Source organism: Brassica napus, chromosome A10 (assembly GCF_020379485.1).
Source record: "Brassica napus cultivar Da-Ae chromosome A10, Da-Ae, whole genome shotgun sequence".
Classification (NCBI taxonomy): Eukaryota; Viridiplantae; Streptophyta; class Magnoliopsida; order Brassicales; family Brassicaceae; genus Brassica; species Brassica napus.
In genome coordinates, this window is record NC_063443.1 from 14324322 (window position 1) to 14458673 (window position 134352).

Sequence of the window (134352 nt, forward strand, 5' to 3'; positions counted from 1 at the left end):
ACTTACTGGAAACCCCTGATCGCTGTTCACAGATCGGCTCCTTACTCTACATCTTGACCTGAAAAAAGCGACACTTTCGAGACCAAACTCCATTTGTTCAATTAGAATTTTCGTGAGCTTCTTGTCATGGGCGCTACTCAGGGTGGACGGTCTAGGTATGGAACAGGCTTTTTAATGGTGGAGTTGAGAGTGTTTAGGGGTTACCGATTTCTTAGAGGATGCAGGATATCGCACAAAATGGCAAGAGAGAACGGATCCATTGATGTCCACAACCTCTACTCGTTTTTGCTCTCTTTCGAACGGTTGCTCTCTGTTCTGGAACAGTCATCAGACTGCTCTGCTCGCTCCCTTCTATGTTCTCTGCAAAATTAGCCTAAACTCTTTCTTGGCCTTCCCAGTGGCTCATGTTCCCTTGAACTCATCTCCTTCTCCATCGTCAAATGCTAAAAATGAAAGGTAATAGAATATATTTTTTTTTTTTTTTTTTTTTTTTTTTTTTTTTTTTTTTTTTTTTTTTTTTTTACTAAATGGTATGAAAATAGAGATGACGAAGAAGGAGGTAGCATGTGATTTTGAGAAGGCCACTGGTGGATCTGATTCGCATCATTCTGCTATACTTGCACGATCCATTGGTCATGGAGCAGTTGGTCCCTTGATCTGCTTGTTCTCATTTCTGATTGAATTTCTGCAGCAGTAACGAGTAAGAGGCTGCGTTGATCCTTTCCTCTCCAACCTTTTTGCACATATCTGCACATATAACACTGAAAAACAAATGCCTGAAGTTGGAATGAAGGCTAAGGTACAAGGTGGGAACTAGCTAAAGATGAGCTAGCTACTCAGGAACAGCAAGATGGATATAAAGGATAAGAAGTCCTGAGTATAGGTCTCGTTTCCCTGATCTAGTACCCATAACATGAAGAATTAAAGTCCAGATTAGGTTCAGATATAGTGGAGTTGAGTCTACCCAGTGTAACCTGATCGGTGGAGAACTTCTGGAGTGTCAAAAGAGATAAGTCAGGGTGTTCCAGGTCCATGTGTGGGTCTTTCATCACTGCTAAGGTCACTGAATAAGAAGGTTAAAGCACGAGGTGGTTAAGAAATCATCACAAAATAAGGTCCTGATTACCACAATAAGTTTGACTGGACTGACTCGATCCTAGGGACTGACTCAATAAAAACATGGAAATCGTACAGAGTTTCTCCCCCAGACTTACTTCACACCATCCCTGGTTGTGAAAATAAATCGGAGGAGGCTAAAACACACCAAACCAAAAACAAATAGCAGGGAAATAAATAGTTCAGATGGATAAAACAAGGGAATAGGAATAGTCCGTTCGGACTCAGTCTGAATCGCCGCTGCTGGAGTGGCCGGCTGTTCTCCGGTTCCTCGGAAGTCTCTCTTCTCTAGCTGAAGTGCCCGCTGGTTCTTTGCCTGGGCGCCTTGTTCCTTGCGTTGTCCGCTCAACCTGGCTTCTGATGCAGCCTCCAGTGAGTGCTACCTTGATTGGATTGTTGTTCTTGGGAACAATCAGTGGAACAAGCGCCGGAGTGTTCTGCTGAGAAGTGCTCGATTTTCTTCCTGCAAGTTAGTTTTTTTTTTTTTTAGAAATAAAAGAAATATTTACACTCACCAGTGGGTTGCCTCCCACCAAGCGCTTCTTTTCAGTCACTAGCTTGACTTTTGTGAGCCGATTAGGCTTGAAGGGGATCACTTAAGGGTATTTCTACACCTTCAGCGATTGTTGTATCAGAAAGGTAAGGCTTGAGACGCTGCCCATTAACAACAAATTCTCCTCCTCTTGTGTCCAGCAACACGATAGCTCCATAGGGGCGAACTTCCTTGATGGTGAAAGGTCCTGACCATCTGGATTTTAGCTTTCCAGGGAACAGCTTAATCCTTGAGTTGAATAGTAAGACCTGATCATTCGGAGCAAAGCTTCTGCTGATGATCCGTTTGTCATGGAATGCCTTGGTTTTTTCTTTGTAGATTTTGGAGCTCTCATAGGCCAGATGCCTAATCTCTTCCAACTCATGGATCTGAATTGTTCGCCTCTCCTTAGCGGGTTTGATATCGAAGTTAAGCAGCTTAACAGCCCAAGCTGCCTTATACTCTAGCTCCACAGGTAGGTGACATGCCTTGCCATAAACCAGATGATAGGGAGTGGTCCCTAATGGGGTCTTATAGGCTGTTCTGTAGGCCCAGAGAGCGTCGTCAAGCTTGATGGACCAGTCCTTACGCGTGGTATTGACTGTTTTCTGCAGAATGTTCTTGATCTCTCTGTTGGAAATTTCCACTTGGCCACTCGTTTGAGGATGATAGGCGGTTGCAACCTTGTGTTTCACGCCGTTCTTGTTCAGTAATCCTTGGAACACTCTGTTGATGAAGTGAGTTCCACCATCGCTGATAACCACTCTTGGTACTCCAAATCTTGGAAAGATGATGGAGGTGAACATCTTGGTTACAACTCGTGCGTCGTTGGTCGGACTAGCAATTGCTTCTACCCACTTGGAGACATAGTCGACTGCAACCAGGATGTACTCGTTTTTGTGAGAAGGTGGGAAAGGTCCCATAAAATCTATCCCCCAGCAGTCGAACACCTCAACTTCCAATATGTAGTTCTGAGGCATCTCATTCCTTTTGCTGATACTGCCCATTCGCTGGCATGCATTGCATCTGGATATGAAAGCGTGAGCATCTCTGAACATTGTTGGCCACCAGAATCCCGCTTGGAGAATTTTGGAGACTGTTTTGAATGTGGCGAAGTGTCCAGCGTAGGAAGATCCGTGGCAGTGGTGCAGGATCCCTGGAATTTCAGCCTCCGGAACACATCGTCTGAAGATCCCATCCTTGCATTGTCGGTATAGATAAGGCTCATCCCAGAAGTAGTGCCTTGCCTCTCTTAGGAATTTCCTCTTCTCGTTCCCCGTGAACTTCTGAGGCTCCTTTTCAGCAGCTAAGAAATTTGCAATCTCAGCAAACCACGGTAGATCAGGATATTGCTTCTGGATTGTTGCCACGAACGGCTCTAGTTGCGAAGAACAAGCTGTTTCTATGCGCATTGGTTGTTCCGTGTAGCAAAGACCAATCGCACTGACGTGTTCCACTGGTTGTTCTTCGTCAATCACTGTATCATCGTTTATTTTCATTCTGGAAAGGTGGTCCGCTACTCCATTTTCTACCCCTTTCTTGTCTCTTATTTCCAGGTCAAATTCCTGAAGGAGGAGAATCCATCTCAGGAGCCGCGGTTTGGCATCTTTTTTCGTGAGCAGGTACTTGAGAGCTGCATGATCCGTGTGGACTATCACCTTAGACCCAACCAGATATGATCGGAACTTCTCAAAAGCATAGACGATGGCCAGGAGTTCCTTCTCTGTGGTGGCATACCTACATTGAGCTTCATCCAGTGTCTTGCTCGCGTAGTAGATCACATGGAGCTTCTTATCCTTCCGCTGTCCAAGCACTGCTCCCACTGCAAAGTCACTCGCGTCCGTCATGATCTCGAAAGGGAGGTCCCAGTCTGGGGGTTGGACAACCGGTGCACTGACAAGAGCTCCCTTGATCGTGTGAAATGAAGTTAAGCACTCGTTGTCGAAATCGAACTTTGTTTCCTTGCAGAGCAGTCTAGTGAGTGGTCTTGCGATTCTCGAGAAGTCCTGGATGAATCTTCTGTAAAAACCAGCATGTCCCAAAAAGCTTTTTATTCCCCTCACTGAAGTTGGGGGTTGCAGACTCATCATGATTTCGATCTTTGCCTTGTCCACTTCGATGCCTTTTTCTGAAATCTTATGTCCTAGAACAATCCCATCTCTGACCATGAAATGGCATTTTTCCCAATTCAGCACGAGATGCTTCTCCTCGCATCGCTTCAGAACCCTGCACAAGTTTGACAAACAGACACTAAAGGAGCTCCCATAGACGCTGAAATCGTCCATGAAAACTTCCATTATGTCTTCAATTAGATCAGTGAAAATTGACATCATGCAGCGTTGAAAGGTCGCTGGAGCATTGCACAGCCCGAAAGGCATTCTCCTGTAGGCGTATGTTCCATAAGGACATGTGAACGTCGTCTTTTCTTGATCGTCTGGGTGGATGGGAATCTGAAAGAAACCTGAATAACCATCTAAAAAGCAATAGTAAGGGTGGTTAGCCAATCTTTCAAGCATTTGATCAATGAAGGGAAGTGGAAAGTGATCCTTGCGAGTCGCAGCATTCAATTTACGGAAATCAATGCACATGCGATGACCAGTTACTGTTCTAGTAGGGATTAATTCATTCTTTTCATTTGTTATAACAGTGATCCCTCCTTTCTTAGGCACTACATGAACAGGACTAACCCACTTACTATCAGAAATCGCATAAATTACACCAGCTTCTAGAAGTTTCATTATCTCCTTCTTTACAACATCTTTCAGATTTGGGTTTAACCTCCTCTGATGTTCTACAGAAGTCATTGATTCATCTTCTAGGTGTATTCTATGCATGCACAGATCAGGTGAAATGCCAGGTATATCAGCTAGAGAATATCCTAATGCCTTTCGATATTTCCTAAGTTCGCATAAGAGAAGAGCAGTTTCAGCATTGTTCAGATCAGCATTGATGATTACTGGGTATGTAGAATTTTGTCCAAGAAATGCGTACCTGAGCCCCTTAGGGAGTGTTTTGAGCTCGACTTTTGGAGCTTTGGATTCACTCCACGGGTCATTGTTCCTACTTGGTGGAACAGGCGAGCTCGATGAGTCTGAGGCAAGTTTCTCCCCCAGACTAAGATATGCCACTAATCTTTCCATGGTTCTGGCGGAATCCAACATCTTGGCGTACCCATCAGCGTCGATGTTCTGGACATTCTGTTCTGCTTCAGCTCTAGTCAGAGCTAGTTCCAGCGGATCATCTATTAGGATCTCCTCAATCATCTGATCACTCGGTTCCAGCGGATCACCCTCCTCTTGGACAGTGAAGGTTTGTCCATCTAGCATAGGTTTCTTGAGCATCTGATTCATCTCGAACCTCATCACAATGTCTCCTAGGTGGAGATCGATTTTTCCTTGTCGCACATCTATGATCGCTCCGACAGTGCATAGGAATGGTCTGCCTAGGATCAGAGGATCCTTTGATTCTTCCTCAAGTTCCAGAACAACGAAATCGGCAGGGACAAGTGTGTTCCCAACCAGAACCTGGATATCCTCGATAATTCCGACTGGAGATTTCACTGATCGATCAGCAAACACTAGGGACATCCTGGTAGGTTTGAAATCTGTGAATCCTAGGCGCTTAGCCACAGAGTACGGCATGAGGTTGATGCTTGATCCCAGATCGACTAGCGAACACGAGAAGACTGTTCTCCCTATTTGGATGGATAGGACAAATTTTCCAGGATCACCTAGCTTCTTGATCCTTTTGTTCTGGAGAACAGCGCTGCACTCTTTAGAGACTACCATGAACTCACTGTCATCGGTTATCTTTCCAGAAATTAGTCCTTTCACAAAGCTACTCATGGATGGCATCATCTGGATTGCACTCATGAGAGGGAGTCTGACTGTTAAGTCTTCCAGCATCTTCCTACATTTCATCTCCTCCTTGTCTTTGCGTGTGGCCTTAGCAGGAACAGGGTACGGAACCTTTGGCACATAGTCACGGGTGGGAACAGGTTCTGCCGCTGGGCGAACAACCACAGTTGGCTGCTCTGTAGTGGTCGGAGCATGTTTAACAGGAAGCTCTGCTTCTTCCTCGTCTGCTGGTGCGGTTACAGGTGGCTGTTCTGATTCTTTCTGCTTCCCCTTTTCAGCTGTTGTGAATCTCTTGGGTGCCAGATCAGTTAACTTCTTCCCACTCCTAAGCGCGACTGCATTACACTCCTTGGGATTTTTATCTGTTTTTCCAGGAAGAGTGCCTTGCTGTCTCTTCACACTCTCAGCAGTCTGAGCAATCTGAATATCCATCTGCCTCATATGGCTCGAGACATTATCATATTTGGCACTCAGGTCATTGAACATGTGATTCATTCGGGTATTGATGTCGTTTGTGACCTGATTCAGTGCTTTTCCCTGAATCTGTTGTCCTTGGAGCAGCTGGCTCATCATATTGGCAAGACTCTTCATCTCGTCTTGTGGAGCAGTTTGAGCAGGCTGTGCAGGCTGCTGGTTAGTCGGTTGTTTCTGGTTGTGGAACTGAGTATTCTGAGCTGGGCTGAGGACAAAGGTTCTTCCTTGATTTCCATACCCCCGTTGGTAGCCACTGTTCTGAACCTGATTGCCTTGAGCATTTTCTGCATTACCATCGGGTTTAGGGTTGTTGAACAGGTGGGGGTTGTTCCTCACGTTAGGGTTCGGGTGATAGTTCTTAAACTGCCATCCTTGCCCATTCACATAGCTAACCTCATGGTGGTCCTCAGTCGCCTGGTCCGCTTCTGATGTAGTGTCTGTGGTTCCTTTATCCTGAGGAGACTCTTCCATGATGAAGACATGGTTCTGATTACTCTTGATCAGCTGATCGACCTTGGCAAAGAGCTCATCTATTTTGTTATTGTCGATGCTGTTCACCTTTTGGGTGCGATCAGTCTCTCGGTTGCTGTCAGCTGAGCTTGAGGCCATGTTCTCAATTAGCGCGAAAGCGCCTTGAGTGGATTGGGTCATGAAATCTCCGTTACTGGCTGAGTTTAAAGCATTCCTGTACTCCCAACCTACTCCATCGTAGAAAACTCCGAGTAGATAATCTTCTTCAAAACCGTGATGTGGGCACTCTCTGCGGTAGACGTTGAATCGCTCCCATGCGTCGCAGAACGGCTCATCTACCAGCTGTTTAAAGGTGGCGATCTTCTGTCTCAGAGCTGCCGTCTTTGATTTCGTGTAGAAGTGGCTCAAGAAAGCGGATCTGACTTGTTCCCATGTGGTGAGCGATCCAGTTGGTAGGGAATCTAGCCAGCGAGCAGCCTTCCCATCGAGAGAGAAAGGGAACAAAGTACACTTGATGTAATCTGGTGGTACCCCATTCGCTTTAGTGAACCCACACATCTTCTCAAAGTTTTCAATGTGGTCCATCGGTATTTCTGCAGGAAGTCCGTTGAAGATCTTCCTCTGCACCAGACCTATCAAGGCGGGCTTGATCTCAAAGTCTTGTCTAGTGCAAGGTGGAGGGTTGATGGCGGATCGCGTAGCAGGTAGATTACGCAAGAGATTCCTCTGGCCAATCTGATCAACTTCCCCCGGTGCATTCCGTTGGTTTGCAGCGTTCGCTTGGATAGTTTGCTGCATCTGCTGCATCTGTTGTTGCATGAGTGCAAACGCAGCAGTAAGATCATCCTGATGATCGCCCATGTTAGTGCTTGTAGGTCTAGGCAGTTGACGGTTCTGACGTTCTAATCTCGCTAGTTCTTCGTTAGTGAGCTGATGTAATGGTCCTTGTGCGTTGCTCCGAGTATGTCTACTGGTCATGCACCTGGATCATTAGCTGTGACAAAGAAACAGAGGCGAGTTAGATATCTTAGACTTAAAATGAAACCGAAAAGTAGAGGTAAAAAAAATCTGGTCCCCGGCAACGGCGCCAAAACTTGATACACTAAATATGAATCTTTGCTACTGCCAAGTTAACAGTTGTGATTATAGTACTTTAGATTCAATCCAGAGGACCAGTCTACACTTTACTCTTATAAATTTCAATATCAAGCTAAGAAGAAAATGGTTTTTAATTCAATTGGTGACGCGGAAAACAAGTAAACTAGAGATTGATTCAATTTAACAAGCGGCTAGCCTAGGGTATTTCATTGGGTGCTGAGCGAGAGCCAAACAATTATTCAAGCGCGGTGCAGTACTTTCTAGAACTCGGATCACTCAGCTGGAACACCCCACTGTCGTGGTGGTGATCTCTTTGCTGGTCGATCCCATCATCTAACTGTCGTTGAGATGAGAAACGACTGCAAGCCTTAGAGGTCAGGTCCGATCAGTTCACTTACTACCCTAATATCTACTTTCGCTGATTAGGGATACTAAGCTCATTCAATACGTGTCAAGCTATCTCCTAAGCGGTTAGCTAGGTGATAAACTTAGGATCTAACATCAAGTGATCAGATTAATGGAAGCCTTAAGAATAGTATGGATGAAGAATAATCAAGAATAGCTTATCTATGTTTAGCTCATATTTCAACACCCTAAAAACCCTAGGCGAGCTGGATCACTACTCAATCATGATGCAAGCAATCAAACACATAGATACTGAATGAAATTGCATAATCAATAGAGTAGTAAACAAGGGTTCAGAAGGTCTTCTCTATGAGAGAATGGATTCTTCTCCCTTACAAGTCGCAGATCGCAAAAGCTAATAGTTCTCTTGTAAAAACTCGCGTAAGAAAATAAAATAGGATAGGTGGCGTCTTTATATGGAGGCGCCAATAGGTAGAGAAGAAATTAGGGCAACAAGGCCTTAATTCCCGAAAATAGAAGCTTCCTTATTTGTCGGGAACAACCTCGGGATCACTCCGTCTGCTTGTTCTGCTTGAGAACAGTCTCGGGACTGTTCGTCTTGAGTGTTCTCCGCAAAATGCTCCAAAAAGGACAGCTTCTCTTCAAGCACGCTCTCTTCATTCTTCTACCAACTCCAGACCTGTAAAAGATCAAAAAGGACTAGACTGACTCGGATTATGGACTCGAATCAATACAAAAACACCTATACAATGATGTGAAAAACACCATATATCACATGCATCGTTTTTATAGTGATGATTAAGAAATAAAAAAAAAAAATTTTGTTTATTACTAAAATATATATAACATGAAATTCGAAAGATGTTGCATCCAAAAAATTCAAATACAACAAAACTACAGATCTGATTGGTTATTCTGAATACAACTAAATCAACTCATATGTTACTATGCTTTTTCATACGATCTAACTAATTAAGAGTTGGACTACCATCCGGTACATTACGGTTCGGACAAACATTCTCAAAAAAACCGTTTTGTCGTTATCTGGTCTTAGGCAGAGCGTAAACTTGTCACCACCGTGTCGACATTTCCCCCGAGAAAAAAAAAACTTTTTTTTTCCTTCTTGTAGTTCCGTCTTTCACATCTCTTTCCTTCCACCGACTCTCTCTCTCTCTCTCTCGTACATCTAGATCCGATCCACTACGATGTCGATGTCTCGCCGTGGAATGTTATCGTTCTTAGCCATCTTATCCGTCCTGCTTCAATGCACCAATTCCTTAACTAGCTCTCCTACCGCCATTATTAATCCTTCCAAAGTCAAGCAGGTTTCCTCCAAACCCAGGTTTGCTCTCTCTCTCTCTCTCTCTATCGCAAAAAATCCTCAAGTGATTTTGAGAAAGCTGAAACCTTTTAGATGTTTTAAAAGTCTATGGCTTTGTCTTGTTTATTTATTTTCTTGTTTCAGGGCGTTTGTATACGAAGGGTTCCTCACGGAATTGGAATGTGATCATATGGTCTCCCTTGTGAGTTTCCTTCGTTTCATTCATTGCTTAATTTTGGAAACTTCTCTTTTCTTTTCTAGTTAAAGATTCTAAAGACTTTCGATTTGTGGGGAGAAAAAAAAAGGCAAAGGCGAGCCTGAAGAGATCTGCTGTGGCTGATAATGATAGTGGGGAGAGCAAATTCAGCGAGGTTCGGACCAGCTCTGGCACCTTTATCCCCAAAGCAAAGGTTCAACTTTGCTCTCTGTGTTTGCATTGATCCTCCAAATGACAGATCTTTTCTCTAATGTCCGGTTGATTAGAACCTAACATAATGTTGTTATAACCTTTAATGTGATTCTTTATTTGATTTTCGGTTACTTTGTTCATATCATTTGAATGATGGATTTTGGTAGTTGGAAGATTGATCTTTTAGTATTGTTGTGATCACAGGATCCAATTGTTTCCGGTATAGAAGACAAGATCTCCACTTGGACATTTCTTCCTAAAGGTTCAAGAATTGCTAACTAAGATTATTTCAAAATCTTGACATCATATTTTCATTTTAAGTCGTTTGGTTTCTGTGGTTACTAGAAAACGGGGAAGACATGCAGGTATTGAGATACGAGCACGGTCAAAAATACGATGCTCACTTTGACTACTTTCATGACAAAGTCAACATTGTCCGGGGTGGACACCGCATTGCAACAGTTCTCATGTATCTATCCAATGTCACAAGAGGTGGAGAAACCGTCTTCCCCAATGCAGAGGTTTGTGCATCACCTATCAGTTGATTACTGTAAATGATCTCCCTTCTCTCACTACAAAGATCTGATGTCTTTTTGTGTAGATACCTTCTCGCCGAGTACTAACTGAAAACAAAGACGACCTTTCTGATTGTGCCAAGAAAGGAATCGCTGGTGAGTAACTAAACCATAGTTTTCCTAGAATAGTAAAAGATGTAACAATCTTACTACTTTTGTGTGTGTTTGTCAGTGAAACCAAGGAAAGGGGATGCGTTGTTGTTCTTCAACCTCCACCCTGACGCAATCCCTGATCCGTTGAGCCTCCACGGTGGATGTCCAGTAATTGAAGGAGAGAAATGGTCTGCCACCAAGTGGATCCACGTGGACTCATTCGACAAGATCGTGACACCGGGTGGTAACTGCACGGATATGAACGAGAGCTGTGAGAGATGGGCAGTGCTTGGGGAATGCACAAAGAACCCAGAGTACATGGTTGGTACTGCTGAGCTTCCTGGCTATTGCAGGCGCAGCTGTAAGGCTTGTTAGACTTACCCTCCTCTTTCTTCTTCTTGTTATGTGCCATCAAAACTCTTTGTTGTTGTCTCTTGTAGAGTTGTTATTTAACTGGAGTTTTGTAAAACTAAAACTGTTGATGAAAGAGTCTTGTAGAGTTGTTATAATGAACATCTTTTGTTCTTAAATTCATTAGTTATAGACACATTTTATAATTGTAATCCATAAAAGAGCTTTGTATACTAACAATGGAGTTTATTTGAAATCAAGCGTTGAAGTTTCTAAACAGCTTCTGGAATAAAAATTCAATCAAATCTCTGACCGGTTAACCGGGTATGTATCTTTTGTGTTGTTCTTCTCAACTTGGTGGTGTGTTCCATTTCTTCCTTTGTTCTTCAAAGCTTCCTATAACCGCAGACTGGTTCTTATCAGCGAGTCTAGAAGCAAAACTCTCGTAGCAGCCTCTCACATCTACTCTTTCAAGTATCTTTACTTGTCTTCCACGCAGATTATCGATCAATACCTGACCATCTTTCGACTCATCGCCTTCAGCGATCACTTTAATTTGCTCATCTCTCAGTCTCGGCTTCAGTGAAGCGTGATCCTCTCCCAAGTAAACCGCTCCAAGAACTTCCCCTAAGAACATGTCCTGCAATACACACATTTTGATGAGCTCAGCTAGCCAAAATCTTTTGTATCTTAAAGATGAAACAGAATGACAAGAGAGGAGGCTTTACCACATGCGAGTATCTTCTGTGTTTGTGATGAAGCGCTTGTAATCTAGCAAGCAGACGTTTCACAAACAGACTTTCCGGTGTTTTCGCCGAGGAGTAGAGTCTATCAAGCATTGTTTGGAAAGAGCTCAGCTTGCGTTGGGTTGCTAGAGGGATGAGTGTGATGTTTAGACCGGATTCAAGAACCGTCTTAGCTGCTAAAGGATCAAGAAACATATTGAACTCAGCGTATGCGTTCTTAGGAACCGTGAATATGTTCCCTTTGTCTGGTTTCTCACGGTTAACGTGTCCTCCCATGATATAAACCTCCTACAATTTTCATAAGAAGCCAATTCCGTTAAGCTCGGAACTTGATGAAATTAGTTAGAAAAGGTAACAGAATGTTCTTGCCTTGATTAGTGAGGATGAGTTTTTATCAGATGAGATTATCTTAGCCAAGCTAGTCAATGGTCCATTGGTTAGTACAGTGATCTTAGACGCTCCATTTATAGTTTTGGCCACGTTCTGCCAAACTTCAAGTGCAAGAGGTTGTCTAAGTTCAGGCCGATCAGTGTCCCTAGGAGCTCCATCGACCATGGAGTTCTCCGCAGTGTATCTGCATGCATGAATATGTTACATATTTATCAAAGAGTTATATTAATATATATTAATACATTGTTAGGTGTTGGTTTCTACCTGCGAGGGCTTCTCGGGAGGTCACGAGCAAAACCATAAAGAGTGTCGGAATCAAGAAACCCACCACAGCCTTGAGGAATAGCCTTGACATACTTGCAATCTCCAACCGGTGGGAAGATGGGGTCAGATTGGTTTAATGCTAGCAAGTCTCCCATACCAACTGGAATGTCGTCACGACCCATCATGTGAAGGAGATCGTAGACCACATCGATTGTTGCTGCATTAGCCCAACCGGTTGGGCTCACAATAATGGCCTGGCCAGTCAAGAGAAATTAGGTGTTAACTGTTAAGATACTGAAGACAACAACATGGGTAATTACTAAACATGAGTAACATGGTGTTCTTATGTAAACTTTATCTAGTTACTTGTGTGACAAGAAAGAGTCCTATCTTGGACTGTAGATACCTTCAAATCGATTTTCTCCACCGGAACTTTGAGGAGATAGAAGAGAGAGAGGAAATCTCCGGCGCTCATGTCCATATCGAAAACGACAGGCTTACCAAGCTGTGTTTTGCTAAGATCTGGTTTAAGCAATTCTTCTTTGTAGTATGGAAACTGAGATGAAAAGTTAAACCTCCCTGTCTCTCCAGGTTTATTCAAAACCTGTTTATTATGTAAGCAACTCTGTGATCCATTCTGCATACCTAATATGTAACCTTTGGATTAAGAATATGAAAACTTACTTCCAGGAAATCAACATAGAACTCTCTGTCAAGTTTGCTTTCAGTGTTTATGTTCGGTTTAGCTCGTTTTGCGACCAGAACACGAACTGAATCAGGTCCAGAAGTCTCTTGTGTATAACCATCCTAATAATATTAACCATAAAAAGGATTAAAATGTATTTTTTTCCTCAAATGAAACCAAAACAGAGTCAAGAAGGTGAGTGAAGGAACACACAAACCTTACACCTTCCTTTTCCACTTTTAGGTATGCAGATTGGATCACGCAAACCATTTTGAACATGACCACTGTGAACTCCTCCAACGGTTAGGTTAAACTTTGGAGTTTTTCTTTTATCAAAGAAAGGATTTGAGCCATCGGATTTTCCATAAGGTTTGTTTGAAGTAACAACGGTTATGTTCATATACTCCATCTCCGCAAAATCATTCTCACCATTGGTGTTGTTATTTTTAACGGAGTTTCTCATGATTGAGACTGCAACACCAGCCGTAAAAGAATCCCACATGAAGTAGCTCTGGAGAATTTCACAATGGTGATAGTCTCATATGTTAGATGTCAATGATTATATATTGAGATGATGGAATAATGAAATAATAAAATTTAGAAAACATTTGAGATGAACAAATTTATGTTGGATAATTGCAAACCTTAGAAACTTATTTTGGTAGATTACTGACTAAATTTGTTTTAGTTATATTACTAACAACTGTACCATATATACTGAAACCAGTAGTGAAAAATCCTAAAAATAGTTTAAATAACAATATTTAATGTTACAGAAAACCCTTCTCTACAGCATTTTCGTTTGAGAAATGGACTCCATACATACCTGGTAAAACTCAGCGTCGAACCAAGTGTCTCTAGCAATTTTCAAAGATAAGAAAACATATTGAGCTTCATATGTCCTCTGGTTGTTTTCAAATGTCTCAAAAAATTGCTTGTTGATAGGTATTGTGTTAGTTGCATCTAGAGGAACAAGAGTCACTGGAACACCTGAGTGAAACACCTGTAATATTTGTTTTCTTGATTACTAACAACTAAGGGTTATTGCTTTGCGCTTCATATATATTGAAGAATGAAAAAGGACAAGAATGAACCTGATAAGCAGCGAAAGGATCAAGGAACATGTTGAACTCTGCGTAAGGATTACTTGTATAGTCAGTGAACAAGTTCCCACGGTTTCCACATTGTCGAGGTTGACATTCTTCAGCCGTGGAATTCGCCGGACAGCATCCGGTGGGATTTCGAGACCGTACACCACCGCCCATGACGTAAATGTGTTGGATGTTGTGTTTAAGGTGAGGGTTTGACATCAAGAAGAGAGCGAAATTCGTGTGAGAACCGATGAGGATCACTGTGATTGGACCTTCGGAAACTTTGTCGATGATTACTTTCTGTGCCGTTGGTTGCCGGATAGGAGTGTATCTTCTGTTCCCCTGTTTCCCAACAAAGACATAACCAAGTGAACCCACAAGAATATTTTTTTTTAAACATGAAACGTCCTCCTGTTTCTTAAGATCAGAGCCGGTCCTAGATATGTGGAGGCTAGAAGCCAAAAATAATTATGTGGCCGACTGGGTTCGAACTCATGACCTCATCGCGGTTGTAACAGTGAGTTTACCAAGTATGCTAAAGAGACTTTTGACAAAAATGCGGCTGAATTAATACTTAATAGAATGCGGCCGGAAGCACTTGCTTCACCTGCTTCTGTTCAAGGCCGGCTCTGCTTAAGATTATGTGTTTTTATTTTGTTGTTGTAAAAGATTTAAAATTATTTGTTAGATTTTTATTTGTTTTGTTGTATTTTAATAAGACTATGTACAGAGGTTTTCAATGGAATTTTTTTAAATATAAATCATATAATAAGAATATACAAAGATCGCTAACTATTTACTCTTGTATAAGACATATATGAAACTATTTTCTTATGAAAAAGATAACAAAACAACATAATCGGATTAGATAAATGAAAAATGTGCCAATTCAATTCACATTATTAAAGTATTAAAACTGTATTTATTAAAATTTTGGCGATTTATATCTAAAGTCAGAAACATGGCTCCTTCTATGGATCGGATCTGCCGACCCTGTAACCCTATAACTATATACTATGATATATTTACTGCCAGGCTTGAATCAATTAGGAGCCGACAGATGTAAAAGTCAGATTACTTCTATACGAACCACACGATATTACTATGATTCTACCGACGTGTGGCGTCCGAGAGATACCAACACAAGTGTCACAACAACAACACCCTCCACAAAGTTTGACAATTTATAAGATTTCTAAATGGTGGTTACGACTAAAGTAACTTAGTTGGTGCGATGCGATAGGATGTGGAGTATATAACTCACGCTATTATAGTTTTCTAGATAAACCAAACCAACACTATTATTTAGTATATGGTATTATGATCAGTATATTTAAATCATCTCCAACTCACCTTTTTTAATAAAGATCTCCAACTCAACTTTATATATATTTCTATATTTTATTTTAAAATAAAATAAAAATCTGTTATAGAAATTAATTTGCTCTAATATATGTATTTTTAATACAATTTTCTATTTTAAAATAATATATAGAAATAGATATAGAAGTGATGGTCTTGTAGATGATGCGGTCAAAATATTATTATTTCAGAGTTATTTTTTTATTGTTGATTATTTATATTCTGCCCAAAAAGAGAGATTTAAGTTATTTAGAGATTGTCATATACTTCTTTATCTCTAAAATTAAAGCACCAAAGATATTATTTATTTTTCATAAAAGAATTATCTCTTAGAAAATGAAATAGGAAAGTTTTAATAAGTTCGAATATTTTTGGACGTTTGTCCCAAAAAGAGAGTTATATTTGATATATAGCTAGGGTTTGTTTTTTGAACCGTGAAGAAAGTGTCTATTTCTACAAATGTTAATTACCTGAGGAAGAAACTGTTTACGAAAACCATAATTGGAATCAATGTCGAGTAGGCCTCCGGAGCCTTTAGGAACTGCTTGTCTGTATCTACATTTTCCTGTTGTTGTCATCCCCTAACACACACGTTTTACATTTTTAAACCAAATTAATACAAAGAAAAATCAACAAAATATATTAACAAGAAGACGAGGAAGAAGAGAACCTGTTCGATAATCGGAAAATAACCACCGACGTCGGAGAGAATAGTACCATCGTCAAGAATCGCACCCTCACCGCCGACACCTACGGCGACATCGTCACGACCCATCATGTGCAATAAGTCGTACACTTGATTCACTCCGTGACCTGCGTTCGTCCACGCATTTGCACTTACTGTAATCCCCTGTTACAAAAAACAGAGCAATTATTAATAAAAAGAAAAGAAAGTTGAGAGAACATAGAGATGACTGATAAAAAAAAAGTCTTACGACGAGATCGAATTCTGATTTGTTTAGTTTCAAGAGGTAGAGTAGACCAAATAGATCGTCTGTGTCGACATCTGTGTCCACTAGAATACGGTGTGGGCTAGACAGAACACAGTGAAGATTTTGTCCTAAGAATCCGACGATGATGAGGAAGAACCATAAACTCTTGCAAGTTGGTGGACTCATCAACATCTTTTAGAAGAAGAAGAAGCACAAAGATGAATGAAACAGAGGATGAAGATGAATGAAAGTTGAGAAATCTCTTTCTTGTTTAAATCTAAAACAAACCCAACACCTGTTTCTCCAAATGGGCGAGACCTAAAAAGATATCAGATCAAGAAAAGGTAATAAGAATGAGAAAGTTGGTTCCGTTGTATGTGGATAGTACTATGAGGAATCAGCTCAAAGGAGACTGTTACATCAAGCCTTTGTTCTGTTTAAACAAAATGGAGAAGGTAAAGAAAACCCAAAAATGCAAAAGATAAGATTTCTAAGGTGTCTTCAGAGTTTTCTTTTTAACGTCTTCTTCTTCTTCAGAACTTTGTTTCTTATGAGCAGAGTAAGAGCTCAAAAATACTTGGCTTATATTAACATTGTATGATAAGTCTGGCTAAAAAAAACAAAAAGGAAAGAAAAAGAAAAAAGATATACAGCCGTGCAGATGCAGAGAGAGAGAGGCCACAAGAAAAAGGAGAGAGAGAGAGAGAGAGAGAGAGAGAGAGAGAGAGAGAGAGTTGGCAAGGAGGGACGAGAATCGATATTCAAAAGGTTATTAGCATCTAAATCAGGAATTGTAACTTTTAAAATACGGAAAACTAATTAGTCAACTTCCTTTACAATGCGTCTTCAACGTTCCCTTAAGATTAGGCATGGACATTTCGGTATCGGTTCGGTTTTTATTCAAGTATTTCATGTTTGGTAAAAGACTAGAGAATCCATTGACTACATGGCTTATTTCCAGTTAGGATTTGGTTTGGATAGTTTCAGGTTCGATTAAATAGTAAAACAAAAAACCGAAAATATCAAAAAATGGTTCTAATTTAATTTCGTTCCGGTTGATTATTTCAGATAATTCAGATTAAATATCAGTTTTTGGATTAGAATATCAATTAATTAGGATGACTCGGATGAAAATCTTTGATATTTTGGATTACTTAGGATATTTTGAATGAATACATATTTAGATACTTTCGGATAGTTCGGATAATTTATAATAATTTAGTTTTTTCATACATTTTTGGATATTTTTAATATTTTTAAATTATAAATATATATTTAGTTATATTATATATATTTTTATATAACTAATATTTTTTATATATTCAGGTATTCATTTTATTTCCGGTTCAGTTATTTCCGATATAGAAATACAAAAACCATTTGGGTATTTAAGAGTTTCCATCTGGTTTCAGTTTTGATTTTCGGTTTGGTTCTGGTTCGTTTTTTTGGTTCATTATTTTCAGGCCTGCTTAAGATATTGAAATGTATTTTAATTGACATAACCGGTTTTAGAAAAGGTTTATACTAGCGACAACTAGATGGACACATGTAAACATACATATGTGCGCGTATATCCTAAATATGTGTGTATATATCCCTTCATAGATTATAAAGTCTTTTTATAGAGACGTGGGAAACATGTTTACATTATATAATTCTTAGCTGGCCGTGATTAATTAACGAATTAAGCGAGACAAAAAATTAAAATGAACATCCGTAGACATTTTCGATGTGTAAATAAATATGTACTTATAAAGGATGTAAACATGTGTGTATATATTTATAGCTTATAAAAATTTGAGTTATAGATACGTGGGAAACATGTTTGTATTATATATTTCTTAGCTGGCCGTGGTTAATTTACAAATCGAGACAAAACTCTTTAAAATAAACATCTGCAAACATTTTCGATGTATAAATATATATAGTACTATTGTGGCATGAATTCAAATTTAATTTCCACTTGAAGAAATTATTTCATAGCATGAATTCATCATAACGTTCAACATTTTCTCAAACAATTAAATTTTATATACGTTTTTGGCATCAAATATGAATCTCAGACATGCCTATTGCAGCCGACAGATAGAAGGGTTAAAGATACTTAATATCGTTGGACAGATGACAGCTTTGTTTTTGTTTTTAAGTTCAATAACAGTGGGAACAAAAAAGTTTGATAATGTATTTCGATTTGTGGTGCACAATTTCTTCCCCTCCCCACCAACCAAAATAAAAACATTTACTTTCTAGAGATGTGAATTGATTTTGTTACAAAGAGATAGGGAATCACTTTACAAATTTTTGATTAAGCAACTGGGGTGATCGCATTCCTTTTCTAGATATTCTCTCTTAAGTCGAAGGAAACGGTGTGGATCCGTCATTAAAGATGTTGACAGCAAACAAGAATAAAAAAGTTACAACTTGTGATTAAGAGATTAGTGAAACTTTTAATTACAGTGTATTGCATATATGTGTTTGTGTGTGTGTTTTAGTAGTTTAAGAGATTGCCCCGACCTGGTTTTGGTTTGACTAGATTTTTTCTAACATACTGTAGTAGTTTTTTTTTTTTGATCAACACATACTGTAGTAGTTTGTAGAAAGAAAACAACTATGACCCGATAAAAGTGTTGACTTCAATATATTTCACGTGGAAAACACAAACGTATAGATCACGTGACGTGATCAATTCTTCTTATTGGTTGTTATTTATTTCGAGAATCCCTTGATGGCTGTCTGTCCAAACCAAATTGTAGTTAAAGATTGAACTTATATTGTATTTTTCCATCTTTTTATTTATTTTGTTCTCACTTGACCTTCTTATTCTATGTACTATAAACTAGCAAACCCCGTTTTATATGGATCATGCTATGTGCTATGTGATTTAGTCAAGTTTTTTAAACTGTGAACAGTGTGAAGGACCATTCACATTAATGAACTTTTTTTTTCACAGTAATGAACTTTGACTACAATGACTATTAAAAACCCATGCGTGCCGAGCACTAGGTTATCGAATATGGACCATTTCAAACATGGTCTACATTCGAGCTTTGATTATTAAATTTAAATTATATTTATCGCCAATAAAATTGTTACTCTTTTCTTTTACAATAAAATTGTTACGCATGTTTGCTTATATCTAGGGTTGTACGTTTTTGTATAAAATATAGCGAAATTGTATAAGTTTTCTGTATTCATGGCGTATAAACCAACATATAAGAAGAAGATTCGACTTTTATAAATAAATAAGAAGTCAGAGAGTGACAAAAAGGAAGATAACTCGTAGCAAAAAAAAAACTAAATTAAAGAGAAAGAGAGAGGTCGAAATTGGAAGATTCATCTTAAATAGGAATTTCCACTATTTATCTATCAATGAAGGGGTTTTTCCGAGGACGATTTTTTAGTATAACAATATTCGAGACTTTAACATCCCATTTTAGAACAAAACCATTTAATTCGCTGAGGAAAAATATACATAATCTATTTAAATATAAATTGAATTGTATGAATTACTCTTTCTAGGTCGAAAGGAAGGTCCCCACATTATCTCTTTCAGTCGTTATTCAATAATGGATAGTTGATTTAAAAGGTATATAAATTGCCCAGTTGGGCATATCTATGCATGCTTCGCATCACTACAAACTAGAAAGTGGTGCTGACATAAAAATGGTCAAATTAATTTAGCCCAATTCCTAGTTTGATAAATTAAGAGTATATGAAATATCGAAGTTCCAGGCAGAGATCACGGTGGGATCCGCACTGGTAGCAGAAGGCATGGCGATGAGACAAGCGCTGCGAGATTGTAAAGCGTTGGGGCTAAGACCATTATTAACTCTAGTCTCTTAATTGAGGTTCTTTAACTTCGGCTAAAAGACGATTTTTAGTTTTTTTAGATTTTAACTAAGAAAAGTTAAAAACGTCCCTTAAATAAGAAATATAAGAATTGTTTTTAGACAAAAAATGTAAAAAACAAAAAAAACAAAAAAGTGTTAAATCATGAGTTAAGAATTTATGCTAAGAAACTGAGGTTAATGATAAGAGAGTTGTTTGGGTTCTGACTCTTCTCAGCTTATCGGAACCCTCAACGGTGGAGAAGTGCCGATGGAACTATACGACATTGTGTCCGATATCTTCCAACTTTCATGTCATGTTGAAGTTATTTTCTTCCATTGGATCTCTAAAGATAAGAACATTGTGGTTGATTCTATAGCAAAACAGGGACTTGTAAAGGGTGAAGCCTTAATGGCAGGCACCTAACTCTTTCTAGTTGTGTTTAAAAAAAAAAAGCTCTGGTTTAAGAATCCTTTCAAATGTAGTATATAGATATTCAAAAATATTGGGCTTGCATAGTTAAATGATGTGATCTAGAGGTCAGCTACATACTGTCGAATCAAATATTTTTATGAAATTAATAAAATGTTTACTATCAAAAATATTTGTATTAAAACAAACTGCAAAACTAACACATATATACTATGCAAGTACAAATTATTGGCCATTAATTAACCGGTATATAACCACATATATGCAGAATGAATATTTTTTTTTGCTAAAAACAGGATGAATATTATTACAAAGAATTTAGGAAGATTTCTTAATTTTATTAGGTAAACTACTAGAATCAGGGTTATGATAAAAAATTAACATGAGTGTAAAATCTTGGCAAAACAAATTCATTATAGTTTTTTTTCCCTAAAATATCACAAAATATACAGGGAAATATCTTATCTTATGTAGACTTCTAGAATCATATTTATGAGGAAAACTTTATAAAGAAAACAAGTGTCGTAAAGCTCTGGGACACAAATTCATTAATGAGTTTTTATAATATAAAATAAAAATGGAAGAAAAAGTGAGAAAATATTTGAAAAAAAAAAAAGAAAAAGTGAGAAAATATAAACAAAATTATTCGTGTGCACCAAAAGGTAACGTGCTTTGTTTTATTGGAGTTTGATGATTCAGTTTGGTCAAAACCCACTTGAGATTTTGGCCCATATTGATAGAAAGTGTATAGCATATATCAGAAAAGATTCGTCTTGACCTTAGTTGATTAATGGAAAGAATTAGAAATAATAATTACTTGATTAGTCAAGTGCTTAAGCTTATAGCACTAAACAAATTCAATCCGTCTCCACCAGGACGAAAATGATTAATAAACATCTATCATTTTGTGCTTATATTATTTGTATTCCTCCTCTAATCTTTAAGATAAGGATTCACTCAGATATTCATAGCCTAATGTTTGAGATCTTGGACTACCCCGTAAATGGGTATGGTATGTATGAGTATGGGTCTTTGGAGTCTAAATAAATTTTATGAGTTCCAAGACAGACATCTTTCTCGATTTACTCCTAAAGTTAATTTCAATAAGGAACGTGTTATATGATTCCTAATGGTTTTGGGACTCGTTTCTTTTCTTTTTGTGTTGTTACAGCTCGTTTGATCAAACAAAAATAACCTGATCACATCAAACAAACAATTTATTCTAAAGTGACTATCACAAATTTTGTTTTGATTGATCTAACAATGTTATTCTTACAAATTCCAAATAATCACATATATATCTCACATAGTAAGCATCAAATTATGCTTGCACATCAAGTAGACTCATACAATAAATTGTGACAGTTTTCATTTTTCAAGTAAAAACTTGTACAAACAGAAAATCTCAAGCTCTCTTTATCATTTCATAACAAATAATGTCACCCTAATAAGAACATCTATAGAACTGTAATATCATAGATATACGAATCTTCAAAGTGTGCTTACTGATCCAACATACGCAGTTACGACAAATATATTTCGAATTTAGTTCAAAGAAAAGCAAAAGAGGAATTTCTCACTAAGCTCCGGCGAAAAGAAGCTTGTAGAGTGTACATTCTCTGCCGTATTGGTTATTGTGGCGGATATCGTGGATGGTAGCGGAGATCTTCCAGTATAGAGGGCGGCATACATAGAAGAGAACCACCATTAAAGTGATCAGGATCACTATACGGAACCAGATACTCGTTGATGTTGGAGACGCCATTGATGAAGATATGTTTGTTTTAAAACATATATTTACAACCTCTACGACACTGCATTATGAAGAGCTCTATACGATTCTGAAGATGTACACAAACAACAAACCTTGAAAAATGACAAGGTGATGGTGGATGACAAGGATATAAACGTATCAAACTCTACTCGAATTAAATTAGTAACATTAATGGCTTAATGTGAACATTTGACCATGATGGCCTGAATAAACACGGGTTGTGGCAAATACGTAAGTAAGATATAAATAGAGTTGTCAGACGAGTTGACCCGCGTCCACCTGGACAGACCCGCAGCGGTTCCGTTTTCTCATCAGACCGCGCGGGTTGACCCGCGGCGGGTTGCGGTCAGAGAACTCTTGTCCAAGCCCGCCCCGCCTAATTCACATTTTTTGCGGGTTGACCCGCGGGTCACCGACGAGTAAGGGCATTGTGTAGAAAAGCTAACCTTCGTGCCATTAGAATTTTGATTGCTTTACTTAATCTGTTTATGTAATGCTTGAATTATTTATGTAGACAACATAAGTAAAACAGAAACATAACCAAAAGCAACAATATCAACAGATACAGTGAAGCCTGTAGAGTACAGTAACAGTTCAAAGTTTGATATTTTCAGTATGAAGAGCAACACAAAGAAAAACAACTCAAGTTTAGAATAAGATCATACACATTATGAATTAGAGTGGATATATATGTCACAAAGGCTATAAACAAAGACAGAGAAAAAACACATATTCAGTTACAAAAAAAAAAAAAAAAAAAAAAACACATATTAAATAGTGAAAGACCATATGATTACCTAAGTTTGGCGCTAAGTTTGTTGAAATCAGCAAGTCCAACACTGGGAATATATACCTTGACACGAGACTGTAAACAGCAATAGAGACAAATTTTGTAGGCATTAACAAAATACAAACAAAAAGACAAAATTCACACGAGTTCAAGTAACAATGTTGCAACTCACGAATCGTTGTTATAAGCAACAGTTAACTGTTTCCAGAAAATAAAAGAAAAACGTTAGACCTCAAACTAGAAACTCAGATCACTGATCACAAGAAACTCAACTCAATTGCAAGAATAAATCTCCATTGAAGAAGCTTGAATGAGCGACATCTCCGTGACTCTTTGCCTATATCTCTGGTCTGAAGATTTGAAATATCTAAGACCATGATTCATCCCTTATATGTACTCAAGCTACCACATGCATGAGCTCAAAATCTAGAAATCACAAATGGCAATTCCAGATCGGATTGAATCGAGGCACCGGGTAAAAAAGATGAAGAATTGACTTTCTTATGCGGTCAACCCGCTAACCCGCTAACCCGTGATGGGTTATGATCCAGCAATCCGCAATCCGCTTGGGTTGGACCCGCGAGACCCGCAATTTTATGGACAAAAAATTGCTTGTCCAGACCCGCCCCGTGATGGGCCTAAATGGGTCGGACCCGCGGGCCACGGGTTGGGCTGACATCTCTAGATATAAACTACCAAATTCTACTCAAACATAAGTACATAACTTTTTTTTTTTGAAAGAAAAAATGAATGTAAATAAATAAAATTTGACAGCTGTGGGATTTGAACCCACGCCCTTTCGGACCAGAGCCTAAATCTGGCGCCTTAGACCACTCGGCCAAACTGTCTTTATGATAAGTACATAACATTATTGGCTTCATGTGAAGTCCGACTAATAAAGTATGATGTATCAGGAAAAGATTAACATTTCATTACATAATATGTCCTGTATTTAAAATTTTATACTTCTACAAAATTTTAACCTTCTTCCACTTTTATTACTGCCAGTCTGCTACATCTCACCGCTTCATATAGGAGTCACTTTAACAGTTTAACTCTATTTTATGAATTTAAATTGATCTCTCTTTTTTTCCAACAGTTTAAATTGATCTCTAAATTAACAATTGGTTGCTAAATTATACTAAGAAGTCGGTATTTACATATTTTTCTTCTAGGATTCAGTGTATTTTGTTTAAAATGCTATTGAGTTTCGAAACAAGTCCTTTTTTATGCCATTCCATTTTATTAAATTTTTCTTATAATTTTCCACGATTCCCCAATCCCACCATGCATACATCAAAACCTAACTGATAGAAACCTTGACGTAACAAAATAAATCTACTATCATAACATTCAAACAAAACCCTCATGCTATTTTACTCTACTCCACCCTTGAGCTCAACACCACCCGAAGAAGCTCGAGCCTTTTGATAAATTCCCCCAAATTTTTTGATTGAATCTTTTCGGCTTATGTCTCTCTTCGGATAGAAGCTTGGATCTCTTCGAGTGTCTTCCCTTTCGTCTCAGGCACCATCTTCGCCACAAAGATAATCGTCATCGCAGCAAAAGCAGAGTACATGTAGAATGTTCCTACACAAACAAAAAACATAGCTTTGTCTCAGTTTAGCTTCCTTTAGAATGCGGTTGCTTGCGGTTCAAACACCTTTGAGAGTGTGTGTACCTGGAGAGCTCCAGCTCATGAGGAAGTTGAAAGTGTAAGAAACAGCCCAAGCACCAGACCAGTTCACCAGTACCACTAAGCTTCCTGCGATTCCTTTCACGTTTATTGGAAATATCTGTGTTTGTTTCAATCCCCAAACAGAGCAAGACTTTAGTTTATACTCTTATAAAAGCAATAACTATGTTTATTACTTGCTTCACAAGTCATGAGTCATGACTCGGTTTTTCAACAAGGAACGATACATACCTCAGACATTATCACCCAAGGAACAGGACCCATTCCGATGGAAAAAGCAGCTATATAGATCTGATTGGTGGAAAATGAGACATGAATTATATATCACATATATTTATTTCAAGAACTCTGGTCTTGAGTTCTGTTTTTGGTATTAGGTTAAGTTTCACTTACAAGTACACCTCCCACGGCTAAGAAAGGCACCCATTCAAGTAACAAGCTTTGTCCCTGAATCCATAACATAACAGTTTTGATTTAGCGCTATGGTTAAAAATAATAATAGATTTTAATGTAAATACATGGTTAATGATATGCACCTTGAGGAAGAAAGATGTTCCTGTGAGTATACATCCTAAGAAGATACCACCAGATGAAATCTGCAGCAACATTTGTATATATATCTATATAAGTTGAACATTCGAATCGTAAAAAGATTTCTGTGGATTGAAATATTTTACCATTATAAGTGGCCTTCTTCCACATTTATCTATCAAGACTGTTCCAAGAACAGTTATTGGCACCTATTTAAAAATCATCCCATATCAATATTTGAAATATGAATCATTATAGAGAAAAATATAGCAAAGAGTATTATTGACCTGAACACAAGCGATAGCAATTGTTCCGAGTTTACCAGACGAAAGTCCTGCAAGTTATTTAAAAGACACGTTAGAATCACACACGAGTTTGGTTCTGACTTGTGAGACAAGGCAAGATATTTAGGTTTATCGTATATATACCTGCTTTTACAAACGTTTCGCTTGCGTAGAATCCAATCCCGTTGATTCCCACAAACTGTTGGAATACCATCAGGGAAACACCAATCTGAAGAATATTTGATCACAAGTTAATAATACATTTAAAATTTTGAAAGATATGAGTTAAAGACTGATAAGTTTGTGCTCCTGGTTCTGAGCTAAACACTTACGATGACAGACCGACTGTATTTCTTGGAGACAAGATCTTGGATTCTTGCTTTTGGAAGAATCTCAAGAGCTTGAATGGAGGCTTGAATCTCTTCAGCTTCATTTGTGATATCTGTATCTCTTCCTCTCAGCTTTTGTAGCGCTACGCGAAACTCTTTCTCACGTCCTGCTTTTGCCTGAAAGCATGAGCATGAGAGATTTTAGATCATGTCAAGAAGCTTATATCGATAGGATCATGAATCTTAGTATAGAGAGTTACCAGCCAACGGGGAGACTCGGGTATGAAGCACAAGCCAAATAGCAAAACAATGCAGGGAGCAAGCCCTTTATAAGACCAAAAAAATACGAATATTAATAATCATTTTTCCAAAGGAGATTTTTTTAAAGGATTTATCAAGAAACTCTGATGGATTTACCAGTAAGGGCAAGGATTTTCCAGGAAATGAGGGAGCCGATCAAGAAAGAAACCGATGAGCCGATCACAATCATGAGTTGGTTCAGCGTTGTGAGTGCACCTCGTAGATTCTTGGGAGATATCTCAGCAATGTATACAGGCACCTGAGAGTTTTCATAAACATTGGTTCATAAATATAACATAACTTTAAGCAAAAAAAAAAAAAAACATAATTTTTCAAAAAAGATAGCAAAATTTTAAATTAGACCAATTAGTCTTTGACTAGTAGATAAAAAGAAGTGATTTGAAGGGTTAATTACCACATAAGAAAAAACTCCAATGCCATATCCTGTGAAGAACCTTCCTACATCGAGTAACAAAGCACTCTGCACCACGTTGAACATCATATTAGAATCTAATGTTGATTTTATTCAAATCCAATCACTGGATCTATTAGACAGAGCTCCAGACTAATCTCATAACGTAGCTTTGAAGTTGCAAACATTCGTATGTATGTGTAAGTTTAAGTACCTTTGAGAAGAAGACAGCGAGCCAACCAGTGATGCAGAAGCAAGCTGAAGTTCTCATCGCCTGAAATGCGTTTCCAAATACAGTATAAACATATATAAATATAAGCACTGAAATTTTAATTTTTAGGCACTTAAGTTTGGGACTGAGAAAGATATATATACCCCTTTACGGCCAGTCAAATCTGAAATATGCCCACTCATAACAGCACCAAGCATTGCACCGATTGTTAATATTGATCCAAACATAGAGAACTGCATATTTCCATACACAAAAAAATAATTTCATTTTGTAACAAAGAACACTTTAGCTTAATTAAACTAATATACTATTTGACAAAAAGAAGAAGAAGAAGAAGAAATGCTCTGGCTCAGAGTATAGACACAAACCTCAGCAAGGGAGAGATTGAGGTCTTGTCTTATAGATGATTGAGTAGGAGCTGAGTATCCAACCTTCATCAATAAATAATTTTTTTACAGAAATTAGTTTTGTATTAGGACAGAGGTTTTGCCTTATTAAGGAAACCTCGGATTGGTATAGAGTATCTCTTTTTGGCTAAAACTTACACAAGAGCCGAACTCAAAAGAGCCACAGACAGCAACAAAAGTGCTGAAGAGAACCATGAAGTAAGATTCATTAATCTCACTCTCTTCAACATCATCTTGATCAGCCACCTTCTTCAACAATGGATTCCCTAGACCCTCCACTCGACTTACTATTTCACCCCTCTCCACATCTTTAATTTCCGGAACTGCCATTCTCTCTATATCTCTGTATAATTCTTTGAGAGAGTGGCAAGTTCAAAGAAACAGAGAGGGGTGTGAAGAGTATGGTTCGTGAGATAGGTATTTATAGGAAATAGATGCAAGTAAAGTCTAGACGTTGGAACGAAGATATTTAAGATATTTGTCCTTGGCGGCAAAATAAAATAAAGAAATATTAGATTTGATGATTGAGGTTAATACTGACAAACATAGTTCTCATGTGGGATGAAGCTGTCACTGACCTATACATATCCAATCATCTCCACTCCTTTTTATTTTTTACTATTTAGGGTTTTTATTTTTCTTTCAAATTGCTAATTTACTAATTATGTTTAATCGTTTAAGTAATGCAATCTCATAGTACTACGATTTTACTTTCTTGTGAGATTCATCTGAAACTGTATACACTGAATAAACACACATAAAGATGGTTATCTCAAGTTGTAACTTGCAAGTCATTCATTATCATATAACAAACGTAAGATTAATCTAAGACTATGAACTTATACAAAGCAAAACCAAATCTTAAACATTATTTTCGTGAGCAAAAATAATATTTTATGAATTATGGAAAGAGTAATTTTGTTTATACATTCATAATACAACTTTTAATGTTCAGTTATTATAATTTCGGATTTTATATTCATAGCTTTTACCATGTGGGTGGGTGTGAGGGTCTCACTAGTCTAAACTACCCATTGTGATAACGACAACGTGCATCTATATGATGTATTTCTTATCTTAGGTTTGCTGGTGTTTATTGGTTACTTTTTCAAGCTTTATGTAATTTTTTTTGTATATTTTAGTAGACTAATATATAGCTAACTCTTGTCACCTTCCAAGCTTCTCAATTGTTCGGAATAAGAAAAAATCTCATAGTGATTCGGCTTCAGCAGATATTTATCCTAAACCAACAACAAATATCTGTGGAATTTTATGAACTTACGAAAACTAATCACAAAAACTGGAATGAACTTATAAAATATCTCCAGCGAGACCGACGTACGTGAATTTGTTGACGTTATGTTGAATAAACGCATTCACTGCTTCGCGTATAACTAAAACAAAAGTTCCAACCTACCTAATGAACTTATACATCTACAAATATCTTTGTTTGAGATTGTATCTAGTATACGTCCAACGATCCAACATGTGAACTTATTCATATTCAAAGGCTAAGCAAACTCCTCGAGGCAAAAGATTAGTAGCATGTTAAATCAAGCGTTTGTTAGAAACGTATGGAGAAACCTGTATCAAACTCTTAGCCAGTTTATTTAATTAAATTAAATGTTTAAGATGTTGTCGTTTACTACAAAGAATGACTCAGAACTGACGCGTTTGTGTCTCTTCATTGTTTCCAAATCTCATCTCTTTCGTCTCTTTCTACCCATTTGCGTTCTATGATGCAATCAATCTCGAGTCCACATCACATTTTAAATACGTAATATAACTTGGCAGACTACGTCTTTCCAGAAATCAATTTGCTAAACTCATTAACAGTTTATTATTACGATCTTATTATACCATTACCATTCGTATATATAAAATTTTCCTAGTCTTTTTAGAAATTAAATTTATGAAAAGAATAGACAACACCATCGCTACTTATATTGACAGATAGTTACTTGTCAGTCTATTGGATTGCATGACAATAATCGAAAGGTCAAAGTTGAAACTTGATCCTAGTGTTGAGCAAATAGGGTTTAGAGACATCTCAAGAGCCAAGACCATAACTTGAAGCAGAAAAATGTATAATACTAAGTTACGATTAGGATTTGTCCAAGAATCGTTTTCAAGACCAAGAAAAAAAACATGTTACAGTGCCCAAAAGCGAACCCTAATCTACATATATAACACTAGTCGATGAGGGATGATCATGTTAGTGACCAGATCATTTCCTGTTATTACAGTTGCAGTATCACCACCAAGTCTATAAGAAATTAGGACGAAGAACACAGAGAAAGAGCAAGTAAACGCATCTGATCATTAATCATTTTGTCTCTTTCCCAAGGTAATCTATCCGAGAAGCTGTACCTGAGCTCTGTTGAAAGCTGAGACTAGCTTTTTTGTACAGCTCCCTTCAAGCTTCTTTTAATGAACACACCTTCACCGGTTAAGATGTGAGTCTCTGCCATTGGACTTTTTATTCATAGTTTGTGTGCCAATCTCGTCCGGATAGACACTGCAAGCTGCGTGACCTTGTTTGGATGGTAGAGAACCGCACAGACCGCAAAACAGACAGCAATTGTAGCGATAAATAGAACAGTCTGACGAGACCTGAATGTTTGGGCAGACTGTATTGGTATACAAGACTTCCTTGGCCAGTCTCCTATGTCATTTACATTCATGACAACCTCTTTGTTTAAAAGAGGATCAGTCTCTTTTCTGCCAGTATCTGGTGAAGCCGTATGTATCCTCTTCGTACAGTCTAATCCTGCTTCTGATTCCTGTAAATAGAATAAATGGAAAAGTTAACAAAGAAAAAGTACGCAAAAGATAAAATAAAGAGATGCAAGATTGTGCAAAGAATCCACTAATATTGATAAAACATGAAACAAAGAAATCAAATTTGTAAGACACGTTAAGTTTGTGTTCTGAGCGCAGTTTAGATCAAATAAAAGGAATCAGCTAGTAGTGAAAAAACCTGATTGACGTTTAATACTCTCGATGGCATGTCCTGGAAACTGCTATCACAACAGCACGCTGATGTTATTGGATTCACCTTTGAATCTTCATGTCTTTGCTGCTTTCTGGCTGTATTCATATTTTCATGTAGAAGCCTCACGTCGCAGTCACATGTACAGTGAACGAAACTGTCTGGCTCCATTTTCTTCACCAAAGTTTCCAGATTTTGCAGTACGTTTCCTAAGATTGAGGGCGAGTTACTCTGTATCAGATAATTCAACACTCTGTTGTATCTTTTTATCTGACATCGGTTCACGGTCTGCTCAGTGCATTCTGAAGAGGGGACCTTCACTGACCATGCAATATCTAACAAGAGCCCGGTAAAGGTGCTCTGCCTCTCTTTGAAATCTTGGCAACAGCAAGTCAAACAACAGCAGGCGGTAATGTCTTGTTCCTCTGGAAAGAGTCTAGCATTGAACTTCTGCTCTATTAGTTTCATTTCAGAACAAATGGCTTTATCTCCAACTATTAGAGGTATGAAATTTGATAGGCCAGATTCATTTTCAACCTACAAAATGATTAGAGGAAGATCACATTATTTGTATAGACGGAGCTACTTGTCAAAAACGTATATTTTCAACAAATGGGTACCTCGACAAATGCAGGACCAAATAGATTAGGATCAGAATTCACAATGTTTATCCTGTATAACTTGTTATTACAAGAACGCTTCCCATCCTGGCCCGGTCCAGGTACAACGGAATAGTTATGTGGTAAGTACTTCCCAGAAAAAGACACAAGAAACCTGCACGAAACCAGTATCATGTTATTCTTTCCTATTCGAACATCTTAGGGGTCCCAACTCCCAAGTGTACGAATCCCAATTGAAGGTTCTTGAAATATAGTTTCGTCCGAGGAGCAAAATGACAGAACTAAAATATGCGAGAGACGCCCTAAGCATAGATCAAGAAGATAGGGGTTGATACCCATACCGGCATTTGGGTTGCACAAGGTTAAGTCCACAAACGACGAGTTCAATTGGTTTGCCAGCTTCAAAACATGTTGGATACACAAACTGAAGTTTCGGTGACTCTAGTTTTACATCTACTCTTCTTAAAGTTGTTCCACCTGTAAACCAAAAGAAATAAGAATAAACTCACACTTACCAATCTTTTAATACACAAAATTATGCTTAGTGTGATAGGGAAATATACAAAAATGAGAAAAAAAAGTAAAGCAGATCATCTTGCCTTTGATAAGACGAAAAATCATGTTGTTCAAATAGACAGTCATCGAGCCTCTTCCGAATAGCATCTTCCCAGGTTTAAGAATAAATTCATCCAGATATGCCACAGGATCTTTAGACAACTGCTTAAACGAACAAACAGGAAACCTTTATTAAAGCGCAAAGTCAAAAAGAGGGCTGGCAGGAAAGAGATTAAAGTTCAATTTCTTTTCTATCTCTCTCCAGGACACAAGTTTCGAAAAGCATTGCACAAATTTGCAGAAACAAAATAACTCCAGGACAAACAAATTCGTAAGAGCTTTAATGTATATAGGTTAAGAGGAAATGTGCATAGAGACATATAACAACCTTTCGAAAATAGACACCCTACTGAAAAACAACAATATTTTTTTTTTTTTTTGTCTTGTGGCATCAAGAACATGAAAATGATGAGTAAAAAGATCACAGAATGTACCTTCGCCCACATAATCTCTGGCATTGCTATAAAGACGGTCAAAATTGTACATCCGGGACGGATATAACCCTCCAACTCAACAGGCATGGTGGCCAACCATTGGAATATCTGCAAATTTCAATTGATACTCGCAAAAATTAGTTAAAGTCTCTGAACCCTAAACTGTTATATAAAATTCTTATACTTGATGACGTAGTCTCCGGGGGAACTCCGCTGGATTCCAATCGTAGAGTTTGAAAGAGATCCGACCTGTGGGACACTACAATGTAATGAAAAATTAGTTAATAAAGCACAAATAATTTTTGACGCAAGAGTGACTGAAGAGAAAACCCACCATAGTTGAGTAAGCACTTTTATTGTCACCACCGGAAGGTGAACGTTCAGACTTGGTGTCATTAATTCCTTCATCTGGTTGAGCTTCACCCGAACCTGTACCAGAGACAAAGTTATCTGCGTTGATGCTATGGGTAAATGGTACAGAACCCTGAGTGGGGATATGCCGATCTTCAAAATTCAATGAAGCCTCTTGTTCCACTCTCTGGTCACTAGAGCATGTATTATCTGCTTCAAGTTAACAACATGAACAAGTGGAATCAGCTTGAGTTTCCAAGAGAATTCAAACATTGGCAACTAGAAGAACATGCAAACAACTAAGCAAAGAAAGCCAAACTAAGCAACTATGACAAAGAAATAACATGGTAATATGATTTGTGTTGTTCAGTGTTCACTTTATACCTTTACCATCATCAACATCAATGACGCTGTTATCATTCTGTGATAACACTTGCTGTTGTTTTGAAGCAACTCCTCCTTTATCTACAGGTTTCCTTTTCCTTCTGTTGTTGTGACGCTCTAGCTTTCTCCGACAGCTGCGTTTTCCCTCGTCAAAGTCCGGGAGCACGTGGAACCTGACATATGGTGACTCACTCTAAGAATAGAAACAACCCCGATAGGACCAAAAAGACTCCCGTTTATAATTCTAACTACTTGATAGTTGATAAAGGTGGACCGGTTCAGCTCAGCTTATGCTGAAGAAAGAGAGCTTAGCTAATGATTAATGTATAATCTGTGGAATCATTAAAGCAGATCAACAGTCTCTCCCCCAAGTTATCTAATTTCCTAGTGATATAGATTCAACAGTTTCTAATCCTACCATAAAGACAACATAAATCAATCCAGATCTTGAAGAATTCGTGTTAAAAAATCAACTTTCATGAAGATAGTTACACATTTCTAACGAATCTGTGGATAATCAAAGTCAACCACGAGCTATCAAAACCAGTTATATTACTCGTGATCAAGTCTCAAAGCTAGGATTGCAAAAACTGAAACAAAAAAAATAGTGATAAAGAACAATACTTTCCACACTGTTGACAGTATCTCTTATCCTCTCCCTCAATCACAACAAAGCTAGCGTTCGCACACCGAAGGCAAACCCTATGCCTCCTATGATACCCTTTAAGCTCGCTTATATCAACCTCACAACCCGGAACCTGACATCGAGCCACGCCCGACCCGCCTCGAACCCGCTTCTTCTTCGGCAGCTCAGCCTCCTCAAGCTTCTGATCGAGCTCCGGACACGAGCACGGAAGCAAACCTTCCACGAAATTGGAACACAGCAGCCTCGGGTCACGCTTCCTAACCCGATCGGAGCCGGAGCCGCCAGATTCATCCGGCGAAGGATACGTATCAGATTGCGTCGCAATCAACGGAGGAGGAGGAACGAAGGGGGTTTGATCGGAGTCTAAAGAGACGAGGAGTGGCTCGTCCGCGGCGAAGTCAAGGAGATCGCCCCAATCCCACAGGGCGGAGGAGGAATAAGCGGAAGGATCGTCGTCCAGCAATGCCGGCGGTTGAATTTCCATCTCCGGCGGCGATGGCGATTGAGATTGCGACAGAGAAGACATCTGCTGCTGAGTCTTCTTCAAATTCTTCAATCATAAAATTAAATTCAGAGGAATTGGTAAAGGACCCATCGGTGGTTGTTAAGGAAGTTGAAGGTTTTAGGTAATAATAATTGCTACCAAGTCATCACAAATCTGGGAATAATTTGAACCCAAAAAAAACTTTAATTTTAAGACATATAAAATGCCGACAAGAAAAAAGACACATAAATATTAAATTATCTAAAATAGTCTAACATTTTTTTTAGAGAAAATGACACAAAGAACACTAAATGAAGTTTTCCTCCCCAAACTAGCACTCAGGATCAGAATTCACAAAAATAGGTTTCATTAAAGGGACAATTTACCCTTATGCCCCATTCTTTAACTAATTTAAAAAACAAATTTGAAATCAATTTGTCGCCGTCCTCGTTTCATCGCTTCTTCTTCTCGTCTCTCCGTCGTCGTCGTCGTCGTCTCTCTGTCGTCGTTTCCCCGTCCTTGTCGTCGTCGTCTCTCCGTCGTCGTCGTCGTCGTCGTCGTCTCTCCGTCGTCGTCTTCGCCTCTCCGTTGATCCGTCGTCGTCGTCTCTCCGTTTATTTATCGTCGTCGTCGTTTCTCAATTGATCTGTCGTTTCTACGTCTATTCATCTCATTCTCTCTCTCGTGTGTCTGATTTGATTAAGGTTTGAATCATTTCATTTTGTTATACATTATCTAGGTTTTGTTATATATTATTTATTTGTTGATGATTTGAAGTTGATTTTGTAGAACAATGGAAGTTTTGTGCATCTGTGGACAATGGATCTCAAAAGAATCTCTCCAGTGGGAGTTTCTTGTTGATTTGAAGAGGAATGCATCAATCATTTCCATAGAAGAAGATCTACTGTATGAAGATTTGATGAAGATTGTCTCTCTGAAGATTTTAGTGTTAAAGAGGAAGAAATCAGTTTGAGTTATGGTTTTTCATTGGATATGAAATGTATTATTGAAAGTTTCCCCCCACTCTCGATAGGTAATACTCGTCAGCTCAGAACTTTCATTTCCAAGACTAGAGCATTTGATGGAACCTGTCGTTTGTGTGTTAAGGTTTGTATGATTTTTTCTTAGACTTTTCAGGATATGCTTCATAACCAAGTATTATGCCTTACAGAACTACTTGACTTATGCAGGTTAGTACTGATCCAGTTAGCTGTAACACTCAAGCTTCTGATACATTTGCTTCTACTGTTCCATTGAATGCCAATCCAGCGATTCTTTCTACTGTGCAGAGTGAAAAACAGGTACATTGTCCTTAATTCCCTTTTTCTGTTTGTGTTTGCATGATATGCTTCATAATCAAGTACTATGCCTTACAAAACTACTTGACTTTTGCAGAGTCTTCTATATGAAGGTGTTTCTACAGTTCCTCTGAATGCTCTTCCGGATTTTAGTACTGATTCAGCTAGCTGTAACATTCAAGCTTCTGATACATTTGCTTCTACTGTTCCATTGAATGCCAATCCAGTGATTCTTCCTACTGTGCAGAGTGAAAAACAGGTACATTGTCCCTAATTCCCTTTTTCTGTTTGTGTTTGCATGATATGCTTCATAATCAAGTATTATGCCTTACAGAACTACTTGACTTTTGCAGAGTTTTCTATATGAAGGTGTTTCTACAGTTCCTCTGAATGCTCTTCCGGATTTTAGCCCTGTCCATATTGGACTTTCACCAAACACGAGAGTAGCTGGCGATATTAAGGTGAATAGCTATTTTAAGACAAAGAGAGAGTTGATGTTGAGGATGAAGAAATGGGCTTTAGAGTGGAAGTTTGAGTACAAGACTGTCTCTTCTAACAAGTCAAGAGTGCTTTTGAGTTGTGTTGATGAAAATTGCACGTGGAGGATGCGTGCTATCAAGCTACCTGTTTCAGATTTTTTCGTTGTTAAAAAGTATGTTCATGAGCATACATGCGATACAACACACAGGAAAGCCAACCACAGACAAGCATCTGCAAAGTTGTTGGGTTCTTTGATTTCCAGCAATTATGGAGAAAAAAGGAAGGTCTCAAACCGAAACAGATCATTGAACAGGTCAGGATGCTGCATGGTGTTCACATCAATTACAAACAAGCTTGGAGAGTGAGAGAAGAAGCTCAGATTTTGGTTAGAGGGACTCCTGAAGACAGCTATTACAATTTGTCTAGGTGGTTGTATAAAATCACAGAAACAAACCCTGGTTCCTTGACTTATCAACATGTTGATGCTGCAGGAAAGTTCAAGTATGCATTTGTGGCTTTTGGTCCATCGATAAGGGGATTTTCATTGATGAGGAGAGTTATTGCAGTAGATGGTACATTTCTGAAGGGAAAATTCAATGGGACTTTATTGGCAGCTTGTGCTCAAGATGGGAATTATCATCTATATCCTCTCGCCTTTGCAGTGGTTGACGCAGAAAACGGCGCCTCTTGGAAATGGTTCTTTAGAGGTTTGAGCCAGAAGATCCCGGACGCTTCGGATCTTGTTTTTGTATCAGACAGGGCTAACTCCATTTCTTCAGCGTTGGAGGATGTATATCCCTTATCTCACCATGGAATTTGCAGGATCCATCTGCTCCGCAACATCACTCCTACATATGCGAAGACTGGGTTGCTACCTCTGGTGGAAAGCGCTGCTGATGCCTATACGTGTCACGAGTTCTGGTTAATCTTCAAGGACATAAAGGATAAATGTCCTGAATTGGCTAAGTATCTGGAAGAGTCTGATTTTAGGAAGTGGGCACGAAGCTATGCGCCTGCGAACAGGTATAATATCATGACTACCAACATTGCAGAGTCTCTCAATTCTATGTTGAAGATGCCTCGTGAGTTGCCCATTATCTCTCTCCTTGAAACTATCAGATTGACGATGACCACTTGGTTTTTTGAGCGACGCGAAGCGGCTGCGAAACATAAGCACCTGGTTACTCCAAAAGTTGTTCAGAAATTGGTATCTAGGTTAGGGGCCGCAATGTTGTTGAATGTGTATCAAGTTGATCGAAGCGAGTTTGAGGTGAAGAATGAAACAATGAAGTTTGTTGTTGACTTGGAGAAGCGGCATTGCACATGTAATGTTTTCGACATTGACAAGATCCCCTGCATCCATGCCATCGCTGCTGCTAAGCATATCAAGAGAGATGAAAACCGTTTTGTTGATGCTTCTCACTTGACAGAAACGTGGGCTAAAGCTTATGCTGAAAGCATACATCCTGGTGGAGAGTTGTCAACGTCCACCTATCCAGAGAATATTGATGAACTGTCTTGCCCACCTCCAGCTACCAAAAAGAAAAGTGGACGCCCTCCTACAAAGAGAAAGAGATCCGTTGGCGAGTTTGGGGTTCCTGGATCTAAATCTCAGTCCCACAAGTGCAGCAGATGTGGCACAGGAGGGCACAACAAGATCACATGCCAGAGGCCTATAGGATGAAGTTCTACATTTTTACATTTTTATCGATTATTATTTGGATGTTTGGCTATTTGATGGTTACATGATATGCACAAGACCATATACATTTTTTCTTTTGGAACCCTATCCTGAATAAGTATGATTTCTTACAACTTTTGTAATATACAACATTATCTTTTGATCTCATTTCAATTTTTAGTTTAAACTTCTTTGCTAGAAAAAAACACAGTAATATTCAACTATTCTGGAATCCCATCCAACTTTTGTAACATCCAACTTTTGTAATATACAATGTATTATACTATAAATTGTATGGGTAAATTCAATTATGTGGAAGCAACTAACAGATGATTCTCCTCAGCCTAGCGGCTAAACCACGAAACCTATGATACCGAAACATTTGATCGACCCGGGTTCGACTCTCCTACGAGTAATGGGTGATTTTTTTTTTTGTTCAAACATATATCTCAGGAATCACATTTGTCGCAATCGGAAGCCCATCCTGAACTATCAAAGATCTTTCCAATGTATTATACTATAAATTGTATGGGTAAATTCAATTATGTGGAAGCAACTAACAGATGATTCTCCTCAGCCTAGCGGCTAAACCACGAAACCTATGATACCGAAACATTTGATCGACCCGGGTTCGACTCTCCTACGAGTAATGGGTGATTTTTTTTTTTTGTTCAAACATATATCTCAGGAATCACATTTGTCGCAATCGGAAGCCCATCCTGAACTATCAAAGATCTTTCCAATGTATTATACTATAAATTGTATGGGTAAATTCAATTATGTGGAAGCAACTAACAGATGATTCTCCTCAGCCTAGCGGCTAAACCACGAAACCTATGATACCGAAACATTTGATCGACCCGGGTTCGACTCTCCTACGAGTAATGGGTGATTTTTTTTTTTTGTTCAAACATATATCTCAGGAATCGAAGAGTCTCTTCCAAACGACATCATGTAACTCAGTAACCGAAGAGTTTCTTTTCGTCAAGATTGGGTGTTATATGATTGGTTATTTCAGTAACTGACTTCAATAATCGAAGAGTTCCACAATAATCAAGAGTTTATTTTAACTGACTTCAATAATCGAAGAGTTCCTTTTTGTTCTATAAATATAAGGGACGATATCAGACCTTTTATTCACTCACTTCATTTCGCTTGATATATCCTTTTGCAATACAAGTTAGTTTTCGATTTTTCTCATTTTCCATTCAATTCATGAACTTTTTTCTATTTCTATTTTATCGTAACATCTTAGTTTCGATTTTGTTGCAGGACAAAGTTTCAATGGAAGGAAGTTCAAAGAAGATGATGAAGCGTCCCATAGAGGAGGTTTACGGATGTGATGCCGCCGAAGGTTTCAAGAAGGGGAAGAAGGAAACTGTGGAACATTACAGGGCTCTTCTTCGTTTGTCCAACGAATACAGGCTATCTGAGAATGATTGGAATCTTGCATCCAGCAAAGCAAATTCAATTGCTGTCCAAATCGAGTTGCTTGAAGATATTATCAAAGCTGATGGAAAATTTGATTTAACTGCTGAGTTGGAGAAACTCAAAGAAGAGCACTCGGAAGCGGAAGGAATGCTTGCTGATGTGAAGGTCAAAGTCCCTGATTGGGATAAACTTGGCGAAAGTTGGCTCCATCATGAGTAATTTCATGTTATCGTCTTCTCTTTTTATGTTTTTAAGGACCACATTATGTTTGATTTTCAGTTTTTATTTTAAATGAATAAGCACTTTTGTTTCTCTTGTGTTGTTTCTTCAATTAACAACCTAAATAAAAAACTTGTTCAATGTTTTTCACTATTTTGTAATGGTTTGGCCTAGTGTTCTTATAACTTGGTTATCTGATTTGCTTATTTGTTTTTGGAAAGCCATCCTGAATACATAAAATGATATCCAGATTATATAAATCTATCGTCTGTGAATAAATGAGTTCACATTTACTCTGTTATCGAATAACCAACGTAGCCTAGTGGCAAGCCCTTCTACTCTTAGTGTACCCTTATCACACAATAAGCCGTGTTCGATTCCCGTTGTGTATATTTTCACTTTTTTCTGTTTTTAATTAAATATTCAAAAGTTACAAGTTATTATCGTTTTATTATATCTTTTGGCAAGTATAACACCCTTGGCACAGCGGCTGCACACTTTGATTCATCTTTCGAGAGTTCACGAGTTCAATCAACATCGGATCACTTTCTTTTTCATTTTTTTTGTAAACTTTAAAGGAATATGCTAGGCTTTGGTGCATTTTGCTTTCTCACTCTTTTTCTGGAAACCCATCCTAAAAGTACCATAAGCATTTGACAATTCATCAATACATCCTAAAAAATTTTCAATAACAATCTAAATGAAAAAAACGTTAGGGATAATTCATTACAAACTTAAACTTAAACGTTAGGGATAATTAATATCAAAGTAGAAAAACAGTGTAGAAAACAGAACAAATATGACATTTTCACTTCCTTTGACCTTCCTGGAAATCTTTATCCATAAACTGGTCGAAGATCTCACAACATAGCTTGCTTCGTAAGTCCATCGCAGTTTCATCATTTATATTAGCCATGCTCTTCAATCCCAGTGACCTGCATTCCAGCATCTTCACAACAAAAATACCACAGTTGTATGGAAATTTTGTCTTTGGAAGCCCTTCTGCAAACTTAACTTCAAATGGACTGATATCTTCGAAATTAACCTCTTCACCAAGAAGTTCCATCTTTATGGCACTAATCAACACTGTCATAAATACCCAAAATTATACAATAAATCAATCACCAACAGACAACAAAATGAATATGTAAAAATGCATCACAATCACAAGCAGCAAGTGACAAACTTTTATTTTCTAAATTAGCTAATATTTTTACCTGCCAGTTCTTGGATTTGATTAAGAGCACGTTTGATATTTGCTTTTGGAAGACCACAATGGAAGAGTGTGATTGTGTTGTCCATCAATTGTATCTCCACCCCAATATAGTGACAGCTCAACTTATCTTCAATGACACCATATATAACATCAACATCTTCCAGCCATACCTTCTTTGGATGTATTAAACCTTTCACAAGTTCGCCTACACAGCCCTCCAATAACTTTTTTTTTCTTATGTGGCTTCCTGACAGATTCATAAGCGTACCCAACCACTTCTAAGAATTTGACTGGTACAAAGCATGCTGCTGGAAGATTGTTGTTGCGGAACCAAGCACCTTGCTCAACCCTCTTACAATTTAGCATTTCAAATGCAACATTTATGTGCTGCCAATGTAACAATATAGTTAGAAACTTCATATAGAACTGCTATAACATGGACATCTAGCATAGCTCAACTCAACCTCTTCCTAAACATATGACACAATCAAATAGAAGACAGAACAGAGTGTTGATTACCTCTTTGTTGAGATTGTTTTCTGCATCGTCCATTTTTTGAAAGAACTCTTTTTCAATTTCTTTTCCATTGATATAAAACGGTCTGTAGTTGATAAAATTAACTAGTATCAATCGAAACTTTTACAAAATAAATTAGGAATATTTATGCGAGGACAAAAAGTTGCTTACACACGATATATGCCCCGTAGATCCATCCAGTGTGCAAGCCTTGAAAACCGAGGAAATTCAGGTGTCACAAATGGATCAATTGGAAGGATTACCTCAGGTGTTACAGGTATAGGAGGGTTTCTAGGTCGTATTGGCCTCTTCTCTTCTCGCTGTAGAAAAGGAAGCAAATCTACTGGCTGAGCATTTGCTTTCTTCTTCTTACCAACATGTGGCTTCCCCTTTAATTAAAATAAAGACAAAAATTCAGGATCGTTTTTATCTTTATACTTGAATGCCTTCCTAATATGAAGTAAAAATATTTTTTATACCTTTTTTGCATGATCGTCTTGACTTGGTTTCACACTCTTACCCTGCTTTACTTCTATCTGTGAAACAAAACCGATATATCAAACTATTGACCTGAACTTCAATTCAAGTGGATCTTATTCATTTTTATTACCTCTTTTGCCATTTTCCCAACACCATCTTCTGATGGACCAGCTGCTTCATTTTTCTTACAAGCGACAGCCTTCGCCTTCCCCTTTTTGAATGACAAAAATTCAGATACATTTATATCTTAATTCCTAGTATGATGTATAAATATTTCATACCTTTTTATCACCATCTCCTTCACTTGGATTCACACTCTGCGTCTGCTCTTCTTCCATCTGAAAATCAATACCGAGATATTAAACAAATGACATTATTTTTCAATTCAAGTGATCCAAGGCATTTGTTTTACCTTTTTTGTCATCTCCCAAACACCATCTACCCATTTTCTTGGTTTTCGCATCTCAGAATGGTGGAAGTAAATTTGTTCTTTAGAATTGTTCAAAGAGACAAAACACGAGCCATCAAACAAAATGACTTTAACTTTTCCAGCGCACCAGGCACCATTGTCGAACGCCTCCACGTCCTGCATTAGCTCATAACTTTTCTTCGCTCCAGATCTCTCAGGTGGTGGTTGAGGACGTATTCTGTCAATTGATACACGTGTCTCAACACTCCTTTTCCTCTTCTTTTCGTCCAGAGACGGGACGAAGTACTCAACTTTCACCATCTCAACCCCATCAACCAAATATGTTGCCAACACATTTCCTGGATACCATTTATGACAAGTATTGTCATCTTGTGATGAAATCTCCACATTTGCTCCGATCTCAAAGGGATTTTGAACTCTGCTTTCTACATCCTGTGATGGTTTAGATTCAAGGATATCCAGTCATTTTGATAGTTGCTGAGTATTTATTAAAGGTTTTAATGAAAGTAATACCTTATTTTGCTCTGTTAAAAGATTTCTGCGAGCTCGGGTATTTGGCTGTGTGTCGGAAATGTTTGGTGAAATGATCTCATTCATAAGCTCGTGAGTCTCCTGAATTCAGGAATGGTTGAATGAACACGTACAAGGGCTTCCAAAAATTACTTGAAAAGTCCAATTTTTTAAAGAAGGTACCTGCTGCGTCTGAATTGGAGTAAGGACTGGAGTCTCAATATTCTGTTGAGCTATTGGAGAACCAGGTGTCTCTTTCGTGATCTCATTCATAGGCTCTCGTGTATCCTGATGTCAGGAATGGGATTATGAACACGTACCAAATTCATAATTTTATAAATACCAACAGTTTTCAAAATTATACTTGCCTCATTGTTAAGTTGTTCATCTGCTTGATCTGCATTGGCTTCACCTTGTCTGGAAGCCGTCTCATGAAATGGAGTTGTGTCAGTCTGTGCAAGTACAACAAAAATTAGGAAGGCAAGCCTAAATATGTATAACATCTTCCAAAATTACTTGACAACTCAAAACTGAATCAAGAACTAGATAAACATTAATTTTAATTTCCGAAAAAAAAGTTACCTCATTGTTTGGAGTTTCATATGAAGTAACTCTTTGTAGTTTCTCTAGGTTTGTCACACGTTCTTTAATCTGTTTCCTGTCTTTTTCAATCAAACACAAACGATCGTTCATGATCCTTAAATTATCTCCCACCATCTCGCTGATTCTGTTGATCTTTGATTCCAAAGACTCCTCCTGATACGAAGTAGAAGCTTGACTCATCCCTCCATTCCCAAACAGTAAAGATGCTCTTCTTATTTCTTCATTAGCACCGTATAGGTCTACTGACATGTTTCGCCAATCTCTAATTTTAAACTTATAACCTCTCTTGGATAAATCGGCCATGTCATCCAGATCTTTATTAGCTTCGTCTCCCATGCAAACATCATCTTCTGGATCATTAGAAATAGGAGGTAGGATGCATGTGACCTTAAGCTGAAACCATAAAAATAATTAGCTTTTAAATGGAGAATCATAAGGCAAAACAGAAACAAGAAAAAAATAATGTAAAAACTTACATGATCTTTGATTTCAATTAGGAGAACATCTATCAGCTGTGGAGAAGCTATTTGAAGGTACTTCTCACACAAAAATATTGGGGTAGACGGTTGAACGCTCAGAATAGGAACAACTTGACTGAATGCATACTGTAGCAAAGGTACTGACTCAAGTATCCATATAAGAAATGCCATAGGGAACCCTTGCAAATCATAATTGTTTTTGTCGAGGCTTTTGTCGACAGCTCTCTGAAGTGATTTTAACAGCAAATTATAAGCTGTTCTCCCCCATGGGTATGTCATCAAGACATCCATATCCTGCGCTATTTTCACATAATCCAAAGTAAAAGTTGTGCCACCGTCGAGAAGGCTCTTCTGTAGTAGTATGCTCTCAATCAGGAGGAGCATTGCAAGGCAGAATCTCTCATCAGAAGCATCTTCTCTTGTGTTTCTGAGCTGCTTCTCCACGTCCTTTACTGTATGAGTACGCCCTTTTAGGAAGTCCCACTTAAATTTCTCGGTTCCCTCTCGTGGTTCTCTTGCTTCACCACTACATTTCAAACCAGTCACCATGTGGAATTCTCTTATAGAGAACCTCATTGGCTGAGCACCAAAATGGAACCATGCTTCGTGTCTCTTCACTGTCTTGATGCTTTTGGTGAGAACTGCGTGCACTATCTTAGCTGATAATTTCAAAGACCTCTCTCCAAGCTTGATCACCGGTCCCAAAAACGTCCCTCTTATTCTGTTGAACTCATCATTTCCTAGAATTTCCTTAACAGTTTTGATATAAGCAACTATCGAGTGTTGGTTTATCGATATCGTCTTCTCTGGCTCTGATCCAATCGGATACCTCAGCTCAGGCAGTGCTAGTCTTAATGGTAATGGATCTCCCATCTTGTTTCTATCCTGCGTAAACAAGAAAAATTTTATTTGTCTAAATTAATTAAAATCCAATTTTCAGGAAGGGTTTCCTGAAAAAAATACAAATCCTTCCCGAAGTCTATACACATGCTTTCACATGAACTAGAATTCTACGAATCATATTAGGTTAAAACGAGCAAGTCTATACACAAGCAAAAACCAGGAGACCAATCTCTCAGAAAGAAAACACACATAAGGTTGAATCTGCAACATACCTTCAAGAGATAGAGCTCTAGAAATGGTTTTTCTCGGAGAATAGAGAGAGCTCGCGTAAAAGATCGAGAGAGAGAGAGTTCTGGAGATGGGTTTTCGTCGGAGATCGAGAGATATGGAGATGAGAGAGAGATTCGAGAGGCGGAGACGAGTGAGATTCGAGAAGTTTGAAACGGCGAGAGTGTTGAGACGGCAAGAGTTTTGTTTTTTTTCAATCGAAATGTATTGTTTTGGAAACCTATCCTATATTAATTGGGTTAAGTATGCTTATGTAATATTCTTTAACAGATGATTCTCCTCAGACCAGCGGTTAAACCAAGGCTTTTTATAACTCAAAAGTCTCTCTATCCCCGGGTTCGATATGTGGTGGATTCAAAATCTATTTTAATTCTTTTTTGTGTTACAGTTTGGAGTTAAATAAAATTAAATGTAATCCATAACAGATGATTCTTCTTGGCCTAGTGGCTAAACTCCCACACTATCCAAATACGCAGACTCTCTCCCTCTGGGTTCGATCCTTTGTGGTTCTAAATTTTTGTTGTCTGTAAACATCACAATTTTAAGCTTACCATATACATGTCCAATCCTTAGTATATAATCTCATTTCATTCTTTTTTACATTTGAAACACTTAACTTTTTTTCTGGAAACCCATCCAGAAACAATATTTTAACCTTCCAAGATATATGATACCCAAATAAAATACTTGATATCCTTCCAATCTTTCTTATGTAACCAGACGCCAACAACATAACAAAATAAACAGTCATAACTAAAACCGAGTCTTAACTAAAACAAAAAATGTTTTCATGCATCATTCTCATTTCCCAAAGCTCTCATCCACAAATTGGTTGAAGATCTCACAAGACAAGGTTCTCCTTAGCTCCAATGCATTGTCATCATTAATCTTTGTCATGTCTCCTATCTTCAATGACTGGCACTCCAGAATCTTGACAAGAAATATCCCACAGTTGAAAGGATGTTTTGTCTTGGGTAAACCTTGTGCCTGCTCAATCTCAAATGGAATCATCTTCACCTTATCTACCTCATCACCAGAAGATTCCACCAGCAGATTAGAAATCAACACTGTCATATTTAAAAATCAATATCAAGATAGAATCAGTTGAATATTTCAAACCAAGAAACAGATGAATACATCAAATACAGATTGTTTATACATACCTGCCAACTTTTTCACTTGAGGAATATCAATGCTGTTGCTTTCCTTTTGAAAACAATCATATACTGTGATTCTTTTCTTCTTCAAATGAATTTCCATCCCAATCCAGACATTGCTTTTTTTTCCAAGAGTAATCCCATACACAACATCAACATCTTCTCCCCATGTCTTCTCTGGATATACCTTCCCTCTCACAGTATCTTTAAATAAATCGTTGAAAATCTTTTTACCTTTGACCTTTTCTTTCTTGTAAGCCAAATCATCAGAGAGCAAGCAATGCAAGAACTCCATAGGTAGGAAGCACGCCTTTGGAATCTTGTAGTTGTGGAACCAAGCAGCATTCTCATTTCTTCTGCAATTTAGCATTGCAAAGGCTCCATCAATGTGCTGCAAAAAAAAAGGCAAACATTATCTAATTTGTTACTATATAATTTCCTGAAACTAAACAAATCCTTCCTGAATTTTTTTTAAAAAAAAAGCTCAAGGCAAGAACATATGTAAACAAATTACCTCTTTCTTAAGGTCCTTTTTTGCATTTTCCATGCTTTGAAAGAAAGATTTCCTTATCTTATTATCATTGATTGATAGGGACCTGCAGTCGATTAAAGATTCAAAGGAATTACCAAACCTCTTATACATAAATATAAGAATATATAGACAAGGACAGAAACATGCTTACGTTTCATGCATGCCGGGCTTTAATGTCATCCAATTTTGAAGCCTTGAAAGCTTATGTTCCGCAGGAGTTGAAAACGGATCAACTGCAGGTATAATCTCAGGTATTACAGTTAAAGCCGGATTTCTGTCAGACTTGAATGGAGTTTTTGTGTCTCTAGATCGTTTAGGCACCCTCTCGCTCCTTCTTAGGAAAACATTATCCATTCCTGAATTTTGTGATGAGGCAGCAGCTTTCCTTTTCTTATCAGGCTTCACCTTTAATCAAACAATAGACACCAAGCAAAATATTATCAAATTTGTTGCAATCGGAATTTCTGGAAACCATTCCTGAAACTAAAATGTATGTATATCAAACAATTCACGTGAAGTATAATTCTAGTTATGATTTACCTTATCTGCCATCTTCCAGACTCCATCTTTCCATTCTCTATGAATTCGCAAATCTGAATGTTTGAATAGAATAGTTTCCATAGAAGTATAGAGACACACCGAGTATGTGTTATCACCAAGTACCATGCTAATTTGTCCGCTGCTCCAGCCATTGTTGTAGAAGGCTTCTACCTTATCCATCATCTCAAAGGATTTTTGGTCACTAGTTGGTGTTGCAGGACGTATTTTGTCAGCCGTGATAGTATCCTGAAGTTTCTGAAGTCTATGTTGGTCTGTGAAGAGTGTCGTGTACTCAACTGTCAGCTCCTCTAGTCCTTCACACAGTTTAAGATCAACAACCTTTCCTGGATACCATATTTCGTCATCAGTAGACAAAATTTCAACCTCTGCGCCTATTTGAAAGTGAGCTAGAAGCCTGCTTACTTCAACCTATTAAAAATGAAGATTCAGTAACATCAGCGGTTTTAAATTGTTAGAATAATAATTAAAGATCAAATATACTCGATGCATACCTCGTTTTTTTCTGAAAAATCTATAGCACTTGTCTGAAGATGCTCTGTTTGCTGAGTAATAGGCGGCATCTTCGAAACATATGTGGAAACTAGCTCAGTAGTAGGTTCTGTAGTATCCTTGAGATTTTCTTCTGCTTGATTCTGCTCTGATGGTGTCTCATCGGATTGATCTCCCTCACTTGTCTGAAGGTGCTGTGTTTGCGGAGTAAGAGGCTGTGTCTTCGAAACATCTGTGGAAACTAGCTCAGTAGTAGGTTCTGTAGTATCCTTGAGATATTCTTCCGCTTGATTCTTTCTGCTTGATTGTGAATGCTCTCCTTCACTTGTAGAAAAATATTGGGTCGCAGTTTCTGTCTCACTCTATAAGACAAAAGTAAATGGTAAGAGTTAGTTGAATAGAAAAATATTACCTAAACATTTTAAATATTTCTTCTTACCAAAGCATTCTTATTTTCTTCAATAACTAGTGCAATTAGTGAAGACAATGGAGAGGAAGGTCTGTAATGCACAGCATGTGTATCCTCCTGTAATAACAGTAAAATAAAAGAGGTAGTTATGAAGAAGTTTCTACAATTTAAAATTCAAGTTGTACTTATGAAAGACATTTCTATGCTTACCTTTTTATTGTTTGCTGAAATGATCTCAGTCAATGGCTGTGTAGCCTCATACGTTTCCTCTGTTACCGTCTGCAAAAAAAAACAAAAAAAAGTCAGGTAGGGGATCAAAAACACGTACAAAAGCTTTCAAACATTACTTGAAATCTCCAAGATTTTTTGAACATTTACCTGCTGTTTCTGAATTGGAGTAAAAACTTGAGCCTCAATACTCTTTGGAGATATTGGAGAAGAAGGTGTCTCATTCATTTCCAGTGTTTCTTTTTGCAAAACTTGAGTCTGAGCAGCAGGTGACTCAATCACAATCTGCAAAAAATATCAGGAAAGGCCATCATGAATACATTCAATTATAATTTCTAGAGTAAATATTACCTCATCATCTGGTTTTCCTTCTCCTTGATTAGTTTTGGGTGGCGTTTCATCAGTAGAGGTTTGTGTTTCCCTCTGCCAAAAATTAGAAAGGTCTATATATGTAAATCACCCAAAACTAATTGTAAACTCCAACTGTCATTGAGCATATACCTCTTTTGTCAGATTAGGAGTAAAAACTTGAGTATCAAGGGCAGGCGTGTCATCCGATGGCTCTCTCTCAATCTGTAAAAATTATCACGAAGTCAATCCAGAGTACGTTCTAAAGCTTCCAAACATTAACTTAAAAATCCAAGATTTTTTTTGACCATGTACCTGCTGAGTCTGACTTGGAGTATAAACGGGAGTTTCAATACTCTTTGGAGCTATTGGAGAAGAAGGTGTCTCATTCATTTCTACTGTTTCTTTCTGCAAAACTTGACTCTGACTAGCAGGTGACTCACTTGTTAATTTCTCTCTCACAATCTGCAAAAAAATATCAGGAATGGCCATCATGAATACATTCAACTATAATTTCTAGAATAAATATTACCTCATCATCTGGTTTTCCATCTTGATTAGGATTGGATGGCCTCTCACCGGTAGACGTTTCTGTTTCTTTCTGTCAAAAATCAGAAAAGCCTTTATATGTAAAAAAAAATCACCCAAAACTAATTTGTAAACTCCAACTGTGAAAACAATATCATTGAGCATATACCTCTTTTGTCAGATTAGGAGAGAATACTTGAGTATCAAGGGCAGGAGTTTCATCATCTGATTCATTCATTGTGTCCTGCAAAAATCAAGAATGCATTCTAGAATATGTACAAAAGCTTCCAAATATTACTTCAAAACTCAACAATATTTTATTGGTTACATACCTCATTTGTCAAATTAGGCTGTTGAGACATTGGAGATAAAGGCGTCTCACTCGATGATTGCGTGTAATCCTGCAAAAATCAGGAAGGCATTCAGGATTTTGTACAAGAATTTCCAAATATTTTCTTAAAAATTTTTGAGCATATACCTCATTTTGTTGAGACTTTGGAGATGCAGCTGATTCAATCATTGTCTCCTGCAAAAATCAGGAATGCATTCAAGAAGTACAAAAGCTTTCCAAATATTACTTCAAAACTCAACAATATTTATTGGTTACATACCTCATGTGTCAAATTAGGCTGTTGAGACATTGGAGATAAAGGTGTCTCACTCGATGGTTGCGTGTGAGACATTGGAGATAAAGGTGTCCCACTGGATGGTTGCGTGTGAGACATTGGAGATAAAGGTGTCCCACTGGATCGCTGTTTGTCAAATATTAGGAAGGCATTCAAGAATATGTACAAGATCTTCCAAAAAATACTTGAAAATGCAAATGTAAAAGAAGATGTTTTGAGAATTTACCTTTTGTGTCACGTTAGTGGGAAAAACATTGCTGTTTCCTTCCAACTCTGACACACGAGCTCTAAGATGTATGTTTTCTTCTTCCAGTAATGACATTCGATCCTTCATGCTCTTCAGATTCTCCTCCATTACCGTGATGATCCTGTTCACTTTTTCATTTACTGAATCCTCATCAATCGGAGTAGAAGCTTGGCCAGTCTCCTTATTTGCCATCATTTGAATAAGAGCATCCAATGTGTCAAATGTGTCTACACACCTATTTTCCCAGTCATCGGCTGTAATCTTGTACCCTTTCTTTGTTACATCTTTCACTGTTTCCAACTCGTCACTATATTTGTCTTCAATGGAGATATCATCTTCTGGATCATGAGGAATAGAAGGTAGTATGCAATGGACCTTCAGCTGAGAATATTTCAAAAAAAGACCAATGAGAAACATATTAAAAAGAAGAAGCCAAATAAACTGAGAAACATATACTTGGAAAAGCTTACCTTTGTATCAGCTTCAACCTGTAAAACCCTATCAAGTGATGGATTCTCTATCTCAGTGTATTTTTCACACAAGTAAGTCGGCCCAGGAACCTCAACTGTTGGTACACACTTACTGAACTTATTCCTTAGCAAAGGAATCGACTCTAGTATCCAAAGAAGGAATACTAGAGGATAACCTTGCAACTCAAATTTGGATTTATTCTCCAAATGATTCGCGACAGCGTTTTGAATTGACTTCAGGAGCACAATGTAAGCCTCTTTTCCCCATGGATATGTCATATCCTGTGCATTTTTCGCATATTCCAAAGGAAAACTCCCTCCTTTGCTCTTCCGCAATAATATGCTCTCTACCAGGATGAGCATTGCGAGGCATATTCTCTCCTCAGAAGCATCTTCTCTTGTGTTTCTGAGCTGGTCCACCACGTCACTTAACTTATGACTACGCCCCTTTAGCAATTCCCAATTAAATCTCTCGGTTTCCCTTCGTGGTCCTTCTAATGCACCACTACATTTCAAGCCTGTCATCATATGAAATTCTCTTATAGAGAACCTCATTGGCTGCGCACCGAAATGGAACCAGGCTTCATTCTCCTTGACAGAAACGATGCTTCTAGTGAGAATGGCGTAGACTATCTTTGCTGATAACTTCAATCCTCTCTCACTGAGCTTCATTACAGGTCCCAGAAATGATCCTCGGACTCTTATCATCTCATCTGGTTTTAGGATGCTTTTGACAATAGAGATATAATCTGAACCAGAGTATTGGTTGATTGCTGACTTTTCTTTTGGCTGTGAACCAATAGGATACTTCAGCTCTGGCAGTGCTAGTTTTAGAGGTACTGAATCTCCCATCTTGTTTCTATCCTGCGTAAACAAGGAAAAAAAAAATTTCAAACTTTTCTGGAAGGCTTTCCTGAAATAACACAAATACAAAACAACACAAAAGTCTTCATTTGCTTCGCTTGTTAATAAGAACGAGTAACACACAAATCAAAATCAAAACGCAAGCTTCCCAAATTTTAATTCAAAAACCCTAATTTTAAAAAGTTACCGATTTTGAGAGTAGAGAGTGTGACGCTGATGATTAGATAGCCGGAGAAGATGATTATCGAGCCGGAGAAGATGATTAGCGAGCCGGAGAAGACGATTAGCGAGCCGGAGAAGATGATTCCCGAGCCGGAGACTTCGATTCCCGAGTCGGAGAAGATGATTCCCGAGCCGGAGACGACGATTCCCGAGCCGGAGACGACGATTCCCGAGTCGGAGACGACAGTGCCGGTGAGGGTTTGAAGATTCCCGAGAGGAGACGACACGATTCGCGATCGAATGAAATGAAATGTTTTTTTTTTCTATTCTTATAACAAAGGGTATAAAGGTAAATTACCCCTTTAATGAAACCTATTTTTGTGACTTCTGATCCTGAGTGCTAGTTTGGGAAGGAAAACTTCAAAAGGTGCTATTATTGACAATTGCCCTTTTTTTATGATATGAACTCATTGAACTAAATAACAAGCACAATCATGATTATACTTACTTAATCGTGCTATAAATAGTTGATTCACATATTCTTTTATCTCCTTTTTGTTACTCCCTCTGTTTTTTAAAAATGAATGTTCTAGGATTTTCACACTTATTAAGAAACCATATTAAAACTTAGTTATTAATGCATAGTTTTTTGTAACTTTATATTTCCTATATTTTTAAACCAATAGGATTAAAAGAAATGTAATTAATATTTTTGAAACACACAATTTTTCATTATTAATTGACAAAATATGCTTTGAAAACATGAAAAATACATCTTTGGGAAACAAAATATTTTCCTAGAACATCCATCTTTAAAAAACAGAGGGAGTATTATTCACGTATTAGTATTTTTCAATTAGATGACATATTTAATGACATAGTTTTTTTTAATCAAAATTTAATTACATAGTTTTAAAACATTCCTTTCCCAAAAACTCAATTAGGAAAGTCCAATGAATGTGATATCTGATAGGATAAACTAATTTTATTATTTAATAGGCTTTTTATTGGTATCCCAATTATAAACTTGTTGATCAATCATCAGCACAAATACGTGGGATAATGGTTACATATGGTAGAATTATTTCGGTCAACTATTTAACTTACATCATTCACAGACGTAAGTGATAGAATATATAAGTTCTGTAATACAAAATATTTTTCTATCTGGAAATAAAAAGAGTGATAGAATATTATGAGTATATGACAAAGTTATTATATACTGTATTATGTAAAAAAGAAAGTATTCTGTAAGAAAAATACAATGTTATGAATACTAAAAATGCAACAACAGAGAAACTCAAGGGACAAATATATTCGGTGCGCCGGTTAAAACTTTGATTGAGGTGAAAGTGAAGGAGTGTGCGAGCCAGCCGTGTGTCTGGGCGTGACAAGCACGCTCTTCATAAGCAAGCAAAGCATCGCGTGCAAGCTACGCGTGTTTGATGGAAACCACCAAAGGTTGATCAATCTTTATCGGAGATCGACGTCAGATCAGTGTTACTCGGGACGCGAGCTACCAAAAGTGTCCTCTCTCTCTCTTCTTTTTTTGTTCTTCTCCAATAATAACGGTAGAGCTTAGTCTACTGCTTCCAAGTCGATCACCATCAGAATATAGACACGCGTCTCGTTCTGTATGTAGCAATAATAGACTCACTTCTCGGATGGTTAAAGTAAGGGATTATAGGATACTTAGTTCTCAAATGGGCCTGCCTGGGCCCATGAACAAATGACGACATTATGAACAACTGAATACATAAAGTTGAAACTGTATGCGGATTAGATTCAACCTCAACCATATCCCATCCTATTTCCTATGCGATTTTTTTTCTTTCTTTTTCTAGTATGAAAACGAAGTAATGAGCTTAATGCACAGTTTGATAGATTAGGAATGTCGATGGTATGCTCATTACGTTAGGAATGTGTATATTCTCTCACTAATGAAGATTGAGCTCATGTACTCTTTGATCGCAATGCAATACACAGAGAACGGGCATCATGTGTTCTGACCATTCAACACAAATGAGAAATGGTGCAGTTGCTTACTTGCTTAATACGATTTTTCCTAATGACACTATTACATATCCAGCAGATGTCAAAAAACAATAACGAGGATTGTTACGTCTTTGAATAATATACAAGTGATCCATGATAATCTATCTATTTGTTGTTGTAAAGGTTATTTTCTATGATGTATTCTAATTCTACACATGTACCATGTACTTAACTCTTTATGATGGGTTTATTTGAGTCGCTGCATTCACATACTCTTTCTTAAATTAGTAAGGTTAATTTGGGCTTATGATCGTACATCTTTAATCCCACAGAGGATATCGGCCCATACAAAGCCTAATCGGCTTCCGGCAAGTGTTCTTTTGAAAACTCTCGTATATGGAATGGTCGTCTATTTTTTCATCTCTCCCTCCAAAATATTACTCGAACTGCTGCTGTTTAGAGTTAGGGTCTCCCTCTCTCTCTCATGTGTGGATTTTTTTCAATGATCTCAGAACTGTTTTACAATTACGGTTCTTTTTGGCATAACATATTGGCTGTCGCTGGTTTTGTTTTGAGCGGTTTGGTTCACTCAAGAACATGTACCTGCCTTGGAATTATTATTATACTAGGTATGCGTGAAACTTTGTATCTTGTACTCAGATTAGCTCCGAGTGACGGATACTGAGAATTGAATTGCTCAGGTTCATAGCTTTGTCTTATGTAGAACACAGCCAGACAGAGATAGTTTTTTTTTTATTGGGAACTTCTGGTGTTGCGCAAGTCAATGTGATTTGAGCAGAAAACCCACCTTTTAACTGCGGTTTTGATGATGATTTTGTGGTCTAGAGAGCCGAGAGGGTTAATTGTTAAGTACCGTTATGGTGGAGATGCAGCCAAGGCAAGGGTTCATTTTGGAGTGTCAAGGAGAGCAGCTTGTTGGGTTCCTGGGTGTGGAGGAAACTGTTGAAGCTAAGGCCTTTGGCTTATCAGTTAGCTCGAATGGAGATTAACAGTGGATCAAACTCTTATTTCTGGTGGGACAATTGGTCCCCTTTGGGAAGGTTGATAGAGCTAACAGGTGATGGTGGTTGTATTGCACTGGGTATTCCTATAAACTCTACGGTGGAGAGAGCTATTCAGCTATACAAGATGAGACTTCATCGGCTCCCGGTATTTCGTCAGATAGAACAGGAAGTATTGAAGCTGAGAAACCAAGGTCTGAATACACTAGAGGATGTCTGTTTGTGGAAGCAGGAGAATGGAAATTTTAAAATGGGGTTCAGTACTTCACATACCTGGAACATCACTCGATCCTCTTCACCGAAGGTTGGTTGGAGCAGAGGTATTTGGATTGCAGAGATTACCCCAAAATTTGCTTTCATAACGTGGCTTGCGATGCACAATAGACTAGCAACAGGGGACAGGGTATTAAGATGGAATCCTCAAGCCATCACTACATGTTGGCTTTGTAAGGTGGAGACTGAAACCAGAGACCATATGTTGTTTGAATGCTCATACTCTAAAGAAGTGTGGAAGGGGATTATCGGTAATTTGGCTGGTAATGGAAACGGCTACAGTTGGGTTCAAGTGACTCAAGTCGTGGTTAATGGACTGCAGGAGAGAATTCCTACTTTTCTCTTGAGATACAGTTTTCAAGCAGTAGTTTACGCTCTATGGCATGAGAGGAATGTTAGAAGGGTTGGGGAATCATCACAGCCAGCTTCATGTCTGATCGCAAGGATAGATAAGTTGGTGCGAAATAGAATCACCTCTCTTAGAAAGAGAAATGGAGGGAGATACGAGAAAGCGATGGAGATTTGGTTTGGAAGATTATAAGGTATAGGATTTTCATAGAAGTTTGAGATTCTTATCATAGGTTACAAAAAGTATAGCAGTTCCCTCTCTGTAAAGAAGTTTTTTTTTATATGAATAAATTTAAAATTCTTTCAAAAAAAAAAAAAAAAAAAAAAAAAAGAGATGCAGCCAAGGCAATGAAGCTTAAGAAGCGTCACTAGCAAGTTTATTTCCTTTTTGACTCGGGCAAAGGTCTCGAAGTCTGCCAAGGTCACGTTCTCGGTCAATCAGCATTGTTATTGCCTCTGGTTCAAGATTTATATATCTAGTAAAGTGTGGTTTGGTGTTTCCTTGCAGTAGCTGATCTTCCGATTCAAGTGGAGTGGGAGAAAAGATTCTCAAGTTTTGCTATGGATGTGTATCTCTGTGCTTATTTTGTCTTAATTATATAAGAGTATAAGACTAAGAGAAGTGCTTCCACAAACAGATCCCAATCAAATTGTTCGATTACACTGAATGATGAAACTTATAAAGACTAGTGTCAACTGCCCGAGTATGGTAACAGATTAAGCTCATAAAACAGATTGTTCATCCAAAATATCCATCCTGTGCTCATTAAAGAACCATCAAACAATGAAAACTGAAGTCATTTGGTTGTCTTTAATAACAAAAGTGTTTTAAGAGTAAAATTGCTGATGAAAACAACAAAGAGAAGAGAGTAAAGCTTATTGCTTTATTAAGAGATCACAGATTTAATCATTCATTTCAGGGGGCACACTTTCTCGAAGGCTTCTTGCTCTTTCCTGCACAGATCAAACTCGTTGGTGTAGTAATACATACACCCAACATAGTCATCCATCTCCTTTTGGCACTTCTGGTGAAGATCCTTCAGCCTGCAGCAACAAAAAAAAACTAACTCTTTACCCAGGAAAATGCCACATAACGTCGCAATGTGGAATCAACATCAGTCATGTTCGTTTGGTTGCCGCAGTTTTCGGCGTCAGAGTCAATAAAAATAGTTGTTGTTCGTTTCGTAGACGCCGATGCAGTTTTAATCGCAGATTTTTTCGGCGATCGACGCGAGAACGCAGCGTTTAGACGCAGTACCGGCATCAATGAAAAGAACAAGAGTTTATTAAAAAAATTGACGCCGACGCAGCCGCAGATAGCTGCGTCAACCAAACGAACAGCACTATCATTAATCTACGGTCTAGCTGACGCAGATTGATGTAACGAAACACAGCATGATTGATATAATAATAGGCATTGTATCATTGTTATAAGAGTAGACAAACTTCTAAGCATCAAAACTAACTCTTTAATCATATCATGTCATCGCTCAACTATAAACGCAATCAACCGAAGAGGTTTTGAAGAAACGTACAAGCCAAGGACGCAGCGAGTGACGTCACGACCCTTGTCGAGACATTTCTCGGGGTTTGGATCGTTCTTCTTGCACTTGAGGAAGGCAACGTTCTCAGGCATACATCTTAAGCCTATATGCTTCGCCGACGCAGTCAACACCGCGGATGTAGGGATCGGGTTCCCCGTCGCGTCCACCGCACTCGACATAGCTCAGATATTTCCAAATCCCTAAAATGGAGATTAACAAAATCAATCCCAATCTAATCGCAATCCCCGAAAGAGAGAGCAGTAAGCAAAATCAAAAATTAAACGAAACGAATGAGCAGACGGAGATCATCTTCATACCTTCTCAAACGGATCGGTTTGGATCTTTCTGAGTTACAAACGAGAGAGAGAGAGAGAGAGAGAGAGAGAGAACAGAACCAGGTGAGAGAGTAGCTGAGAAAACAATGGGCCCTATTGGGCCTTTAGATCGATTTAACATTTTTAAATGGGCCGGATTAAAAAAAATAGCCGAGTGTGTGTCGTCTCTCTCTCTCTCTCTCTTTATAAAGCTTTTATTCTCAGCTCTCCTGATTCGTCTCAGCCGTCGTATCACCGCCGTCTCGTCGCCGTCTGCCATTTGTAAGTTTCTGCTGTAATTGCTTAATGTTTCATTTTGCGATTAGCACATCTCATCGATGCATTGAATGAGCTAGAGTTTATCAGAATGTATTATATAAATTAGGAAAGGTTGTTCGTGATTACGCTTTGATCTTTAGGTTTTTAGGTGGCGTGATGATGCAAATACTGAATTGAGATTTGTGATTTTTCTCTTTGGTTTGGTGTATATTTGATTGAAGTGAGAGAAGAAAATGGGGGACAAGAGGAAGAAGACGTTCATGTTCATCCGTCTAGTCTCAGCTGCTGGAACAGGGTTCTTCTATGTGAAGAGGAAGAGCAGCAAGGGCCTTCTTGAGAAGCTTGAGTTCCGCAAGTACGACCCTCGCGTCAACCGCCATGTCCTCTTCACCGAGCAGAAGATGAAGTGACCCCATTTCTTTTATTTCTTTTCTAGTGGTGGTTCAAGTTGGGGTTTAGAGTTTAGACTTTTGTTTGTAAGTTTCAGTTTGAGGATCAGAGAAAGTGGATCTCAGGTCTAAGAGCATCTCCAATGTATTACTCCAAATTTTACTCTAAAATGGTGTAATTGGATTTTACTCCAATGTATTACTCTATTTTTTACTCCAAACAAAAAGATTATGTTTTCATTTAGTTAATAATTATTATTAGTACCTTCAATTTATAAAAAATTAACAATTAACCCAACTATTTTATGTTTACAAAATTTCCATAATAATATATTTTATTTAAATTAAATATTTATCATTAAAAATACAACGAGAAATTATCTTCCAATTTCAATTCATGCAGATTTTATCATATGAAATTTTTCTAATTCAAAAATATTTTTATGCATTAAAAGAACATAAAGAAAAAACCAATCATTTTTAATCATTACTTTGGGTGTATAAGAAGCTCAAGACTTTGGTCTCTTCATACATCAACATCTTGATGTTAAAGAATCGTTTCAATGTCTTCTCCGGCAAAGCCAATTCAAACGTAGAAAAATCTTCTTCAGTGTTGTTAAATTCTCCAGAAAGTGTATAACCAGTTAAGTTGCTTAATCAACAGATTTAAAACAGAGTATCTTCCTCTTTTAGTTCTTTCTGTTTCCCTTAAAAGCTTGTACATGAAAGGGTAAAACTTGTATATGTATATGGACTCTTTGTACGTTTTGTATGAAGAGACCAAAGTTTTTGTGGAATTACAATTTAAATGTATTAAGATGATACGTCAAGTGAATGATATCATACTGTTTTCAATGGAGTCTCTAGGCTTACAACTTTTTTTGCAATTTAATGTTCTGAACTTCTGATCAAAATGTCAAGGTTGTATCAAAATGTGTAAAAAAGGGGCGTTCCGAGAATCGAACTCGGGACCTCTCGCACCCAAAGCGAGAATCATACCACTAGACCAAACGCCCTTGTTGTGTGATGGTAGCATTGTCACTTAGTTGTATTTACAAACCAACTAACCTTAACAGATTGAGAAACAAATTAAGACAACGTCAAGGTAATGATATGTTATGAAAATAAAGACAGCAAGAAGAACAAATAAGCTAAAAGGATATTTCACCAGATCGACTAAAGCTAGAGTCAAAAGACAGATCCGTCTGAATCTAAAACATTAAAAGCTAAGACACTCTTGCACAAAACGCAAAGTCCATTACCACTACTACTACCACCAAACGACTAACATACTCTAAGATCTGAGCAAGTTACGAGACAACGCAGTACAATCCAGCTCCACATAGCCTCTTACCGCTCCACCTCTTTCACCAGTCAGCCTGAACGCAGGTACATAGTGCGAAAACCTCAACAGCTCACACCTCGGGATCGTCTTCCTCACATCCACGCCTCCTTCCACTTTCTCCTTGAACACCGAAGTAAACCCCTCCACCCGCTCCAACATCATAACCTCGATGTGGCTCTCATCGTCGTCAAGAACTTCAACAACCTCGTAACCACACTTCTTCAAGCTCGTCACTTTGATTGCATCGCTCCAGTTCTTGTACATTGCCCAAATATCACCAGTCTTGGGGAGGATCGTGTACTTGGTTTTGTTACTACTCTCTTGTTGTGCCTTTATCTGATGCGAAAAGCCATTCACCTTAGTGAGTGTCTCTCTCTGCTGACCTTCTTTCAAGGTGAATCTCCCACAAGTAACTGGCATTCTCTTGTCCCTCCACTGTGTGACATTCTCAGGGAGTGACTCCAGCTCTAGCTTGTTGATCTGAAGCTTAAACACTGGCCTCCACTCCACCTTCTGAATCTTGGCGTAGTACTTAGGCAAGCCTTCCTCTTTACAGTTCAACGACCATATCTGACCTGCTGTGAACTTCCCCTCTGATCTTTCCGCGGTGAAGTCATGGAACTCGAAGTTAGGAATGACGACACAGTCTGGCTCTGATGAAGCCGGAGGAGAGCGATGAAGGCGAGCTTGGTTTGATCTCACCACAGGAACAGCTTCTTCTCCACCTTCCTCTATCATTTGTGGTAACGCAGCTGTATCGAGTTCATAAGAGCCAACGGGAACGCCGCTCCTTTCTCTCCCCGTCAGTTTAGTAGAAGGGATGCTGTGAGAGAATCTAAGCAACTCATGAGGAGGTATCTGAAACGCAGCCGCAGAAACTCGATGAAAGACGCTTGCAAAGCCTTTTACTTTACGCAGAAACGCAACCGTTATAGGCAACCCTTCAGCGTATGCCGACAAGACCTCAACGAACTCGTACTTATACTCATGACCCCGGCCACTAGCAGAGGGCCAGTTGATGTCCCAGTTCTTGAACAGAGCCCACGTTTCTCCCATCATTGGATACACACAGACAACGTCTTTGCTGCCTCTTACTGTGGGACTGATCAGGTGAGAGAAGGATGGAGTTTCGCTTGCGTTGTCATCTCCGACGAGCTGGTACTTACCAACGGATACAGGTAACTTTCTGCGAGCCCACCCTTTTGCTCTCTCATCATCCGGTTTGTGCTCTAGCCACGTTATCTTGAGCGTGAAGTTAGGTTTCCTTATGACTTTCCTGATGTTGGCATAGTAACGAGGCATTTTATCCTTGTCATCATACATCGCCCATATCTGGCCAGCTTTGAAAGAGCTCTCTTCTCTTAACTTGTCAAAGTTTGTGAAGTCAGGATCAGCACACTGGAGAATCTCTAAGTCTGATGCACGAGATCCCCTTGAGCTTCCCACTTGGTCATCTTTAGCCTTCTCCTTCCTGTTTCTACCATTGGGCAAGGTCTCTTCATATGAAACCTTCTGCTTGCTACGGACCGACTTTCTAGAACGCTGTCCACCAGTCGCTGCAACTTCTTCACACTCAAAGCTACCCTCGCTGTCATCAGATTCAACTATCTTCTTCCTCTTTCCATTCCCATTGATGTGCTCAGCAGAACTTCCAGAGCTTCTTGCTTTAGTAGCCTCTTTCCTTGGGGAGACTCTGACAGAGCTCTCAGGATGCTGCTTATGCGCTGCTGCCTCTTGAGCTGGAGCTTTGCTCTGTTGGTAGAAGGAGAACGTCGGCTGAGCCGGTGGAGCCTGGAAAGCGGTTTGAAAAGCAACGGACAGCTTACCACAGCTCGGACAAATCACTTGCTTGTGTAGAAACTCCTTCACACACTCATGCTTTATGTGACAAAAGGCGCAACAGGCCCAAAAGGTCCTGCTTTCACTGAAACCAGTCGGTTGAGGAGCCTGAGCTTGAGGTTGAGCTTGAGCCTGGTTGGTCCTCGCCGCATTAAAGACAGGCGCAGTGTAAAAAGGCCTAGGCGGGGGAGCGTGTTGTTGTGGCTGCGGTTGATAAGAAGGTACTCCTGGTGCATGCCTCTTGAAAGATTTGCGTTTCATGTCATGAAGCCTCCTCTTGTCTTTATCCAAAAGAACCCTCTGAGCTTCCCCAATCATCTTGAAAGCAGCTTCAGCTCCGGGGAGCTTGTTCTTGTCAGGATGGAGATGAAGCGCGAACTTCCTGTACTGTTTCTTGATGGCGTTGTCGTCTGCATTATACTCAACCTGAAGAATCTTGTACCAGTCAGTCTCGTCACCGGACTTCTCCTGCGCCGCGCAGTGAACATCGCAGACCATTATCATGTGAGCGATGTTCTCAAGCGTCTCGTCCATCTTCTGGGCCTTGACAGCGACTCTACGAGCAGTGGGGAAGTCTGATTTACTCATCCAGTCTTCTGCTAGCGCTTTGGCTCTAAAAGCCTCGTCTTTGTTGCTCATAGTGACACTACAACAGACACAATTCGAGTTCAGAGAGTAGATCAAAAGCTGGAAACAACAAAGATAACAGCTTTCGACAAAATCTAACTCAGACATTCAGACATGCGAACCAAACAACGCAAAAAAAAAAAAACACAAATCGACGGAAGAAACGATTTCGGGACAAGACACGAGCTACAGAGTGAGAATTAGAGTGTCGGAAAACTCACCGGAGGAAGGAGAGACGAACGGGAGAGAGAGAGAGAAAGGGAAAGGGAGCAGTCAAATGGTTACGTCAATGGGAAACAGACTCGTTTGACTGAAACCTGTCGTCCTCTTCGATTGTGGGGGAAACACCTCTCCCACGGTTTATATGCCTTCTCTGGTTTTCTCTGTAATTTTCTACAACTTTGAGGTCAATTGAATTTCGAACTCTTGTTTATTTGCATATAGGTCCTTTAAGTTTAGCTAATTTGCCACTAGTTTGTGCAGAATTGGGTAATTTTGTCCTATTTTCTTCTTTATGGGGAGACTCTTTTGTATTCATACAAACCCTTTTTTTGGATATAAAAGTTGGATATAAAAGTCTTTGTCTCAACATGAATATTAGGTTTAGAGTTTTGAACAATATAGACTAATTTTCATAAATAAAAAAAAATAAATAAAACAAGAAAATTAATAGTCCAATCCAAAATATACTTTTGGAATATTTTTTGATAAACTGAAATCACATCAAAATAAGAAAATTTTAACTTTCAAGTGAATAATTTATTAAATTAAAACATATTATATAAAAATCAATTAAATATTTTTTATTGGTATACTAATTTAAATTTTCAAAGCGTAAAATATAATTTAAATTAGAATTAAAAATATGGTCAAGTTAAAAGTGTAATTAACATAGTTTAATGAAAATGAACTTTAGATCAATAAGTCAACATTGACCATTCTATGTGGTTTCAATTTAGTTATGTTCTCCTTCCCAAAAACACAAACACTTATATTGAAATAAACCAGAAATGAATCACCACATAAACTGGACCAAACAATTGGAAACTCGATTAATGAGACTTAAGTGTTGAATTTGACATAAAATTAGATCTAAAAACTAAGGTAAGTAGGTCTTGTTAGATTATGTTTTTTTTTAAACTGCAGCTTTAGAGCATCCACATGCAAATAAAAAATAAAGTCTCATGACGATATCATATGGATCATATACATTCATCGCCATGCTTTGATCAGCTAACAATGCACCAATTGATAGAGATTGGATATGGATTCTCAAACTCTCTAGCTCAAATCTATCTCAATGAACAATATCTTTTATTTGATATGAAAGTGGCAGTTACACTTGTATAACAGATAACAGATATACGTTGGCTTAACCCAACCGTAATCTTCTCAAGTCTAATGACTCATCCAAAACACAAGCTAACCGTAAATGATTACAACTTTCATTATTTATACTAAACAAGTTGACTCAGCTAATCCTCCAGCTAGTGGCGGACCCAACATGCATTTTAACATGTGTCATAATATTATTAGAATTAAAAATCACTTAAAAAATATGTTTTGTATGGGTTTGAACTCAAGTTAAGAGGTGTCAGCCAACAATACTTTAACCAAAGTATCTATTTTCTTAAAGTTAAAATCTAACTTCTATAATTTAACCTGGTGCAAGTGACACCACTACTGTACACATAGGTCCGCCTCTGCCTCCAGCTCAACTGTTTCTTTCAGCTCGAGTCATAATATCGAGGTTAGGATTTGGATTATTGTAGTTATGACATTGTACAATTTCTATATGATACTTTGGAGGATTGGACTGTAAAGCACATTTAGTGCAAGAGAAGTTTAGTCATACCCTGTTATTTGTTGTTTCAGAATTATTAATTGTCAATATATTTTAATCATATTAGATAATTTTGTAATTTTTATTTATGGAAAAATAAAAAAAATTATATACATTAATAATTAATTATATTATTTGTTTGATGGAAAGCGTAGTATATGTTCAGATTGACCAACTTACTTTTCTAATAATTTTAGGAATCATTCTAATGAAAACATGTGACATAGTTAAAAGGTTATAATGTTTCTCAAATAACTAAATGATTCATATATTAGATTGAAAATTTGTATATTTTCTTTGAATTTTTAAAACTATATGAATTTCTAAATCATTTAAAATATATAGGCCTATAACTCCTCCTAAAGTAATTTAAAATTTTTTCATTTGAAAAAATAGAATTTTGAACCTTAGACCAATACATTAGCATTGACTATTCTATGTGGTTGTTCTCTTTCAGAAAAAAAAAACCAGTAAAACATGTTGACATGAACTAGAGATGGATCACCAAAAAAACTGACCCAAACAGTTGGAAACTCGATTAATGAGACTATAGTGTTGAATTTGACATCAATTTGTTAGATTATATTTTTCAAACTGCAGCTTTAGAGCATCTGCATGCAAATAGAAAACCAAGTCTCATGTGGGTCATATACATATACTGGAGTCATAACATTAGGGTGTCAATTCATGCTGGCCCGGCCTAGTCCGGTTAAAACCCGCTAAATCCGTAAGTATTTGATCCTGGTTTGTTCTGGCCCGGAAATATTTTGAGTCCGGCGTTATAGGGCTTTCGGGCTTTTAGTTTTTTTTTTTACTTCTATCGTTTATTACATATGAATTTTCATAAAAAATCAGTTTCAACCTTTGGTTTTAAAATATAAAGTGAGTTTAAACTTTTCTTTTTTGTCAAAAATGTTTTACTTTTTTGGTATGCTTTAAAAACATATTATAAACAAAACCAAATCTACTAATAATAGCAATCCCAATTAATTCCAAAGGTTGTGAGTCCACTTATGTTGAAAGGTTGTGTCTTTTGAAAAATAAGTGTAAAGGGTTGTGTCATTTCTAAAAGTTCTATGTTAAAAGGTTGTGTCTTTTCCAATTAATTCTAAAGGTTGTGAGTCCACTTATGTTGAAAGGTTGTGTCTTTTGAAAAAGAAGTGTAAAGGGTTGTGTCTTTTCTAAAAGTTCTATGTTGGAAGGTTGTGTCTTTTCCAATTAATTTTTTAAGGTTGTGAATCCACTTATGTTGAAAGGTTGTGTCTTTTGAAAAAGTAGTGTAAAGGGTTGTGTCTTTTCTAAAAGTTCTATGTTGTAAGGTTGTGTCTTTTCTAATTAATTCCTAAGGTTGTGAATTTCAATTATGTTGAAAGGTTGTGTCTTTTGAAAAATATGTGTAGAGGGTTGTGTCTTTTCTAAAAATTATATGTTGTAAGGTTGTGTCCTTCTAAAAATAGTCTAAAAGTTGTGACTATTCACTAGTATCTTTTAAAAAGTGAGAAGTTGTGAGTATTAGAAGAATGTGACTACTCATATTGAAGGGTTGTGACTATTCAAATAAGCTTTAAAAAATCTATAAATAGTCTCTCCCATGCATTTTTCAAATCAAATTTTCACTAATCTACTAATAATAAAATGGTGAAAAAAATAATGTCAAAGTTGCAACTTTTCATCTAAACAAGGTGTCTTTTCATCTCAAAGTGGGATTACTTTAAAAAATATTGGTTTTATTTAAGTAATGTGTTAGTTTATATAATAAGTATTGGTATTTTATAATAACTCTCCCAAAAATTAAAAAAAATATTATAAATGACACGGGTCATATTAACGTAAATCAACATATATTTATTACAATATTAAATTTTCTGAATATTCATTTTCAATAAATAAAGCAGGTAGATAAATATACAAAATAACAATTACCAACATATAAATTATAATTGTTTAAAATTATAAACTAATAATTTTAATATTATGTTTTAAATAGGAAAAGAAATTATATATCATGCAAAAAAAAATTGCATTTTGTTCAAAAAGTGGTTGAAGATAACTATCATGTGAAAAAATATATGAAAAAACTTAAAAAGGATGAAGACACAATTGTATACAAGCAATCCCAATTAATTCCAAAGGTTGTGAGTCCACTTATGTTAAAAGGTTGTGTCTTTTGAAAAAGAAGTGTAAAGGGTTGTGTCTTTTCTAAAAGTTCTATGTTGGAAGGTTGTGTCTTTTCCAATTAATTCTAAAGGTTGTGAGTCCACTTATGTTGAAAGGTTGTGTCTTTTGAAAAAGAAGTGTAAAGGGTTGTGTCTTTTCTAAAAGTTCTATGTTGGAAGGTTGTGTCTTTTCCAATTAATTTTTAAGGTTGTGAATCCACTTATGTTGAAAGGTTGTGTATTTTGAAAAAGTAGTGTAAAGGGTTGTGTCTTTTCTAAAAGTTCTATGTTGTAAGGTTGTGTCTTTTCTAATTAATTCCTAAGGTTGTGAATTTCAATTATGTTGAAAGGTTGTGTCTTTTAAAAAATATGTGTAGAGGGTTGTGTCTTTTCTAAAAGTTATATGTTGTAAGGTTGTGTCCTTCTAAAAATAGTCTAAAAGTTGTGACTATTCACTAGTATCTTTTAAAAAGTGAGAAGTTGTGAGTATTAGAAGAATGTGACTACTCATATTGAAGGGTTGTGACTATTCAAATAAGCTTTAAAAAATCTATAAATAGTCTCTCCCATGCATTTTTCAAATCAAATTTTCACTAATCTACTAATAATAAAATGGTGAAAAAAATAATGTCAAAGTTGCAACTTTTCATCTAAACAAGGTGTCTTTTCATCTCAAAGTGGGATTACTTTAAAAAATATTTGTTTTATTTAAGTAATGTGTTAGTTTATATAATAAGTATTAGTATTTTATAATAACTCTCCCAAAAATTAAAAAAAATATTATAAATGACACGGGTCATATTAACGTAAATCAACATATATTTATTACAATACTAAATTTTCTGAATATTCATTTTCAATAAATAAAGCAGGTAGATAAATATACAAAATAACAATTACCAACATATAAATTATAATTGTTTAAAATTATAAACTAATAATTTTAATATTATGTTTTAAATAGGAAAAAAAATTATATATCATGCAAAAAAAATTGCATTTTGTTCAAAAAGTGGTTGAAGATAACTATCATGTGAAAAAATGTATGAAAAAACTTAAAAAGTATGAAGACACAATTGTATACAATATGTGTTTTGATAAAAAATTAAAGGGAACATAAAGGTTTATAAAATATATATATATATATATATATACATATATATATATATATATATATATATTTGAATACTTTGTAAATCATATTTTAATCATCAAAATTAAATTTAATTATTTATATGATTTATTTTTTTTATCAGGTATATAAAATTATAAATTATAGATTATAATATATTCTTTATAAAATGAGTTCCCGTGCGATATCGCACGGGCTCTTTGCCTAGTTATATAAAATTTAAATAATCAAATATAAATTAAAACTAAAAATATAAGAGAACAAACTCAGTAATTTTTAAGGCTGGACGGGCTCGGATTGCGGGCATCGGTCCTAATTGGCATGCCTAATTGAGGTTAGGATTTGGAGCATTGTAGTTATGACATTGTAGAAATAGTTAAACTACTTTTGAGATATAGGTAAAAATGTAGTCACAACCAGCAAATACTTGATGTTTCACATGATAAATAAGAATTACATCTTTTTTGTTCAAAAAAAAAAAAGAATTACATCATAGAGAAAGTCTTAAGATTCTAAACCTCCAAAAATAAAGAAGGAATCATCATTCTCCTCACTTCCTTAGTTCCTTTGTTCAATGGAGTAGAATATTTATAGGCACCGCATTAAACTCCATACAAAAAAGGTCATTTAACTCCCCATGTATCTCTTTGGTTACACGCAAAGCATGAACCTTGTTCGAGAACCTGATCCTTTCTGACTTTGGGATCGTAAATATAGGCTCCGACCCTTCCACCTCGTTATCTACATACTCCGTAGCTCCCTTAAAATACCTATTATAATTCTCATCATCATCAAGATATGATTCTTGCACCAGCATTTGAACCTTATAGTCCTCCAAGGAGTCATCAAGAACTTCCACAATGTCGTAAAGACCAAACTCCAAATCCTCAACATCAATGTGAACGCTCCAGTATCTGTATATCGCCCAAACTTCGCCAATCTTAGGGAGAATGGTGTATTCATTTCCATCCAATGAGACTTGAGGGATGACCTGATGTGAAACCTGACTAGGGGTGATGATTTCGAGAGCTTTTCTTGCGTAGAAAGTTCCACAACCAACAGGCATTCCTCTGTCTCTCCACTCGACAACATCCTTAGGGAAAGGAGTAGTTGGCTTTAGCCTACCAATGTGTAGTTTAAACACTGGCTCCTCCTTAAACGCTTGAGTGAAAGTGATCTTTTGTATCTTACCGTAGTACAGAGGCAAATCATCATAGCCACTGCAGAATGACCAAATCTGACCGGTCTGAAAGACTTTCCCCTTGGTGGCAAAGTAGATTTCTTGGCGTTTAGGCTTACTGTTACTCTCTGAAGGGACCATAACCTCTTGGATTGTTTTGGGTAACGCAGCTTGGTCTAGCTCGTAAGCCTCTTTTGGCACACCTTTTGCTTCAGTTCCTGTAAGTCTGAAGGAAGGAACCATGTGGGAGAATCGATACAGATTGTAGATACGGAAGATGTCTGCAGGACCAGTTCCTATTCTAAAGAAGACACTTGCAAAGCCTTTTGCTTTGTGCAAGTATGAAACAAAGACACCGGCTTCATCAGTGTAATCTGACAAGATCTCAACAAACTCATACTCGTGACTGCGGTGAGAGTCTGGCTCTGAAGACCAGTTGATGTCCCAGTTCTTGAACAAGGCCCAAGTCTCGCCTTTTCTTGGGGAGATGGTGAAGTGACGACCAGTGTTGCTTCCTTCGTGGCTTTGGATAAGGTGAGAGAATTTGGAGATGTCTTTTGTGTTCTCGTTCTTCCCAAGCCTGAACTTACCGGTGGAAACAGGCAAGTCTTGTTCACACCATTGGATATGTTTCTCATCATCTGGATCTGGCTCTAAGTATGTGATCCTTAGGCCAAACGAAGGAGATGAAACTTTTCTGATCTGAGCGTACAGTCTAGGCATCCCACCCGCTGGATCATAAAGAGCCCATGTCTGTCCAACCGCAAAGGTTGCCTCTGCCCTCAGCTTCTCAAAGACATTAAACTTTGGATGAGAACATTCAGAAATCTCTGGTTGTACCAACTCTTCTCCCGTTTCTGCATCTATATTAGCATCAGAACGTCTTCTCTTGTTTTGTTCGTCGGCATTGCAGAGCTCAGCAGCAAACTCGTCTCTCTGTCTCTTCTCACCAACCTTCACAGCAGAACAACTCAAATTAGAGAAAGCCTGAGTCTTCTCCTGGTGTATTTTTGGTATGGATGCAACTGAATCACTCCTGCTGTGATGATTCTGCGCAGCTATTCCCTTTCTACTTAGCTCATTTACAGTGATATCCATCATCAAACAAAATAAGCACTTGAGAAGACAACTTCCTTCTCTAGACTTCCTGCAGAGGATACAGTTAACGTCATCAGATACTTTCTTTCACACGTAAACTATAACAATGTTAAAATCTGTTTAAACAAAGATGAGCATTTACATACGCTAATAGACAAACTTTTTTTTTTTAATTTTTGAAGAACCAAGCAAACGAAAAGGTAAAGACTTTGACGCAACTTCGAAATCAAAAGAAACCGATTACGAACCCTAAATCAAACACCCACTACTTATTAACAATCTGCATCTCACAATGGGAGAAAATGCGAGAAATCCTAAACCCTAGATTCAGATTCAGCATAAATGACACATCAAAAGTCCACTGACCGATTCGATCAACCACAGGCGGCAAAAGCAAACCACTGTCGGAGGGAGGCGGAGACGTCTGCTGGTGAGTAGTGAACTAAGCGTAATTTTATTTTGTAAGAATTAGTGTAAATTTATCTATCGATTTAAGAGACAGAGAAAAACACGCGGTAAAAGTTCTTTATGAGCCATATCTTTGGCGGGAAAGATATCCGTTAAGTATAAGTTAACAAAATTCCCAAATATAATGTTTAAGTTAAATCTGCAGAGAGATCAATCAAGAAGCGAAGGCAATAGTAGATAAATTAATACCATACTTGCTGTTTAGTGAGAGAATTCAAAACTAACAACATCATAGATAAAGTTTTAAGATTCTTAACCAAAAACAACCTTGTTTCACCACATGCACCAAAAGCTAACCAAAAAAAAGAAACATTGGCTTCCCTTTCCTTTCCCTCATCATCTCTTCAGTCGCCAGAAAGGAAGTAAGGTAATGGTCTAGAGTCAACTTTGAAAAGGTCTTTTAACTCTCCATGTATCTCTCTTGTTATACGAGAGGCACGAACACTATGCGAGAATCTGAGCCTTTCCGACTTTGGGATCGTAAATATTGGCATCAACCCACCCAACTCCTTATACTTATACTTCGTACCTGGGCTAAACCATTTATATTCAAACTTCTTATCTTCTTCATAAAACGATTCGCGATCCAGCAATACGACCTGATAGTCCAATGTATCATCAAGAACTTCTACAATGTCATAACCCAAACCATCCAAATCATCATCAACCTCAATGTCAGCACTCCAGGATCTATATGTGATCCATACTTCACCAATCTTGGGGAGAATTATATATTCTTTTCCATCCATAGAGGCTTGAGGCATTACCTGTTGTGAAAGCTCACTTGGAGTGATTGTTTCAAGAACTGTTCTTGGGTAGTAAGTTCCACAACCACGAGGCATCTTCCCCTCTTTCCAGTCGATAACGTCCTCAGGGAAAGGAAGAGCCTTTTTTAGCCTACTTATATGTAGTTTAAAACTTGGCTCCTGGTTGAGTACCAGAGTAAAAGAGACCTTCTGAATCTTACAGTAGTACCGAGGCGACTCATCATCACCACTGTAAAATGACCAAAACTGACCAGTCTGAAAAACTTTCCCCTGGCTAGCAAAGTAGATGGCTTTAGGCTGAGTCTCAGAGATTGAGGGCATCATAATCTCTTCGATTGTTTCTGGTAACGCATCCTGGTCCAGCTCATAAGCATCTTTAGGCACACCTTCAATTCCAGTCAGTTTGAAGGAAGGAACTCTGTGGGAGAATCGATACAATCTGTGAGGTAAAATGCGAAATATGTCTGCAGGAGAAGTTCCCATTCGAAAGAAGACACTTGCATACCCTTTTGCTTTATGCAAGAATGCAACAGATACACCAGCTTTGTCAGCGTAATCAGACAAAATCTCAACAAACTCATACTCGTAACTGCGGTGAGAAGCTGGTTCTGAAGACCAGTTGATATCCCAGTTCTTGAATAGAGCCCAAGTCTCTCCTTTTCTCGGGGAAACAGTGAGATGGCCCGTTTTGCTTCCTTCCATGCAGTGTATAACATGTGAGAATATCGAAAGGTCTTTTGTGTTGTGATGTTTCCCAAGCTTGAACTGACCAGCAGAAACAGGCAAGTCTTCTTCAAGCCATTGGATCTGTTTCTCATCATCTGGATCTGGCTCTAAGTACGCAATCCTAAGCCCAAAGGAAGGAGCTGAAACTTTTCGGATCCGGGCATACAATCTAGGCATCCCATCCACTTTATCATAAAGAGCCCAAGTCTGCCCGACCGAAAAGTTTACTTCTTTCCTCAGTTTCTCAAAGTCATTAAACTTCAGACCATCAAAGTCTTCACCATGATCATTCCTCTTTCTCTTCTCACCAACACTAACAGCACAGCTCAAAACAGGCGATGTCTCAATAGCAGGTTCATAAACTTCTTGCCAAGTTCCATGTACCTCTTTTGTTACTCTCGAAGTAGTAACCTGATGCGAGAATCTGAGCATTTCACATTTTGGGATTGTGAATCTCACTTCGGCATTATCAATCCAATGCTCAGTAGCAGCAACATACGCCGAACCAAAACCTGCAGAATCGGCTGATTTAAACCCACCAACAGGAGTCAATAGCAGTACCTTGTAGTCCAGCTTATCATCAAGAACTTTCACAAGATCATAAGTCTGGGACTTCAGATCAACGACGCCAATGTTCTTACTCCAGTTTCTGTATATTGCCCAAACATCACCAGTCTTGGGCAAGATGCTGTAGTCATCCCCATCTTCTGAGGACTCTCTTATCTGACGTGAAAACACATCAAGATCCGTGAATATCTCTAGAACTTTTCTTGCCCTGAAATTGCCACAGCCGATGGGCATATCCTTGTCACTCCACTGGATGACGCCTTTGTTGGGTCTAGCCTTTAGCCGACCTATATGCAATTTAACCACCGGATCCTGTTCAAAAGCCTGAATAAACGTGATCTTCTGAATCTTGCCATAGTGCCGGGGCAAGTTATCATCACCACTGCATAATGACCAGACTTGGCCTGTTTGAAAAGTTATTCCTTTACTAGCAAAGTAAACACATTGCGAGTGTGTACTATCCTCCTCCCCATGGTTTGACACTGTAGGACTAGGCTCTTCTAGTAGATGTAAAGGGACGTCAATCTCTTTGATATTTTCTGGTAATGCTGCGGGATCCAGCTCATAAGCACCTCGACAAGGCACACCTTCTGCTTCTATTCCAGTCGTCTTAAATGATGGAACACGATGGGAGAATTGCATTGTACAGCCACGCTTAATGTAAGACATATCAACTTCTTTGTTAAAGCGACAAAACACACCTGGAAAACCTTTTGCTTTATGCAAGAACCCAATCGGTACTCTACGATAATCACAATCTTCTGAAAAGATTTCGACGAATGCATAGTTATATTTACTGTGTGAATCAGGATGTGCTGACCAGTCATGGTTAAAGTACGAGGAGAGAGATGTGATGTGAGCCTTGAAGATAGCCCACGTCTCTCCTTCTTTTGGGTATACACTGAATGTCCCTGCGCTACTCCCTTCACTGCACTGAACCAGATGAGAGAACCTTCGGCGATCTTTTATATCTTCGGTTTTCCCGAGTTTGAACCTACCAACAGAAACAGGCAACCCTTTTTCATACCCCTGTATCTCCTCCTTGGGGTCTGGATCAGGCTCAAGCCATCTGACACTAAGACAGAAACCAGGAACTGGAACTTTTGTGATCTGAGCATACAATCTAGGCATCCCATCCACCTTATCATCATAAAGAGCCCATGTCTGTCCAACCGCAAAGTTCACTTCTTCCCTCAGCTTATCAAAGTCGTTAAAAGTTGAATCCTGCTTTGCTCTTTCTGGTTCTTCTCTTGCTTCTTTCTTTCCCAAAGACCCTTTAAGACTCATGTTGCTTTGTCCATTGAAAGCCTGTAGCTTGCTAAACACAGACCTCTGAGACTGCTCTCCTCCACCAAAACCAAAATCTTTTATAGCCTTAGTGTCACCAACTATAATAACTTCTTCAGTCTCGCAGCTGTTTCCAGATTCTCTTTCTTCACTCACAAATCCCTCCCTCTTTCTCTTCTCCCCAGTGTTTGTAGCAGAAGAGAATGTCTGATTGTGATGAGCAGCAAGCTCTGGAGCACCATCAAGGTTAGTCTTTTCCATCTCAGCTTGATCAGGTTTCAGGCCTTCTCATGAACAACAACGAAACAAATAGAATAATCAAAAAACAAAGCAAAAGTCAAAGATGAACTGCTATAAGCAATTGATTCCTCAGACTTATATTTAAAATCTAACGCAGAGAATATCGGAGCTGTAAAATCTAACTGCTCCTTAATCTAACGCAGAGAATAACGCAACAACGGAGTCCAAATCGAAAATATCGGCGGTGAGTTTCGCCGGAGAAGGAAGAAGAATAAGGCAAGCGATTAAGGAGCTTACTCTGTCTAAGATTCCGACGTCGGAAAGAACTGTAGGTGGAGGTTCCGTCGTCGTTGCCACTCTTTTACAGTTTCCGCCGCTCTATTTTACAGCTCTTTCACTTTTCACAGCGGTAAAAGCTCCATTTCCAATTCATTTTGGCGGGAAAATAACTAGGATAAATGGGCTAACAATCACAAGAGGCCCAATAAGCCCAGCTAATCATTTTGAATTTGACATGCATAGCCTCCTTCTTTAGAAAAACAAGAAGATGATCCGGTTACCGGTAAGTAAGCTTCATTATATTTTTCAAAATATAATCCTAAATTATTTGTCCACTTCTTCTTAGTTCTTACTAGGTTTTGAATTTTGAAAAACTTCCATTTCTCTCTCTCTCTACCATTCCCCCCCTCTGTTTCTCTCTCTTCTCAGATCGATTCAACAACGGCCATTAATCCTCCTTTTGAGCTGAGAAGATTCCGAATCGGATCTAAGGAGAGTTGAAGCTCAGACGATGAACCAGTACCACATATACGAAGCTATTGGTCATGGCAAATGCTCGGTAACTCCTAATCTGCTTTACCAATCGTTTTGTTTTTGGTTACTAAATCGGTTCGTATTTTGTTGTAGACTGTGTACAAAGGAAGGAAGAAGAAGACGATCGAGTATTTTGCCTGCAAGAGCGTCGAAAAGTCGCGCAAGAGCAAGGTTCTTCAAGAGGTACTCTCACCGGATCTGTCTCCTCCTTGTCGAATTAGTGATTTAATTATATGGACTCGGATTCACTCTAGATTCGTCAATTAGGGATCTTAAGTTGCTATTTGTGGATTATGTTTGTGAATCGAAAGGCTGAATTGATTATTCAATTCCTTTTTCAGGTCAGGATCCTTCACTCGCTGAATCATCCCAACGTACTCAAGTTCTATGCTTGGTAACAACTCATTAGCTAATATATCGAAACAATTATTTGGCGCTCTATGTTTTGTTTGTTTCTTATTTATCGGCTTCTTTGGGTCTCTCAGGTACGAAACTTCTGCTCACATGTGGTTAGTTTTGGAATATTGCGTTGGGGGTGATCTCAGGACGTTACTGCAACAGGTATTATTGCTTGTAGTTCAACTCTCTTATTGATGGTAGATCACAGTTTTTCTCAAAGTCACTTGTTCTGCAGGACACTAAGCTGCCTGAAGATTCGGTCTATGGTCTTGCGTATGATCTTGTCATAGCCCTGCTGTAAGCCCTTTTTTATTACCAGTTTGACACTACATCTAGGATCATGTATAAAACGTTTTCTCTTATGGACATTTTTACGGTATTTTCTAGGTTTTTGCATTCGAAAGGAATTACATATTGTGATCTGAAGCCATCAAACATCTTACTTGATGAAAATGGACATATTAAGGTAAGCATGTTGCTGTCTTTTTTTATGCTGGTGTGGAGATTATTTGGTTTAAATGATCTCATTTTGCTCTGTGTTGCAGCTTTGCGATTTTGGGTTGGCAAGGAAACTAGACGATATTTCCAAATCTCCTTCCACGGTAAACAGTTTTGCCTGTACCTTTTTCTATACATGAGGTTTACGGTAATAGTGAATCTATGCTTTGGAAGCTCTATGCCGTAAATACTGATCTCCTGTGATAACTTGCAACAGGGAAAACGTGGAACTCCGTATTATATGGCTCCAGAACTATATGAAGATGGAGGGGTCCATTCTTTTGCTTCTGATCTATGGGCACTTGGCTGTGTGTTATATGAATGTTACACAGGGAGACCTCCTTTTGTGGCAAGAGAGTTCACCCAGCTTGTGAAATCTATTCATTCAGATCCAACTCCTCCACTGCCTGGAAATCCGAGCCGTTCATTCGTCAATCTTATTGAGTCTCTTCTTATCAAAGACCCAGCTCAAAGAATACAATGGGCAGATCTCTGTGGTCATGCATTTTGGAAGAGTAAGATCAATTTAGTACAGTTGCCTCCTCAGCCTACTTTTGATAAGATGATTGGCATTCATCCAAAGCCATGTCTTTCCGAGCATAACGGAGACAGACCAAACAAGACCCCTCAGAAGTCTCGGGAGAAAGATCCAAAAGGAGGTTCAAGACACAATGAGAACAATACTCAAGGTTCAAGGGGTCATGAGACGCCACAAAAGGGTACCCCTGCTGGTTCTAAAGTTCAAACGAAGCTTCCTAGTAAAGCAACTGAGGAAAAGCATGGAGGTCGTCCGGGTGCTAACAGGCAGGTGAACATTCTAAGATTGTCAAGGATCGCAAAGGCAAATCTCCAAAAGGAAAATGAGAAGGAAAACTACAGGAGACCCTTACCTAATAGCAACGAGAACTGTGCTGAAGTTAAGATCCAGAACACTGATATGGAACTTGATTTTGATGAAGACAATGACGAAGAGGTACCAGATGAATCAGAAGGAAATGAGAACACCCCTTGTGCAAAGGATGAAAGAGTACTGAATCAAAATGAGAGTCACCAAAGACAAGGAGTTAGGAGCAATAATGTCCCTGATGAGAACTCGTCTCCAAATGAAACACCAACCTCGGCTGAAGCCAAAGATTGCCAAGAAGAGCAGTCAGAACCCATTGAAGTGTCAGCTGCGCTACCTTGTGCTAGTCCTCTAGTTAAAACTCACAGAGGAAGAGAAGTTTCTGGGTTGACTGTAAATCACGACTCGTCTAAAACACCTAATAGCATCAGTGACGTCCTTTGGCATTTATCTGATCTTTCTGTTAGACCTGTGATGCCCAGCAAAAAATCTGACAAAGAAGCTGTGCCTTCTCTCTCATTCGAAGCACCACAGCCTTCTGATTTTGGTAAGATGGGAAAGCAAGAACTAGAACCGCTTAACAATAGGATCATAACGGTTCTAAGTGGGAGTAGTGCTGGCATCTCAGAGAAACAGAATTTGATCAGATACCTCGAGACACTGAGTGGCAATGCTGATGCGGCCAACATCTTGACCAACGGGCCAATAATGCTTGTGCTTGTTAAAGTTCTGCGATTATCCAAGACCCCGGCGTTTCGTGTACAAATTGCTTCACTAATTGGTTTGTTAATTCGGCATTCTACTTCTATTGAGGATGACCTGGCAAACTCTGGTATTTTAGACTCTCTTACCAATGGCCTCAGAGACAAGCATGAAAAAGTGAGAAGGTTCTCTATGGCAGCTCTAGGTGAATTGCTATTCTACATCTCGACTCAAAATGAGCATAAGGATTTTAAACCAACAGAATCCCCATCTAAAGAAATCCGGTCTGCGTCAGGTTGGCAGGTTAGTTTTCCAGGACTTTTACTTTGAAACTTGTAGATTCCTTGCCTTATTATTTAGCTTTTAATGTTTATGGTGTAATTCTTATGGACCAAAGTACATTCCTTAATCTGAATAAGTGAACTCTATCTTTTCATTGATTCCTATTTAAACAGATTCTTTTTCTTCTTTTTGGCTAGGTTTCAAATGCATTGATCTCTCTAGTAACATCTACCTTACGCAAAGGAGAGGATGACCTGACTCAGCTCTACGCGTTAAGGACAATAGAAAACATCTGCAGTCAAGGAGCTTATTGGGCCACCCGTTTCTCTAGCCAAGATTTGATAAGCAACCTCTGCTATATTTACAGGGCAGTAGGGAAACAGGAGAGCATGAGGCAGACTGCTGGATCATGTTTGGTCCGTCTTGCTCGTTTCAACCCTCCTTGCATTCAGACGGTTGTAGAAAAGCTTTCACTGAAGGAAATAGCTTCATCTTTTGTCAAAGGCAGCGCACGAGAGCAGCAAGTCTGCTTAAATCTTCTGAATATGGCTATGATTGGAAGTCACACTTTCCCAAGCTTTGGAAGGCATCTTGTGACATTGGCAGAGGAGAAAAATCTCTTCCCTAGTTTGCTTTCCGTCATAGAGCAAGGAACTGAAGTTCTTAGGGGTAAAGCTGTTCTCTCCGTTGCACTTCTCTGCAAAAACAGTAGGCGATGGCTAACAAATTTCTTCTGCAATACAAGATTTCTTCCTGTGGTGGATAGATTAGCCAAAGAAAAAGACAGTTATGTGCAACAATGTCTTGAGGCATTCGTGAATGTGATCGCCTCCATAATACCGGGTTTGCTGGATACGATAACCAATGATATCCAGCAACTAATGACAGGAAGACGCCATGGACCTGGCTCTACCCTAAACAACCGAGCAGCTCAAAAGACTAATGCACACTTGTTCCCTGTGGTTCTTCATCTTCTTGGAAGCTCTTCGTTTAAGAACAAATTGGTAACTCAACAAATTCTACGCCAGTTGGCAAATCTTACAAAACTTGTGGAAGCTTCATTTCAGGTCAGTAGTTACAATCAAATGAAATGCTCTGTGTTTTCTCATTTTGCACTTGTGGGGTTTTGATTAGATGCTCGTCAACGCTTAAACTCTTTGCTTTATCATAGCTACTGTACTATAATATGGTTAGTATTTCGTATAGGACAGGATTAAAAATTTCATACAACTAGAATCGGAACTTTCACCTAACTAGCTTCTTTCCTGTGTTAACTATTGATGTATGTTTAGGAGCTAAGATGTTTTAAGAATCATCTCCGTTTGCTCTCTTGTCTTTATCATGGTCTATATGACACAATGAACCTTGATACGATATATTTATGCAAATTTTGACGACTTGTTGCCAATTTGTAGGGACGAGATGACTTCCGTATAACCCTTCTTCAAGTTCTAGAATGCATAGCAGAAGATGCTCCTCTGGTTAAACAAAACGCTGAGATTATTATCCGTGAGATTCTCCCATCTCTGGCTGCAATTTACAATGGTAACAAAGACGGGGATGCTCGGTTTCTCTGTTTGAAGATCTGGTTCGATTCATTGACAATCCTCTTAACCGAATGCACGGACATCGAGCAACAAACATCTGAGGATTTGAAATCAGTATCCAACTCTCATTTCCTCCCACTATACCCTGCACTGATCCAAGACGAAGATCCAATCCCAGCTTACGCACAAAAGCTCCTCGTCATGCTCGTTGAGTTTGATTACATCAAAATCTCCAACATACTGCATCAGAATACAGTTTCACAATGCTTCGAGTTTCTTCTCGGAGACTTATCAAGCGCAAATGTGAACAACGTCAAGCTCTGTCTTGCCTTGGCTTCAGCTCCAGAGATGGAAACTAAGCTACTTTCTCAGCTCAAAGTGGTGAGAAGAATCGGGAATCTGCTAGAGTTCGTGAACGCCAAAGACATGGAAGATTTCCTTGAGCCTACTTTGAGTCTCTGCAGAGCTTTTCTGCTAAGGTCACTTGGGAACAAGAAAGGTCTCAGCTCCAACTACTCGAAAGAGCCAATGCTTTTATCAGAATCATCTTTCACATTCGAGGTCGATCCACAGGAGTGTATAAGAGACATTGCAGATTTTGGTAGCAACATTGGCTTGTTCTTGCACCTCGCGGGTCTAGATGACACGAGCATCGCAGTAGCAGATATTGCCTCTGAGTGTGTCGTGTTGCTACTTAAAGCTGCGTCGAGAGAAGCCACTACAGGTTTTTTAACTAACCTTCCTAAGATCACACCGATTCTGGACTCATGGGGCAGGGGGAACAGCACGGAGATGCAACTGTTGGTTCTGAAGAGAATCTTGCATTGTTTGGGTTATGCGTGCAAGCAGTATCTATCGCACGCGATGATTTTGTCGATATCAGGACACGATGTCAATAAGATCAACGCCATAGTCTCTGAGATCAAGAACTCAGACGTCGCTGGTCTTAGTAGCGTCGCTTCTCTCGTTGTTGTGGAGCTGCAGAGGTTGCCTCATCGCTGAGTTTGTTATTTGTTTAGTGAAAGTATTTCTGCAATTTCGTCCTATCTATTTGTTAAGCCCTGGTTTTCTGAATATGTTCGAGATAAACAAACTCAAAAAGCATGTGACATTGAAGCTTATCTTTCAATGTATATCGTAGTTCTCTCTCAGTTACAGTTTTATTAAATATCGGACTCTTTTTCATTCATATATGTTGCTAAAGTACTGAGTGAATTTTACTGTTTCATATGATTAATTAATTCAAAATGAAACACTGAAAAACGGGGTTGTGTAAAACCATCCCTCCCAAATAAACTTTAGAATGTTTTACCTCGAATGAAATTAAGGAAAGTTTTATTTATGAATGACTTCCAAACGGGCATGGTTCAGTTTTGTTTAGATACAAAAAAAATGTTTTTAGCTCATGTTTCAAAAAGGATCTACCGAGCTAAAACAATATAATATGTCGATGACTTTAGTAAACCAAAATTCTCATTTAATAGTATTTTGTTTCAATTTTCCTATACCAAACAAAAAAAATAAAACTAGAGATTTAGTTACAATTAGACATGTTTTTTTGCTTTATCCGTGAGTTTTTTTGTTATACTTATTGAATTGTAAATAGTCATCCAATTCAAACATTATGTTCTGAAATTTCGGAATACAAATTGACAATTAATTAGTCTTTGGATATAAACTAAGAAAATCTATTGTTTTCTTGAACTTTTCATTGAAATATAAAGGACTAAATCCTATAGAAGGAATTAAAGTAACAAATCACATTTTAGCACTAAACTATACCCGCTAAAATACAATAATTGTACATAAATTGACATTTTGTGGAACAAAGAATCTTTGTGCTTATTTTTGTTTTGGCTGTGTTTAAAAGCTTTATTGTTTCTTTGTTTATGAAGTGAAAGAGGTGATAATGACAAGACTACATAAAATATTTAATCGAACAAAGTCGAAACAATGTGTAGCCTTCTCATTAGCACACATGTTCTTCTGATCATTATTGGACTTATGTAGTACGTTTATTCACGACATGTGTAACATTCTCATATCAACCATTTCATTTCATAAACAAAGAAACAATAAATGTTTCAAACAAATTAGGCAAAAACATGTCGGTTATTTTTGGTTCTGATTCTTTTGAAATGAGGAAATTTGAACCTTACTTATAAAAGTTGTGTTTGGTTTTCAATTGAATATTTTGAGACCATCTGGTTCATATTTTCAGATCCATGTAAAATGTTTAGACCTAATATATTGTATTGTATAAGTTTGATTAACTAGTAATTACTTAGAGCATTGTCTATGGACGCAAAGAAAAACGACCTCGAAATCTAAACCTATCATATGAAGAAGCATATGAATTTTCTTAAGTGACTTCACAATTTTGTTTTGATTAACAATGTTATTCTAAAGTTACAAATGCCAAACAATCACATGTATATCAGTATATCTCACATATGTTTGTATATCAAGTTGACTCATACAACAAATTTTGACAGTTTTCTAGCATAAAATTAACAAACATAAAGTTCCAAGCTCTCTTTATCGATCAAACATACACAGTTACTACCAGTTGTTGGAGCAAATCATGTCTGGGAATAAAGGAGTAGTTGGTTTGATTGAGTCTTTGTTTAGTTTAGAAGTTTAATGCAAAGTATTCGTCATGTCTTTTTGTTAAGCTCTAGCTTTCTGAATATGTACGAGATAAAACAAACTCAAAAGCATGTGACATTGAAGCTCATCTTTCTTGTAAATCCTAGTTCTCTCCATTACAATTGTGGTGCTGGTACCTACGAACTACTTCGGTTAGAATCGTTGGATGTTCGAGACGAGTTTGATTTAAGCCTAAAGTTGTTGGTTAAATATTTTTTTGTAAAATATCGGAACCCATTTCATAGATGTTGCTAAATTATTGTTATCACTTCTTTTGTTTCATATGATTAATTAGTTCAAATCAAATATCATATGATGTCGTATTATACTAAGTAGTAAAAAACTTTTGAAAGTGCAAAAGACAAGGAATCATCTCTTGTGGAAACTCCTTGGCTTTATAGCAAATTTCAAAGTCTTCAACTATTACCACACACATTAACGAAGTCAATCGATCCACGTGACAAAGGAAAGATAAACTTTCCCTTCCACCAAACCAACTCTAATAACACATTAAGATATATAGACTTACAATCCTTTCAAGTTTCAACTCCGAATAGTCTAATATACAATCACCCTTTATTGTTTTAATAATCTAATTACTAGAGATTATTTATGTTCTATGCACGCAATGTAAGGTAATAGGTAAACTATAACTAAACATACAAAAAAAAAAGATTAAGATGGAGCTTGGAGTATTATATATGGGGATGCAGAGATTGAACATCATAGTCAATTCATTCTATATTGTGAATCATGATTCATCACTATGAAGAAACAAATAAAAGAAATAGTGAAGTATTTTACTGGAAATGTATAAATATATATATGTAATTATACTCAATTTCTTGCAAAGAAAAGTTATAAGACCTTGCTCTTTCCCTCCAGAAAATAAAATTATTTTTTATAATTTTAAAGAGTAAAGCTTCTTTTATATAGAGACATCATCATTACAACTCAAGATGCACTCTGATCAGCAAATAGAGAGAGACAGATCCAACAAAAAGAAAACTCAACTTTGATTTTCATCATTTAAACCAAAAAAAGGATGATGAAGAAGAAGATGGCTCCTTCCTCTTTTCTCAATAAACTTCTCATCATCATCCTCTTCATCTCTCTCTCCTCTCTTTCTTCTCTCTCTTCCTCTCTACCTTCTACTCCAACCATTTCTCCTCCCTTCCAAGAGCTTTCGCCGGAGATCGCTCCTCTCCTCCCTTCACCAGGAGACGCTTTACCTTCCGGCGCCGGCGCCGGTACAATCCCTTCTTCTCCAAGCCCTCCTGATCCCGACACTAGCGACGGCTCCTCGTACCCTGACCCGGCTTTTGCTCCCTTCGCTTCTCCGCCGGTTTCTTCTCCTGCTCCACCGTCTCATCCTCTCACCGGAGTTGTACTCCTCTTTCTCATTGTCTCATCCGCCTCGCTATGGCTCTGTGGCGTTATAGCACTACTATAGTTCCACTTCAGTTATACATTAAACGAACGTTTTGGGTTTCACGTGTTTGTCCAAATGTATATCATTCTCGAATAAACAAAAAATATATATAACATTTTTCTTCCGTTGTGAGCTATGTATTATACATTTAATCTTTCCATTTCACTCCCCCTGCTGAAATTGTGAGTCAATGTTAAACATTTCGATTAACATGCATATAAGCTTTTTTTTTTGTTTAAGACGTGTGTACAAGTTATATCAAGGATGATATCATTTTAACTCAAAGTTCACCATGGTTTATATCAGGACCATACACCAACGAAATTTCATCTCATATAAAATCAATAAGCCTTACTTATTACATGCATTATGTATATGTTAGTATGAGCTATATATACCTTTTACATAACGATATAAATTAAACTATATGTGTGTTATAGTTAGGAGAATCTATGTCTAATTAGGTGGACTTCATTTGTCTGTTTCTGCTGCTGCTTTATTCCTTTTTCCTGTTAAAGCACCTTTTGAAAAAGTTTAAATCATGTTTGGCGGATGTAAAGACCCAACTAGTAATGAGTGTCCAATGAAACTAGATAGTTATAAGAAACCGTTCATATGGTAATGAAAAAAAAAGTAGTGAGAACCTGTATAGATATGTTTACCTATTGTAAAGTTATTTGAAAAGATATTTGTAATATATGTATATGATTCATTCAAATAAAAAAATATTATGCTGGTCAAAAAAAGAGAGGGATATGTTGATTAGATATGGTATATGATATCAAACTATATTAGATAAAACCAAACAATTGAATTATTTAAAATGGGCAAATGGTTAGAACATGCATGTGAGTTCCTCCTAATCCTGCTAAAGTATAAAAGTGTTCATCTCCTGTCTCTCACCTTTAGTTACTTTCTAATTTTCTCAATATTTTGCTATGTTGTCAAATCACAAAAATACTATTATTTTCGTGTATATGAATATATGACTTTATAATTTAAGGATTTGTGCGTGACAGATGGTATGATCACTATAATGTTGCGTTGGTACCCACTATCTTTGTCCTTAGTAGGAGACTAGGAGCAATGTCAAGCTCCAAAGTATATGCATTGATAATCTCTACATGTAATGTCAATAAGCAATGAGTATGCCAAAAAAACACATCTCGTTGAAGCGTGATAATCTCTACATGTAATGTCAATAAGCAATGAGTATCTGGATCGCTTGAGCCTCTGACTAGTCCCAGAGGCTAACACTATGACTTTAACCATACGTAGCTGGTTACTACAATTGCTTTTAATCGTAAAATATTTGGTTTTGGAACATTTTTACGTGGATTGGTTTTACTAGTTCATCTCAATCAGTGTGATTAACAAATATATGTCTCAGCCATGACAAAATACATCAATTCACTAACCTAAATTTAAATATCTCATAAAACTCAACTTTCTGGAGGCTTCACAGTATTGCAAACACCCACGCCCAAGATAACAAACTAAGTTTCAAATCAGCTCTTGTTCGCATGGATTGATATTGAAAAATTTAATTCGAAAGTATTGGTGATGATTGACAAGTGCTTTAGACCATCTCTAAACATACTTCATTTGCTACTTTTTGATTCATCTTAAAGTAAGTTTTTCTCCCAACTTATTTTTTTTCTACTTCAAAATGAAATAATGAACAGTGTTAAATCAAATTTGAAGACATATTGTTTCCATCTTTATTTTTGAAGATGAACTTTTAAAATTGTAATTTGGTTCTTAACTTTTACTTATTTTTATTTTTTACCAAAATAAATTACATACGTTATTATCCAATTAATTTCAAAATTTTGACTATTATTTTCATCTAATCAGATGTTTATATTGAAAGCATAAGAATATTTATTTTTAATAAATTTTAACTCGATTAAAAAGAATCAAAGTTAAATAATCTCATCTCTTACTTCTAAACAGTTCTATTAATCACTCATAGAAAAAACTACATATATGGTGTTTTTTACAAATTAAGATGCTTCTTGTTTGTTTATTCATAATATGTAATAAATTTATTATATGATGATGTTTAATTTATATGAAATAATAATTGTGTTGGATTATTGGAAAATAAAAATAGTTAGGTAAAATAGTAAATATGAAAAACATAAGGTTTTATTAATAATTAATGATAAACTAGAGATGCAATATATTTGGAATATTCTTTTTACAAAAAAAAAAGAAATGAAACAAATCATTGAAGTGAATATTGCTTGATTTTTTTTTTTCATTTTGAAGAAAGTGATATTTTGAAGACAAAAATGAAATCAACTAGTGGAGAGGCTCTTGTTGTAGAATATCTGTGCAGTCAGTTTTTCTTAAAGCACATTTTTTTTTTTCAATCATGCTTTAAAAAGAATTTTTTTTAAAGCTACATAGTTTTCTTTCATTTCTTTTCTTTTTGGCTTGACAAAAAAAATACCTATAGCACTTATGGACTTGACTGAAATGAGTTGTAGCTTTATATATTTTGTTATAGCATTAATATTGCAGATTTTTTGCAGTAGTTTTATATTTTTGTGTAGAATTTTGATTGTAGATTTAATGAGATTTAGTGATTTACTTTTAAATTTTCTGAAGATAAAATTTAAGTACTTTAGTTTTTCGCTTTCAAAATCTAAAAAGAAGAAAGAAAATAAAATATGTAGCTTTAAAAGGTGTTTTTAAAGCATGATTAGAAGAGCTTTGTGTTTTAGAAAGAAAAAAATTGGTTGTATTCTACATCACTTATAAAACATTTGCTAATCATTACTTGTGTTTTAGTTTTGGGAGATGTTATTCAATCATGTATTTTAATGAAGTTCAAATTAATCTAAATACAATCTATCATTATTCGAATGATGATTCTAAATTCTATGTTAAAATCTATTGTTATTGAATATAGTATTTATAAATCTTATTTAACAGGCTGGTGTTATTTATTAAATTATTTAAATTCAATATTTAATGTCTAGTGTTATTCAATTTTATAGGATTTTTTTTCTAATAATTCTATGTGGAGTCTAATGAATGATTGATATAAAACTTCAAAGGGTACTACAGATATTTTATAATTCACGAACTTAAACTATATTAAAATTTAAAAATTTGTTGGATTGTAAAACATTAATAATTAATTTTAAATTATTAATTGAATAACATCCCTTTAGAAAACTTACAAATAAATAATCAAATCTTTTCAAGTCTACGACTAAAATTTTATATCAAAAATTTATACAGATACAACATTAAATCTAAATCAGAATATATAAAGTACACATGATTCCAATAAGCTCACTTTACATATAAGTCGAGTTGGCAAACTAACACATGTTTATTCTGCACAACAAAAATCATGTGCTATATATAGTACTGACCATATCTCGCAAGCCCAAGACCACCCTTTATTTTAAACCCACAAATAAAAATTGGGTTAAGAATCAGACCACAATGAACAAACAAGAAAAAACCTCACAAATCCAGTAAGGGAAAGATGTGGATCGCAAACCTCACATATAAAACTTACTGTTTGCTGTCGATAAGATATGACTAAAGTCTAATGGATAGAAGCAATGATGACGGTGAAACTACACAGAGGCCGTGAACGAGATCATGGTCGGTCGAAAAGGTATGTAAATGGCTATTTACTATTGATATGGCTTTTACATAACTGAAACGGTATATGTTTGAAACATCACACATTATTTTTTGTTTACCGACAGCGGAAAACTTTGTACTGCGATATATATTAACTGAAAATTACATACAAGTTATAAAATACAGTATAAAATAGGCCAAAAATATCTCTAAAATAATATTTGTTTAAAGATATTGAAAATACAATACAATGTGCGGAAATACTGTGGTTGGAACATGACAAGATTATTCGAATGAAGAATCCAGCCATACTTATCTACAACTATGTTGCATCAGAAAGCCTTTTTCTTTTTTTGTCAACAAAATAGTTAGGTTTGGCTTTAAAAGAAGAAAGGGACAAAACACAAAAGGGAATAGAGCATTAATGTAAGAGTACCTACTTCTGGTTTATTCGAATGAACAAAACCATGACGCTAACCTACGCCACTGCCCACCCAAACTTCGTTTATATAATAAATAAATTAATGATTAAGTATATGTGCTCTTACGAATGTAATAGTTTTTTTTTGGAGAAACACAAATGTAATAGTTTCATCTCGAGTTACATGTAATAAAAACTTTTTTTTTGAACTGGCTTTCGACATGTAATTAGAACATACTTTCAACTAAGAACGAAAGCACGCATATACTTTCAGAATATAGTAATTATAAATCCATACATGCATGCATGTTAGAAACATACGGTATTATACTAAAAAGTTTCTGTTTTGGCTTTATTTTGTTTAAAGAATGTCTTATTCGTTGGGTAAGACGACGTATATCTTCCATTCAAAAGTCCAGTCTATGAACTAAAAGCCTTCGATTTGTTTTGACTTTTAAAAAAATTTACTTCTTAAAAATACTATTTTGAACGAAACAAAATGATTGTAAATAAATAGAAAGGGACCAAATGAAATAGAGAGCATGCCCCATTACTATATATTAAGAGCGATGGTTAGATATTTTTGAGTGGGTCCATATACCTCATATAATGCTCTTTTGTGTAGTCCATGAAGCTTCGCTGGCTTTAAAATATGTAATAACTGAATACAAAACATGTTTACACCCTTTTTCTTAATGGTATTTTACAAGGATAATATTAGATATATAGTTTATAAACTAATATTTTGTTACGAGTTATATGTCATCTGAAGATATTATGTAGTTATTTGAATGTCGAAAAGAAAATGTAGTTGGTTGAATTTACAAAGAAAAAAAAACATTTTATAAAAGTTGTCGACATTTTTATTTTCATTATTATTATATCTCCTATTAATAAACCGGAATCTTATCCAAACCACCGATTTCTCAGCCACCATAGGTTTTATCATTTTCTTAACAACCAAAATTGTATTTTTCCTTATGGTAGCATAATATTTAAATGTGATAAATAAACTCACGCTTTCTACACTTCTTTTATAAAATAGTTTGGAACAGATCAAATTAATAGAACGCATGAATGGTGCTATGTAAAACAAAAGTACAAAAGTTGTTTATATCAACCTATGAATTTCTGAAGATGATTGATGTTTAATTCGATGTCACAAAATAACACAAAATAAAATAAAAATTTCTCAACAAACGAAATACAAAATTATATATACAGAGTACTTTTTTAGTTGATCTTTTGCTTTTTCTTTTATAAATGTACCCTTTTTCTTTTCGCCAACCATATATAATATTATCTAATTACCAAAAAATAAACAAAATTTATTAGAATCGAAGTAAGTAAAAAAATCCTCAATAATTGTATGAAAATAATCAGCTTGGTGTCTCTCAACAACACCACCACCACCACCACTTTCTTCTTCATTCTTCTTCTACCTAAAACCTCTCTCAATCATTCTCTCCTCAATCCCTAAACCCAAAACCACCACAACAGATCAAAGATCAATCCCTTTATATATAAACAACCCAACCCCTAAAGTCGCATGACCTTACGAAGCTTGATCCTTGAGATGCGCTCGAGGTCGCATCGTGTGGTGCACGACCTCGCCTCCGCCGCCGACTCGACTCCCTCCGCCTCATCTGAAGCTAATCGCTGGTCAGACATCCCAGAGGAGCTTTTGAGGGAGATTCTCATCAGGGTCGAAGCTGCCGACGGTGGCGGTTGGCCGTCGCGACGCAGCGTGGTGGCTTGTGCCGGAGTCTGCCGCGGATGGAGGCTGCTTATGAACGAAACCGTCGCTGTCCCTGAGATCTCTTCTAAATTGACTTTCCCCATCTCCCTCAAGCAGGTTCTCTCCTTATTACCAATCACTATCTATGTAGCATCTCTGTTTTGGTTGAATTAGTAACAAAGTTTCGATTTTTATTGATGGGTTTTCAAATTCTAGTGAAATTCAGCAAAAGCGTTGACTCTGCGTTTGCGTTTGCTCTGAAACGTAGAGTGGCTCCTAGTTTTATGTGCTGCGTTTGCGTTTGCTTTGTTGGTGTTTGACAAAAGATTGTTGCTTTGTTTGGTGTGTTTGTTTTTTTTGTAGCCTGGTCCAAGGGAGTCTCTGGTTCAGTGTTTCATCAAACGTAACCGAGCTACGCAATCATATCATTTGTATCTCGGGTTAACCAACTGTGAGCATCTTTATCTCTTTAACGTGTTCTTAATCCAACAGACAAGAGAGCAAACAAAAGTTATCTTTTTTTTATGTGCTTGCAGCGTTAACTGATGAGGGGAAGTTTCTTCTTGCTGCGAGTAAGTTAAAGCACACGACTTGCACGGATTATATTATTTCTTTGCGTTCTGATGATATGTCAAGGAGAAGCCAAGCTTATGTTGGCAAAGTCAGGTGCGTCTATATATGATCAAGTTTATTCATTTGCCACGTTGGTTAGATTCTGTTCAGTATCTACTAGGAGTCTTATGATCATATCCGATAATTAGCATTTTAAGTTTGGATTACAAGTAGTTAACATGTTCTAGTAAACTAAAAACAGTTCCACTAAAGATGCTTTGCTGGTTTTGATATGTTGCTCTGCAGATCAAACTTCCTAGGAACTAAATTCACAGTCTTCGACGGAAACATGCTGCCGTCGTCAACGTCAACTGGACCCGCAAGGCTGAGAAAGAACCGATCTTATAACCCCGCAAAAGCTTCAGCAAAAGTTCCTCTTGGAAGCTACCCGGTCTCTCATATCACATACGAGTTGAATGTCTTAGGCTCCAGGTAAATGAGTTTTCAGATTCTATAATTTTAGCAACTTTTAGAAATCTGATTTGTTAAATCTTTTTGTGATGGTGGTATTAATTAGGGGACCAAGGAAGATGCAATGCGTGATGGATACAATACCTACAAGTGCAATGGAGCAACCTCGAGGAGTATCATCTTCAGAGCCATCAGAGTTTCCTTACCTCGGTGGTTCTCGGTCAACTTTTTCCAGGTCTCAATCGAAACCACTACGCAGCAGCAGCAGCGGCTTAAGCCACCTGAAAGAGACACCGTTAGTGCTGAGCAACAAGACACCACGGTGGCATGAGCAGCTACGTTGCTGGTGCTTGAACTTCCACGGCCGCGTCACAGTGGCTTCAGTTAAGAACTTTCAACTAGTGGCTGCGGCAGCTAGCAGCGGTGTTGGCGGTGGCGAGGGGTTGTCACCGGAGAGGCAGAACGAGCGGATAATACTGCAGTTTGGGAAAGTTGGGAAAGATATGTTCACTATGGATTATGGATACCCAATCTCAGCTTTCCAGGCCTTTGCCATTTGCTTGAGCAGCTTTGAGACTAGAATCGCCTGTGAATAATTTATCAACACTATGTTTTGGTTCCTTTTGTAAAAGAGAATCTTCAAGCATTTTGTAAATTGTGAAAAAAAACATGGTCTGATTCTGATGTATTTGATGATGTTGTTTTTGTTTGTTCTCCATTACTGCCGGTTCGGATAGTTCGGTTCAACGTAAACTCACTTAATTAACCTGAAATAAAATTTGGTTTGGTATTTGGTTAATTTCAATTTTAAAAATTCTATAGAAGTTTTGATTTTGGCTATCTTTTAATTAATTTTATTTAAATTTTGGATAAGTTCGGTTAGGTTAGTTATTGTGGTTCAAAAATTGGATATTTCGGTTCTGTTTAAGAGTTTTCGTATGGTTTTATTATAATTTGTTTTTTTTTAAACTGATTAATTGCCAAAACGAACTGAAACTCGAACTATTTTAGAAAAATTTACCGGATGAAACGAAATTCCTAACCAAACTAACCGGAAATTTTGGTTCGATTTGGCGGATTTCCAGTTATAGATTCAAAGGAAACAAGCGATCTCTGTGTTTAAAGCTTCATGATTCATTTTTATGAAACATTGTTGATACATATAATTTTACAGTAATATGATAAAATATATTTATATAAATGCTAAGACTTTTTTATTTACATTACAAATTTATGAAGCAATTTTTTGATTGAGAAATCTCACTAGATCAATAGATCATAGCTCTCTCTCTCTCTCTCTCTCTCTCTCTCTCTCTCTCTCTCTCTCTCTCTCTCTCTCTCTCTCTCTCTCTCTCTCTCTCTCTCTCTCTCTCTCTCTCTCTCTCTCTCAAAACCCTAAACACCAACCACAACAGATCCCAAGAATATAATTCAAGTTTTAACAGGTTCTAATGAGGCAGGCAACTCTCTCTCTCTTTCAATTATGTTTGTCATTTCGGTTATAACTGACATGACAAGAAAAAATTCAAGTTTCCGACCAGAACACAAAAGAAAAAATAAATGATTTCATTGTTTAGCATCTATGCTCGGATGATCCCGCACATTCACCAATTGTTAAGATTAGTCTAAGAAGCAAAAATAAAATATAAGATATAAACTTACCACTGTTTTCAAACGAGTAATCTTCGAATTAGTGCTGGAGCTGTAAACCAAATGTAAGCTCCATCATTGCCACACTGTAAAACAGTTGTCTGACTGCAAAGTAAGAACCAGAATGGTATAGAGAGAGAGAGAGAGAGAGAGAGAGAGAGAGAGAGAGAGAGAGAGAGAGAGAGAGAGAGAGAGAGAGAGAGAGAGAGAGAGAGAGAGAGAGAGAGAGAGAGAGAGAGAGAGAGAGAGAGAGAGAACCAAAAATAACTACTTACCGAATTTATTATCTAATGTCAATCGACACTGTAAAATAATTTCATAAGATAGAGGAGTAGATATATTAACATTTTAGATATAGCAATATGACTTAGATATAAAAAATACATTATGTCAAAACTAGTACAGAATTAAAAAAATTAGCATTAACTAAAGTAAAATGACTAAATTACTCCAAACTCTGAGCATTTACCTTAATCTAATCTTTACTAGGTTTAATCTTTACATTATAAATCCTCAGTCTTAATCACTAAACCAAAATCCAATTACAAAAAAAAAACTTTTATTTAATATTATTTTCGTCATTTTTTTTAAGTTTGGAAGAATAAAATGTTTCAATGTTATTTTAAACTATTTTATTTTTGTTTTGAAAACCATTTTTATGATGTATTTTTGGTAAGAGCATAGATATATTACATTCCATAAACACTGAGCTTTATATTAAAAGTTACATTTGCAAATTTGCATCCATACAATAACCATGGCAGAGCTCTGAACAAAATTTACTCTTTCTCTCTCTCTCTCGCTCTATCTATCTCTCTCTCTTTAATTAAAAAAAATTCACTAGTTATTATCAGATAATCAAAGATTTTAGAGACAAAACTATTTTTTTTTGCTGTGAAATGTTTGTTGCTTTTGATTTAGTACCTTTATATTGTTTTGAATGTTAAACTTATATTTTTTTCTGCTGATTTTGATTTTGTTATATTTGCATATGAACTATTATAAATCCAAATCCTCACTTGAAGCCATTTACTCAAGGTACAAAATTATGCATATACAGTAAAACATCTATAAATTAATAATGTTGGGACTACACCAAAATTATAATTTTTTATTAATTTATAGATATATTAATTTTCGATATACCAATTGAACCAAAAATTCAATTTAGGACTATAAAATTATATTATTTTATAGAGATTTTTTAATGTATATTAATTTATAGAATATTAATTTAAAGAGGTTCTACTGTATAATTTTTCTCGATTTTATCTTATTTAATTTGGTTAATATGGAGATAAACTATTGTGATCATCTTTCCAAAGAATTTATATTTTACACTATGATTTCGGTTGTTTGTTTTCTAATTTAAATTTTGTGTTTGTACTCTTTTGCAGGTTCGCTGATAGTGACGAGAGTACAAAATAGAGCGCTGAAGCATCAACCACTACCGATACTTACACCTCTGGTTTTCTTCTTCACGCCACCATTATAGAGCTTGAGGTTCACACATTTTATTTATCTTTTCACCCAAGCGATCAATCTGCTTACCATGCTTGGATGATTTTGATTCACGTGATATCAATCAGTTAAAAAAATTCACAAAGAAGCAAGTTGGATGCAGTTTCGTGCTTGCTTTTTGGTTTAATAGTATTGATTTTTACGAAGACATTGTTGGATACATATAATTTTTACAGTAATAAGATATAAAAAAAATATAATATATAAATGCTAGGACTTTCTTATTTACGTTATAAATATGAATATAAATATTCATCAGGCAGTTTGCAAACTAGCTGCACCAGTAGTGCCTGAACCTATGCTCATTGTCTTGGCCTTATCTCCCTCTACTGCTTGATCATATGAGGAGAGCTCGAACTGGTTCATGTTCCGAACAAAGACAGTGAAAGCATGGAAATGCTCAGGTGAGAAGAAAACTGCTCCCATTCTCTGGTAAGTAAACAGATCAACTCCAACGCTCTCATCCTTCAGATTCTCAACGATCCTCTCAAACCCACCAGGTACCAAGGCAGCCGAGTTTTGCCCTGAAACAACCACTCCTTGTCTCTTGCACGATGTCTTGATGTGTGCAAGTAATGACTCGGGGCTCGAGAGAGAGGCCGGTGATTGATGCTCGTCTGATAGATCCATCCCAGGGATAATCATCCTACAAGAGTTCTTTGCAAAGATCTCCGCGATGGCCTCGTACCTGTCATGACCACCAGAGCTGTAGAATCCAGCTGTTAGCTCAGAAGGATGAGATCTAAGCTTGTTCCATTGGTGCAAGAGAGGTAACTTCCCACATAGAGACACTCCAGTACCCTTAAATGCTGATGAAGCAACAGAGAGGACTCTGTCTGCATGGGAGGTGAGAAGAGACGAGTACCAAGTCAAGAAGAAATCACCATACTGAGACTCCCAAGAGCCGCCGTCCGAGAAGAAAGGAGTTGAATGAGGCTGTTGATCGTAAGCAGGAGCGTCGTGCGGACCACCAAGTCCCCAAAGAGGGTTTCCTGTGGACACAGCGTAGTGTTTGAGAGCGGAGAGCATGTGTTTGTCGTAACACTGGAACTCTCCTGCCCCAGAGAGGTTAGTCTCGTGTTGATGAGAAGGATATCTCAGCTCACCGTCTGGTCCCAAACCTAATGTGATTCCCTGCGAAACAAGTAAGCCAAAAAACTCAGTAACTAAAACAAGAGTAAACATATTGAGAACGCAAAGACAAATACAATACCGTGATGGTGTTGCCCATGTAGTCTGAGAAAGCAGACTTGAAGCTCTCACAGAAGCCTCCATAAACCTCCATAGGAGTCTTCCCATCAAGAACAGGAACATCATCAACCGCAAAGGACAAGCAATCTTTGTACTGTTTACCATATCTGTCTGTAAAATAGATTCCTCCCTCAGCTTCTTCACCGATCTTTGCAACCCAGTCAGGGAGACTTATCTCTGGATTTTTGGAACCATGGAAAGAGAGTGAAGCGTGAAGCTTGAGTCCAACCTTCTTAACAATCTCAGCAACAGCTAAGTAGCCTGACCATTCGTACTTTCCTGGAGCTTCTTTCTCAACAACACCCCAGAAGATTGGTAACTCGATTCCTTCTACGCCGAGTAGCTTCAAAGCTTTGAGGCCAGCGGTGATGGCTTTCAAGTGGTTCACGTTGTTGCAGTCGGATACTGTGTCTAGCGGAAGACCAACGAATAGTTTCACGCCCTCAAGCTACACAACAAAGAAAGAAAAAGGAAATAATGTTTACATATAATAATGAATCCTTTAAAGATGCAATCTTTTGCTTAGCAAATCAAGTTCAAACCGTTGGATTTGAATAAAGTCTGGACCTTTATTGAAGAACCAATAGCAGAGAAGGGAATTATTACCGATCTAGATTTTGGAGTGGGTTTCAGAAAAGGAGCTTGGTCGGAGACGATGGCTTCGCATCTGACAGACCTGGGAGAGGATTGGATCTTGATCTCCTTCCATTTCGAGCTTTGGTGGGTCAAGAAGCTAACTCTGTTTCTCGATTCACCGGAGATAACTTGGGACCCGAATCTGAACCCGAGCTCTCTGTACGTTAACTCTGTTCTGTAGATCTTCTTCGTTTGAGGATTTCCAATCACTGAAACTTCCATATTTTTTGACAACGAGAAAAATCGATTCAAAATCAAAGAAGATAAAAGAAAAGCGAGAAAAAAGGTTGCAGCTTTATCCGGCTTTGTCTGAACAAAGTAAAATTGATAACGAGAAAAAGAAACAGAAGTGGTTTGTGGATTGTCTTAAAGGATTTTGTGTTTGGTTTATATAAACAGCGATGAGAAGAAAGGTTTGTGGATAAAACCGTGCCCTCCTGGACACTCCACGTGTCGTCATCAGAATCCTCCCATACTTGTAGCCGCTTATAATTTGAATTTTTTCTGCATTTAATGGGTAAATATTGAGATAGTTAAATGCGTCCACGGAAATTGAATTATTAATGGAAACATGTATATTTTTCTTCTGTCAACAGAGAACATATTATGGGGAAAAAGTATTTCTAGTGGTTTATATAGTTCGTTCCATGGAGGAAAAAAAATGAGTGATACATAAGCAATACATCATAACAATGGACTACAATGTTTTAACTTTAAAACAATAACTCTTCCAAAAGTAGCATCGATACAGGTATCTCTTTTAGCTGGAATTTCCTTTCTAAATTGGTTTAGTGTTATTTGCTTTGATCCTTCTTAATTATCGTCTGACATGTATAGTGTATTCTATGTCATGTTGGGTTAAGACCATCTCCAATGGCTTACTCCATTTTCTTACTCTAAAATAGAGTAACTCTATAATAGAGTTTGAGTTTGCTCGAATGGTACTCTATTTTAGAGTAGAAAATAGAGTGATGAACAAAAAAAAAACAAGTTACTCTATATTTGGAGTAAACCTATTTTTCACTCTATTATAAAGTGAGAAATAGAGTACCATTGGAGCATTTTTTACCCTAAACTCTATTTTAGAGTGAAAAATAGAGTGGGGTTGGAGATGCTCTAAGTAACAGTTAGAATATCGAGGCAACTGAATCTTATCCAAATTAACTGTATAAACCTATCATAGCTGGATTCAATGAACTATATCCAGAACCATTCTGGTCGGTGAATATCCAATAATTCATTTGTTTTTTTCCTGTTTTTATTTGCTAAGATAATTCATTTGTTATTTAAAATTTTTTTTAGATGATTGCTTGGGCATAATACTATGATGACTTTGCCTTTGCCTACGTACGAATACAATATGTATATTATTTTAGCTAAGGAACAATCAATTACATGCATCATTGGAGAAAAACACAATCATATCATATGCATAGTTATAGAAACATTGACGTTAGGTTAAAAACGAGTAACAGTAAGCAAGTGGATTATAACATTTGTTTTGTACCGAGAAGAGAACGTGGTTATGTGAAAATGCCACATCAATTCAAGTTGTCAATGACAAGGGTATGATTCTTTTAACGAATATTTTTTCACTCGTTGTGACTTGCTAACGTACGGGCTCAGACAAGTTGTCACGTGTTGCACTATCGGAGGTTCAAAACATAGATGCTGACTCAGGTCCAACAATGCTTCCTCAAATTCTGTAACATCGCCGGATTAACCCGGATTCTTTGGATATGTTTTAGCTTCAGTTAATAACCATTTTTTAGCTTTTAACTAAAAAAACTAACAATCGTCTCTTAAATAAAATAAATAAAAAGTGGTTTTTAGTAGAAAAATATTTTAAAAAAATAAAAAAATATCAAATTATGAATTAAAAATCCCAAATTAAGAACACGGATAATCATGTTCTAAAGTTTCTATAACTGTAACTTTTACGTATAGTAGTTTTTTTATTTTTTTAGTTTTGCGGTGTATAGTTAGTTACTTCGTTTCACTATAGTGTAGATGTAGACTAGAGAGCTTGATTCTCGAAGACTTAAAGACGAACTGCTTATTACAATTTTAATAACTTTTTCTCATCATATGAAAATGCACAAAAGAATGTGTAGTGGCTGTGGCCCTTTACGTATCATCATTAGAGCATTTCCAACCCCACTCTATTTTTCACTCTAAAATAGAGTTTAGAGTAAAAAATGCTCCAATGGTACTTCATTTCTCACTCTATTATAATAGGTTTACTCCAAATATAGAGTAATTTGTTTTTTTTTTGTTCATCACTCTATCTTCTACTCTAAAATAAAGTACCATTGGAACAAACTCAAACTCTATTATAGAGTTACTTTATTTTAGAGTAAAAAATAAAGTAATCCATTGGAGATGGTCTTAGACCTAAACACAGGAAGTTGGCCTTTGGGGACAGATTAAAAGTTTTTGATCTTTGGGGCGTGTTAGGTGGATTATAGGTCTACTCTGAGTTTGAAACATTTGGAACCAAGTATCAATTTCTTCCCACTTGGCACTTGCCACTTGCCACTTGACGATGCGTATACGACTAACCTTTTTCTGAACTTTTGCTTTATAATTATCATAACTAATTTCATCAAAAGTATCTAAAACTGATTTGTTTAATCAATAATTAATGTCCAACTATAACACGTTAACTTTTTTAGAAACAAATCTACGTAGGTTTCGTGACGCATCAATTGATTGTTATACTTTCAGTTTGTACTTTTCACTTCTCAATATGTACTTTCAATTTGTAAAGTTATATGCAATCTTTTAAGTATAATCTTTAGTTGAAAGATCATATGATTTTTCCAGAGTTGAACATATGTACAACATTTCCAATTTATTTCCTGCAGGGCGTGAATCACTGGGTCAAATGGTATTTTAGATATCTCAATCCAAGCCCAAGAATTAAATAATCAAGCCCAAGTTCCACACCTAAGTCGCGCATTCACGGTCGAAATTATTTAAAAGACTAACACGATCATCCTGTTGAACGTCGGAACCTACTTTGATGATATTTAAACCTTTCTTCACAAATTAAACAATTGTTCCGTCTACCACCGAAACTTGACAATCAGTAGAGTCAATTTAGCCAAGAAAATATAAAATTTACTTTATAACCAAAAGTGTCAAGATGACAAAAAAAAAAAAAAAAAAAAAAAAAAACCAAAAGTGTCAATTTTAAGAAAAAAAATCATAGAACATATATATATATATCGAAGGCCAAGACTTTAATCATCATTTTCAAACATTATTACTTGATCAAGTAATTTCATATATTGCAAAACATTAAAAAAACATCATGTTGTAATATACATTGACAAGAGGATTACACACATTAAGTCTACGGACCATCAAAATAAGTAAACATATTAAAACATAGGTTTATACATATTTAATACACGAGGTTGGCATAAACAAGTCCAACAAAAACCATTTTAAAAAGCATACTACCAATCAAAAACTCATTAAAGACAGACCCTTCTCATCTAACAATTCATCTACTATCCTCTCCATTCTCAATTCATCATCTCACCTTCCTTAGACTAATCATCGGACACAAGAAGAAGAATGGGTGGGATGTGCATGTCTGCGGCTTGTGGTGGTGGGGGTGACGACAGTAGTTCGAGTTTACTAACACATCTCCTCATCATGCTAGTCGTCTGTCTCTCTCTCATGGCCGTCTGCACCTCCAACGAACGCCGTACTGCCGTTCGCGTCGTCCGGTGCCGTTGACCAACCTTCAACAAGTATACCATCTATATATCAGATCACAAGCACAAAAAAAGATTTCTTCTTTTATACGTACATGTATGTTTGGTTCTTGATTAGTGATCACTAATGAATAAGTTGTTTTGGTTCTTAATCAGTAATGAATCAAGGTAAATTGTTTTAAACTTCTCTTCTTTTATCAAAATTATTCAAAATCTGAAATTCAACCATCAACAAACTATTGGGGTAAAATTAAAAGGAAAGTAAAATATAAGGGCTTTTTTGAAAATTAACTTGTTTATGTGAATAATAAGATCAAAGGAGAGTTATCCAGTGGATACATACAACCAATGGCTCTCACATCGTCTCTCTGAATAACTTTCCTTCACTCTCTCGCACTTTCTCATACATAACCTCTAAAGGATGTCACTTTCTTCTCCCTTCAACGTCTTCGCTTCCTCTTCCTACACACCCAAACCCAAAACCTTCCTCAGAGATTCCAAACTCCTCTCACGATCTCAGCAGCTAAACTCGTACTCGTTTCCTCTCGCTTCCACCTTCCAAACCAATGAACCCTCGAAGAATCTCAGACTCAAACCAGTTTCATCTCTTGAGACCGCGACATCGTCTTCTTCTTCGTCCTCCAACTTCAGGAACAAAAGCCCCAGCGAGATAAACATTCTAGTCGTCGGCTCCACCGGGTACATAGGCAGATTCGTGGTTCAAGAGCTCGTCAAAAGAGGCTTCAACGTGATCGCAGTTGCAAGAGAGAAGAGTGGCGTCAGAGGCAAAAACGACAAGGAAGCGACTTTAAAACAGCTCCAAGGCGCTAACGTCTGTTTCTCCGACGTCACCGATCTAGCCTCCCTCGAGCGATCCGTGGAGAGTCTCAACCTAGGCATCGACGTCGTCGTCTCCTGCCTCGCCAGCCGCAACGGAGGCATCAAAGACTCGTGGAAGATCGACTACGAAGCGACCAAGAACAGTCTCCTCGCCGGCAAGAAGTTCGGCGCGAAACACTTCGTCCTCCTCTCTGCTATCTGCGTGCAGAAGCCTCTCCTCGAGTTCCAGCGAGCCAAGCTCAAGTTCGAAGCAGAGCTTATGAGTCTGTCCGAGGAGAAAGACTCTACCTTTACGTACAGCATCGTGAGACCGACGGCGTTCTTCAAGAGCTTAGGCGGACAGGTGGACATCGTCAAAGACGGGAAGCCTTACGTAATGTTCGGAGACGGGAAGCTCTGCGCTTGCAAACCCATCAGCGAGGAGGATTTAGCTTCGTTTATAGCGGACTGTGTCTTGGAAGAGGATAAGATCAATAAGGTGTTGCCTATCGGTGGGCCTGGGAAGGCCTTGACGCCGTTGGAGCAAGGGGAGATTCTGTTTAGGATACTTGGGAGAGAGCCTAAGTTTTTGAAAGTTCCTATTGAGATTATGGACTTTGTGATTGGGGTTCTTGATGGTGTGGCGAAGGTGTTTCCTGGTGTTGCGGAGGCTGCTGAGTTTGGGAAGATTGGGAGGTATTATGCTGCGGAGAGTATGTTGATTCTTGATCCTGAGACTGGGGAGTATAGTGAGGAGAAGACGCCGAGCTATGGGAAGGATACGCTTGAGGACTTCTTTGAGAAGGTTGTTAGAGAAGGGATGGCTGGTCAAGAGCTTGGTGAGCAGTTCTTCTAGTGTGTTAGGTGTTGTAACTGTTGAGATTATATAATCTGTGAATTTGAGAGATTATATCACAGGTAATTTTTCCTGGATCAAGAATATATATTATACATTATCCTGGCTTTCTCACACACGAATATAAATGGTAATAAACATAATCATATATAAGAACAACAACAAATAGAATCATGAAGATGACAAATGTGAGTCTTTGCTTTTGTGACCAATAATGATCATACTGATCAACAATCTTTGTTTTGCAACAAGAAGTTCTTGGTTGCTTTTCTGGTGGCGGTAATAAGTGATAAAGATGTTTGGTTTAGTCACTGAGGAAGAACAGGAGGTCCGATGGCTCTGGTGTTGTAAGATCTACAATGTCCACATTTTTGCCCGATTATATGGAAGTTTACTTCTGTTGTGTCGTTACAGTCGTTGCATAGTATCCAGACCTGCTCAAATTCCGCATAGTCTTGTCAGTTAACTTTAAGATGTTCAAGGTTTTGATCGAGCTTCGAGTGATGGAGAAAAAGATAAGTTAATTTACCTTCTTGTCGCGGTAATCTGATGGCATAGAAGTGGCTTCAATCTAAGAAAACCAATGAGTAAAGATTGATATGTTTCAGTCTGAGATATGTTTTAGTCAACAATGTATTTTAAACTAACCTCTTCATCCATTCTCTGCCATGTTTTGGACATATCAATCACTGACCTCGAGCAAATCGGACAACAAAATCTACACAGACAAACGCCCACAAGTTCAAGAACTATCACAATCAACCATGACGTTTAAAAGAGAGACAAATAAGTAGAAGAAAAAGTATAGATTACTTGTCACGCTTGAGCATCTCATGATAGCATTCAAAGTGCATTGTGTGTCCGCATTTCATCACTGTTGTGTCTTTAAGAGAGTCAAAGAGATACTGCAAGAGAAACAAAATATAGTATTCACTGGCACACAATTTGCTAAAACCCACCAATACCATTTTTTTGGGTCAAAACCCACCAATACCATATGTTTGATGAAAAGTTAAAAGCCTTAAACAAATATACATTACCTCGTAACAAATGGGACAGTGATGCCGCATTGAATCCTCAACGCAACGATGGTTGTTGCGCAGGCCAATCGCATAACAAGATCCTATAAGCAAGAAACAGATAGCTTTATGAGTCAATCAACACTTGATTGTGTTTGTCTGAAGCAGAAAAAGGAAAAGCTTGTTGCTTTGAAGTTTACCACACTTCTTGCAATGGAAGAAGTTCTCACGCCCACCAACTCTGCAACACAAAAAAACACCACACAGCTTTTAACGAAGCACGCCTTAAGAGCCAGGAACATAAACTATATTCCATTGTATAAAGAAGAAAGATTCTCACCTGCAAATGCCACAGTCATCACAATGGAACTGTTCCTTTGCAGTCTGAAACAGGACAAACATGAGCAAATGATCAGAATCAAATATCGAGAAAGAAAACAGATTCCAAACATATGTACAAAGAAATAAACTTTCATTACATTGTCATCATAGAACTTGCAGATATCGCAAAAGTATTCTCCCATGTTGACACCACAGTTGGTGCAAACTTGAGCTACCTGAATAAAACAAACATTGAAACCAACCCAAAATGTCACACGCGAGCTATACTGATACCCGTGTGATCATCATCATAACTCATAAGAATGACGAGAGTTACCGGCTGCTCTGTATCGCAAACAGAACAAATCACCTGGAAAAAAAACCCAAAATTAGAAAAACACGAACTTGTTGAGATCACATAATTCAATTAAGAGGATGTTGTCGTACTTGTTTAACATCTTGACGAACAAGCTCGTGACGGTCATAGATATTGCGCAATGTGCTCTGTACACCCAAATAGATTAGGACATATCAGGGAAAGTAATTTAAAACTGTAATATTACAGATGGGTGAGGATTGAGAATATTACAGTGCTCTCGTTGTGACAATGACGACAAGAGAAGACTTCGTTGCAACATGGAGCTCTGATTTGGCATCTCCTATTGTAATGGTCGCACCTATATTACACATTGGAATCAGAAACGATCTACATGGATCAGATACGGTTTCATGGATCGAGACAGATCTACTATGGTTTCGAGCAGACAAACAAAAGGACGAAGCGATTGGGTTCAGATACTAGAAACTGACGAATACCCATGAATCAGATATGTGGAAAAAGGTATAAACTTTATGATTTTGAGCTTGAGGACCAACGAGACACGACCCACAAAGACACAAACATGGAAACAGAGGAGATGTTTTTACCCGAAAGCCATTACGCCGAAATGAAGACGATCATTGGGTGAGGCTTCCATGAGAACAGGAGAAGACAAAGCCGATAGAGAGAGAAAGAGATAGAGATAGATAGCTAAAAGGTAGGTGTAACTCTTTCTCTCTCTATCTGTCTATCTATATATTATGCGAAGAACAAGTGGATTTGGATTTGGATTGGGATTGAATGGGCTTTTGAATCCGATGGTTTTATCGGAATCGCAAGGCCAGGAATGAATAAGAGACCCCACCACGGTCTTGTTTTTATCGAAGAAGGTGAACACAAAGTTCTTCAATCTTCCTATTTTTTCAGAGAGAAAGAAATAAAGCCTTTGGATCTTTTCGCTTTATCTTCTCTCTCTCTCCTTGTGAATCTTGTTATTAGCCTGGTGGCTTTAAAGAAGAGAATGATTTAATGGAGAGAGAGATAAGGTGGAGAAGGTGGTGAAGGAGATGGATGACGTGGATCCAACCGCAACAGAGAGCGCGCCGATTTATTGACCAATCATATTTCTAGATCGGTTATGTAACAGACAATTTCTATTTATTTCCCGGTGCTTTTCTAATATAAAAATACATGTTTTTTTTCTTTGTAAATTGTGTAATATTAGCAGAATGATAGTTAATGACTTATTTGTTTATCAATTGGAGTTTTTGGAAGGCTAAAGGTGGTGATTACAATTTCTATATATGTTTCCAAAAAATAATTTTATTTAATATCCAATTTGTATAATATTTTAGCCAATATTGATAAGATTACAAAAATACAGTAATAAGACACCTGATACTTATTCATAGATAAAGGTAGGTTACAATTTTTTTAGGCATTTGCGAATACAAAAGAGTATATGATTGATCAATTTTTAGGCAGTGGCGAGAGTTGCATCTTGCAATAAAAAAAAGGGTCAAGTGTTCATTGCTTGAGTCAGTTACATTGCCCCCACCAAGCCCATTGGACCACGTGATGGTACCACGAGCTTGTCCATCTTAATATATCACTATTTCTATAAACGGAAATAACATATAGAGATGAAAAATACTAAAATTTACTCGAATTGGGGGGGATTTCTAAATCAACACCTTTTGATATGCTTCATTTCAAAATTACACATAAATTAATTGCATTTTAATAAATTCATGTCTAGTGTGTTTCGAGCTTTATACCGGAGAAAAACAATTTAACAGGATCTCCGGTGTAACAAGATTACAAACAGCTTTAGTTTTAAAATCATGGGCTAAACTTAAAAAGACTATAAATAACGTGGGATGTGGATAATGTTAGTAAAATGCTACAATATATTCGTTTCGTGTACATCTTACTATCATACATGCAGGCCACTTGACATTCAGATCTCCATCCCTTTTCTTTAATATATACTTACAAAGTTACAAAACCTTGGAAAATGCTTCTGTACATGAAGCGTATAATACTATTAGCTTTCATGGTGAGTAATAATATATGTCAAATACTTTGCTGTTAAAAAATTAACACGTATGTGAATAAAATGCATTTTTTTTAATGAGATCATACATTAGCTACAGGCCAGAGACGGTCAAAATATGAATTATTGTACTATATTAGCCTTCTCAAAACTTTCTATTCCATAACTAGAAGCAGTTGGTGCAGTTTCCGTGCTTTAATAAATCAATTTATTTTGGTTTGGTTGCTGTCATAATCTTATCCCCTTCTAGGCCAACACACATTTGAGGTAATTTGTGTCAAAGACGTTTTGTTTTGTTTTTATTGTGTTAGATCTAAATTAAAAAATTCCAACAACAACGAAATCATTGATAAAAAGGAATATACTTTCACAACCAGAACTGTTTACAACCAGCCCGGTCAATTCGTAAATCAGCCAAAGCATGCAGATAAGATAACACATTCATCGCTTTGGAGCTCAAACTAGTGAACACTGAACATTATATTACATATAACACATAAATTCACTATCCAGAGAAATTGGATATCCATCCATACACATTTTATATTTACATAGTTGTCCAATATCCATGAGATAATGGATTTAAATTAATAAAAAGGTTTGTTTTTTCATTTATATCAACGGACGACCTATTTACAACGCCTTGATTATTATTATCTGTACACTATCTTACACGACCACAAAGAATCAAAGAACTCTTCTTCCTCCTCCACATCTGAATTTCCCAAACTCTCCCTTTGAAGCAAGCACTCTTGCTCAACACTCTCATCAACCAGCTCCTAAATACTGGAGACTCCGGTTGTGGATTGAGTTTTCGTTTCAGTTACCTCCGTGGAAGGATCTGTCCGGGACAGGAATATGTTGCCCTTTGAATCTCTTCTGCTGTAACTCTCCACCTCGTGCCCCATCACTATGCTGCATTGTCTCCATGTCTCGCACATCAACTCTACCCCAAAGTAAGTTAAATGGTCGGATATGCTACTTCCCATTACCGATCTGAAACAACAAAAGCGAACAAGTTATACTATATTCATGTCAAAACTGTCCTCTAACCAAGTGAAAACATGAAACATAAGTCATGTTATATATATTCCAGTCAAAATGTACCAAAGTGAAAACATTAAAAGCCATGTCAACGATAGTAAGTAATGATCTTATGCTTCGATTTGGGGGCTTGTTTTTGCTAGTTTATGTGTTCTTGCGGACCAAAGATTATAATAGTTAGTTACCTGCAGCATGTAGGATCTTCACCGGTGTTGTCACAAACTTTCTCAATACCAAAACGAACAATTTTCAAAACACTGAGATCTCTCACCCAGACCTGCAACCCGAAACACACTATTACCAACTGTTTGAATAAAGATCTCAAACCTGTTACTCTGATGAACATGTAAGGTCTCGGAGGATGCTGAGAACAACTAAATAAAAATAGTAAAAGGCTCTGTTTACCTCTGTTGGGAAGTGGTGGTATGTTTTCTGAGGGAAAAGATAAAAGAAAGGAGGCAGATGAGGAACGATATCTCGGTCATGCGTGATCCGGAAGGTGTTAGGCACAAGCAAACTATAATAAGATGCAAAAGCCGCATTCCCAATACGAGGTTGCCCAAATGTCATGACCTGTACGTTTTCGTAGCCTTCATTTACCTGCGATTTACACCCCAAAAGAAGTCATTAACAACTTCACAGGACATGACAATAAGATATAACGAAATTTAGTTGAAGTAAAGGATGATTACAACTAGGTCTAGTCCACAAAAGGCAGCCATGGCTCCTCCCATTGAATGACCAGTCACCATGATCTTGATGTTCTCTCCATAGAATTTCTTCGCTCGTTTTACTGCATCCAAAACTGCAGGACGTACCGTTGTATTGTGATAAGCACTATAGAAGCCATGGTGAACCTGCCAATGTAGAATAACACTTGATAACTCCACCTTACTAAATGGTAATCTAGATGACAAAAACTTGCTTGTTAAAGCTTACCATTGCATCTGGCATATCAGGGTAATTTAGATCGAGCTGTTTCCAGAACAAGTCTGAGACCCAGTTCTGTATGCTGCACATGTTTTGGGTTTGATTAAGCATCAACCAAGTTTAGATAAAGGGTGTAGCTTCTAGACTACAATGACGAGAATGATACCTGTGTTCTTGAGTTCCCCGAAATGCAATGACGATAGCATTCAAATCCTTTGCTACCCCAACATATCCCTGTTGTCACAAGTTAAAAGAGCTGATATCAATTACTTGTTTAATGAAAGAACATCATATCCTCATACAGCTTAAGATATCATGGCAGACCTGTAGGCAGTGCTCAATGTCAACTATTATCTCTATTACTTGGAAACCCTGCACCATCCCATAGAACGTTAGAATATCCAATCTTAGAGCTACTACATTTATGCATACTGTGCCTTAAAAAAGGTAAAAAACACATGTACTACCTTAGTCAAACCATTGCATCTTTCACAAGTCCAAGTAAAGAGTTCTGTCAAATCAGACATATAGACCTGCATACATAAACAAACTTGATTCACCCATCTGGTGTACTTTATCAGCATAAACTCTCTTCTATACTAGTGCTAATAACGATAAATGAAGTCGCAAGTGTTACACATTCCTTTCTCATCTAGCAGAATATTAGAGATAAATGGCATTCAAAGTTGCTAAAGGCCTTTTTGATTAGTGTTAGTAACTGCGCTAGTATCAACATACCGCAGAAGTATACTCAACAAGAGTTAAGGCAAGTGTATGGTTGTAAACAGGTGAATCATCATCAGTCTTCCACTTGAGAACTGCAACTAAAAGAGACAAGGTTACACCACAAAGTCACAATTTTTGCAGTCTTAAATAAAAATGTCCCCTTTAATGAACAACCCCTTCACTAGCTTATTATCTTAGTTAGGAAAGACACAAAAGAGAGAACTGAAAAATGAAGTAGCCTATAAAGGAAACATACAATTACAAATAATCATTATTACCTCGTCCACGCGAAAAGAAAAGAAGACAAGCAAATATTGCCAGCAAGAACACCCATCTCTTATGCTCCATGTCCTGCAACAATACAACAAAACACAACCCGCATGAATCTATGGTTCATCAACGGCGAAATTGAGCTAAGCAAAGGAGGATTTTGAAGCTAAATTAAAGCTTATGAAACGAGCTAATCGAGGATTATTATTAGAGCAAAAAGGCCCCAAGAGAACTCACCAACCAGACAAAAACTGAGGTTCAAAGCAAAGCGAAAGAAGCACGAATGGATATAAATACGGACACTAGTGATCGGGGATTAAATCCTCTCCTCCTCGGCTGAGAAATAATTGCGATTGCGATTCGAAACGCCTCTGAAAATACGAATATTCGTTTGTTTTTTCCTTATTTTAAATCTGATTTCCAGTTTCGTCCTTTATACGCAAAGAGGAAAGAGGCGACGCGTGTTAGATATCATCAAGAGTCAAGGGTATTTTCGGAACTACAGGGTCGATGATGATTTTCTTTTTTTTTCGGTTTTGATTGCGTCTTTATTTGGCAGTTAGGAGTTAGGACTGAGATCTACTAAAACACTCTTTCTCATCTAGCGGGTTTGCTATTTCTTGCATTTTGTCCATAAATTTTTAAGTGATAACATCAAAACTATACAGTTTACCAGCCAAATGTCAATATCCATATATACATTATTACATATTTGGATCCAATAACAATGTGAACATATGGATTTAAACCTACGACTTAATTAAAAATTACAACTATACATTGTTACATGCTATTCATCCTACGACTTAATTTACAAAAGTCTTTTGTTATTATCTACACACTTTCTTTCTAGACCCCACAAAGAATCAACGACCCATTCTTCTTTCTCCACATATGAGTCTCCCAAAACCTTCCCTTTCAAACTTTGCTTGACAAAGACTCTATCCCACCGACGCCTCTAGACTTTAAAGATTACCATTTTCGAGTAGAGCTTCTGTTTCGCTAACAGTCGTGGAAGGAAGTGTCCGTGACATTACTAGGTTACCCTTTGAATCTTTCCTGCTGAATCTATCCATCTCATGGCTCATCACTATTGTGCATTGTCTCCACGTCTCACACCTTAGATCTATCCCAAAGTACTTTAAATGGTCAGAGATGCTATTCCCCACCACCGATCTGAAACAACAAGGATTAACAATTACTATACTGGGATCATCCGCATTAAAAATGTCTGGTGACTCAGCTAGAACATGAAACATAAGCCATCCTGTAACGTTTCCTGACCAACAATAGTCATCGATCCGGTTTGATGGGTTGTAGTTAATAATAATCCTAAGTTTCTAGTTGCGCAATGGAACTATATCAGCAAACTGTTTAGAGGGATTGCTCGTTACCTGCTGCATGTAGGATCCTCACCAGTGTTGTCACAAACTTTCTCCACACTAGCAAGAACTAGACTTGAAAAACCGAGATCTCTCACCCACACCTGCAAACCGAAACACACCATTACCTCTCTCATCGGTTCTTTCAGACAGTCGATAAACCAGGCAGAGACATTAAAAAACACTCGCGTAGTCCCCATTTTTTTGCATAAAGTGGCTTACATTTTTAAAAGTTAAACTGATGAACATCTAGTGGACTGAGAAAACGACGTTACCTCTGTTGGGAAGTGGTGGTATGTTTTCTGAGGGAAAATATGATAAAAAGGAGGGAGATGAGGAACCATATCATGCTCATGCGTGATCCGGAAGGTGTTAGGCACAAGCAAACTGTAATAAGATGCAAAAGCGGCATTCCCAACACGAGGTTGCCCAAATGTTATGACCTGTACGTTTTCTTCTCCTTCATTTACCTGAGATTTACATCCAAATCAAAGTCAATGAACAACTTCAAAAGCAATAGCAATAAGATATATAAAAAATTTTGGTGTAGAGTCAAGTTTGATTACAACTAGATCTAGTCCACAAAAGGCAGCCATGGCTCCTCCCATTGAATGACCAGTCACTATGATGTTGATGTTCGCACCGTAGGATATCTTCGCTCGTTGTACTGCACCCAAAACTGCTGGTCGTAGAGTTGTATTGTGATAAGCACTATAGAAGCCATGGTGCACCTGCCAATGTAGACGAGTATTAAAAAATTCCAACTTACTACATAGTAATCTAGATGACAAAACTTGACATTAAAGCGTACCATTGCATCTGGCATGTCAGGGTAATTTAGATCGAGCTGTTTCCAGAACAAATCCGAGACCCAATTTTGTATGCTGCGCAAAGTTTGAGCTGATTAAGCAATCAAGCAAGTTTAGGCATGAACCTTAATGATTACAATGACAGAGAATAATACCTGTGTTCTTGAGTTCCCCGGAATGCAATAATGATAGCATTCAAATCCTTTGCCACCCCAACATATGCCTGTTGTTACAAGTAACACCTTACTGATATTAATAACTGTTCAACTAAAGAAATTGTGTCCGGATGTAGCTTATGATGTCACAACAGACCTGTAGACAGTGCTCAACGTCAAATATTATCTCTATTACTTCGAAACCCTGCACCATCCAAAAGCACGTTATAATTCCCGTCTGGAGCTATTGTGGCTTCAGCCAGTGATCTGCCCCAACAAATGTTATACCTTAGTCAAGCCATTGCATCTTTCACACGTCCAGTTGAATAGTTCTGTCAAATCAGACACATATACCTGCATACACAAACAAATTGATTCATCCATACCGGTGCACTTTATCAGCTTACTCTCTTTCCCCTAGTAGTATACTATTAACAGTTTTGACAACTATAAATGATTTAACTATAAACAGTTATTTTTTATTACTGTAGTATCTGCCATATTAGCTTACCGCAGAAGCATACTCCACAAGTGTAAGAGTAAGCGTATGGTTGTACACATGTCGATCATCATCGCTCTTCAACTTGAGAACTACAATTAGAAGAAATAAGTCACCATCAACTCACTTGTTTCAGACTTAACTCATTTATATAACCTCACAGCTCATATAACAAGTACACAAGATTGTCGTATCACAAGGCTTTGCAATCAATAATTTTTATTATTCATGGTCCCTTCCACATCTGACTCTAAATGGGTTATATATTGATTTGTTCCTCTAGAAGCCAAAAAAAAAAAATCATGACTGGACATGTAATTAGACCTTAATTAATCATCCGAAACAACTATCAATACATCTCTTAGTTTCAAAACTTATGATCTTAACTAGACTCAATGGGATAAATTGAGAACTCAAGTTCCAGAAAGGAAACAGACAGACATATCATTATAGAAGTTTCATTACCACCTCTTCCACTTGTCAATGACAGAAGAACAGCAAAAATTGCCAGCAAGAACATCCATCTCTTCTGTCCCATGTTCTGCAAGAAGGTCCACATTCACAAATTCAAAATCACGGAAAATTGAGCTAAATCATAGCAAAATTAGGAAGCAAATAATCACAACAGTTTACCTTATATCAAGAGATTCCAGTAACCCAATCCAGGAATCTCAGAACCCGAAAAAACTGAGGATCAAAGCAAGCGATCGGTCGATGATCGGAGACTATCTCCCGCTATGAAATTAGCGGCGACTTATATAAGAGGAGCGTGATTGATATGCGATGACGACTCTCGCGAAGGAGGAGGAGGAAGAAACGTCGAAGCGATACGAATCATTTTTTTAATTTAAATTCCACCTTCATCCTTTAATACGCAAAGATGTCGGAGAGAAAGCGTCTTAGCCTCTTACCAAGGGTATTAGTGGAATTTCAGTTGTAGCTTGTGTCATAGATTCGAGTTCTGAGCTGTCGTTTGCGTGATTCGGCGAGATATATGGATAAGGCAGTTAAACTACGTATCAAAATTTGACCTAATGTTGAGCCCATGGGCCTTTTTGGCCCATTAGTCCAAAGCGGGATCTCAAGTGGCGGGAAATTATATATAAGCAACGTGGCACATCTGAAGCCGTTAGATTTAGATCTCTCGAATCAACGGGGTTAAAACCGTCTCTCCAAAGGTACACAGTCGTTTCAAACGTCCGTCCTTAAAGAACCCTCGATCTCGGCCGAAATCAGGGATCTCAGAGAGGCGTTGTGTCGATGGCGAGAGCTTCGAATCGGGAAGTTTCTTCAGACGAGGGTTACTCGTCGTCGGAAGAGGATGAGCGAGTTAACGATCAGGTCAATGTGGAAGAAGACGATGAGGAGCTCCAGGCCGTTGCTCGCTCGGCGGACTCCAACGAGGAAGAGGAAGAGGTTGCCCCCGACGAAGCACTCGTATCTGACGATGAGGTCGTCCCTGTAGAAGATGATGCCGATGAGGTAGCTATATTCGCCCTTTTCGATTCGCATTATCATGTTCGCTGTGAATTTGCTCGAAATCTTAAATTTTAATTTAGCCACGATTAGGTTTCCTTTGGTATTTCTCTGATGTGACTCCTGAGGATATTTGGTAACGCTTTTTATGATTTTATGGGCATCTGTAGGATGAAGAAGATGACGAGAAAGCTGAAATCAGGAAACGTGAGAAGGCTAGGCTTAAAGAGATGCAGAAGATGAAGAAGCAGAAAATTCAGGAAATTTTAGACGCCCAAAATGCTTCCATAGATAAAGACATGGTAAGCTAGTAAATAAATTCTTAGGATTTGAGCTGTTTGTCTTTTACATCCCCAGGCATTGAAAAATCTCAATCGTTCTTTGTTTGTAGAACAACAAAGGAAAAGGGAGACTTACTTATCTTCTGCAGCAAACTGAGTTGTTTGCACATTTTGCTAAGAGTGAACCATCTTCGTCTCAGAAGAAGGGGAAAGGAAGGTGTGTTGCATTGTAAATAATCTCAAAATATATTAATGGTCATTCATTGGACGTTTCATGAAATATGATAAGTACACAGTCTCATGACTTACTTATTGGGTTTTACTCTGTCTTCAGGGGTCGTCATGCTTCCAAATTAACTGAAGAGGAGGAAGATCAAGAGTGTTTAAAGGAAGAAGAAGGTGGTATTTCTGGATCTGGAGGCACACGATTGCTCACTCAACCGTCTTGTAAGTACTTGTATTTTGCTCTTTTTTATCTAGAATGGCGCACAAGTGTTATTGCAACCACTGAACAGAAGTTATAATAGGAATATGAAACCTTACGCTCACTTTTCTAACGCATGTTATACGTATTGCCTCAGCGGCTACCTCATAGTGTCTAGGTTTACTGGGTAAATTCGGTTGAATTTTAGAGTTCTGACCTTCGTAATATTCATATGACAGGTATTCAGGGGAAAATGAGAGATTACCAATTGGCTGGTTTAAACTGGCTCATTCGGCTGTATGAGAATGGCATAAATGGAATTCTTGCAGATGAAATGGTAAACTACTGCTAGCTAAGCTAAGGGTTTTCAGCTCTCTATTTTCTCGGATGCTAATCATTACCTCATTTTTGTTCCATGGTCTAGGGTCTGGGGAAGACACTTCAAACAATTTCGTTGCTCGCGTACCTGCATGAATTCAAGGGAATTAATGGCCCTCATATGATTGTTACTCCAAAATCAACCATTGGTAACTGGATGAATGAAATTCGTCGATTTTGTCCTGTCCTGCGCGCCGTGAAATTCCTTGGTAATCCTGAGGAAAGGGTGAGTCACAAATGCTTTGCCATTTCATGGTTGTATTTATGTGTGTTCGCTAGGATTCTGAAATATACGATAAACAATGCAGAGATATATCCGTGATGAACTGCTAGTTGTGGGTAAATTCGACGTTTGTGTCACAAGCTTTGAGATGGCTATCAAAGAGAAGACATCCTTGCGTCGCTTTAGCTGGCGTTACATAATTATTGATGAAGCACATCGAATCAAGAATGAGAATTCACTGCTTTCAAAAACGATGAGACTTTTTAGTACCAATTACCGGCTTCTTATCACGGGAACCCCCCTTCAGGTATTTGTTCAATCTATTTAGAATAATTACCAACCTTTTTCATGATTATTTGAACATTGTTGTTTTGATTGTGCATTCTTTATACATGCTTCTTATGTCCTTTGTACTTTGTCTGTTTCAGTTAATACTGTTCTCATTTGATATATTCATATTTGTTTCTTATATACAGAATAATCTCCATGAATTGTGGGCTCTTCTCAATTTTCTTCTGCCAGAGGTTTTTAGTTCAGCAGAGACTTTTGATGAGTGGTTTCAAATTTCTGGTGAAAATGACCAGCAAGAAGTTGTTCAACAGCTTCATAAGGTATGTATTCGTGGTTAATCGATTTTAATCTCTAAGTTGTTATGCTTATCGCTTACTCTTATCTTTTTAGGTTCTCCGACCATTTCTTCTTCGGAGGTTAAAATCAGATGTAGAGAAAGGCTTGCCTCCAAAAAAGGAGACGATACTTAAGGTTGGCTTGTCGCAGATGCAAAAACAGTACTACAAGGCGCTACTGCAGAAAGATCTTGAAGTGGTTAATGGTGGTGGAGAACGCAAACGTCTGTTGAACATAGCAATGCAATTGCGCAAATGCTGCAATCACCCTTATCTCTTTCAAGGTGCAGAGCCTGGCCCCCCTTATACCACAGGGGATCACCTTGTAACAAATTCAGGTATGAATTGCATTCAAATTTTATACTGTAGCCATTTAATGTCTTAGTAATTTCTGTTGCGATTCTTGTTTCCAGGTAAGATGATTCTCTTAGACAAATTGCTACCTAAGTTGAAAGAACGCGATTCAAGGGTTCTGATATTTTCTCAGGTAGGACATAACACAACAAATAATGGTTCCTTCCTTTGTTTCCTCTTGTTTGAGTGCTATTCTTTTTGTTCTCTTATTCTAATGAGTTCGCTCGTCTGTATCAGATGACAAGGCTTTTGGATATTCTTGAAGATTATATGTTGTATCGTGGTTACCAGTACTGCCGTATTGATGGAAATACTGGTGGTGACGAACGAGACGCTTCCATAGAAGCCTACAACAAGCCAGGAAGTGAGAAATTTGTTTTCTTGTTATCCACTAGAGCTGGAGGGCTTGGTATCAATCTTGCTACTGCAGATATTGTGATCCTGTATGATAGTGACTGGTAAGCTTTTTCTTGTCGATTGTAGTGTAAGAGTATTTTCTTCTTGCTTAATGTGGTGAGCGGAATCTGGCAGGAATCCCCAAGTTGACTTGCAAGCTCAAGATCGTGCACATAGGATTGGTCAAAAGAAAGAAGTTCAAGTATTCCGGTTCTGCACAGAAGTTAGTCTTCTACACATGTATATTAAGTATGAAAAGCATCCAGAACCTAAAACTAATTTTGTATTGGCCATGTACAGAATGCTATTGAGGAAAAAGTGATTGAAAGAGCTTACAAGAAATTGGCACTTGATGCTCTGGTAATTCAGCAAGGGCGATTGGCAGAACAGAAAAGTAAGTGTTTGTCTACTGAGGTTGTAAAATGTATAGGCGCGTCTTGTATGGATTTTGATTCTCTTATTGTTTTGTTTCTTTTCTATACTTTTCAGCTGTTAATAAGGATGAGTTACTCCAAATGGTTAGATATGGTGCTGAAATGGTGTTCAGTTCTAAAGATAGCACAATTACGGATGAGGATATTGACAGAATCATTGCCAAAGGAGAAGAAGCAACTGCTGAACTTGATGCGAAAATGAAGAAGTTCACTGAAGATGCAATACAGTTTAAAATGGATGACCGTAAGCATCTCATGTAACCCTTTGTGTTATTTTTAATGGTAACTCCCTTGCATGTCTAATGTGATTTGCGGTTTGTTGCAGCTGCTGACCTATATGATTTTGACGATGATAATAAGGTACTCTTGCATACTCTGCTTACGCACCTGCACTATTTTGAATAATCTTTTGTACTAAATTTATATCTTTATTGTTTGGTAGGATGAGAACAAGTTGGATTTTAAGAAGATTGTGAGTGAGAATTGGAATGATCCACCAAAAAGAGAAAGAAAGCGCAAGTAAGTATTTACTTCTTCTCTTTTTTTTTTGTTATGTGATCTATCATGTCTTCCTCAACAACATCCAACCTCAAATACGTACTTTTATGAACCTACCCTTCAGCTACTCTGAAAATGAATACTTCAAGCAAACATTGCGACAAGGTGCTCCAGCTAAACCCAAAGAGCCTAGAATTCCGCGCATGCCCCATTTGTAAGTACCATTTTCCTGATGATATTTTTATCCTATATATCTAATGTTCTTTTCCATCCCCCAGGCATGATTTCCAGTTCTTTAACACACAAAGATTGACCGAGCTGTATGAAAAGGAAGTGCGACACCTTATGGTGGGGTTTTTATTTGAAAGATCTATCGACTTATCATGTCATTTATGCAATTTTTAGTTTAAAGGCGTTTTAGGGTGTAATAGCATCTTCATTCGTTTTGATTTCAGCAAACACATCAGAAAACTCAGATGAAAGACACAGTTGAAGCTGATGAACCTGAAGGTGAAGCTTGTTTTTTTCAGTCTGTTTCCTCTATCCTTATATGACTCCACTGAACCTATTACTGATTAAGAATTACTTTCTCAGAAGTTGGAGATCCCTTAACTGCTGAAGAAGTGGAAGAAAAGGAACAATTGTTGGAAGAGGCAAGTGAATTCACTTGATTTTACAGTGGGTTGGCATTCTTAATGATGACCTTTGTATAATATGTTTGATTGTTTTCCTCAGGGTTCCCAACATGGAGCAAAAGAGACTTCAACAGCTTCATTAGATCTTGTGAGAAATATGGCCGGAATGATATAAAAAGTATTGCATCTGAGATGGAAGGAAAACAGACGAAGAGGTTGAACGATATGCTCAAGTTTTCCAAGAGCGATACAAGGAGCTAAATGGTAAGTAAAATTTATATTGTTAAGTTTTTGAGTGTCTGCTGTAAAATACGGTCGGGTATTTTGCGTCGCAGAAGAATCTTATGCTAAGTAAGATTTTACCTCTGACCTTAGATTACGATAGAATCATCAAGAATATTGAGAAAGGGGAAGGAAGAATCTCTAGGAAAGATGAAATCATGAAAGCTATTGGGAAGAAACTGGACCGCTACAGGAACCCGTGGCTGGAACTGAAGATTCAGTATGGTCAGAACAAAGGGAAGCTATACAATGAAGAGTGTGACCGTTTCCTGGTCTGATATCTGTTTAACCCTCTATATTTGTACTCTGTGTGGGTTAAGATTTTGGATGACATTGACCCGAGGAACTTGTGATTAACAGGTATGCATGGTCCATAAGCTTGGGTATGGAAACTGGGATGAACTAAAGACAACTTTTAAGACATCCCCGTTGTTTAGCTTTGACTGGTTTGTAAAATCCCGTTCGAGTCAAGAACTGGCCAGGAGATGCGACACGCTGATCCGGCTGATTGAGAAAGAGAACCAAGAGCATGATGAGGCAGAGAGGCGAGCCCGTAGGGATAAGAAGCTTGCAAAGGTGAGGCTTGGAAGAAAGTCTTAAAAGAGTTCACATTCATGCTTTGTTGTTTAGTTATTGAGCATCTGATGATACGCTTTATAAATTGTTTCAGAATGCAACACCTTCAAAGCGAGCTTCGGGTAGTCAAGCAAATGAGAGCCCTACATTCGTGAAGAAGCGAAAGCAGCTGTCAATGGATGATTTTGTGACCTCGGTAAGCAAATCGTTTACAATATATAGACTTGTTTATTTTGCTGCTAAGTGATGCAAACCAGACAATTCGTTAGATAAAACAAGTTCTGTGTGGTTTTGATCCTAACTCGAAAACTTCATGTATCTGCAGGGAAAACGTAGGAAATAAGGAGAGCCTAGATGAATTCATCCCGCTATGCATATTATTATGTATTGTGGTTATTTCTAGTTAGGTATGATTACAAATCAGAGAATTGGTTTAGCTGTGACAAAGGCCGATCTATAACATTTTGTATTCACAACCCTCATTATTTTGACTATCTTTGATCCTACTTTCTCTTTTCCTTTAGTAAAATCACTGTTAACACATTCCTAATTTTAGCAGTTGTAGTAGTTCTATTTAAACTTACATCTCAATTCTGCTATAGTGGTTGGATTCGAGCAGAACACAGAGCGTATGTCTCTTCTCAGTTTAGCACCATGGAAGAACTTAGAAGCTGGCAAGACTTCTTTTTCTTTTTTTTTTTCTTTTGGTAGACTCGAATCGATAGACAGAACAGAACACATGATACAGTAAAAATAGTACAACATCAGAATCGACTCAAATTCTCCCTCCCATATTACATATACAACAACCCGTTTAAAAAAGAAACCAAAAACGACTTGAAAAAACAACCTTTTTCATCCCCTCCTAGTTGCCCAATCTCTCATCATTCGCATCATGTTCTTGAGCTTCAACCACGATATTGAAGAGCCTCTCTTCTGACTCAGACATCAAATCCGACAACTGACCGACCCGACCAGACTCAACAAATGTTTCATAAGAACCCTCTCTTCCTTCGCCTCTTCCCATAAAGACAATTTATCTAACCCTTTTCAAACATACAAAGCTTTTTTAATCATTTGAACTATCAAAGCTGCCAGGTCCATTGATACCTCTTTTCCTCTCCCTCCAATTCTCTCCCCACACCTTTGCCTCCGCCACAGCCCTCTCTCTATCCAAATCACGGTTCCTTGGAGTCCCTCTCGTTCCCCTCCCAACACTCGCTGGACTCCCTCTCTGTGACTCTGTCCCTTCCACATCGCTCAACCCCCATTTCCTCCCTGACCCTCCTCCATTCTCGCTCCCTGCCTCTGATCCTGCATTCACCTCCCTCACCATATCCCTTCTTCTGTAGTCTGGAGAGTTCTTGTGCGTCGCTGGTGACCCTAACCTGCTGCGTGTCTCCGCAGGACTATCCAAGCTACTCCCATCTCCCATGCTTCTCCTTTCATCTCTCGTCCTGATAAACGGCGGCCCGCCACCACCGCTTCTACTGTTTTGACTGCTTGCCGCGTTAGGATCAAACGTTTGAGAAGCTAGGTACGTTAGAGCTGTCACCACGTCGCCGATTAGTGGTCTTGTCGCTGCTTGTTCCTGCAGACACATTGCTGCAACAGCAAGCGCTTGATACAGACCTCGCATTGGATACCTCCCTTGCAGTGATGGATCTGCCATCTTTGGAAACTTCCTACGATCTTTGAACAACGGCCTAGCCTGTGTAACCAAGCAACGGTCCAAAAGCGTTAACTATCATATCAGAATGCAAAAGGTTGAGACTTTCTACTTTGTTGATGCAAAGTTGAGATTTTTAAACGTACCCATGCGACGAGGTTGTGCTCTCCGTGTGCTCGAGCGTTATCAATAGCTTTCCGACCAGTGATAAGCTCCAAAAACACAACTCCAAAGCTATAGACATCAGACTTCAACGTGAGCTGCCCTGTCATAGCGTATTCAGGTGCACAATAGCCATATGTGCCCATCACACGTGTTGAGACGTGTGTTTTGTCCCCAACAGGACCTAACTTAGCTAACCCGAAATCAGATAACTTTGGGTGATAGCCATCGCCGAGAAGGATATTAGATGACTTCAAGTCTCTGTAGATCACAGGAGGGTTAGCCTTGTCATGCAAATACTCCAGTCCCTTGGCTGCTCCTGCTGCTATTGTCATTCTCGTGTTCCAGTCTAGAGGCTCTTTATCCGGTGGAAGATCTGAAACAAACAAAAGTTCTACATTTCCACATGCACCGCATAGAAGAAAAACTTTCCTAATATATCACTATACAACGCAGTAGTTTCTATATATGGTAGTTTCGAGTACAAAGTAAAAAGTATTGATTTTCTTACCGTGTAGATGATCTTCCAACGATCCTAGTGGCATATACTCGTAGACAAGAAGACGTTGGTCACCATCAGCGCAATAACCAATCAAATTCACAAGATTGGTATGATGGAGAAGGCTCAGCATAAGAACCTCTACAAGAAACTCTCTGTTTCCTTGTAGACCGTTTCGGTCCAGCTGTTTAACAGCTACTATCTGCAAAAACATCAAAATGAGACAAACTTTGAGTTTGATTTATGAGAGAATAAAAGGATGTTTGTGTTGATTGAGTTTCAAGAACTTTCACCTGTCCTGTGGTCTCTAGACGACCCTTGTAAACACGTCCGAAACCTCCTTCTCCAAGTAGACAATCCGGTCGAAAATTCTTAGTGGCGGCAGCTAACTCACGGAAGGTAAACGTTTGTGCAGCGATGTGAGCTGTTGGCCCTTCCTTTGGAGCGGTTAGCTCCTTCTTTTGTTCAGAACCTCCTTTAGATTTTGATTTGTCTACAAATAAAGAAAGTATTAGACTTTCACATGTCTTCATTTCTACAAGTAGATAGCATATCCTTATTTAGAACTCTCTTTATATCTGGAAACCTTTTTTTTTTTGAACACAATATATCTGGAAACCTAAAGCTAACATTTTTATCATTCCTTGTTTGTTGCAATCTACTGTGGCATCTCTTAATTACATTCCATGTATAGAGAGCAAAACAAAAACTGTAATTTGGGGCTAAATTGTATCACAGCTATAACCAAAGCTCATAAAACACATCAGATCTCATGAAACAGAGTCCACAGACTCGTTAATTACCAAAGGTACAAACTTTATGAGAACCCAGAAGCTTAAATCGATCTAAGACACGAAAACTCAACAGATCCCGAAGCTATGTAATGAAAAAAAGTAGTCACCTAAGCTGACATGGTGAGACTGAGTAACAGAGGCGTCTTTAGCTTTAGCTGAAGCTTCTTTCTTCACAGAATCTTTAGAGGCAGCGTCTTTAGCCGAAGATCCAAAGCAAGGCAAACACCCACTCATCTCCGAAGCTGAAGTCCCTCGAGAATTCAAATTAAAACAAAAGAGTACCCTACCGACAAAATCAATCAACCGGAGAATCCCAACAATGATAAGCTCTCAACACATCTCGAGGTTCCTTTTACTGTGACACGAAACAGGAAAAGTCTCTGCCTTTTTTTCAATGCATCTCTCTCTCTCTAACTCGAGATCTTTGGAGAGAGATTTTGAGACCAGCAGCAGATCAACTAATCGAGGAAACTTTTTTTTTTTATGTGGGTGCTAGCGAGAAGAGGAGGAAGGGGAAGGTAAAGGAACAATTAGAAACAAAACAAAAATTTAAAAGACATGAAATTTCTATTACAAAACGATTTGACATTTAATTAATTATCGAAGGGATAATCTTTTTATTAAAGTTAAAGATGAAATTAGAGGGAATCATTATCCGTTTAAATTTGAGATTAATGGTTACGTAATTCAAATTTCCTATCTGCTTAACCTTTTTTAGTTTGTACAGTGTAATTTAATACCTTTGAAAAATAATGCTGATGAAGATGAAATATGTGTTATGAGAATAGTTAGATATATAAACACAATACTAATTAAACAGTGTAGATCACAATTTAACATTTTAAACATCAACCACCGTATTATAGTGGATACTGTTCAAACGCATTAGACTATTTAATTCTTGACATTAAGTTATTAATATCTTAGAATAGATGTATAAATGTAAATTATTATCTTGAATTTGTTTTGGTCAGAATGTATCATAAATTTTAAATGTATAGAACTTTTAATGGACGGATATAGTTGGTCACTAAGGAATATTATATTTTATTTAACAACAAAAATATTATATGTATATACAAATATAGTAATATCCATATGTATTTGGTGTGATTGTTTAATTGTTCTTTGTTTTGTCTCGTTTGTGCATGCGTATGTTGATTAAAATGGTTAAGAGTTCATTTTACACGATTTTGTTCTCTTCTGTGTGTTGATGATATCTTCAGCCGAAATCGATATAGTTTCTATAACTATACGGTTTACTATCGGTTGACAATTGCTATAATAATTGATTTTTTTTTTGTTTACAAATGGTTTATTGAGATAGTATATAAACGTTGCGTTCATTATCTTCATCAATTACAGAATAACTTAATATTACCATCTTATCTTTTATCTAATTACATACAGCTTGGGAATCATTTGGTAAAAACAAATGCTAAAAATGAAGGGTGTGAATCCTAGCTTATAAATAGTTATATATTTTATGTTTATTGGCTTCACTCTGTAGCATACATATTACATAGCTACTGAATTTAACTTATATAACCCTTAATAATTCCGTTTCCTGAAGATACTATATGCAAACAGCTGTGTTAAGTCGATTTATTAATTTGTCTTTAAACAAACACACAATCTTCTTTAAGTTAGATTAGTACACTAAATTAACGGCGTCGCGAGAGAAAGACGAATCATCATGGTCGGAAAGTAGGTCCCATATCTAGGATATGCCTTCACGCTTTGTGAGCAATATTCTCAAGCCCACGCCTTCTTTTATCTTTATCCTTCAAAAGTATACTTGTAATATGTAGTATATTTGTGTTTAAAAAAATATGTAGTATATTTTCCAAATACCACTTGATTATATATATAATGTTTTGTACGTTTACGATTAGTTTATAAGTATTGCAGTTTCTTTTTAAAATCCAAATTATTTACGTAATGCAGTATATATGCGTATGAGTTTCTTTGTAAACTAGGAATGCATGGACCGAACTCCAACTAATGCCATTAGAGATTAGTCTGACAAGTGATTCAGGTCTTGATTTGCTAAATGAATTATAAGGCATAGTTTCAATTTTGTCTAGTCAAAAACTAGCAATTTTGTTTAAGTTAAAAATCGAATCCAACACATATATACAAGTTTACACTATGTTCCAAAGTTTCCTCTTACCATCAAATTACCACTATGAGCATAGTTAATGATAACTTATACTCTACAAGTTAACTACAACCAAACTGGTGTAGCTTATAGTATCAATATATCGATGGACTATGTGAACTGATTCAAAGTTCACATAACAAACATAACTGATTCAAAATTCACATAATCTTCAGTGTTAATGAGGTAGAAGAAAACAGAACAAACATTAATTGATATTTGGTCATATAATAGAGCTTTGTTATGTGTAATCATTTGTTTGTTAAAAGCCAGAAACTATATTAGACAAAGAGTATTTATACTTAAATAAATGTATTAGAATTATTACTTGTTTTTGTGTATTCATAAATTTCGGTTAGTAAATTTATTGTTTAATAGCTGATTACAGATAATAACCCCTATATTATTGACATAAGAAGTATAACAAAATTCTTTCTCAAAAAAACGTATAACATTGTCGTCTTTGAAATAAATCGTTAGGTAGTTTTCTCTCTCTTCTCCGTTTTCTATCAAAAAATCCTTCACGGAGAAGATGATGAGAAAGCTTGATCTCTCTTTTGTTTTTCTGAACAACATGATCAGTTTCTTTCAGAGAGAGAGCAAGAGAATTTGATCCCTTTATCTCACCGGTTTCTAATTCCGGTGAAGGTTTCCCGAGGTTCGGACTTTGGTTCCGGCATATATTGGTTCCCACAACAGATATGGCTGGCTTGTTGATTCCGGCGACTCACTTTCACTCTGGTGATGTCGGCTGGTACCGGGGTTGTGGTTTTGAATGGTTTACGGTTCAGATCCAAAGGGGTAGAAGTTTCGGTTTTGTGCTCGGTGGTTCAGCTTCTAGATGAGATCTCAATTTAGGTCGATTGAAGCTCTTTGAAAAACGAGCACAAGGATTTGTGTTGGAGACGATGGATTTCTCCTACCTTCCAACATAGTCGTTGGAGGTTTTTTTTCGTCGTGGTGGTTCCAGGTGATTCTGGTGGTTTCGAGGTGAAGTTTATTTCGGTCGATGAAGACATGGGAAGCTGCACGTGTTTCCCGGCGAGATTCCGGTGAACGTTTCGTGTTTCTCCGGTGGTGGAGAAGACGATGGTAGATGACGACGCGTGTTGGCCTCGTTGTTGAAGTTCTAACACGTGTTTTTCAACGTGTTTGAGTGAATCGGTGGTGGGCTTTCGTTTTTTGGGCTTTGCCTTTTATGTTTTACTTTTGTTTGTTAGTTTTTTTTCGGTTGGGCCTTGGATTTGTTCCGTCGGTTTTTGTATGGGCTTTGCTTATGGGTTTTGTCTATTAAATAATAATACACAGATGGAAAAAAAGAAGTCGTTAGGTCAAATTTTAACGTCTATCAACTTTAAATATGATTACGAGCTCTATTTTTTTTGTTTATTTCAAATTATAAAGCGAGTTTTCTAGAAAAGGAAAAGGTCTAGTTTAAAATGCCGGCCTAAAAGAAACATCAAACAAGTTGACTCACGAGTCACATTTGGGCCACATTTATTCATCCAGCTTATTTATGACTCTTCCTCGTCTTATAATTTACTACTGTACATATCTAAAATTATCAACGTTTAAATGTACTAGGATCGGTCCGCGCTACGCGCAGAATATGATTTTTTTTAGTCGCATAATTATTATTTTATTTTGTGGGTCGTATCTTTATATCTTCTTAATTTTTGTTTGTTGGATGTTTATCTCAAAATTAAGTGGTTACTTCTTGTCTATTATTTCTTCTATTTTTTTTTAATATAAGTTGTTTTTGAGAACTTTTTTTGTTTCAAATTATATGTTTCTTTCAATTTTCTATGTAAAATTTATTAATAATTAATAGGTTGAATTATGGTTACGTAAATAATTATAATATTTTTGTTTAAAATATAAACAATTAATGATTTTCTTTATCTATGTGCATAGTTCTAAAACGATTTATATTAGAAAACGGAGAGCGTATTTTTTAGGCTTCTAACTATTGCTATGTGGGTTTTAACGTTTTTTTGTTTTATTTTATTGGTCTTTCATGGTTGTCTTGTGCAAGACAATCCAATATAAATATATCAGAAGTTTAGAATTAATGGGTGTGATGTATTACGTAAAAAAGACTAAATCTGTAATGATCACCATAGGCGGTTGCTATTCAAGGTGAAAAAAATCCATGATAATGATAATAAATTGAAGTTGCACTTTTTATGGCATTATGAGGATGATATTAGTTTCATATAATTGATATTTTTATCATTTTTTTAATAAAAATTTTACATTTACTTTATTGTATATTATCTTATTATAAATATATATTTTAACTTGATATTTTTATCGTGTTTAAAATAGATTATTTATAAATTAAAAATATCTGAAAATATTATTGTCATAAATAATTATTCAGTTTATCTATTCGCTTAAATTAAACTATATGAAATAATATTGTAGTATAATATTTATTATTTTAATCATTACTTAAATGCAATACAGATAATTTAAATTTTTGTAAAAGCTTACAACATACATCAATACATATAAGAACAAAATACCTCCTCAAAAAGCTTTTACAAATATTAAAAAAATAATTTTTAAAATAATTACAAATCATGATAATGTTAATCAGTATATATATAAAATAATAGAATACATATAACAAATTCATTGAAGAATCTAAACTTTTAAATTTTGATCATCTAATTTTATTTTATTTAGGTTTTTTAAAAATATAATAAGTTTTAGAAATTTTGTGTTTGAAAAAATTGTTTGAAAAGACAGTCTTTATAAATTTTTCTTTTCGAATTTTTGTTTAAAATTTTTTTTTCGAAATCCAAAATTTATTTTGTAATTATTTTAAAAGTTATTTTTTAATATTTAATTTATCATATTTTAAATCATAAACTCAATCTACCAATAGTCTAGATTATTTAAACATATAAATATAATAATTTTTTACCTTTTTAATGAAATTTATTTTGGACATTTTGACACTTGTGTGCTATATCTGTAAAAATAACTTTTTAGGACTACCATAGAAAATTTTTCAATATTAAATACGATAGAAAATGTTATATATATATTTATTAACTTTTTATGTTCAACTAAAATTTAATTTTTTAAATTCATTATTTTTGCTCGGGTGGTACCCGTCTAGATTCTTGACTTTTTGTTAATAACATTTACTTGCTTTGGAATGCTAACTTTAAGTGCTGTAACTTTTGTATTTTTTTTTTGTAACTTTAAATGAGATTTTAAATTTCATTTTTTTTGTTTTGTATGGTCACCTTTTGCTAATAGAATAAAGGCTGGCTTTTGGTAATGATATAAAATTTTCACTTTAGAGTTGCAGCTGCTTTAGGCGTTTTGACCAAACTTAAATGTAATACATAGAGACGAACTGAGATTTTTCAATTATGGTACCAAAAAAACTTCTTTGTACGAAGCCATTGAAGATTTGCAAAGCCTATTGAGTTAGTGATCAAAGAATTGAATCACAGATCTCATGTCCTAAATGTTGATAGATATTTCTGAGCAAATCTAGAATGTCATAACTGCAAACAAAATGAATATTTATTTGATATTGGAGAAATCATTTATTTATGGAAATAATATATTCTTATATAAAAGATAAAAAGGAAAAAAATTGCAAAAGAGTATTAGTAATGGAAAGTCCTACTTTATGGAGAAACCCCTGTCCCACTCTCCCCTTTCCATTAATACTCTCTTCGTTCTATTCTCTCTACCCTCTTCAATGTCTTTTTCCATTTTCTTCACCGCCTTCATCTTCCTCTTCTCCTCTGCCACCAGCGCTTTCCTCCTCCTACTCTGCTGCACGCGTTTTGGGCGATTGGCTCTTCCGAAAAGTCTCGGATTTCACCTCACTGGCGAGATTCAGATCGGGTCGGAGCTTAAAAGACGGATGATCCTGGGCCTTTCATCGAAGAGATAATTTCCATACTGTGTGGAGGGTCAATAGTCTTCTTGAATGGAGGATTTATTGCAGACGATTCAAGTGCTATCACTATCATCGGAGGCGTTATGCGGAAGGAGTTGGGGGAGAGAAAGTGAATCGATGAGGGAGAGGTCGATCAGGTTACCGGGAGGCTGGGTTCGATGAGGGAGATATCGAGAGATATCGATTAGGTTACCGGGGGGGGGGGGGGGGCTGGGTTCTGAGGGAGATATCGATTAGGGTTAGAGTTACGGGGGAGTGAATTTAGGTTTTTTTAGACTTGAGCGACTGAGTGATTTGGGCCAGCCCGAGAGTGAAAATGATAAAACTCTATTTTTAATTCATTGGATTAAAGTCCAGAACGGTAGTGTGAAGTAGTGACATGGCATATTGATTGGCTCACAATTTTTTTGCCCATGTGGTAGGGCTTAGGAACCAGAGATTTAGCCCCTTTTATATAGTAGGATATTAGTGTTGTAGTCGTCAACAAAAAAGAACAAAAAAGAAGTCGACAAAAAAAAAATATTAGTGTGATAGTCAAACCCAACAAATCAGACTTTGAAGGTAGAAAACATTGAGTCATTGACAAATATTTTAACCAACAAGCTTGTCGTTTTCGAACACCTTTTTTCAATATTTACATAACGTCACCGACATATATCATATAGATTAATAATACTTATACAAAAATTGTTAAATCATATCACTAAGCTCACGCTATATATTAGAAGAATAACATCCCTTTAATCTATTTCCTCCGGTTAAAGGCTTTTTAGGCAATGCGAATTTCATATACACACTTATAATTCTCTTTCTTTTAATTTATTTTGGTCCATTAAACTTTGTTCTTTTCAGAGTCAACAACCGTATTCTCTGAGTGACAAATCTGTATAAAGAATGAAATATATATTGCTCTGGATGTCAAGTTATATTGTATGTATGGCAATGCATCATAAAAAAAGAATTGCATGTGGCAGTGCCACTCTTCGCAACGAATACGTAATCTATAATTAACTAAAATTAATAAAATCATTGAAGACATGTAACAGTATAAATTTCCTATTAAAAATAAACAATTGATTTTGAACCAATGACTGCGAACCGGATTAAGTAACAATATTGCTAAGCCGCGTGGGGGGAATGATCGTCATTCAGCTGCTTCTCGGCACATCATATTCTCCATTTGGCTGTTTAACAGCTAATAAGAGTTTCGTAACAGACAATGCACATGAGCGTTGTGGATAATTGCCTCTGTTGTCGGAGAAGCATTATGGACTCGTTAAGTGATCAAGAGGACGCCCCATTTTATAAACGAACCACCGTCGATCCTCTCATCACATGACACGTGGAATAAGTAAGTGCAGTCAATGATTGTTAACCAAAACTCGTTAACGTGTGCTTAATTTTACTTGGACATTAAAAAAGCTTTCTATTCATCAGTTGTACAGTTTAATACAGATTCGGTAGTTGGATTTGTATTTTTTTTTTTTTGCTCAGTTTAATGGTCATTAGCCTAATAAACATACGTTAGTCTGATAAATTCATTAATATAGAAGAATTCATCCCTAGATTGTTTAATAACTGGCAGTCCAAAAAAATAAAAAAACTGTTAAATAGTAGTCTTTCCGTTTCATTAAGTTAAATGTTTTAGAAAAAAAAATTATTTCATAATATACTTTTTGGTATTTTCTATGAAAAAAGTGACTTTTAAAAAAAAATTGATTTTATTAAATTATTATTAGTTAAAATTTATTGAAAATTGAAATCATAGGAAACAATACATTCAGTAAAGTATTTTTTTTAATATGTGTGAAAACACTAAAGTATATATCTGTGAAACGGAGAGAATATATATATTATAGTTATATTCGTTAGAAAAAAAATAAACTATAATTCTCCTCTTTTACATAATGTGAATATGATCAAACCTAGTCTAGTGACCAAATTTATCAGACTATTACTACACTACCGTACATCACTAAATGTGATTATGTATTGAGCTGTCTTAATTAATATGTCGACAGAATTATTTACTCATATTTTTTCTTTCCTTTCTTGAAAGAACTTGGTCGGGCATACACACATAAAATAAAGAGTTTCCTAAATATCACGTAAGATATTAAAAAGGAAACGGGACCGAATTAATTCAAGCGTATTGTTACGTTACACGTAACCCATTACTAATGGTATGGAGGGGTTCGCTTAATTTAATGATTCCACTGTTCATGACAATGCAATATCAAACCACCAAAACAGATACATTCACATTAGTCTAGTTGAACACTGGTTATTCCAGTTTTCAATAACAATATCTATGTGTGATATTGTTGAAGGTGAATTTTGGGATCTTTAAAGTCAATCAAGTAGCTTACAAACATTTCGAATGGTCACGTTTTGTGGGTGGGGGGGGGGGGGGGGGGGCATATGCGCCTCAAACCGTCCGAGAAACTCAACGAATACATGTGTGTTGTGTCTTATAAGATTGCAGGCAGGGGAATGTATCGTATTTCCTATGATATTAATTTTTCAAGTGCAATCTATATACACTTGTTGGGTCGTACGGGCCGTTATCTTTTACCGAGCAGTTTTGACAAGGCCTTCTAAGATTGTTCTTTCTTTAAGCAAAGGCCATATACAATGATGTTTGTAAAAGGATATGGTATAATAAAGAGAGAGTTGCCCACAACATGAAATAAAATAAAAACATTCAGGGGACAGAGGAGATGGAAGTCAAGACGCAGAAAGAGCGGATGGAAGCCAATTTACTGATTCTTTTTTTTGCGTTTCCAAAAAAAATATATATATATATATATATATATTACTGTATAATATTATTAAAACGCAAACAATAATCTAAACGCAAAGAAACAGATAGTTCTAGGAAGCAATGCTGGAGTTAATTCAAAAGTGCAAAGCCGCATTCATGGTGTATATATAGGGTTGAATCATAAGGACAAATATGGCACGACGCTTGTTATGTTACCTCCATATATATGCAGCGGATGTGGAACGATAGAAGAGGACAAATATATATGATCATAAGGTGAAAAAGTTAGTTATTTTCGTTGTGCATCAAAATAATTAAGTTCTGTAGGAACATTTGTTTGAAATTCTGCATGATTCGAACAGTGTATTTTATCTACCTAGCTTGCCCTTTGGGATTACTCTGTAGCCAGCAATAGGTTTTATACAATTTGCAGTTTTTTTCTTCCTTATTAGAAAAAGTCGAAAATTTAGTATGGGGGTAAGAAATAAAAGAAGGAATATGATTCGGAATCGTTTGTGGGAACACGCGTTTCTCGGTCGCGGATTTAAGCATTTTTTGTGCTGACGCCAAGTTCGTCTTTATCAATCTCAAACTTTCTTTTTTGGACCAATCTCATTCCTCCACGTCGTTATATAGATAGGTAAATACACCAATAAACGAACATGTGTAAAAAAGTATTCTGAGCATCTCTCTTTTATAATTGAAAAAGAGATTTATTTTCTTAGAATATTTAAGTTTCGATTAGATGAATGCAACTTGAGTTGCACGAGCAACCACACAAGTTACACGGACAATCGTACATGGCAAATTGGCAATATGTGACGCCACGACCCGTCCTCGCGAACTTTTTATCATCATCGACGTTGCATTATAAAAAAAAAAAAATAGTGGGTTGCCCAGCGAGAAAATGTGAATGCTCCAGTGGCCAGCGTGAATTAAATCCAGGTGACTTCTCGTATTGGAGTCGTAGCTCCCTCAAGTGATTACCACTGGGTCAGTGCGCTCTTGTTTCAACATTTCATTATTAACTGAATTTACTAGCTATCTTTTTTTTTGCTTAAATTTACTAGCTATCTTTCAAATTAAAAAAAAACTTAGTTTACTAGTTATAATTTAATCTGCCAGTCTTATAGAAAACTTTTAAACCATAAAGTATGGCATACATGTTTACGACATTCAAATTGCCTGGCAGAGTAATAACACCTTTGGTTTATAATATATATTGTACTTATAATTTATTAGTAATATTATCCTATATATTCTGATACACTTTACACTATATGTACTAATACAACAACGTAACTTGAAAACTATAAACAATTAACTCAGCTATTTGTGTGCAACCAATGGTTTTCGGTCTCCCTAAACTTAATTCATAGATAACCTGTTTTAAACCAATTTTTTTTAGTACGTAATCACATATCTCTAAAAGTTAAACAATTTGAAAAGTGTTGAAAAAGTTATATATAGAGAATATGTGTGCTATATTTTGCCAAAATTAAAAGGGAAAATAAAGCATTGTAGTGATTCCAATATGCATGAACCCGAATAATGTGGCTATTGGCCTTCTAGCAAGCCAAACTGTGAGGTCCAAGAGTCGCACATGCAACCATCAGCGAATCTATTAATTTTCTTATTCTGACAAGTGATATATATACGATATATATATATATATATCTCTATATGTAATAGATATTTATTTATTTGTATATGTAAGCAAGATTTGTATATGTAAGCAAGACTAGAAGGGAGCATCTGCAGTTTGAAAAAGGTTCCTTAACTTATTTATTGGATAGTCACCAGCACCCAACCCCCCCCCCCCCAAGTTCCAAAAATTGATTCAATAGAACTAGACAAGGGTAAAAGACCTATGTGTTAAATGTTAAAAATCATGGATAACAACATATATTAGATAGGGCTACAAAATTCAAGGTTTACAAGTAAGATGAAACAGTTGCATGGGTTACCAAAACATTGTAGAGTTTTCTTAACTATCAAAGATGTACAGTTGCATTTTTTCTTTTCCTTTTTGAGTTACAGAAAATATAGTCTAGAATCATGGTTGAATCATGAAACATAGCCTCTTAGCAACAGTAACCCTAATCGAAATGTATTTCGGAAAATCATCAAAAACCAGTCATGTCACCTTTTGCAATAATTCTGTTGAGAGTCGAGTCGAGACCACCACTATTGTTAATGTAAATTTACTAGAACTTTTGGCAATGCTGCAATGGAATGGACCGTCTAGGCCACGTATCTTATCCGACACCATGGGACCATCTACATATCTAAACTGGATTTTTTGCCTTATCGCTGCTGCATGTTTCCTCACATCTCAAAGATCATGCTGAACAACATTACTAAAAACATTTAGATTGATTTTTAGGTATATTAATAAACCAATGAACCATGTTCCGCGAATCTGTATATTTCCAAACGAATGATAGAAACTAATTACACCACATGTTGCATGGGAATCAACTATTGAAACGAGCCGGGACCTCGAGGACATGCCCATATGTATAAGTATTTGTTATTACTTCCATACGTATATGGAAGACATTTCTTCCTCTCTCTTATAGTTGCTACAAAAGAAACTTTTACTTAGTTGAAAAATGTGGAAATGGCGAGTCGAGAATAGAATCCTCACGTAGAAGAAGAAGGGAACGTGCCTTAAAGAAAAAGAGACCTTATTTAGGATAACTACTTCTCCAACTCATAAGATGCCTCTTTGATAAGCTTTACATATTCCATTTTTAAGTTGATCGAGAAAGAGGTTAACATATTTTTATATATGCTAGAAAGAAAGAAAACCCAGCTTAACTTCAAGCCTTGGAATAATTATGCTTGCAAAGATTTAATTAGGAAGTTTGGATGTTTCTGAATTACAAAACTTTATTTGATTATAAGTGGACGCTATTTGGCGATGATCCGAGGCTGCATGAAGTAGACTTAATCATGAACTGATTAATTATGGTACTGTCACTAGGTCGTGATTACATTGCCGGATTGGTATGCATGTTTTTGTTTATCGTTTTTTATTCAAATGATGAAAACATTCTTTTAATACCTTGTTGAGCCACAACAAGCTTATATTAGGCTATAACAGAGAACAATGTAAGCAGATACTTTCTTTTTTTAATCAATGATTTGTGATTGTTTTATCTTAATTGATATTGACCTATAGCTCGCCTTATGGAACCGTACGAGCTAATGACATTCTCATCTTTCGCCATACGTATGCATATATGGACAACTAAAAGAAACGATAAAACTTTTGGAAATCAGTAGATTCTCAACACTTACATTCCGTGATCCAAAAATAAAATTGAGCTGGTGTCGCTTTCGGACACGATATCGTTAGAAACAAAATCCAAACATCTTGTCCGATCTGATCCACTAATCATCGTATTCGCTGCCTCTATATAAACAAAGACTTCTCACCAATTTCATATCCACACAAAACATTCTCACAAAACCTTATTCTCCGAGTCGAATCAAGAGTTTCATTATTTAAACCTTTTCCAAAAACATTGTTTGATATTTCTTTCACCCGTAAAACACATAGATATTGATTCATAATCATAAACCTATTCCAATTGTAAAACAAAGAAACAAAAACTAAGCAGTTTGATTTTAGCTGTGTGATACCATATAAGACAAGCAATGGAGATGGTCACGAGGATGGTTTTGGAGAGACCCGTGGTGATATACAGCAAAAGCTTATGTTGTATGTCCCACACAGTCAAGACATTGCTCTGCGATTTCGGAGCGAATCCAGCCGTTTACGAGCTAGATGAGGTATCAAGAGGGAGAGAGATTGAGCAGGCCTTGTTGCGGCTTGGTTGTAGCCCGGCGGTTCCAGCGGTTTTTATCGGAGGAGAGTTAGTTGGTGGAGCCAACGAGGTCATGAGTCTTCATCTTAACGGCTCATTGATCCCTATGCTTAAGCGGGCTGGTGCATTGTGGGTTTGACTTAATATATTTATCTATAATTAGTTACTTAATACTAAGTTAAGTACGCAGAATAATGTTTAAATTTCAACACATCTATGATTTTTGACATGGTGATATAAGTCCACGTTAGATCAGTAATCAGGGCGTCGTCTTTTTATTGTTTCTGAGCTTATCTTGATTTAAAAATGTGCGAGCTTCTATGCACTTTTTTAAGAAAAAATATATCGACCTGGAGGATCTAATATAATAGTGAAAAAAGTTACAATGTTTAGTCGTCTGTGTTAGTATCATTAATTCATTATGATATCAATATCCATATTCAACTCCAGTATAACAAAAAGAACAAAGATTGCAAGCTAGAACATTAATCTGCTTAAAATCTGAAACTAGTAAAGTAGTATTACTTAACAAGAATCTGTTTTTCCCATAAATGTTGAGGTTTATTCAAGAAATTATAATACAACATGCTAATTCTTAATTTTAGCTTCAGTTATAAGTCATAACTGTATCTTTCTAAAATAACTACACAAATGAATTTTTCCATATCTTAATACATGAAAAACACAAAAGACATGTGTTTAATTAGTAAGTAATCATACTATCGGTTAGAGAGAAAACAAAAATCAGACAATAATTAATTTAAATGCCGGGAAGAAGCGAAGGTTGGGTGGGACCCACAAAGGCGTCGCAGCTCGCAAGCATTGAATGTCATCGGCGAACTCAAATCACAACTTAGCAGAAACAGACAAAACATGTCGCCATTAACTCAACGGAACCATTGCATCAAAAACATCACACTTTTTATGACACAACACAACACAACACAACCCGCTCTATTGTCTCGAGCGGCTAAAGTAAGTTAGTCCAGATCGTGTACAAGATTCGTTTTTTCTCATTTTTTTTACCGTTTAAAAAAACACGAACTTGGTTGGTCCCATAAATTAATTTTGCTTAAAGACAAGAACTTTATGTGCTTCCGTAAGCAAATATCAATCTACCCTCTCCAATCATTCCTCTGCGCCAGCTTGCTACTACTTAATACGACGTCGTATTAGTACGTTTCGAAGCTGTGGATATATATGGCTATGGTGGTTATTGTTCCTCTCTCTAGAAACTGAATACTCTTCTCTTCCTCTCTTTACTGGAATTTTCTCGACTAAACAAACAGGTGAGTACTTCTGGGTGTTAAGTAGATCTCTGTTTTGTCAGATTTGGTTCAGCTTCTGAAACTTAGATTCGTCTTAACAAGTCAAGGACGGATTCCTCAGAGATTGCTTGCTCTTGAGCATGTCTGGATTGATGACAATGTAGCTAATTTTTCATGTCCAAATTTATTTTATTTTTTAGGGTTTGTGAAAAAAGTTGTAAGAAAATGTTCAGCTTTTCAAAGAGGCGCATGAAGCTTGGCAGGTTACTCTTCTTTTCTTACTCTTATCTATAAGATCAGATCACCTTTTTGGGTCTCTATTGGTTTTCTTAAAGCTGTGAACTTTTTTCGTGCTACTTTTTTTTTTATAATCGATTATTTTATGAATCACCTTTTTGGAGAATCTTGTTTAAGCTTACTGTAAAAGCAAACTCCTTTTTAATAATAGTGTTCCAGGATCCTTTCTTTAGTACTATTGAAGTAAACTTTGAATCTTATTTGTTCTCAGTTTAGGGGTTTCTATTTTTAGATCATTCTGTTCTGTTCCTCTTCTCTTAAATTTTGGATGTAATTTGATTCAGAGTTAAGGTACAGCTCTCGGATTCTGCTCAAGGCACCAAGAGTCCTTTGCGTGTGACCAAACGCGTTGATAACTCTACTGTAAGCTAATATACAGAAAATGCATAACTGTTTTTGACTGTTATCTGATTTTGTAAAGAAACATGTCTGCAGAATGAAGCTGCTGCTTTGGCTGCAACTAGTCATTCTGATGAACTTGATTTCCAGCCTTCATCTGGGAACTCTGAGAATTGGATGGGGTTATCTGTTAGTGGAGATAAACCAGCTCCACGCTTTAATGTAACGAGTTTCTCTCGGTTTATAGTCATATTAGCTTCTTAGCTGTTTTGTAAAGACTAATGAGTTGATTCTGATGCAGCATGCGGCGGCAGCTATTGGTAACAAAATGATAGTAGTTGGTGGTGAATCTGGTAATGGCTTGTTGGATGATGTTCAGGTAGAAAATAATATGGAGAATTAACTTATTTGGTTTCAATTACTATGTTGTCAGTCTTTTTGAATGTGCAGGTGCTTAACTTCGATTCATTTACTTGGTCCACGGTGTCTTCAAAAGTGTACTTGTCACCAAGTAGTCTGCCTCTCATGATCCCTTCCTGGAAAGGCCATTGCTTGGTAATATTGATTGTTTGTTTTGTGGTTTTATATCTTTTGGTTTTGATTGTTTTTTTTAATCCGTTTGTTAGGTCTCTTGGGGTAAAAAAGTGCTATTGGTTGGTGGAAAAACAGATCCCAGCAGTGATAGAGTTTCAGGTTTCACTTTGTTGTTTAACATTCCAAAGTTTAGATTTTTTTTATGTTAAAAGTCTGCTTAAGATGGTGTTGTATGTTTGTATACATTACTTGCAGTTTGGTCATTTGATACTGAATCCGAATGCTGGTCACTAATGGATGCAAAGGGAGACATACCGGTAATTCTCTAAGTCCTCTCAGTATTCATTTACAAGTTTGGTGGCTCGAAGAAACAAGTCTTATTCGGATAAGAAACTGCAGGTCAGTCGCAGTGGTCACACAGTGGTGAGGGCAAGTTCAGTACTGATCCTTTTCGGCGGTGAAGATTCTAGGAAGAGGAAACTAAACGATCTTCATATGTTTGATCTCAAATCATCTACATGGCTTCCTCTTAACTGCACGTGAGTTTTTTTCTTCTCCTTCTTCTAATGTCAGTTTACATGAAACTCTTTATTTTTCTTGACATGTTTTTGCTTAATAACCAGAGGAACAAGACCGTGTGCAAGATCAAATCATGTAGCCACGCTATTTGATGACAAAATTCTGTTTGTGTTTGGAGGTTCGGGCAAGAACAAAACACTTAATGACTTATACTCACTCGACTTTGAAACTGTAATGCTTTTCACCTGCACCATATGTTTCTATCTATCTTACTAGATTGAATATATTTTAACATTTCTTATCTTGCTATCAAGATGGTATGGTCAAGAATCAAGATTAGAGGATTTCACCCGTCACCAAGAGCGGGTAGCTGTGGAGTTCTTTGCGGTAACAAATGGTATATAACCGGAGGTGGAAGCAGAAAGAAGAGTAAGTTCTACATCAAAACCGCACTGTCTTAAGTCAGATCTTACAAGTTTGCTTTGTTTTTTTTCACAGGACATGCAGAGACATTAGTCTTTGATATTCTAAAGGTCGAGTGGTCTGTGGCAAGCATCTCCTCTCAATCTTCCATCACAGCTAATAAGGTGGTTTAAGTTAATAGTAATTAACTCATATGTTTTCAACTTTTCAACCACTATCTTGTTCAAGCTTAGTTAAATGTTTTGTATAGGGATTTAGTCTAGTTCTTCTGCAACACAAGGATAAAGACTTCCTTGTAGCTTTCGGAGGAACTAAAAAAGACCCTTCAAATCAGGTCTGAGCTCATATCACATTACATCTGAAATGAAAAGTGTTTTGAATTCAAAGACATGAATCTTTTCTAACGAAACAGGT

The 134352-nt window shown here is 37.1% G+C and overlaps 27 protein-coding genes and 3 non-coding genes across 35 annotated transcripts in view; 13 read left to right on the top strand and 17 right to left on the bottom strand.

The window, feature by feature from the left end:
- The first annotated feature begins 6718 nt into the window (after positions 1-6718).
- Positions 6719-6825, top strand: LOC125579641. The gene has a single exon (XR_007317701.1). It is a non-coding gene; the product is annotated as a small nucleolar RNA R71 (small nucleolar RNA).
- Positions 6826-8988: 2163 nt separating this feature from the next.
- On the top strand, positions 8989-10842 carry LOC106371848 (probable prolyl 4-hydroxylase 4). Its single transcript, XM_013811953.3, has 7 exons — positions 8989-9256; positions 9380-9437; positions 9541-9645; positions 9849-9906; positions 9990-10165; positions 10246-10315; positions 10392-10842. The coding sequence occupies exons 1-7, from the start codon at positions 9120-9122 to the stop codon at positions 10685-10687; spliced, it is 900 nt and encodes a 299-aa protein (XP_013667407.1). The 5' UTR covers positions 8989-9119; the 3' UTR covers positions 10688-10842.
- Positions 10843-10869: 27 nt separating this feature from the next.
- Positions 10870-16817, bottom strand: LOC106387818. Its single transcript, XM_013827742.3, has 12 exons — positions 16137-16817; positions 15872-16051; positions 15672-15782; positions 13843-14181; positions 13575-13751; positions 12966-13259; positions 12748-12870; positions 12470-12667; positions 12064-12317; positions 11779-11983; positions 11392-11697; positions 10870-11303 (listed from the first exon to the last, which is right to left on the bottom strand). Exons 1-12 carry the CDS (start codon positions 16323-16325, stop codon positions 11013-11015), a joined length of 2667 nt encoding a protein of 888 aa, XP_013683196.1. The 5' UTR covers positions 16326-16817; the 3' UTR covers positions 10870-11012.
- Positions 16818-23725: 6908 nt separating this feature from the next.
- TRNAL-UAG lies at positions 23726-23805 on the bottom strand. Its single transcript has one exon. It is a non-coding gene; the product is annotated as a tRNA-Leu (tRNA).
- A 360-nt stretch (positions 23806-24165) lies between these two features.
- Positions 24166-27553, bottom strand: LOC106385326 (sugar transporter ERD6-like 16). The gene is made up of 16 exons (XM_013825254.3): positions 27287-27553; positions 27110-27172; positions 26885-26974; positions 26724-26783; positions 26513-26578; positions 26215-26356; positions 26058-26122; positions 25801-25974; positions 25613-25697; positions 25472-25518; positions 25331-25393; positions 25190-25249; positions 25047-25100; positions 24885-24944; positions 24639-24753; positions 24166-24547 (listed from the first exon to the last, which is right to left on the bottom strand). The coding sequence occupies exons 1-16, from the start codon at positions 27476-27478 to the stop codon at positions 24426-24428; spliced, it is 1458 nt and encodes a 485-aa protein (XP_013680708.1). The 5' UTR covers positions 27479-27553; the 3' UTR covers positions 24166-24425.
- Positions 27554-29218: 1665 nt separating this feature from the next.
- LOC106387817 (squamosa promoter-binding-like protein 7) lies at positions 29219-33855 on the bottom strand. Of its 2 annotated transcripts, none has more exons than XM_013827740.3 (10): positions 33169-33855; positions 32545-32717; positions 32144-32373; positions 31994-32068; positions 31810-31917; positions 31360-31477; positions 31102-31237; positions 30761-30914; positions 30129-30677; positions 29219-29931 (listed from the first exon to the last, which is right to left on the bottom strand). In XM_013827740.3, the coding sequence occupies exons 1-10, from the start codon at positions 33714-33716 to the stop codon at positions 29632-29634; spliced, it is 2391 nt and encodes a 796-aa protein (XP_013683194.1). In that variant the 5' UTR covers positions 33717-33855; the 3' UTR covers positions 29219-29631. The 2 variants fall into 2 exon arrangements, with proteins under 2 accessions (XP_013683194.1, XP_013683195.1); XM_013827741.3 differs by having other exon boundaries at positions 32144-32370; positions 33169-33854.
- Positions 33856-34605: 750 nt separating this feature from the next.
- Positions 34606-37136, top strand: LOC125579006. The gene is made up of 2 exons (XM_048742185.1): positions 34606-34781; positions 34865-37136. Exon 2 carries the CDS (start codon positions 35643-35645, stop codon positions 37134-37136), a length of 1494 nt encoding a protein of 497 aa, XP_048598142.1. The 5' UTR covers positions 34606-34781; positions 34865-35642.
- Positions 37137-41045: 3909 nt separating this feature from the next.
- On the bottom strand, positions 41046-42717 carry LOC125579240 (protein AGENET DOMAIN (AGD)-CONTAINING P1-like). Its single transcript, XM_048743160.1, has 5 exons — positions 42119-42717; positions 41939-42037; positions 41408-41857; positions 41277-41333; positions 41046-41206 (listed from the first exon to the last, which is right to left on the bottom strand). The coding sequence occupies exons 1-5, from the start codon at positions 42206-42208 to the stop codon at positions 41093-41095; spliced, it is 810 nt and encodes a 269-aa protein (XP_048599117.1). The 5' UTR covers positions 42209-42717; the 3' UTR covers positions 41046-41092.
- On the bottom strand, positions 42383-43890 carry LOC125579007. Its single transcript, XM_048742186.1, has 3 exons — positions 43015-43890; positions 42518-42931; positions 42383-42421 (listed from the first exon to the last, which is right to left on the bottom strand). Exons 1-3 carry the CDS (start codon positions 43888-43890, stop codon positions 42383-42385), a joined length of 1329 nt encoding a protein of 442 aa, XP_048598143.1.
- Positions 43891-44703: 813 nt separating this feature from the next.
- Positions 44704-50968, bottom strand: LOC125579239. 3 transcript variants are annotated; one of them, XM_048743157.1, is made up of 19 exons: positions 49744-50968; positions 49253-49654; positions 49012-49152; positions 48879-48926; positions 48733-48801; positions 48570-48644; positions 48405-48473; positions 48188-48337; positions 48026-48097; positions 47876-47947; positions 47675-47809; positions 47507-47575; positions 47327-47413; positions 46890-47249; positions 46378-46806; positions 45989-46242; positions 45820-45901; positions 45312-45696; positions 44704-45215 (listed from the first exon to the last, which is right to left on the bottom strand). In XM_048743157.1, exons 1-19 carry the CDS (start codon positions 50593-50595, stop codon positions 44950-44952), a joined length of 4017 nt encoding a protein of 1338 aa, XP_048599114.1. In that variant the 5' UTR covers positions 50596-50968; the 3' UTR covers positions 44704-44949. The 3 variants fall into 3 exon arrangements, with proteins under 3 accessions (XP_048599114.1, XP_048599115.1, XP_048599116.1); XM_048743158.1 differs by lacking the exons at positions 48026-48097; positions 48188-48337; positions 48405-48473; XM_048743159.1 differs by lacking the exons at positions 47876-47947; positions 48026-48097; positions 48188-48337.
- A 2795-nt stretch (positions 50969-53763) lies between these two features.
- On the top strand, positions 53764-54600 carry LOC106383813. The gene has a single exon (XM_022692899.1). The coding sequence runs from the start codon at positions 53764-53766 to the stop codon at positions 54598-54600; it is 837 nt and encodes a 278-aa protein (XP_022548620.1).
- A 592-nt stretch (positions 54601-55192) lies between these two features.
- Positions 55193-56397, bottom strand: LOC106387812 (NADH dehydrogenase [ubiquinone] 1 alpha subcomplex subunit 8-B). Its single transcript, XM_013827737.3, has 3 exons — positions 56269-56397; positions 55943-56151; positions 55193-55451 (listed from the first exon to the last, which is right to left on the bottom strand). The coding sequence occupies exons 2-3, from the start codon at positions 56128-56130 to the stop codon at positions 55319-55321; spliced, it is 321 nt and encodes a 106-aa protein (XP_013683191.1). The 5' UTR covers positions 56131-56151; positions 56269-56397; the 3' UTR covers positions 55193-55318.
- Positions 56398-56765: 368 nt separating this feature from the next.
- On the top strand, positions 56766-57204 carry LOC106385322 (50S ribosomal protein L33-like). The gene has a single exon (XM_013825251.3). It carries the CDS (start codon positions 56778-56780, stop codon positions 56952-56954), a length of 177 nt encoding a protein of 58 aa, XP_013680705.1. The 5' UTR covers positions 56766-56777; the 3' UTR covers positions 56955-57204.
- Positions 57205-57877: 673 nt separating this feature from the next.
- On the bottom strand, positions 57878-57949 carry TRNAP-UGG. The gene has a single exon. It is a non-coding gene; the product is annotated as a tRNA-Pro (tRNA).
- Positions 57950-58080: 131 nt separating this feature from the next.
- LOC106371912 lies at positions 58081-61121 on the bottom strand. Its single transcript, XM_013812021.3, has 2 exons — positions 60966-61121; positions 58081-60763 (listed from the first exon to the last, which is right to left on the bottom strand). The coding sequence occupies exon 2, from the start codon at positions 60754-60756 to the stop codon at positions 58228-58230; it is 2529 nt and encodes an 842-aa protein (XP_013667475.2). The 5' UTR covers positions 60757-60763; positions 60966-61121; the 3' UTR covers positions 58081-58227.
- Positions 61122-66423: 5302 nt separating this feature from the next.
- Positions 66424-68653, bottom strand: LOC106385327. Its single transcript, XM_013825255.3, has 2 exons — positions 68520-68653; positions 66424-68202 (listed from the first exon to the last, which is right to left on the bottom strand). Exon 2 carries the CDS (start codon positions 68154-68156, stop codon positions 66447-66449), a length of 1710 nt encoding a protein of 569 aa, XP_013680709.2. The 5' UTR covers positions 68157-68202; positions 68520-68653; the 3' UTR covers positions 66424-66446.
- Positions 68654-68780: 127 nt separating this feature from the next.
- On the bottom strand, positions 68781-72655 carry LOC106388237. Its single transcript, XM_013828267.3, has 2 exons — positions 72506-72655; positions 68781-72252 (listed from the first exon to the last, which is right to left on the bottom strand). The coding sequence occupies exon 2, from the start codon at positions 72227-72229 to the stop codon at positions 68966-68968; it is 3264 nt and encodes a 1087-aa protein (XP_013683721.2). The 5' UTR covers positions 72230-72252; positions 72506-72655; the 3' UTR covers positions 68781-68965.
- Positions 72656-72814: 159 nt separating this feature from the next.
- On the top strand, positions 72815-78482 carry LOC106387810 (serine/threonine-protein kinase RUNKEL). Its single transcript, XM_013827735.3, has 10 exons — positions 72815-73046; positions 73115-73204; positions 73363-73415; positions 73507-73582; positions 73656-73717; positions 73808-73886; positions 73966-74022; positions 74136-75767; positions 75944-76813; positions 77162-78482. Exons 1-10 carry the CDS (start codon positions 72999-73001, stop codon positions 78293-78295), a joined length of 4101 nt encoding a protein of 1366 aa, XP_013683189.2. The 5' UTR covers positions 72815-72998; the 3' UTR covers positions 78296-78482.
- Positions 78483-80796: 2314 nt separating this feature from the next.
- Positions 80797-81498, top strand: LOC106385321 (classical arabinogalactan protein 25). Its single transcript, XM_013825250.3, has one exon. It carries the CDS (start codon positions 80988-80990, stop codon positions 81393-81395), a length of 408 nt encoding a protein of 135 aa, XP_013680704.1. The 5' UTR covers positions 80797-80987; the 3' UTR covers positions 81396-81498.
- A 4939-nt stretch (positions 81499-86437) lies between these two features.
- Positions 86438-88889, top strand: LOC106387809 (tubby-like F-box protein 11). The gene is made up of 5 exons (XM_013827734.3): positions 86438-87262; positions 87509-87596; positions 87682-87811; positions 88004-88189; positions 88275-88889. The coding sequence occupies exons 1-5, from the start codon at positions 86957-86959 to the stop codon at positions 88762-88764; spliced, it is 1200 nt and encodes a 399-aa protein (XP_013683188.2). The 5' UTR covers positions 86438-86956; the 3' UTR covers positions 88765-88889.
- A 2572-nt stretch (positions 88890-91461) lies between these two features.
- Positions 91462-93618, bottom strand: LOC106387808 (inactive beta-amylase 9-like). Its single transcript, XM_013827733.3, has 3 exons — positions 93197-93618; positions 92553-93038; positions 91462-92473 (listed from the first exon to the last, which is right to left on the bottom strand). The coding sequence occupies exons 1-3, from the start codon at positions 93446-93448 to the stop codon at positions 91595-91597; spliced, it is 1617 nt and encodes a 538-aa protein (XP_013683187.2). The 5' UTR covers positions 93449-93618; the 3' UTR covers positions 91462-91594.
- Positions 93619-96628: 3010 nt separating this feature from the next.
- LOC111201315 lies at positions 96629-97139 on the top strand. The gene has a single exon (XM_022693023.2). The coding sequence runs from the start codon at positions 96812-96814 to the stop codon at positions 96974-96976; it is 165 nt and encodes a 54-aa protein (XP_022548744.2). The 5' UTR covers positions 96629-96811; the 3' UTR covers positions 96977-97139.
- Positions 97140-97274: 135 nt separating this feature from the next.
- LOC106387806 (divinyl chlorophyllide a 8-vinyl-reductase, chloroplastic-like) lies at positions 97275-98729 on the top strand. Its single transcript, XM_013827731.3, has one exon. The coding sequence runs from the start codon at positions 97376-97378 to the stop codon at positions 98627-98629; it is 1254 nt and encodes a 417-aa protein (XP_013683185.2). The 5' UTR covers positions 97275-97375; the 3' UTR covers positions 98630-98729.
- Positions 98686-101516, bottom strand: LOC106387807 (E3 ubiquitin-protein ligase MIEL1-like). The gene is made up of 12 exons (XM_013827732.3): positions 100897-101516; positions 100559-100646; positions 100417-100473; positions 100307-100339; positions 100128-100205; positions 99989-100032; positions 99849-99889; positions 99670-99752; positions 99443-99534; positions 99278-99347; positions 99159-99200; positions 98686-99063 (listed from the first exon to the last, which is right to left on the bottom strand). The coding sequence occupies exons 1-12, from the start codon at positions 100944-100946 to the stop codon at positions 98938-98940; spliced, it is 804 nt and encodes a 267-aa protein (XP_013683186.2). The 5' UTR covers positions 100947-101516; the 3' UTR covers positions 98686-98937.
- A 1293-nt stretch (positions 101517-102809) lies between these two features.
- On the bottom strand, positions 102810-105758 carry LOC106387803 (probable feruloyl esterase A). Of its 2 annotated transcripts, none has more exons than XM_013827726.3 (11): positions 105552-105758; positions 105323-105395; positions 105057-105136; positions 104786-104851; positions 104643-104690; positions 104485-104552; positions 104328-104400; positions 104081-104245; positions 103794-103988; positions 103574-103665; positions 102810-103340 (listed from the first exon to the last, which is right to left on the bottom strand). In XM_013827726.3, exons 2-11 carry the CDS (start codon positions 105390-105392, stop codon positions 103124-103126), a joined length of 1074 nt encoding a protein of 357 aa, XP_013683180.2. In that variant the 5' UTR covers positions 105393-105395; positions 105552-105758; the 3' UTR covers positions 102810-103123. The 2 variants fall into 2 exon arrangements, with proteins under 2 accessions (XP_013683180.2, XP_013683179.2); XM_013827725.3 differs by having other exon boundaries at positions 105057-105142.
- A 205-nt stretch (positions 105759-105963) lies between these two features.
- LOC106387805 (probable feruloyl esterase A) lies at positions 105964-109055 on the bottom strand. Of its 2 annotated transcripts, none has more exons than XM_013827728.3 (11): positions 108793-109055; positions 108628-108700; positions 108172-108251; positions 107949-108014; positions 107818-107865; positions 107661-107728; positions 107508-107580; positions 107263-107427; positions 106972-107166; positions 106709-106800; positions 105964-106490 (listed from the first exon to the last, which is right to left on the bottom strand). In XM_013827728.3, the coding sequence occupies exons 2-11, from the start codon at positions 108695-108697 to the stop codon at positions 106280-106282; spliced, it is 1068 nt and encodes a 355-aa protein (XP_013683182.2). In that variant the 5' UTR covers positions 108698-108700; positions 108793-109055; the 3' UTR covers positions 105964-106279. The 2 variants fall into 2 exon arrangements, with proteins under 2 accessions (XP_013683182.2, XP_013683181.2); XM_013827727.3 differs by having other exon boundaries at positions 108625-108700; positions 108793-109044.
- Positions 109056-109339: 284 nt separating this feature from the next.
- On the top strand, positions 109340-115325 carry LOC106387801 (ISWI chromatin-remodeling complex ATPase CHR17). The gene is given in 26 exon segments (XM_048743162.1): positions 109340-109641; positions 109806-109937; positions 110027-110133; positions 110251-110363; positions 110580-110677; positions 110765-110944; positions 111027-111248; positions 111418-111552; positions 111623-111905; positions 111981-112054; positions 112159-112379; positions 112453-112540; positions 112618-112711; positions 112807-112995; positions 113077-113111; positions 113194-113270; positions 113374-113463; positions 113528-113597; positions 113705-113759; positions 113844-113906; positions 113985-114083; positions 114086-114148; positions 114260-114438; positions 114527-114742; positions 114837-114938; positions 115068-115325. Coding segments are annotated over 26 exon segments (3225 nt in total). The 5' UTR covers positions 109340-109419; the 3' UTR covers positions 115086-115325.
- A 139-nt stretch (positions 115326-115464) lies between these two features.
- On the bottom strand, positions 115465-118404 carry LOC106387802 (serine/threonine-protein kinase PBL27-like). Its single transcript, XM_013827724.3, has 5 exons — positions 117974-118404; positions 117366-117565; positions 117085-117274; positions 116558-116949; positions 115465-116453 (listed from the first exon to the last, which is right to left on the bottom strand). The coding sequence occupies exons 1-5, from the start codon at positions 118098-118100 to the stop codon at positions 115812-115814; spliced, it is 1551 nt and encodes a 516-aa protein (XP_013683178.1). The 5' UTR covers positions 118101-118404; the 3' UTR covers positions 115465-115811.
- An 11759-nt stretch (positions 118405-130163) lies between these two features.
- Positions 130164-130950, top strand: LOC106385318 (monothiol glutaredoxin-S2-like). Its single transcript, XM_013825245.3, has one exon. The coding sequence runs from the start codon at positions 130389-130391 to the stop codon at positions 130695-130697; it is 309 nt and encodes a 102-aa protein (XP_013680699.2). The 5' UTR covers positions 130164-130388; the 3' UTR covers positions 130698-130950.
- A 662-nt stretch (positions 130951-131612) lies between these two features.
- LOC106387800 (acyl-CoA-binding domain-containing protein 6-like) overlaps positions 131613-134352 on the top strand; it is a 4016-nt gene continuing 1276 nt past the window's right edge. The window contains exons 1-14 of the mRNA XM_013827722.3: positions 131613-131847; positions 132027-132089; positions 132408-132486; positions 132559-132684; positions 132764-132841; positions 132913-133017; positions 133089-133155; positions 133252-133313; positions 133396-133535; positions 133620-133746; positions 133830-133944; positions 134014-134102; positions 134189-134272; positions 134351-134352. The exon at positions 134351-134352 is cut by the window's right edge and continues 850 nt beyond it. Coding sequence (XP_013683176.2) covers positions 132052-132089; positions 132408-132486; positions 132559-132684; positions 132764-132841; positions 132913-133017; positions 133089-133155; positions 133252-133313; positions 133396-133535; positions 133620-133746; positions 133830-133944; positions 134014-134102; positions 134189-134272; positions 134351-134352 — 1112 coding nt within the window. The 5' untranslated portion in view covers positions 131613-131847; positions 132027-132051. The remainder of the gene's footprint in view (positions 131848-132026; positions 132090-132407; positions 132487-132558; positions 132685-132763; positions 132842-132912; positions 133018-133088; positions 133156-133251; positions 133314-133395; positions 133536-133619; positions 133747-133829; positions 133945-134013; positions 134103-134188; positions 134273-134350) is intronic.

Bases quoted from the DNA above. Each gene is read 5' to 3' on its own strand.
- LOC106371848 (XM_013811953.3), top strand. From the start codon at position 9,120: ATGTCGATGTCTCGCCGTGGAATGTTATCGTTCTTAGCCATCTTATCC. The intron at 9,438-9,540 runs GTGAGTTTCCTT...AGAAAAAAAAAG, and splicing joins GTGATCATATGGTCTCCCTT to GCAAAGGCGAGCCTGAAGAG. The intron at 9,646-9,848 runs GTTCAACTTTGC...TTGTGATCACAG, and splicing joins CCTTTATCCCCAAAGCAAAG to GATCCAATTGTTTCCGGTAT.
- LOC106387818 (XM_013827742.3), bottom strand. From the start codon at position 16,325: ATGTTGATGAGTCCACCAACTTGCAAGAGTTTATGGTTCTTCCTCATC. The intron at 12,668-12,747 runs GTAAGTTTTCAT...CATAATAAACAG, and splicing joins TCTATGTTGATTTCCTGGAA to GTTTTGAATAAACCTGGAGA. The intron at 11,698-11,778 runs GCAAGAACATTC...TGAAAATTGTAG, and splicing joins ACTCATCCTCACTAATCAAG to GAGGTTTATATCATGGGAGG.
- LOC106385326 (XM_013825254.3), bottom strand. From the start codon at position 27,478: ATGGCAGTTCCGGAAATTAAAGATGTGGAGAGGGGTGAAATAGTAAGT. The intron at 26,975-27,109 runs GTTTGTGTCTAT...GGAAATATGCAG, and splicing joins TCAATCTCTCCCTTGCTGAG to TTCTCTATGTTTGGATCAAT. The intron at 25,394-25,471 runs GTCAATAATACT...ATTTTTAAATAG, and splicing joins TTGCTATCGCTTGTGTTCAG to GTGCCAATAACTGTTCTTGG.
- LOC106387817 (XM_013827740.3), bottom strand. From the start codon at position 33,716: ATGTCTTCTCTGTCGCAATCTCAATCGCCATCGCCGCCGGAGATGGAA. The intron at 32,718-33,168 runs GTATTGTTCTTT...ACCATATGTCAG, and splicing joins TACTGTCAACAGTGTGGAAA to GTTCCACGTGCTCCCGGACT. The intron at 31,238-31,359 runs GCAAGATGATCT...TTTGGTTTACAG, and splicing joins GATTTTTCGTCTTATCAAAG to GTGGAACAACTTTAAGAAGA.
- LOC125579006 (XM_048742185.1), top strand. From the start codon at position 35,643: ATGCGATACAACACACAGGAAAGCCAACCACAGACAAGCATCTGCAAA.
- LOC125579240 (XM_048743160.1), bottom strand. From the start codon at position 42,208: ATGAATGAGATCACGAAAGAGACACCTGGTTCTCCAATAGCTCAACAG. The intron at 41,334-41,407 runs GTAAAACAAATG...ATTGATTTTCAG, and splicing joins TTTGGGAGATGACAAAAAAG to ATGGAAGAAGAGCAGACGCA. The intron at 41,207-41,276 runs GTATGAAATATT...TCATTCAAAAAG, and splicing joins AAGGAGATGGTGATAAAAAG to GGGAAGGCGAAGGCTGTCGC.
- LOC125579007 (XM_048742186.1), bottom strand. From the start codon at position 43,890: ATGGGAGATCCATTACCATTAAGACTAGCACTGCCTGAGCTGAGGTAT. The intron at 42,932-43,014 runs GTAAGTTTTTAC...TTATGGTTTCAG, and splicing joins TAATTGAAATCAAAGATCAT to CTTAAGGTCACATGCATCCT. The intron at 42,422-42,517 runs GTAACTTTTTTT...ATACATATTTAG, and splicing joins ATGAAACTCCAAACAATGAG to GCTTGCCTTCCTAATTTTTG.
- LOC125579239 (XM_048743157.1), bottom strand. From the start codon at position 50,595: ATGGGAGATTCAGTACCTCTAAAACTAGCACTGCCAGAGCTGAAGTAT. The intron at 48,927-49,011 runs GTATGTAACCAA...TGATTTTTGCAG, and splicing joins AGCCTAATTTGACACATGAG to GAGACAATGATTGAATCAGC. The intron at 46,243-46,377 runs GTAAATCATAAC...GTTTGATTAAAG, and splicing joins TCTGGAAGATGGCAGATAAG to GTGAAGCCTGATAAGAAAAG.
- LOC106383813 (XM_022692899.1), top strand. From the start codon at position 53,764: ATGGAGATTAACAGTGGATCAAACTCTTATTTCTGGTGGGACAATTGG.
- LOC106387812 (XM_013827737.3), bottom strand. From the start codon at position 56,130: ATGTCGAGTGCGGTGGACGCGACGGGGAACCCGATCCCTACATCCGCG. The intron at 55,452-55,942 runs GTACGTTTCTTC...TTGTTGCTGCAG, and splicing joins ACTCGCTGCGTCCTTGGCTT to GCTGAAGGATCTTCACCAGA.
- LOC106385322 (XM_013825251.3), top strand. From the start codon at position 56,778: ATGGGGGACAAGAGGAAGAAGACGTTCATGTTCATCCGTCTAGTCTCA.
- LOC106371912 (XM_013812021.3), bottom strand. From the start codon at position 60,756: ATGAGCAACAAAGACGAGGCTTTTAGAGCCAAAGCGCTAGCAGAAGAC.
- LOC106385327 (XM_013825255.3), bottom strand. From the start codon at position 68,156: ATGATGGATATCACTGTAAATGAGCTAAGTAGAAAGGGAATAGCTGCG.
- LOC106388237 (XM_013828267.3), bottom strand. From the start codon at position 72,229: ATGGAAAAGACTAACCTTGATGGTGCTCCAGAGCTTGCTGCTCATCAC.
- LOC106387810 (XM_013827735.3), top strand. From the start codon at position 72,999: ATGAACCAGTACCACATATACGAAGCTATTGGTCATGGCAAATGCTCG. The intron at 73,718-73,807 runs GTAAGCCCTTTT...GGTATTTTCTAG, and splicing joins GATCTTGTCATAGCCCTGCT to GTTTTTGCATTCGAAAGGAA. The intron at 75,768-75,943 runs GTTAGTTTTCCA...CTTTTTGGCTAG, and splicing joins GGTCTGCGTCAGGTTGGCAG to GTTTCAAATGCATTGATCTC.
- LOC106385321 (XM_013825250.3), top strand. From the start codon at position 80,988: ATGATGAAGAAGAAGATGGCTCCTTCCTCTTTTCTCAATAAACTTCTC.
- LOC106387809 (XM_013827734.3), top strand. From the start codon at position 86,957: ATGACCTTACGAAGCTTGATCCTTGAGATGCGCTCGAGGTCGCATCGT. The intron at 87,597-87,681 runs GTGAGCATCTTT...ATGTGCTTGCAG, and splicing joins GTATCTCGGGTTAACCAACT to CGTTAACTGATGAGGGGAAG. The intron at 87,812-88,003 runs GTGCGTCTATAT...GTTGCTCTGCAG, and splicing joins GCTTATGTTGGCAAAGTCAG to ATCAAACTTCCTAGGAACTA.
- LOC106387808 (XM_013827733.3), bottom strand. From the start codon at position 93,448: ATGGAAGTTTCAGTGATTGGAAATCCTCAAACGAAGAAGATCTACAGA. The intron at 93,039-93,196 runs GTAATAATTCCC...TTTGTTGTGTAG, and splicing joins CCACTCCAAAATCTAGATCG to CTTGAGGGCGTGAAACTATT. The intron at 92,474-92,552 runs GTATTGTATTTG...CTTGTTTCGCAG, and splicing joins ACATGGGCAACACCATCACG to GGAATCACATTAGGTTTGGG.
- LOC111201315 (XM_022693023.2), top strand. From the start codon at position 96,812: ATGGGTGGGATGTGCATGTCTGCGGCTTGTGGTGGTGGGGGTGACGAC.
- LOC106387806 (XM_013827731.3), top strand. From the start codon at position 97,376: ATGTCACTTTCTTCTCCCTTCAACGTCTTCGCTTCCTCTTCCTACACA.
- LOC106387807 (XM_013827732.3), bottom strand. From the start codon at position 100,946: ATGGAAGCCTCACCCAATGATCGTCTTCATTTCGGCGTAATGGCTTTC. The intron at 99,201-99,277 runs GTTAGTTTAAAA...TGGTTTTCTTAG, and splicing joins GGCAGAGAATGGATGAAGAG to ATTGAAGCCACTTCTATGCC. The intron at 99,064-99,158 runs GTAAATTAACTT...GAATTTGAGCAG, and splicing joins CAGATTACCGCGACAAGAAG to GTCTGGATACTATGCAACGA.
- LOC106387803 (XM_013827725.3), bottom strand. From the start codon at position 105,392: ATGGAGCATAAGAGATGGGTGTTCTTGCTGGCAATATTTGCTTGTCTT. The intron at 104,553-104,642 runs GTCTGCCATGAT...TTGTGACAACAG, and splicing joins ACATTGAGCACTGCCTACAG to GGATATGTTGGGGTAGCAAA. The intron at 104,401-104,484 runs GTATCATTCTCG...AAACATGTGCAG, and splicing joins CGGGGAACTCAAGAACACAG to CATACAGAACTGGGTCTCAG.
- LOC106387805 (XM_013827727.3), bottom strand. From the start codon at position 108,697: ATGGGACAGAAGAGATGGATGTTCTTGCTGGCAATTTTTGCTGTTCTT. The intron at 107,729-107,817 runs GTCTGTTGTGAC...TTGTAACAACAG, and splicing joins ACGTTGAGCACTGTCTACAG to GCATATGTTGGGGTGGCAAA. The intron at 107,581-107,660 runs GTATTATTCTCT...AACTTTGCGCAG, and splicing joins CGGGGAACTCAAGAACACAG to CATACAAAATTGGGTCTCGG.
- LOC106387802 (XM_013827724.3), bottom strand. From the start codon at position 118,100: ATGAGTGGGTGTTTGCCTTGCTTTGGATCTTCGGCTAAAGACGCTGCC. The intron at 117,275-117,365 runs GTGAAAGTTCTT...ATGTTTTTGCAG, and splicing joins GTCTAGAGACCACAGGACAG to ATAGTAGCTGTTAAACAGCT. The intron at 116,950-117,084 runs GTAAGAAAATCA...TGTTTGTTTCAG, and splicing joins GTTGGAAGATCATCTACACG to ATCTTCCACCGGATAAAGAG.
- LOC106385318 (XM_013825245.3), top strand. From the start codon at position 130,389: ATGGAGATGGTCACGAGGATGGTTTTGGAGAGACCCGTGGTGATATAC.